Source organism: Crinia signifera, chromosome 9, assembly GCF_055691185.1.
Source record: "Crinia signifera chromosome 9, ASM5569118v1, whole genome shotgun sequence".
Lineage (NCBI taxonomy): Eukaryota > Metazoa > Chordata > Amphibia > Anura > Myobatrachidae > Crinia > Crinia signifera.
Genome location: NC_139225.1, coordinates 16,843,832 through 16,988,010, shown reverse-complemented (window position 1 = coordinate 16,988,010; position 144,179 = coordinate 16,843,832). Strand labels below are relative to the sequence as shown.

General features: G+C 48.3%; 6 protein-coding genes across 14 annotated transcripts; 4 read left to right on the top strand and 2 right to left on the bottom strand.

The window, feature by feature from the left end:
* Positions 1-11,852: 11,852 nt before the first annotated feature.
* C9H9orf43 (chromosome 9 C9orf43 homolog) lies at positions 11,853-25,018 on the bottom strand. 5 transcript variants are annotated; one of them, XM_083161195.1, is made up of 13 exons: positions 24,814-25,018; positions 23,288-23,491; positions 22,027-22,180; positions 21,602-21,704; positions 20,333-20,430; positions 19,327-19,414; positions 18,827-18,936; positions 18,177-18,444; positions 16,769-16,880; positions 14,711-14,845; positions 13,618-13,727; positions 13,384-13,498; positions 11,853-12,943 (listed from the first exon to the last, which is right to left on the bottom strand). In XM_083161195.1, the coding sequence occupies exons 1-13, from the start codon at positions 24,836-24,838 to the stop codon at positions 12,786-12,788; spliced, it is 1,680 nt and encodes a 559-aa protein (XP_083017321.1). In that variant the 5' UTR covers positions 24,839-25,018; the 3' UTR covers positions 11,853-12,785. The 5 variants fall into 5 exon arrangements, with proteins under 5 accessions (XP_083017321.1, XP_083017320.1, XP_083017323.1 ...); XM_083161194.1 differs by having other exon boundaries at positions 16,769-16,883; positions 24,814-25,017; XM_083161197.1 differs by having other exon boundaries at positions 16,769-16,883; positions 24,807-25,014.
* Positions 24,987-29,217, top strand: POLE3 (DNA polymerase epsilon 3, accessory subunit). Of its 2 annotated transcripts, none has more exons than XM_083161199.1 (5): positions 24,987-25,162; positions 26,182-26,262; positions 27,327-27,412; positions 28,445-28,563; positions 28,797-29,217. In XM_083161199.1, the coding sequence occupies exons 2-5, from the start codon at positions 26,197-26,199 to the stop codon at positions 28,961-28,963; spliced, it is 438 nt and encodes a 145-aa protein (XP_083017325.1). In that variant the 5' UTR covers positions 24,987-25,162; positions 26,182-26,196; the 3' UTR covers positions 28,964-29,217. The 2 variants fall into 2 exon arrangements, with proteins under 2 accessions (XP_083017325.1, XP_083017326.1); XM_083161200.1 differs by lacking the exon at positions 24,987-25,162 and adding an exon at positions 25,193-25,211.
* Positions 29,218-38,370: 9,153 nt separating this feature from the next.
* On the top strand, positions 38,371-49,689 carry ALAD (aminolevulinate dehydratase). The gene is made up of 12 exons (XM_083161193.1): positions 38,371-38,505; positions 41,330-41,458; positions 41,542-41,592; positions 42,921-43,017; positions 43,231-43,366; positions 43,683-43,766; positions 43,855-43,943; positions 44,145-44,200; positions 44,468-44,555; positions 46,987-47,073; positions 47,171-47,300; positions 47,682-49,689. The coding sequence occupies exons 2-12, from the start codon at positions 41,346-41,348 to the stop codon at positions 47,741-47,743; spliced, it is 993 nt and encodes a 330-aa protein (XP_083017319.1). The 5' UTR covers positions 38,371-38,505; positions 41,330-41,345; the 3' UTR covers positions 47,744-49,689.
* A 2,651-nt stretch (positions 49,690-52,340) lies between these two features.
* Positions 52,341-60,405, top strand: HDHD3 (haloacid dehalogenase like hydrolase domain containing 3). 3 transcript variants are annotated; one of them, XM_083161191.1, is made up of 2 exons: positions 52,341-52,454; positions 53,145-54,198. In XM_083161191.1, exon 2 carries the CDS (start codon positions 53,162-53,164, stop codon positions 53,759-53,761), a length of 600 nt encoding a protein of 199 aa, XP_083017317.1. In that variant the 5' UTR covers positions 52,341-52,454; positions 53,145-53,161; the 3' UTR covers positions 53,762-54,198. The 3 variants fall into 3 exon arrangements, with proteins under 3 accessions (XP_083017317.1, XP_083017316.1, XP_083017318.1); XM_083161190.1 differs by lacking the exon at positions 52,341-52,454 and adding an exon at positions 52,491-52,661 and having other exon boundaries at positions 53,045-54,196; XM_083161192.1 differs by lacking the exon at positions 52,341-52,454 and adding an exon at positions 60,125-60,405 and having other exon boundaries at positions 52,950-53,755.
* Positions 60,406-66,319: 5,914 nt separating this feature from the next.
* Positions 66,320-83,908, bottom strand: BSPRY (B-box and SPRY domain containing). Its single transcript, XM_083161187.1, has 6 exons — positions 83,324-83,908; positions 76,122-76,220; positions 75,457-75,687; positions 72,782-72,807; positions 72,506-72,630; positions 66,320-68,401 (listed from the first exon to the last, which is right to left on the bottom strand). Exons 1-6 carry the CDS (start codon positions 83,711-83,713, stop codon positions 67,878-67,880), a joined length of 1,395 nt encoding a protein of 464 aa, XP_083017313.1. The 5' UTR covers positions 83,714-83,908; the 3' UTR covers positions 66,320-67,877.
* A 22,445-nt stretch (positions 83,909-106,353) lies between these two features.
* On the top strand, positions 106,354-127,242 carry WDR31 (WD repeat domain 31). 2 transcript variants are annotated; one of them, XM_083161188.1, is made up of 10 exons: positions 106,354-106,454; positions 113,199-113,320; positions 113,442-113,571; positions 115,017-115,091; positions 115,235-115,379; positions 116,330-116,430; positions 117,124-117,191; positions 117,992-118,133; positions 118,486-118,648; positions 119,763-127,242. In XM_083161188.1, exons 2-10 carry the CDS (start codon positions 113,274-113,276, stop codon positions 119,918-119,920), a joined length of 1,029 nt encoding a protein of 342 aa, XP_083017314.1. In that variant the 5' UTR covers positions 106,354-106,454; positions 113,199-113,273; the 3' UTR covers positions 119,921-127,242. The 2 variants fall into 2 exon arrangements, with proteins under 2 accessions (XP_083017314.1, XP_083017315.1); XM_083161189.1 differs by lacking the exon at positions 115,017-115,091.
* The last annotated feature ends 16,937 nt before the right edge of the window (positions 127,243-144,179 follow it).

Genomic DNA, 144,179 nt, shown 5'->3' with positions numbered 1-144,179 from the left:
ACTAAGGCCCTTATTCTGGTCGGTGCGGATATATCCGCGTGCGTTCGGCCCGCCGATGTTTTGTGTCTGCGCATGTGCAGAGGCGTCTCTGCGCATGTGCGAGCGGGGCGTACGGCCAAATCCCGCGTGATATGTGAACACTCCGAACAGGGGGTGGAGAGGGGCGTGAAGGGCTATTTGGGCTCATTACCATATGCATACGCCCCGCGTTTCATGGGCGTTCCCATGCAAACGCTGGGCGTACGTATGGTAATGCTGCCGTGACGCACGTGTAGGGGGCGGACATATGACATCGCCGGATGTCAGCTGCCCGCCCAGATCCCTGCTATTGCACGGAGAAATGTCCGTGTGGTCTGAGGTTGCGGGAGCTGGTGGAGCACTCGGTCCTGCATTCGATGGTCTGCGACCATCGAATGATGGGGGAGGTTCCCTTAGATGCAGGAGGCGTATTCCGTGAAAAATACACGTGCGGTCCGTTCGGCCAGCTTCTTACCGCGTACGGACGGAGTTGGCGATCCGTATGGAAGGCGGGGTTTCGCACGCACGGTCCTGGCCGCATAATCGGATCCGGCCGCACCGATCAGAATAAGGGCCTAAATCTCTTATCCATGCACTCATTATATCCCACATTGATTATTGCAATAGTCTCCTAACTGGTCTTCCCATAAACAGACTCTCGCCACTGCAATCCATTTTAAATGCTGCTGCTAGGCTGATCTTCCTAGCAAGACGCTCATCGTCTGCTGATCCGCTCTGCCAGTCCCTCCATTGGTTGCCTGTATCTTACCGTATTCAATATAAAACACTTCTACTCGCATATAAAGCTATTAACCATACTGCACCAGCATATATCTCTCTACTTATCACAAAATATCTCCCATCTCAACCACTCCGCTCTGCACATGATCTGCGTCTCTCTTCTGCACGGATCACAACAGTGGCGTAAGTTCGTCCCAGTTGCCCGGAGGCAAGATGTGTATTGCTCCCCCCCCCCCCCCATACCCCATACACACACAAAACCTTATATAAAGTTTATACTGTATGTCTGCTATTAAATATAACAGGCATATATATAGTATGTATACAGTATATCTATATCTAGAGAGAGAGATAGAGATAGAACACATACTCCAGAAGTGATATCAATGACCTTCAATTAATGGATTTAAAATTGCAGGGGAGGAGAGGTGCCCCCTTGAGAGCAGGAGCCCGGCGGCAGATGACTCCATTGCCTCCCAGAGTTCTGCCTCTGGATCACAAGCTCCCATTCACTATACAGTACTTTCCTCGGGCAGCTCCCATCCTATGGAATGCCCTTCCACTCACAATAAGACTCTCGACTAGCCTCCAGACTAGTAAGCGTTCCCTGAAAACTCACCTCTTCAGGCAAGCCTATCATATTTAAGTTCTACACGTATAACCCTCTGAGGCACTTATGTATTATCAAGCTTCCCTTCTGGACCTACAATCTATGCTATTACTGGTGCCTGTCCTTGTGTTTCCCTCCTATATCCCTATAGATTGTAAGCTTGCAGCAGGGCCCTCCTACCTCCAAGTCTGTCTGTTGTTACCCAGTTTGTTTTATCACTGTCTACAATTGCAAAGCGCAACGGAATCTGCTGCGCTATATAAGACACTGTAACGGAATCTGCTGCGCTATATAAGACACTGTAACGGAATCTGCTGCGCTATATAAGACACTGTAACGGAATCTGCTGCGCTATATAAGACACTGTAAAGGAATCTGCTGCGCTATATAAGATACTGTAACGGAATCTGCTGCACTATAAAAGACCCTGTAACGGAATCTGCTGCGCTATATAAGATGCTGTAATGGAATCTGATGCCCTATATAAGATGCTGTAATGGAATCTGCTGCCCTATATAAGACACTGTAACGGAATCTGCTGCGCTATATAAGACACTGTAACGGAATCTGCTGCGCTATATAAGACACTGTAACGGAATCTGCTGCGCTATATAAGACACTGTAACGGAATCTGCTGCGCTATATAAGACACTGTAACGGAATCTGCTGTGCTATATAAGACGCTATATAAGACACTGTAACAGAATCTGCTGCGCTATATAAGACACTGTAACGGAATCTGCTGCGCTATATAAGACACTGTAACGGAATCTGCTGCGCTATATAAGACACTGTAACGGAATCTGCTGCGCTATATAAGACACTGTAACGGAATCTGCTGTGCTATATAAGACGCTATATAAGACACTGTAACAGAATCTGCTGCGCTATATAAGACACTGTAACGGAATCTGCTGCGCTATATAAGACACTGTAACGGAATCTGCTGCGCTATATAAGACACTGTAACGGAATCTGCTGCGCTATATAAGACACTGTAACGGAATCTGCTGTGCTATATAAGACACTGTAACAGAATCTGCTGCGCTATATAAGACACTGTAATGGAATCTGCTGCGCTATATAAGACGCTGTAACGGAATCTGCTGCGCTATATAAGATGCTGTAACGGAATCTGCTGCGCTATATAAGACACTGTAACGGAATCTGCTGCGCTATATAAGACACTGTAAATAAATAAATAATCAGGACAGTTGGTAGGGCTGCATACTGTACATTACACTTTGGGGCAGGCTATACCTTGTTACATTATTATTCTGCCTACTTCATGGGCTGCTGATAATCGCTCCAAAATAAAATATTTAGAAACACCCCCTCCAGAAATCCTGAATTTGCCCCTGCAGCTCCCTGTGCTTAGGACCGTCCCCTGTGAGAAGCTGTGACAATGACGACGGGCGGCAGAGCAGTGTGCACGCACAGGAGGCGGCAGGCTGGTTTCTCACGGTGATCGCTGCTTGCTAATAGAGACATTACTGCTGACCCAGATTAGCTGTCCAAGGTTTCTGCAGCCAGAGCAGAGATGCAGCGGGACACACCCAGCCTGACAAGTGTGACCTCAGTCTGCCGGATGCTGGCTGCCAGCCCAGGCCTCTCTGCAAGGAGAACCACGGCCAGCACCATCCTACACGTACATTACCAACACACAGCCCAGACCTCTCTGCAAGGAGAACCACAGCCAGCACCATCCTACACGTACATTACCAGCACACAGCCCAGTCCTCTCTGCAAGGAGAACCACGGTCAGCACCATCCTACACGTACATTACCAGCACACAGCCCAGGCCTCTCTGCAAGGAGAACCACGGCCAGCACCATCCTACACGTACATTACCATCACACAGCCCAGGCCTCTCTGCAAGGAGAACCACGGCCAGCACCATCCTACACGTACATTACCAGCACACAGCCCAGGCCTCTCTGCAAGGAGAACCACGGCCAGCACCATCCTACACGTACATTACCAGCACACAGCCCAGGCCTCTCTGCAAGGAGAACCACGGCCAGCACCATCCTACACGTACATTACCAGCACAGCCCAGGCCTCTCTGCAAGGAGAACCACGGCCAGCACCATCCTACACGTACATTACCAGCACACAGCCCAGGCCTCTCTGCAAGGAGAACCACAGCCAGCACCATCCTACACGTACATTACCAGCACAGCCCAGGCCTCTCTGCAAGGAGAACCACAGCCAGCACCATCCTACACGTACATTATTACCAGCACACAGCCCAGGCCTCTCTGCAAGGAGAACCACGGCCAGCACCATCCTACACGTTCATTACCAGCACACAGCCCAGTCCTCTCTGCAAGGAGAACCACGGCCAGCACCATCCTACACGTACATTACCACCACACAGCCCAGACCTCTCTGCAAGGAGAACCGCGGCCAGCACCATCCTACACGTACATTACCAGCACACAGCCCAGGCCTCTCTGCAAGGAGAACCGCGGCCAGCACCATCCTACACGTACATTACCAGCACACAGCCCAGTCCTCTCTGCAAGGAGAACCACGGCCAGCACCATCCTACACGTACATTACCACCACACAGCCCAGACCTCTCTGCAAGGAGAACCACAGCCAGCACCATCCTACACGTACATTACCAGCACAGCCCAGGCCTCTCTGTAAGGAGAACCGCGGGCAGCACCATCCTACACGTACATTACCAGCACACAGCCCAGGCCTCTCTGCAAGGAGAACCATGGCCAGCACCATCCTACACGTACATTACCAGCACACAGCCCAGGCCTCTCTGCAAGGAGAACCGCGGCCAGCACCATCCTACACGTACATTACCAGCACACAGCCCAGTCCTCTCTGCAAGGAGAACCACGGCCAGCACCATCCTACACGTACATTACCAGCACACAGCCCAGACCTCTCTGCAAGGAGAACCACGGCCAGCACCATCCTACACGTACATTACCAGCACACAGCCCAGGCCTCTCTGCAAGGAGAACCACGGCCAGCACCATCCTACAGGTACATTACCAGCACACAGCCCAGGCCTCTCTGCAAGGAGAACCGCGGCCAGCACCATCCTACACGTACATTACCAGCACAGCCCAGGCCTCTCTGCAAGGAGAACCACCGCCAGCACCATCCTACATGTACATTACCAGCACACAGCCCAGGCCTCTCTGCAAGGAGAACCACGGCCAGCACCATCCTACACGTACATTACCAGCACAGCCCAGGCCTCTCTGTAAGGAGAACCGCAGCCAGCACCATCCTACACGTACATTACCAGCACACAGCCCAGACCTCTCTGCAAGGAGAACCACGGCCAGCACCATCCTACACGTACATTACCAGCACACAGCCCAGGCCTCTCTGCAAGGAGAACTGCGGCCAGCACCATCCTACACGTATAATTACAAGCACACAGCCCAGGCCTCTCTGCAAGGAGAACCCACGGCCAGCACCATCCTACACGTACATTACCAGCACACAGCCCAGGCCTCTCTGCAAGTAGAACCACGGCCAGCACCATCCTACACGTATAATTACAAGCACACAGCCCAGGCCTCTCTGCAAGGAGAACCACGGCCAGCACCATACTACACGTACATTACCAGCACACAGCCCAGGCCTCTCTGCATGGAGAACCGCGGCCAGCACCATCCTACACGTACATTACCAGCACACAGCCCAGGCCTCTCTGCAAGGAGAACCACGGCCAGCAGCATCCTACACGTACATTACCAGCACACAGCCCAGGCCTCTCTGCAAGGAGAACCATTGCCAGCACCATCCTACACGTACATTACCAGCACACAGCCCGGGCCTCTCTGCAAGGAGAACCACGGCCAGCACCATCCTACACGTACATTACCAGCACACAGCCCAGGCCTCTCTGCAAGGAGAACCACAGCCAGCACCATCCTACAGGTAAATTACCAGCACACAGCCCAGACCTCTCTGCAAGGAGAACCACGGCCAGCACCATCCTACACGTACATTACCAGCACACAGCCCAGGCCGCTCTGCAAGGAGAACCACGGCCAGCACCATCCTACACGTACACTACCAGCACACAGCACAGGCCTCTCTGCAAGGAGAACCACAGCCAGCACCATCCTACAGGTAAATTACCAGCACACAGCCCAGACCTCTCTGCAAGGAGAACCACGGCCAGCACCATCCTACACGTACATTACCAGCACACAGCCCAGGCCTCTCTGCAAGGAGAACCGCGGCCAGCACCATCCTACACGTACATTACCAGCACAGCCCAGGCCTCTCTGTAAGGAGAACCGCGGGCAGCACCATCCTACACGTACATTACCAGCACACAGCCCAGGCCTCTCTGCAAGTAGAACAACGGCCAGCACCATCCTACACGTACATTACCAGCACACAGCCCAGGCCTCTCTGCAAGGAGAACCACGGCCAGCACCATCCTACACGTACATTACCAGCACACAGCCCAGACCTCTCTGCAAGGAGAACCGCGGCCAGCACCATCCTACACGTATAATTACAAGCACACAGCCCAGGCCTCTCTGCAAGGAGAACCACGGCCAGCACCATCCTACACGTACATTACCAGCACACAGCCCAGGCCTCTCTGCAAGTAGAACCACGGCCAGCACCATCCTACACGTACATTACCAGCACACAGCCCAGGCCTCTCTGCAAGGAGAACCACGGCCAGCACCATCCTACACGTACATTACCAGCACACAGCCCAGGCCTCTCTGCAAGGAGAACCGCGGCCAGCACCATCCTACACGTACATTACCAGCACACAGCCCAGGCCTCTCTGCAAGGAGAACCGCGGCCAGCACCATCCTACACGTACATTACCAGCACACAGCCCAGGCCTCTCTGCAAGGAGAACCGCGGGCAGCACCATCCTACACGTACATTACCAGCACACAGCCCAGGCCTCTCTGCAAGGAGAACCACGGCCAGCACCATCCTACAAGTACATTACCAGCACACAGCCCAGGCCTCTCTGCAAGTAGAACCACGGCCAGCACCATCCTACACTTACATTACCAGCACACAGCCCAGGCCTCTCTGCAAGGAGAACCACGGCCAGCACCATCCTACACGTACATTACCAGCACACAGCCCAGGCCTCTCTGCAAGGAGAACCGCGGCCAGCACCATCCTACACGTACATTACCAGCACACAGCCCAGGCCTCTCTGTAAGGAGAACCGCGGGCAGCACCATCCTACACGTACATTACCAGCACACAGCCCAGACCTCTCTGCAAGGAGAACCACGGCCAGCACCATCCTACACGTACATTACCAGCACACAGCCCAGGCCTCTCTGTAAGGAGAACCGCGGCCAGCCCCATACTACACGTACATTACCAGCACACAGCCCAGGCCTCTCTGCAAGGAGAACCACGGCCAGCACCTTCCTACACATACATTACCAGCACACAGCCCAGGCCTCTCTGCAAGGAGAACCGCAGCCAGCACCATCCTACACGTACATTACCAGCACACAGCCCAGGCCTCTCTGCAAGTAGAACCACGGCCAGCACCATCCTACACGTACATTACCAGCACACAGCCCAGGCCTCTCTGCAAGGAGAACCACGGCCAGCACCATCCTACCCGTACATTACCAGCACACAGCCCAGTCCTCTCTGCAAGGAGAACCGCGGCCAGCACCATCCTACACGTACATTACCAGCACACAGCCCAGACCTCTCTGCAAGCAGAACCGCGGCCAGCACCATCCTACACGTACATTACCAGCACACAGCCCAGGCCTCTCTGCAAGGAGAACCACGGCCAGCACCATCCTACAGGTACATTACCAGCACACAGCCCAGGCCTCTCTGCAAGGAGAACCGCGGCCAGCACCATTCTACACGTACATTACCAGCACACAGCCCAGGCCTCTCTGCAAGGAGAACCATGGCCAGCACCATCCTACACGTACATTACCAGCACACAGCCCAGGCCTCTCTGCAAGGAGAACCGCGGCCAGCACCATCCTACACGTACATTACCAGCACACAGCCCAGTCCTCTCTGCAAGGAGAACCACGGCCAGCACCATCCTACACGTACATTACCAGCACACAGCCCAGACCTCTCTGCAAGGAGAACCACGGCCAGCACCATCCTACACGTACATTACCAGCACACAGCCCAGGCCTCTCTGCAAGGAGAACCACGGCCAGCACCATCCTACAGGTACATTACCAGCACACAGCCCAGGCCTCTCTGCAAGGAGAACCGTGGCCAGCACCATCCTACACGTACATTACCAGCACAGCCCAGGCCTCTCTGCAAGGAGAACCACCGCCAGCACCATCCTACATGTACATTACTAGCACACAGCCCAGACCTCTCTGCAAGGAGAACCACGGCCAGCACCATCCTACACGTACATTACCAGCACACAGCCCAGACCTCTCTGCAAGGAGAACCGCGGGCAGCGCCATCCCACAAGTACATGCAGATGGGGTATCCAGCAGCAGGGAGAGAGACCTGCATGGGCAGACGTGGAGAGACCTGCAGGGGCAGACTTGAGGGAGGTAGAACTGCAGGGCCAGATGTAAGGGAGAGAGACCTGCAGGCCGGGGCAGACATGAGGGAGAGAGGGAACTGCAGTGGCAGACGTGAGGGAGAGAGACCTGCAGTGGCAGACGTGGGGGAGAGAGACCTACAGGGGCAGAAGTGAGGGAGGGAGAACTGCAGGGGCAGATGCAAGGGAGAGACCTGCAGGCCGGGGCAGACATGAGGGAGAGAGAGACCTGCAGTGGCAGACATGGGGTAGAGAGACCTACAGGGGCAGGTGAGAGGGAGAGAGACCGGCAGGGACAGACGAGAAGGAGAGAGACCTACAGGGGCAGATGAGAGGGAGAGAGACCTGCAGGAGAAACTCACTCAGGAAAATACAGAAAACATGGATTGTCTGAGGGTGAGGAGTAAATACTAATAGCCTCGGCTGTATATTTTACAGGAAGGAGAAGCATAATCGATGAAGCTGCAATAAATAAGGCCATTTGTGTTTAAAACAAAGCTATGTAGGAACATGAAGCTGTCTGTAACTGTATGATACCATTGCAGCTGAGCAGATCTAGGTACTGTGGGCTGCAGGGATTGGACGGCGGGCTGCCCACTACGTGAAGCTGCTCAGCTGCAGTGGTGTTGTACAGACAATTACAACCAGCTTCCTATAGTCAGAATTATTATGCACATGGGCCCCCTCGGTCATAACTACGCTGGTACCGGTACAATATATACTGTTTATATTTAGCCAAGACACAAGAAGACTGAACATGTCTTGTTACACGCCTGATAAAGTATACAGCATTTGGCAGTGTGTCATGCGTTTGCAGTACCCCCCCCCCCCCTTGCGAGGGACTACATAATGGGGGGAACCAGACATGCCTCCACAGACAGGGGAGGACCTGCCAGTCCCTTTGGCTGTGTGTAGGTGACAGGTGCACTGTGAGCCAGTCTCTCAGCGATGGCAGAGTGCGCAGAGTGGGCCGCGCTGTTAAGGGCTGGCAGCAGGTGGGAATACTAGCTGGCAGTATACATTACACTACAGACACTGCCGGCCTGTTACATCCTCGTATAATTACAGCTGCTTTCTGCAGCCTTTGTACGATGCTCTGTGACACATGAACCTTACACCAGCAACGTCCATTATTAACCTCTCACATGGGATTCTGCATACTAGTTCCCTCCAAACACAGTGCTACCAGCCTATAATGTCTGGCTAGCAGGGGAGCTGCAAGCCCAAGGCTAACCCCTCTTCCCTCCTGTTGTCAAAGCCCACTTCTCTTCACATTTCACTCACAGCTCTCCTTTACTCCAACACTCAGTGACCATCTTCGTCTGCATACTCCTCTCCATCATTGGCCTCAAGCCTCTAGTTGTATGTTGATTGAGTCCTCACTACTTATATCCAAGCTGTAATGTGTATTGATCTGTGGCGCTCTTTATTTGTACTGTATTTTTGTTATTTATTCAATGTCATGCCAAGTTTTGTTTCCCTGTATTGTTCCTTTGTACGGCGCTGCGAAACACTTGTGGCGCCTTATAAATAAAATTATAATAATAATAATAATAATAATAATAAAGGGGTTGTCATCCAGTCAGGTGACTGTTGGCAATTAATTCCTTGTGCTGACATTATTATTATTAGTCTACCCCCTGTGCACTAATGATGATTCGCCTGCTGTTCCTAGTGACTGGATAGGCTGCCCGCTTAGTGATGTCACTGGCTCCTAGTGACTGGATAGGCTGCACTCTCAGTGATGTCACTGGCTCCTAGTGACTGAATAGGGTGCACTCTCAGTGATGTCACTAGTTTATAGTGACTGGATTGGGTGCAATCTCAGTGATGTCATTGGCTCCTAGTGACTGGACAGGCTGGACTATCAGTGATGTCACTGGCTCCTAGTGACTGGATAGGCTGCACTCTCAGTGATGTCACTAGTTTCTAGTGACTGGATTGGGTGCAATCTCAGTGATGTCATTGGCTCCTAGTGACTGGACAGGCTGGACTATCAGTCATGTCACTGGCTCCTAGTGACTGGGATGGTGGCACTCTCAGTGATGTCACTGGTTCCTAGTGACTGGTATGGTGGCACTCTCAGTGATGTCACTGGTTCCTAGTGACTGGATACTATCTGCTAGACATGGAAATAACATTTATATAATCATGAAGGAAACCCACTTTCATCTGATATGAATACATGTTTAGCCAGACACTTCTGTAATAAAGATGAATAACTATTGTGATAATAAGAGTGTACACAGGACACACAATCACACTAGAACCCATTACACAAACAACAACACAGCAACACAATATACAGCGCACAATAAGATCAATATCTGCTTTGCAAATGACGCGCGTGGAGTAATTACGGGAGGTGCAGCTATTAATTATCTATTCCATCCATCAAGCATCCCCTATCCCATTACATGCTCATCCTCTCGTTACCTAATTACAATTTAATTGTTTGTGGCCGGTAAGATGAGCCCTCGGCATACGCCCGTCCGGCCCTCTCCTCACAGCTGCCGCTCTGTGCCCAGTACTGTGAGTGCAGCGTGTCATACTAGGAGTAACCCATGTCCCTACAAACACAGTCATTTCTTAAAGGACCCCTGTACCCCAAATTCTTACAAGAGTGACTCCCCAAACAGACACACACCTCGCAGAAACTAGCCCTGATCATGTGTGTCAGCCTCGGGTTATGAACACTGGGACAATACGGCCAGCTGCAAATGGGTGACATGATAACAGAGGACAAGAACGGTCAGTCAGGAAAATGCAAGAGGAGACGCCACACCCAGAACAAATTCTCATATGCGGAGCCGTGCATCTACCTCTGTTCTCTTACAGGGTAGTACGCGGATCATGGTGGGGACAAGTATGAGTGGTGCAGATGTACATGGTACAGCTAGGAGCTGGACAGTCGCAGGTGCCCAAAACAGAATAGATTTCTGCATTTCTGTTCGGACCAGGCCACAGCAGCACAGAGGAATTCCCTGGTAGGTACCACTACTGAAGGGGCCCATGCACGGACGGCATTGCGAATATATACCATACACATTGCAAATGCAGGAGGGGAGGGGACTGAAAATACCTATGGATGGTATATGTGATTTGAGTGACAGGAAGCCGGCAATTGGGGGGGGGGGGGGGGGGTGGTAACTGGCAGGGTTTTTTTTGGGTGTGGCAGAGAAAATGCAGGCGTGCCCAGGTGTATAGGCGTGCTATTGGCTAATTAGGAGACCATAAAATGCGCTTTGGTAGGAGAAAAAAAACCTCATAAGCATTTACATTATTATTTTGAAATGCACTTAGGGGATTAGAGGGGATTATTAGCTGCGTACTCAGGAACCAAAGCACTATACATCTATGTTACAAAATAGAGGATAACAATGTCTTCATCCATAATTATTAGCAGCATATCCTCAGCAGCAGATGTTGTCTTGGGAACACTGTAACATTGCGCTCTGTGTGCTGCTCTGCCCCCTAGTGTCCATGTGGCCAAAGTACCAGCTCAGAGTCACATAGAGGTTTCTGAAACCAGGGATCGATCCAAATCCGATCTTGCAGGGGTGAGTCATGTGGCAGCAGGGGCACTATACGGCAGCCCCAAATCTGCCCGCAGCCCCCAATTCTGTGCAAATTCAGCCCAAGCAGGGTGCAAGATTCACAGCTAACTGGATGGAGCCTTAATGGTAAATTTATTAAGACTGGCTGTTGCCCTTAGCAACCAATCAGATTCGATCTTCTAGAAGGTGCCATATAAATAAGAAGCAGGATGGAATTGGTTGCTCTGGGCAACATCCCACCTTAGTAAATGTACCCCTTAGACCTCGGTGATGTGTTATGTGACGGAGGTTGGAGTCTGTGATAGGAGTCTGGGCACAGGGGCTGGCTGTCCGCTTGTGTTATACCCCCCCTGCTTTACATTAACCAGCACGCACAACACTTGAATCCCCCTATACAGGTGAGGAGCAGAGTTAGCCTTTTATTATATAGGATATACATTTACACACAGACACGTATATAAAACCAGTAGAGCAGTTTGCTGTTCACTCGTTCTCATTACTCTACAGCCGGTCAGTGCAATATATCCGTTACTCTCTCCTAGCTGCCATACTACAGCGAGTCTTTGGCACTGCAATCTGATCCGGACACATCTTCGGGGGTAATGCGAAATTGCACTGCACGTGACACCCAGACACCACAAACAGCGCATGTTTTCCAGACCTCCCAGCTGGAGCATTCATTGTAGACTGTCACATTATAAAGGATCCGGAGGTGCTGTTAATTATTCCAATTGTGACTCCGTGAGGAGACCTGGAAAACATGTACGGTTAGCGGTCTGAGGCCCTGATCTGAGAAATACAAACATGGGGGACTGGGTTTATGATCCTGCTGCTGAATTAAATAAAAGGTTAAAAATAAACCTGATATCCCTACAGTAACATGTAGCGTGAAAAGGGCGTGGGTGGTGGTTTGTGCGCTGTGGATGGTGGTGGAGGGTCACCACGCTGGGGAAGGTAGAGGGTTAGGGTGCTGGGGAGGGCAGTTGAGGGTTACCATGCTGGGGTGGGAGAGGGCTAGTGCAGTGGGAAGGTTGGGGGGAGAGTCACCAAGCTGGGGAGGTTTACAATCCTGTGGAAGGTTGGGAGAGGGCCACTGAGCAGGGGAGGGTTACCTCGCTGGGGAATGGTGGGGGAGGGTTACTGCGCTGAGAGGGGGGTGTGTGTGTGTGCTGGGGAGGGTTAGAGCGCTAGGGACTGGGAGGGAGGAGGAGAGCAGCATTGTCTTAGCGTGTTGGGAAAGGGTGGGGGAGGGTTGCCACACTTGAGAAGGGGGAGGGTTATCACGCTGGGAGGGTGGTTTTGGCTTAGCACGTTGAGGAGGATGGGGGAGGGTCAGCTTGCTGGGGAGGGCGGGGGTGGGTTGGGCTGTGGCGATGAAACTCCTTCTTTAGAGGATTCCTGGATGTCTGTAACGGAGGATTCTGCTGGATCAGGAGATACATTTGGTCTTGTAGATTCCTCTTCATCAGGGAGATGTTCCTGTGCTACATCTGTATATGGGAAAGAAGCAGCAATCATTCCATGTTCCCCAGTAACCTCCTACTACATTGCTGCCAGCAATAACAGAACCTCTGTGGTAGGGGGACGGGGGGGGGGGGGGGGGGGGGGGGGCAGGATGCCCCCACTATAAGCCTCAGAAATCTGGTCATGATGCTGGGGGAGGGGGGTCACTATCATTAGGTAAAGTACAGCTCTGAGGCTAGATGCCCCTACGCGCCTACTGCCCCCCTCCGCCAGCCAAAGCCGCCATCTTGTTCTGTAACTACAGATGCGCCGAACACACTCGTGTAGACTGCCATATTGTGTAATGGAACAGGGCCCAATGTACTTAGTATACAGAACACAAAGCAATGTATCCAGGTGAGAACGTCTGAGATGTGTATAAGATTTCCACTGGCTGGCGGGATGAAGGAAGTAGCTAAGAACTGACCTTGGAGTACTTGTGTGCTCTCCCGGGCACCGGGCCGCTCTGCAGACTCTCCGCCTCTGTCCCCCGCTCCTGGGGCATCCGTCTGGCTTCTCTTCCCCTCGTCCATCTCTCTAGGCTACAAGATATAACAACAACTACAAGTCCCAGCAGGTATAGCCAACCAGCATCTGAGACTTGTAGTTCTACCGCAGCTAGCGTGTCAGTCAGATACAGAACGGTTAGAATATTACTCACTGTATTATAGAGCTCTGTGCTTGGCCCAGAGCTCGGTGACAATCCAGTGGAGGATGGAGAATCTCTGCTCCCGGAGTCACATGTTCGCGCCTCGTCACAAGCCATGGAGCCTACGGATCACACAGAGACTGCTTCAGACCATATTGTCACATACATTGTTAATGTGTCTGTGCTGAAAGCTTTATTTACTGAACATAGTTCAAGCACGGAGGATGGTGGCAAGACTCTGCCACCACAGATGCAGCCATATTGGAAACTGAACAGGTAACCAAGGAGAAGCAGCCTACTGCGGCCAGTGACATCACTGAGGTACCACAATTAAAAATGGCTGCTTCTACTCTGTGAGGTAAAAACGGACAGGCTCTTTCTTTATTAAATATCTGTTTACAATTATCATTGACACCCGGGCATACAGAGAAGCAGCTACCACTGCTTTATTAATTAGTGCTGTGCGGAGGCAGGAAACCCCCCAGAACTACCTGCGATACGCAAAGCCATGTGACCTTACAAAGTGGTTTCATTCAGCCTACCAGATTCTTGCAGACAAGCTCACATGACCGGCCTGACCAATCGCTGCTGGGAGTGTCCTATATAATCCTGCACTGCTGGCATGTTCCATACCCTGAGCATTCTGAATAAACCTGTTGTCGTGGAATTTACCGCACATTGTGGTCCCCGCTGCTCTTCTTTTTGTCTCCCATTAGTAACGATGATACACAATCAGAGTGAGAAAGAGAAACCCCTCAGATCTCTTCCTGTACACCACTTACAGCATATAATTAGTGGTTTGAACACACAATATTTTTGGGGTGTCAGGATGTTCCTCAGATCTCATAGTAAAAGCACCAGTGTTTCTTTACTCAGCTGATGTAATAAGTAGGTAGTATTAATATAAGTTAGTTACAGATCTGAGCAACGTTTATTTTTGGTGACAAAATGGCTGCCTCCACTGTGGGTGTGCGTTTATATGTACCGCTACAGAAAGTTAGACTCAGGCTTAGAGATACTACACATTATTCCAACACAGCAAGCATCATGGACACCAAATACACAATAATACCGTCACTGCCACCCATCCTGGGGGTATAGTCACCTTCCGGTGTCTCCGGGGATTGATGTGTGTGGTAACGGAGCGCAGAATCGAGGTCATACGGGAAAAGCCCTTTGCAGCTGAGTTGTCCAGGAGCCCTCAGCTTTTGGTAGCGTTGTCCTTTGTCTGCTCTGTGATCTAAAAGTTAGAGCGTACACAGACATTAGCCCTCTACAGACACTGCTACAGGCTTATGGGTAATTCCATGTACAAATGGTTTTGATTAACTGAAATCTTTCTTAGTTCTAAAACGTACCGTAATAAATCCCGGAACTCAAAGTAGTTTACCCTAAAATAGTCTATGCAAAACTAAGAAACACACTGTTGCTGCAAATTGTTCAAGGGATATATCACCAGGGAAACACACTGTGCACTGAAATGGTAGCTTCCATGGCAACAGATGCTACTACGAAATACTAGTTACAGCCACCAGAATGCAACAGGGCAGCAACAGTGTGTTTCTTAGTTTGTAATGGGCAATTTTATGCAGTTCTATTGACTATCATTCATTCCAGCATAAGGATTTTAATTCTGCTAAATTATATAAATCCACATCAATGGAGCTTCCATATAATATTTCTATGAGACTTAAGGGGTAGATGGACGAAGCTGTAACAAGTGTGGAGAAGTGGGCAAGGGGAGGAGTTTCTCATGGCAACCAATCAGCTTTCAGGTGCATTCTATCTGACTATACGTAGCATCTGATTGGTTGCCATGGGCAACTTGTCCACTTACACATTTCTCCACTATTTATGCACATAAGTGCAGCATGATGTTCGTGTACGGAGATCAGGACAGATTGTGCCGCACTGTCTGGGAGGTTACTGGGAGGTGGCACAGACATGTTCCATCATATCCCCATTGGGATGTGTTCCCTCCCTACGTGATGCCTATCTCTGCGCAAATGCGCGGCAGCCACCAAAACAGGATCTGCGCATGCGCAGTACCGCGGACCATACTGCGCATGCGCCGGGACCCGATTAAGCCTCCGGGGGCTGCTGCAAAGGCAGCCCACTGAGGCTTGGCCAGCGCATGCGCAGTATGTATGAAGTTACTGGCCCCGTGCAGGGGACTCTGGAGTGTGTGCGGCCGGGGAACACGGCGGTGGATGGGAGGAGCCGGGGAGCATGGCTGGATGTGGACGGCAGCGGAAGGGGGGACCCGCATTGTGGCAGCCCCCCTCCTCTATGCTGGTAAGAGCCTCCACTGGACATATGCATGTGCTTTGAGTGGCGTACTACAGCACACTTTGCTGAGCATGTGCATTACAGTATAATATGAGATTGTAAATATCACCATGTTGGACTCATATGAATCAGTATTTTACCAGCAGTATCCCGGTCATTACGGATGAATAATTGCACACTGCATTCGCAAGTGATGACTATAAGTAGATGCCTGTATATAGATAGTTATGCCTGGGTTGCAAGGCGGGACCCTGAAACTATATACTAAACAAAGACAGTCCATGGCCCATTGATGACTTGGGGGTGTGTGTCTCTCAGACCAATGAAAGGAGATTTATTGTATACTAGTCATTTTCTATTGTATACAATACATAAATATCAGACATCAGAAAAGTATCCACACACACACACACACACACACACACACACACACACACACACACACACACACACTCTGTACAATGTCTTCTGCTTGACGACAGATAACCTGGGTAGTGTATGTATGAACATGTTAATTGTAAATCCCCATCTAGGTTATATCCATCTGCTGAAATGCTAGACTGTCAGTATAGTATCTATTTGCTGTAACTCCATCGAGATTGGTATAAGTTTTTGTTTGTTATAAATACTCGTATTGTAATTATCTATATTTGCTGTTATATCTTCTCTTTGTTGATTAAATCTGTTTTTGTGCCTAAGGCCACAATACAATAGAATATACAGTTGTATACTCTGGTATTACCCCTCAGAATCCGACCATTAATTGGGCTCTACCCAACCCGTGGAAGGATGGGGCCGATTCCCGTGTCCTCTGATCTGTACGCAGGGCCCCTGCCACCTCTTCAGACAATCTCATATACATGTATAATATTACCTGGCGGGTTTATTCTGCGGCCAGGTCTGGACAGGTCAATATACTTCTTCCACAGGTAATACTGGTTCCTGATGCTGTCCAAATCCACCTCCATGGTATTCAGGGCTGCAAACTGCTAAGAGACATAGGGGCCCATTTATCATTCTATATTTGCAGCTAAATCGGGGGTTCATCGCAAAAATTAAGTACCCCCCTCCCTGCTGTGATCCCTCTTGTACCGCTGCCGGACGCCTCCCCCATAGGTTTCTATGGGGTATGCGAAGCTGCCCCATGTATCAACATCAGGCAGCAGCGCATTGCATCCCTGGGCTACCGCCATTCTGAGATGGCATTAACCCATTGTAGCCTATGGGCTACACACTGCACTGATTGGCCGGTGATAAAAACCAGACACTTTATCACTTCACTGAGCTTAATAAATCTGCCCCTGAATACTAACAGCAGAGAAGTGATGTAACAATGGGGTAGATGTATGAAGCAGTGATAAGGGAGGAGAAGTGATAAAGTGCCTGGTACGTCATCACTAGCCAATCAGCTCCTGAATGTTAAGTTACAGGCTGGGTTTAAAAAAGGGACAGTCAGGAGCTGATTGGCTGCTGATAAAGTACCAGGCACCTTATCACTTCTCCTCCCTTATCACTGCTTCATACATCTACCCCAATGTAATACCCCTTTTACACCACCGAAAAATCCGGGTCAGCGGCGGGTCAGACCCGGATCTTCGGCGGTGTAAATCCCTAACGCCGTGTCCCTTTACGTGGGACTTCTACCCAGGTCCTGACCTGGGTAGAACACGGCTAGGACCTGGGTAGAGGGCGGTGTAAATGGGAACGCCGAGTCGGATGACCCGGCTCCCATTTACATGAAAGGGGAACGTCCAACCTGCGGACCGCAGCGTCCGCAGGTTGGACGGGTTGTCAGCCTGACACTGACAGCCGGCGCTGCTGTCTGCTATACTCTGCAGACAGCGGCGGCGGGGGAGGGAGGTGAACGGATGCCTGTGTGCGGCATCCATTCACCTCCTGTGCGACGGCGGGGGGAGTGTGCGCGGGGACTGGGGGCAGCCTAGCAGCTTACCTTAGTGCTGGGCTGCCCCCAGCAGCGTTCCGGGTACGGCGGCGGCGCGCTGTCATCTCCAAGCTCCGGGGGGGCGGGTGCGGGTCGGGCTGTCCGCCTGGTGTAAATGGCACTAAACGCCGGGTCGCACCCGGCTTGAACCTGGGTCTAAAAAAGCCGGGTGCGACCCTGCGTTTTGGTGTAAAAGGGGTATTACAAGGCTAAATAACAAAACTTCTCCTCTATTAGCCCCGCCCCCTACATTCACCACCAGGACAGGGACATTCCACTGTCTACGAGGGCATCACAAGGTAATGTAAGAGGTATTTGCGGATACATGGCTGGATCTAACCTGGTCATCCAGCCTGTACACCGGGCCTCCTGTGTGTGGTACAGCTGGGCTGTGCTGGCGCCTCGTCCTCGTATCATGTAGAACCACACGCCGGTTCTCCAGTAATGTGTTATCTAGAGCTGCAGAAGCCTGGGAATCCACGTCTGGCCAATGCTCATAGGGTCTTCTTCTGGTCTTTGTCATCACCTCAGGGTGGTCCCGTTTCTTTGTCATCACCTCAGGGTGGTCCCGTTTCTTTGACAACGCCTCGTTGTGGTCCTTCACAGAGCTGAAAAACAGGAGCGGTAAATTGAGGCCAGTATTAGCCTCTGAAGGTAGGCAATAAGCCAGTGATGGCTAACCTTGACACTCCAGCTGTTGTTGGACTACACATCCCAGCATGCCCTGCTACAGTTTTACCATTTGGCCATGCTAAAACTGATGCAGGGAATGCTGGGATGTGTAGTTCAACAACAGCTGGAGTGTCAAGGTTATCCATCACTGCTGTAAGCAAAGGTGTAACAAGCAATAACCTGGCCCCATAGCACAATGTAAGACGAGCGGTTTCTGCAATCATCGCCCATCAGACGCCCTCTGTATGTATCAAGGAGCAACAGCAAAATGGCGAACAGTGAGTCACACACAAGCACCCTACACGCAGCGCATCTGACCTTGCCGACATCCAGGTCGGAGTGTAAGCCGGCACAGGCGATAAGGAGGAGCCAAGCATCAGATTATGGGGGCACCCACCCGTCGGGGGTTTCTTCTTCCTCTGCGCTGGCTAAACAGAAAGCAAAACATACATTATAGCTTGTTGTCCATTACAAAGTAGGTATGGCCATCGTTACCTTTGCCATCGATGGCAAAAGTGCAACTGACCATCGATGGTGTATAAGTATGCAATGGATGACCATCAATGTTTTTACATATCGATGGTCATCCATTTGCTTTGAAAGATTGGCCTCTGGGCCAATCAAAATATGGGGGTGGGGCTTCACAGATGTTGGGGGCGGAGCTATGCTCTGTGTCCCGGCCTCTTGATGAAAAACAAAACTATTTCATTTTGGTGGCACATCTGGTTCTCCCCCATCGATGGCAAAACTATTCAACATCGGCCATAAACCATCGATGATTTCTAATAATGTGTGATCACTAACAGCAACGGTCTTACCAGAGCTGGGTTCCGGCTTTCCCCCTTCTCTCCGCCGGGCGTCTCTGCCAGAGTCAGGTGTTTAATCTGGAGCTTATGAGGTTTCTCGCTGTGAACCAAGAAGAGATATATAATTGGCGGTACACCGGATACTATGGCGCGATACCGGGTCTAGCGGAGGAACAGGAATATAAATAACCGACCATCGTTGATGTGCTGACATCGATCACTGTAAGATAAGGAATGATAGGCCTGATTCTGGTTAACTCGCTAAGGAGTGGAATTTTGCTGCTTAGCGAGCCAACCACGCGACCAAATGTCCGCCCCCGTGCGTACATTCCTGGCGCATTGTGAATGGATTCTTTCCATAAACATCCATTTGCTAGGGAGCGTACAGGGGTCAAGTCATGGCTGACCTAAACTTGCGGCGTCCGGGTCCGAGAAGGGGGCAGGCACTGAAGCCATGCAGCATCAGCTGCCCACCCCCAGAAGCCATCGGCCTACCCGCGTTCACATGGGAACGCCCTGCGTTTTCCTGGGCACACCCACCGTTTGTGTGGGTACGCCCAGGAAATGCTGGGTGTCCCCATGGGAACGCCCCCCCGCACGCCCCCATCCCATGCAAACGCCACGGCAACTTTGCAAGTCACCAACGGCGCCCGCGCAGCAGCCGTGCATATGCGCAGAGCTTAAACAATGGCCCCCGGTGCGAATACGTCTGGGAACGATCCGATCAGAATGACCCCCTAGTTCCAATGCCACTCACAAATACAAAGCTGTTCTGGGAAAATGCCTATTTACATAAACCAATGAGGCATTTGCTTTCTTCTAACACACTGTGAAACATGACAGGTAGAATCTGATAGGTTGGAATAGTACAACATGAGTGGGATGTCCAATCATGTTTAATATCAGGGGACACAGCACAAATGTTCTGCATTCCTATGTTCCTGGTTGTGTTTATGTGTCATAGCGCCCCCTGTTGTACAATGTGGCGATTCGTCTGTAGGGTTTCCACTTACAGTACCTGTCTTTTGTTGGAGGTTTCTGCTGGGAGTTAGGCACCCACACCATGGTCATGTGTCTGCTGATTCCATCTTTGAAGTACGGATCGACTACATCCACCTGAAAAGCAGGGGAAGTGTACACAGTGTGTTTCTGCCTTAAATTGGTCACTGAAGATCACTTCAATAAAAACCACCCAGGCCCTAGCATTCCACCCTCATGGTTTGGGTTCCCCAGGCCCTGGACATTCTTCCATCATGGTTTGGGTTCCCCAGGCCCTGGACATTCTACCATCATGGTTTCTGTACTCCAGACCATGGACATTCCACCCTCATGGTTTGGGTTCCCCAGGCCCTGGACATTCTACCATCATGGTTTCAGTACTCAAACCCTGGACATTCTATCATAATGGTTTCAGTACTCAGACCCTGGACATTCTACCATCATGGTTTCAGTACTCAGACCCTGGACATTCTACCATCATGGTTTCAGTACTCCAGACCCTGGACATTCTACCATCATGGTTTCAGTACTCAGACCCTGGACATTCTATCACAATGGTTTCAGTACTCCAGACCCTGGACAATCTATCACAATGGTTTCAGTACTCCAGACCCTGGACATTCTATCACAATGGTTTCAGTACTCCAGACCCTGGACAATCTATCACAATGGTTTCAGTACTCCAGACCCTGGACAATCTATCATAATGGTTTTAGTACTCCAGACCCTGGACATTCTATCACAATGGTTTCAGTACTCCAGACCCTGGACATTACACCATCATGGTTTGGGTTCCCCATATCTTGGACATTACACCCTCAAGGTTTCAGTAATCCAAACCACGGACATTCCACCATCATGGCTTGGGTTCCCCAGGCAGGGCATTCTACCATCATGGTTTGGGTTCCCCAGACATTCCACAATCATGATTTGGGTTGACCAGACCCCCGACATTCCACCATCATGGTTTGGGTTCCCTAGGCCCTGGGCATTCCACCATCAAGGGTTGGGTTCCCCAGATCTTGGACATTCCACCCTCATTGTTTCAGTACTCCAGACCCGAACATTCCACCATCATGGTGTGGGTTCTCCAGACCCTGGGCATTCCACCATCATGGTTTGGGGTCCCCAGATCTTGGACATCCCACCCTCATGGTTTGGTAGAGAGTAGCGGCCTTCTAGGAGCCAAGGTGAGTGGGATGACCACTCATGTTTAATATCAGGGGACACAGCACAATATTGTATAGACAAAGCTTTAGATGTATAGCCCCCCATCCCCGCCTCTCACCTGCTTAGTCTTCCATTGAGAGGAGGCGTAAGATTCCGGGCTTCTAGATGGCCCTCTGATCGCCCTGAGCGAATTCATACCTGGGAATAGCACTTTGTCCATACTGAGAACACAAACAGAGGATTGCGCTGATGGTGGAGTTACACTTATGTCTGCCATTGCTATCATACCAACATGACAAATCTTTCTACCTTAGTGCCCTGTCAAGCTACAAAAACACAGAATGTACAGCCACGGGCAGATCCAGAAATAAAAAAAATACACTGGGGACATATTTCCAAATAGATGGCCTATCAAATTGCTGTATAGATACATTGGGGGATGTTGGAGCTGTAACAGGATTGCATGTGCTGGGGAGGAGCTGCGAGATATAAAGGGGCTTATCTACAACTTAAAAACGAGTTATATACAATTCCCACACCTACCTGCAGGTGGCAGCACTGTTGTTCAGGGTGTACTGTCTAGGACCAGAGACTGCGCTGAATTTCAGTATGGAGGACACTTGGAAGTGATGAAGCTCATTTTCATTTGGTGGCATTTGGCAACTTGGCAAAGTGGTTACACTCAGGAACGGGAGTCCTGTTGGAGATATGAACAGTTAATTAAATTGGCTGTAGAAACATGACCACGGTACAGATCAGATGACCACAGATCGGTTAGGAAAGACTGGAAACATGGATTACAGTACAGCACACATTGGTTTTGATTGATACTTCAGAGGGCAATCAATACTACGCAATAAGATTGTATAGAATTCAATCTGGATGAAAGGTTAAAGGGCATATTCTGCGCCATTATAGAGCAAAGCGTGAGTGAGTGAGGGTGTATTGCCGCACTTACCGGGGATTTCAGTTCACATGCACCTGAGGTAAGTAACACTTTCTCCCCTTACTGCAGTAATCGTGATAAGGCATCGCTTCTGCCATAAAACCTATACTCTATCGCTTAATGCATGTTATCCCCGGGCTTACCGTGCCAGGAAATGGGATTACTGTGTGAGGAAATGGGCATACTGCTCCAGGTAACTGGCTTACTGTGCCAAGAAATGGAAATCCCACTCCAGGAAATGGGATTACTGTGTGAGGAAATGGGCATCCCGCTCCAGGTAACTGGCTTACTGTGCAAGCAAGTGGCCTAACCATGCCAGGAAATGGGCATACTGCTCCAGGAAATGGGAATACCGCTCTGGAAATGGGAATACTGTTCCAGGAAATGGGAATACCGCTCCAGGAAATGGGAATACCGCTCCAGGAAATGGGCATACTGCTCCAGGAAATGGGAATACCGCTCCTGGAAATGGGAATACTGCTCCAGGAAATGGGAATACCGCTCCTGGAAATGGGAATACTGCTCCAGGAAATGGGAATACCGCTCCTGGAAATGGGAATACTGCTCCAGGAAATGGGCTAACCGTGGCAGGAAATGGGCATCCCGTTCCTGGAAATGGGCTAACCATGGCAGAAAATGGGTATCCCAGTCCAGGCAATGGGCATACTGCTCCAGGAAATGGGTTAACCATTTTTTTTTATTCACAAGCCAGACACTGTTTGATTGACAGGAAGCCGGCGTTTGGGCATGGTAACCGGGCATTTACTTGGAGTGTCTGAGGCTGCCACCATGATCGTTTTATTTGGTAATCGGCATTCAGTTAAGGACAACTATGTCAGGTTAATTTGTACAACGCACCTCCATCTTGTGAGGGTAATCTGGCGACAGACCCGAGCGGCCTGTAACGCGGGTTACCCTGCTCTATCCTCCGGAAGGACACCCAGCACTGCGGATGCGGACATAGTGGCCTCTTACACATGGTCTCATCCAGTTCGCTGACCGCCGCCATCCCATCCTGTGAGCGTGAGACCACGTTATAGTCCTCCGCTCCACATGAATTATCTGAAAGGAGGACAAATCAAGCATATGTGCAGCCAGTATTTTGTCTATGATTCTCCGCCACATAAGCAACATACACTATCACCATCTTCAGTGTTTAATTCTCCATTCGCATGCTTTTCTTCTTTACTTATTTTTATTTATTTATTAACGGTGTCTTATATAGCGCAGCATATTCCATTGCGCTTTACAATAGGAGACAGTGATTCAACAAATTGGGAATTTACAGACAGTCAACGGTATGAGGGCCCTGCTCGCAAGCTTACAATTTTCACACAGGAATCAGGCCCAATACGCAAAGTTACACATTTCTGTCCGTTAATGTAAAAGTATATATAGGATTTGGAAGTGGACATGACTATACTGAGACCAGCTACAGGTTTGGAAAGAGGAGGTAGGTATTTACCCCTGCAGAGAGCAACATGTGGTGTGGTTCTGGACACTCAGTCACCAATCACAGGATGCCATCTAGGCAGTAAATGACTCATCCTCCACATGCCACATCCACCACCTGCACCTGCCTCATCCACCGCCTGCACCCACACCTGCCTCATCCACCGCCTGCACCTGCCTCATCCACCGCGACCATGGTAACCAGCATAAAAGCCATTACTGTGTGGAAAACAACCATCATCTGTGTTGTGAGAGGCCTTTACACAGCCAGCACTGAGAGCCGGGTGCTATGCACACCCAGCGCTGACCATTAATGATGGCCTGAAGGCTGCTATACGGCAAGTAATGATCATGTTCTATACCACCTGCACATACACCATATCCCTGCACCTTATGTACTAACAGACTTACCAGACCCATGGTGTTACCACCATACACCCCCACCCGGCACATGGTGTTACCCCCATACACCCCCACCCGGCCCATGGTGTTACCCCCATGCACCCCCACCCGGCCCATGGTGTTACCCCCATGCACCCCCACCCGGCCCATGGTGTTACCCCATACACCCCCACCCGGCACATGGTGTTACCCCCATACACCCCCACCCGGCCCATGGTGTTACCCCCATGCACCCCCACCCGGCCCATGGTGTTACCCCCACCCGGCCCATGGTGTTACCCCATACACCACCAGATAATCCCACCCCCCTCCCCCCCTCACATCCCATAGGCCATAACACAGGGACACTCCTGCTCCCACTGACTGCATGCACCACATGGCCTCCTCCAACAGTCACACAAGAACCACAAGTCCCAGCATGTCAGGGACTAACCTCAGAGTGTCTCTCCCGGGCACAGACAGCACAGCATCCCCCCACCCCCCAACATGGGAACTTGAGAGATAAAAGTTTATAACTACGAACCCCTCACCCAGCCTTGGTTTCCATGACAGCATAAGGACGCTGCCCGGCCCCCTCCCTACCTCCGCCTAATCACTGCAGCCGCCCCGCCTCAGGGGGAGGAGATTCCCCGTCCTGCTGTGGCTGTCAGGTCTTCCCTGACTTAAGATGGTGGGATGCGAGCCTGGGGCATGCGCATTGGGATCAGGAGGGAGAGCGAAAACAAGATGGCCGCGGTCGGTGGAACGCAAGTTGTCTGTGCACGCTAGGGGGCGGCATTGGGTCAGAAGTAGGAGTGTTCTGTGCTCGAGGAAGTTGGGACTGCATGGGTCCTGGCGGGAACTGATTGAGACGAGCAACAGCGGCTGAAGCGGAGGCGGGTATGATGATCAGCGTCCCTCCACTCCCACATGCAGAGTGGGACTACAGGTCCCAGCATGCCCTGACTCAGAGCCCTGTTGTTTCTTCCCATACTGTAGCTCAGGTATTGGGAACCTTTGGCCCTCCAGCTGTTATTGAACTACACATTCCAGCATGCCCTGCTGCAACAGTTTTAGCATGGTCAATGAGGAAAACTGTAGCAGGGCATGCTGGGATGTGTAGTTTAACAACAGCTGGAGGGCCAAAGGTTTCCCATCCCTGCCATAGCTGATGTTAGCTCACTATAGACTCTCTTCCCCAGGTGTTAGGATCCCCTATGTCATTACCTTGAGTCATTTCCCCCTAATGGGTGTATTTATGTAGCACCGGCGCTATCCCTGGTAATGGTGCGGCCCTGTTGTGGCTGCGCAGGTCTTAGCTGGGCTGTTTAGTCGTTTGGGTCTCCGCGGGCTGCGTCATCCATTTCTAAAGCATTGCCGTGCCACCGACTTCATATACCCCCCTATTGCTGGGTACAGCTGTTGCCATTTTTCCGGCACTTGTTAAATTGCGTAGGACCTGGCGATACGTTAATCTGCGAACATACGGGGTACATAAGCTAAATCAGAGATTACAATGTCATGTACCTGTTACCAAGCAGGGGTGTACCCCATACCATAATCTCCGATTTATCTTCTGGTCGCAGATTACCGTATCCCCATAGCGGCCTTTGTCAGATTACCGTATCCCCCAAATACCCCCTATATAAGCTATGGTCGCCATGCAGCTGGTGTGATTCATATTCACAGGGCTGGCACGGTGACCCCACCATGTGCGTTACCGCAATTTATCTACGTGTTTATACCTGGGAATATTACTAGACCATATACAGCTTTTCTTATGTAAATCCCCCATGGTGCAGATGGATCAGTGTGGTCCCGGGTTGGGTGACGGTGGCGAATGACTGATCTGTTTATACTCTGGTGATGCCTGGAACGTTCAACTCTAAATGATCACATTCTCACTTTATTTTATTTAGCTGTTGCTGACTGAGATGGCCGAGCGACCAGAGGACCTGAATCTGCCCAATGCCGTCATCACGCGCATCATTAAGGAAGCGGTAAGAACTCTTCTTGCTATATTATCACTATATATTACTATATAGTGTGGGCTATATGTTGTTACTCATCAGTGCAGTCACAGACATCTAAACGATTCCTTACTAGCTGTAGGCTGTTCCCGGTGCGGACTGTATGGGTTGGGATCAGTGGGTGTACAGCAAGTTGGTCGACATGGGGTTAGGTCGACAGGCCAATAGGTTGACACAAGCATTAGGTCGACATGGGGTTTTTCACTATTTTTTTATTTTTTTTAGTCGACATGGACACCGTATCAGTTCACCACTTCGCTCTAGGGATGGCCATCGTTGCCATTGCCATCACTGGTTGCCATCGATAGCAATTCTGCAACTGGCCATCGATAGTGCTTAACTATGCAATAAATGACCATCAATATTTTGACATATCTATGGTCATCCATTGTGTTTGATTGATTGGCCTGTGGGCCAATCAAAACACGGGGGCGGGTCTTCATGGGGGAGGAGCTATGCTCTGTGTCTCTGCACTTTGGGAGAAAAAAAAGCAAAACATTGTTTTGCTATTCCATCGATGGAGGGAAACCATCTGGTTTCCCCTATCGATGGCAAAAGTATTTGACATCGGCCTCGAACCATCGATGATTTTGCATCCCCGATGGTCGATGGCCATCCCTACTTCGCTCGCAATGCTTCGGGCTCGCTGCGCTCGGCACACTATTTTATTCTCCCGCCACTCCCTAGTGGATGGTAGGGCATGAAATACCGCCTGTCGGCACATGTCGGCTCAAAAAAACTGAAAACCCCCATGCCGACCTGTTGACCTAATGCTTATTTGACCTAACGATTGTCGATCAACTTGCTGTAGACCCAATGACCGTATCCCAACTGTACTGGCCAGCGGCAATGTCAGTAAGTCAGAAGCCTGAAGGAGAGCAGAGCAGGAATGCTATGAAGCTGATATTCGCCGCCACAGTTCCCATCCTGTAGTGTGGGGTTGGGTCAGCTACACGATGGGTGGCACATTTACTGTAGCCTATAAATGCACAATGTGACGTATCTGAGGATCTTCCCTGTGTCTCTCTCATCAGCTTCCAGAGGGCGTTAACATTTCCAAGGAAGCGCGCAGTGCAATCTCGCGGGCAGCCAGTGTCTTCGTGTTGTACGCCACATCCTGGTACGTGTTCGCTGTATGGAGTATCGGATGGTTATTTTGTGTTTTGTTTTTATCTATGTAAATCCATCACCATTTCTTCATCGGTAAGGAAAAAGGGTCCTGACTACTTTATTTGTCCATCACCTCCCTAACTCCCTATGAGATCACAGCCCTGCGCACACAGACTACGTCTTCCCCTTACTCGCCATTTACGGCTTCCCTCCCTTTCAGTACAGGTGTGATGATATAGTATATGGACTATATTATTTTATGACAGGCATGTCCAAACTATGGCCCTCCCGCTGTTGTAAAAATACAAGTCCCATCATGCCTTGCCACATTTTTGCTGTTAGGGAATACTAAAACTATGGAAAGGCATGCTGGGATGTGTAGTTTCACAACAGCTGAAGGAGCATAGTTTGGACATGCCTGTTTTATGGGGTGTGGTATGATGCTCCGACAAGTGGAATCCCGACTGCCGGTGCTCCGACGGTGGTGAGCGCAAACAAAACCACTTGCAGGCTTGGTGGCTCGCTACAGGTCCTATTCTTCCTCTATGGGGGTCGTGGACCCCCACAAGGGAGAATAGCCCCTGTGAGTCGGGATCCCCCCTGTTGGAGCACAGGCAGTTGGGATTCCAATGTCTGAATACTGACTGTCAGAGCGTCATCCAGCACCCGTTTTATGATATGTGCCATGTAGACTAGTGTAGGCTGCACTATAAACGTCATAAAGATACAATGTCATGTGCATGTATTGATGATAAAACATCCTACTCTCATTAGCGTACATGAGATGCTGTCAGTATACTGGCCAATAAGATACCTACAGTCAGTCGATGGGCAGTGTATCTTCTCCGCCAGAATACCGACGATCTCGGGGTTAGACTGTGGGAAGGGTGAAAATAACTTATCGGTATTCTGACCCCTCGGATTCCGCTGCTGGTCTTCTGGCTCTTATGGTCCCCACAGCCGGTATTTGGTACCCAGCCCAGGAACATATCGCCATGCTGTGCGCTAATTGCCCGTTAAGTTACTTTTTTTTTTTTTTTAGTGCTAATAATTTTGCAATGAAGGGGAAGAGGAAGACTCTGAACGTGACGGATGTGATGTCAGCAGTGGAGGAGATGGAGTTTCAGCGGTTCCTGACGCCACTGAAAGAGTCCCTGGAGGGTGAGTACTCCCAAACCCAAGATCCAGTACATGGCCATTGTCCCCGAACTTTAACCGTTCCTCGCTGTCATGCGTTGTGCTCTCACACCCTGATACGGGAGATGATAGCAGGGATATTTGCGCTAGCCAAAGGTGCTTGCCCCAAAAAGGGCGTGGTCTGGCTGTAGTTGTGGGTAACATCTGGTTGCTTCAGCCACATGGGAAAATGGTTTTCATGTTTTTCTGTCCCGCAGTTTACAGACGGGACCTGAAGGGGAAGAAAGAAGCCACAGAGTTAAAGAAGAAGGACAAGAAAACGGACGGCACAGACCCGGACAGGAGTCGGGAAGAAGAGGTAGAGGAAGAAGAGGAAAAAATGGATGAGGATGAAGCTGTGGAAGAGGAGGAGGTGGAGAACTGAACGGTATAATCGCCTGGTGTGCCGGACATTTGGGGCACGTTGGCATGACTGTTAGCTTAGTGCCACCAGGAAGGGGTCTGGGCAGCCACCTCACGCCTAGTCCACCTTCTCCATAGCTGGTCAGGGGCCACTGCTGAGGACTGATTCATGGCTGGAGAAATGTTCTCCTGCAGACGAGGTGTCGGAAGCTAGCCACTGGCACCTGTACAAGTTTTGCTTTTTGTTAATAAACTGGGAGTATATGTTCTTTTCTATTTAAAGCCTCCTGGATCTTTTATGCTCTTTAATGATTTAATTTCTGCTGACACCCCCTCTGAATGGTGGTGGAGATGCTTCGCGGAAACGCTTCGTACTGCAATAAGCGCCAGGCTCTGCCGTCAGACACCTTAGTGGCAGAGTGCAGATAATTCATTGTAAGGGGTAATGAGATCTGATTTGTCAGAGGTGCAGGACTTCGGGCGAGAATGCCCATATATTTGAAGTGCCAATCATTAACGAGGCTAAACCAGGTTGCACCCTATTACATTTACCCCTAAGGGGTATGTTCTGTTAACCCCTTCACGACAATTGACGTATATATACGTCATGGTCGGGAAGTACTTCCCGACCGTTGACGTATATATACGTCATGGCTTCAAACTGTCACTGCGTCTAGAGACGCAGTGACAGTTAGGTGATGTCTGCTGTCCCTGACAGCAGACATCCCCCCTCGCCGCCCGGGGGGGGCAGGGATGCCCCCACCGGACGGCGATCGCTGTGATTGGCTGTTCAAATCTGAACAGTCAATCACAGCGTTTCCTGTGTTACCGGCGGCTAAGCCGCTCGGTAACACAGAAAACGGTGGTGATCGGTGCAGCACCGATCACCACCGAGCGGCAGCACCCCCCTCCCACCCGCCGGGCACTCACCCGGCAGCAGCAGCAGCTCCCCCGGCTCCAACGCTACGTCCGGAGCGCACGCTGCGCTCCCCTCCTCCCCCCTCCCCCCCGCAGCAGCAGCATCATGCTGCTGCTGAAAAAGTTAAAAATAAAATAAAATAAAAATATATGGGCAAATGTGTGTATATATATATATATATATATATATATACACACACACATATATATATATATATATGTGTGTGTGTATATATATGTATATATATGTGTATATATATATATATATATATACACATATATATATATATATGTGTGTGTGTGTGTGTGTGTGTGTGTGTGTGTGTGTGCGTATACCCCAACGATCGCCAGCCCCCCCCCCTCCCACCCGGCAGCCCCCCTCCCTCCCACCCACCCGGCTGCCGCAGCGCCAGCACCCCTCCCACCCCCCCGCCAGCCGCAGCGCCAGCCCCCCTCCCAAAGCTGGTGACCAAAATGGGGTCACTTGTGGGGGGGTTCCACTGTATTGGTGCTTCGGGGGTCTTGCTAATGCGACATAGCACCCACCATTCATTCCGCCACCAAAAATCACTCCTTCCCTTCTGAGTCCTGCCATGCACCCAACTGGTATTTTTTGGTCACATGTGAGGCATTGCCGTACCCGGGAGAAATTGGGGCACAGATTTTGGGGTGCTTTGTCTCCTTCATTCCTTGTGAAAATTAAAAATTTTGAGCCAGAACTGCATTTTTGTGTAAAAAATTAAATTTTTTTACACAAAAATGCAGATCTGGCTCAAAATTTTTCATTTTCACAAGGAATGAAGGAGACAAAGCACCCCAAAATCTGTGCCCCAATTTCTCCCGGGTACGGCAATGCCTCACATGTGACCAAAAAATACCAGTTGGGTGCATGGCAGGACTCAGAAGGGAAGGAGTGATTTTTGGATTTTGCAGCACAGATTCTGGTTGAATGACCCCCGAAACACCCATACAGTGGAACCCCCCCACAAGTGACCCCATTTTGCAAACTACACCCCTCAGGGAATTCATCTAGGGGTATAGAGTACATTTCAAACCCCCCGGGGTTTCACCAATTTTGATACAACTGAGCTGTGAAAATGAAAAATTATTTTTTTTCATTTTCACTGCCCAGTTGTACCACAATTGGTGAAACCCCTGGGGGTTTGAAATGTACACTATACCCCTAGATGAATTCCCTGAGGGGTGTAGTTTGCAAAATGGGGTCACTTGTGGGGGGGTTCCTAACTTTTAGCATCTTATGGTGCCTAGAAACCTACATGGTGCCTAAAAAATAATCTCATAAAAAGGAGGCTCCAAAATCAAGTAGGTGCTCCTTCTATTATGAAGCCTGTGGTTTGGTCACCGTGCACACTAGGGCCACATATAGGATATTTATGAAAACCAAAGAATTGGGGGAATCAATTTTTAGTCACATTTCTCTAGTAAAATCTACTGTGTTCCTTAGAAAAATGTATTAAAATTGCAAATCTGCAAAAAAAAAGAAATTTTGAAATTTCACCTACACTTTGTTTTAATTCCTGTGAAACACCTAAAGGGTTAACAAACTTCCAAAATGCTGTTTTGAATACTGTGAGGGGTGCAGTTTTTGAAATGGCATCATTTATGGGGGTGTCTCACATACAAGTCCCTCAAAGTCACATCAGAACTGAACTGGTCCCTAAAAAAATCAGTGTTTGAAATTTTCTTGAAAATTTGAGAATTTGCTAGTCATATTTGAAGCCTCCTAGTGTCCAAAAAAATGAAAAGGGGGTGGAAATAATGATTGCAACATAAAGTAGACATATGGTCTTTGTTAGTTATTAACTATTTTGAGTGGTATGATTATTTGTCTCACAAGCAGAAAATGTGACATTTTGCATATTGCTAAATTTTCCATTTTTTCACGATATTTTGGTATTTTTCACAAAAAAACACAGACTGTATCGACCCAAATTTACCACTAACTTGAAGTACAATGTGTCACGAGAAAACAATCTCAAAATCACTGGGATAAGTAAAAGCAAAAAAAAGTTATCCCCACTTAAGTGAGACATGTCAGATTTGAAAAAAAGGGCTCTGTCATGAAGGCACAAACTGGCTCTGTCATGAAGGGGTTAAAGTCGGATCTGGATGCGACAATACCTATTCAATTGTGCAGCCGAATCCGAACGTTGCATTTGGCTGCTGCTCACCCGGCCTGGGACCGGGTGACCAGCAGCAGCCCCACCGCTGCTGCCTCATCTCCTCAATCCAAAGTTGTATTGACATTGTTGGAAATTCTCCAAAACCTGTCGACTTTGGCCCTGTTTCTGACAAAAGCACCTGGATTGGCAGCTATTCTGCCAATCCACGTGTTTTCTGACTGTCCGGATCGTTCTGACTTGTCGTAAAAAGGTCGAATAGGCTTTGACTAAAAAAAAAAAAAAGTCGGAATCTGACGTTTTCCGACAAACGTCAGTTCGACTCTAATTGAATAGGCCCCCAGTGTTCTATGTAGCTTTACTAGACAGGTTGGCACATTCACCCGTTAGTGCTGCTTTTTAGATTTCATGCGCTTTTGTGTTACTATTGTATTGCACTAATGTAATGAACGTCTACATATTTTATCTTCGATTGTAAATGAAGGAGCAGAAAATGGCTTTCAGGCTGCAGACCGTCAGCTGATTGTGCAATTTAAATCTAACGTGACATTTGGGGTTATTCAGTTAGCTTCATGGTTTACCCTGCGGCTAAGATCTCAAGGAAAGGTTATTCAATTAAATAGCTTTTCTGTGACTAAACCCACTGATTCCATGTACACCGTACAATCAATGTATTTTCTGCGCACATGAACCCCTGAGTTTTCTGCGTTGTTCAGTCCACCATCAGGGATTCACGTGTGGGGTAATCTCCACTGATTGAATATGTCTGAAATTGCATAGACGTTTAGATATACAAGTTTTACTACAGTATGTACACCAGGCATGATTCTGTGCTGTCTTTCTGCATATAGGCTATGAGAAATTCAGTTATGCGTGATGCAATGATCATCTATACATACTATACATTACCCCTAATTGAATCACTTTTATATTTTTCTTCTGGATGTGGTCACAGTCCTGCTCTCACGCCCTATCCTGTTGCACACATATATTACACAGCGCTGCACAGAGAATATTTGTCCATTCACATCCCCAGTGGAGCCTACACTCTATATTCCCTACCACATGTAAACGCACACATTCACGCAAGGGTTCATTTCCTTTGTTGGGAGCCAATTAACCTACCAGTATATTGTGGGAGGAAACTGGAGTACCTGGAGGAAACCCACGCAAGGATGGGGAGAAGGTACAAACTCCACACAGGTAGGGATCAAACTCTAACTCAGTCCTGTGAGGTAGTAACTAAAGGGGTATAAGGGGGGGGGGGAGTTACTAATGAGCAAGGTAATAAAAGCACAAGGGCAAATGTTCTGTGGAGATTAATAAGCATCTAGTGAAATGCTGGACAATAACTGTTTCTGGGGGGTCATGCATCATGTGACCTCTGCAGCCATCACAGTCCGTAAGTGGCCCACCCTACCTTATAGCGGTACCTTCTGTGTTCTCGTCAACGGCTTCCACCCCAGTGTAACCAGCTACTGCTGCTGAATGATTACTGCGGCTTGTTCTTGTGGTCATGTATTTATAATATTGTTACCTGTGTACCAAACTGACTCGTCCAATTACTCGTTTCGCTTAATTAAACACATTCCACTTCTGCTTTTCCCTTCTTTCTAGTGAACAGAAAATTATTACAGATTTCTCCAGCGGTAACTTTAAATTCTCTCTGCGTTCAGGCATGTGAGATAAAACAGGATGAAATACATGTTGTGGTCATATGACCAAAATCTCCTAATCTGATTTGACAGCTCAGTCAGGTGTGGGGAATGGGAACCCTCTGGCTGAGATGTTTACACCCGATTGGCTGGACACAATCCGTGTGATGCGGGTACGTTGCACCAGGACTTGTCAGCACATTCCTGGGGTGTTATCCCCTCATGCGTTCTGCCCGGTTATGTTTTGGCAGTAGAGCGGAATCTATAAGCAGGTGTTCTCGCTCGGAGATGTACACCTGCAGGTATGTTACCTGGAAATACAAAAACACAGATGGAGATTTACAGCGCTCATGAGCGAGATAGCGCAGCCTGTAATGGAGAATAGGACAGATGTATTATGCCTGGAGAATAGTTATAAAGCGCCAGCCAATAAACTGTTTGAAAATGACAGTTAAGCTGGGGACACATCTATACAATTCTTTCGAGCATTCAATCAACCATACACATGATCGACCGTACACACCTATACAATTTTACTTGCGACGTTCAATCTACTCCCGTCCAAACAATTGCAAGAAAAAGATTGTACCACTGTACACACTCTCGATTGTCATTGAATGATGGTTAACACCCCTGCTGCACAGGTACTTGTAGTGCCACCTGTACGGCAAACCGCTATAAAGATAAGGTGCGTGTCTACATGTAGTCAGCTGGTCGGATGACTAGGGACAGGTGTACGGCAACCCGCTATAAAGATGGGGTGCGCGTCTACATGAAGTCAGGCAGTAGGGTGACTGGGAACAGTTGTACGGCAACCCGCTATAAAGATGGGGTGCGCGTCTACATGTTGTCAGGCAGTAGGGTGACTAGGGACAGGTGTACGGCAAACCGCTATAAAGATGGGGTGCGCGTCTACATGTAGTCAGGCAGTAGGGTGACTAGGGACAGGTGTACGGCAACCCGCTATAAAGATGGGGTGCGCGTCTACATGTAGTCAGGCAGTAGGGTGACTAGGGACAGGTGTACGGCAAACCGCTATAAAGATGGGGTGCGCGTCTACATGTAGACAGGCAGTAGGGTGACTAGGGACAGGTGTAGAGCAAACCGCTATAAAGATGGGGTGTGCGTCTACATGTAGACAGGCAGTAGGGTGACTAGGGACAGGTGTAGGGCAAACCGCTATAAAGATGGGGTGCGCGTCTACATGTAGACAGGTGGCCGGGTGACTAGGGATAGACATACGGCAAACCGCTATAAGGATGGGGTGCGTGTCTACATGTAGACAGCCGGTGGGGTGACTAGGGACAGACGTACGGCAAACCACTATAAGGATGGGGTGCGCATCTACATGTAGACAGGCATTAGGGTGACTAGGGACAGATGTACAGCAAACCACTATAAGGATGGGGTGCGCATCTACATGTAGACAGGTGGCAGGGTGACTAGGGACAGGTGTATGGCAAACCGCTATAAAGATGGGAGGAAAATATAATGAGGGAGAGGTGAACACTTCTTGTTTACATGCTGTGCTGTAGGAGAGATCATGCAGCTAGTAAGCACCCACATGGGCATTTCTGGCTTTGGCAATATAATCGCAAGTACGGCCAGCATATCGATCGTGTGTACACGCTGCACTTTTGTTCCGATATGGGCCCGTCCGGTCGGATGAATATTAAACAGCACTGAACCTTCGACCAACCAAGTATGGACGGACAAGACCGTTTTTGGCCGTTTACAGCAGAAATCGGGACAGCGTACACACATATACAATCGAATGGCCGCTCGTCCCAGATCGAAAAAATGGCGTGACGATTGTATAGATGTGTACCCAGCTTTAGGCAAACCAATGTGAAAGCTGCACTAATCACATCGATCCCCTGTGCATGGGAGGGGGGGGGGGGGGGGTTGTGTGAGGGGCATGCAGGGATTGGCACCCTAATCCATGTTGTATCCCCCGCAAAGACATTTCCTGGGGTCCCGCGATGCATGCTGGGTGCAGGAATCCCCCTGCTTCCCAATGCTGCATATACTGCTGCAATACCCGTGCTCAGGTGTACACGCAGTGACTCTAGCACTAGGTTAGTGGCGCACAGGCACTGACTATAGTACCTCTATTAGGGTCCGCCGGGGGCAGCTGCTGCATTAGAGGTTTGCTCAGGGAGACCGCATTGGACACTGAACCTCTTCGGATTCAGGCAGTATTTGGCCGACCTGGTGAGAAGACACAAATCACACGAGTGCCATCCAGGGTCTAATGCCTAGGACAGGGGGGACCAGCACCAATGTGTCATTGGTGGGAACCTGACTATTATACACCCCCCTAAAGGTGACAGGGGGAGACACCCTGTCTCAGGTTATCCTGACAATTCTAAATGCTACATTTATCTAAGCATATACAAAGTGTTGCCATGGGCACCGGGGTCCTCAGACCCAGGGCCGGATTATAATAGGGGCACAAGGGGTCAGTGCACCTGGGCCCCCCTCTAGCTAGGGGCCCCCTGTGGTTGGCATGTATTTTTTCCAAAATAATTTTTTTTTTTTTAGCTAAAGGTTTTATGCATGGGAGTGGGGGAGTGCTGCAGCTTCACCTATCTGCCAATGTGACAATGATTAATGGTGCTGAGCATTGGGAGCCAAGTGTGCAGTGCATTACTGGGAGTTGACTAAGTCCCATGACACTTTGCACCAGAGGGCAGAGGCTGAGACGTTTGTGCTGAGCTCTGATTGGTGGAGCTCATTACATGCTTCTCAGGCCCATGGATAACAGCAGCAACAGCAGCCTAGTCATGGGAGGGTTTTTAATCAAAGGCAGCACTGGGACTGTGAGGTCTCCTACAAAGTAAGGTGCAGAGGGACAAACACAGGCTTTTCATGTGGTATGTATGTGTATATATCTATATATTTATAGATATATAGATAGATATATCCCCTGACGTTACCCATTGAACAAGTTTATACTGCCTTTACTCTGTGTTTTGACAGTGTAATATTCCCCCATGCAGTTTGTGGCCAGTAATGACAAGTGCAAGGGGGCCCCCCTGTCTAAAGTGCCCCGGGCCCCCCGAAGTCTTAATCTGGCACTGCTCAGACCCATTAATAACACAAGTGTGACATGCTGGCAGCTGGGAAACCCCGCTGCAGAATTGCATTGTGTCTCCTCATGTCTCATCCCCACAGTCACAGTGACATCTGCGCTCTGTAAGGCCACCACATACAGTGATTACTGCAGACCCCTTCTTGGCAAACTGGCAAAAAGTCCCCGGACAGCAGCAGATGACATGTTCTGCCTTACGTACAGGGACCATCTGCGACACTGAAGAAGGTCACCGTTAACCCAATTCATCTCAGTGGGGGTAAGATATGGGCTCTGAGCTGGTGGAGGAAGCAGCGACAAGGTTTTAGAAGTTTTTATTAATTGTTAAAGAAATCCAGATCAAAAGCATGATGATGATTTAGAACCGAAACCCATTGTTTGGGCACATCACAGTATACCCCCAACAAAATGGCCGCCCCCACTGTGTAAGGTCACGTGACTGTGTATCACAGTTAGTTCTGTGGGTCCTTCTGCCTCAGCAAAGTCACTAATTAATAACTGGGATTCTAAATTGGAGGCAGATGTGCAACGGGACAGTGCCAAGAAAACAGGACTGTTGGGAGGAATGTGCCAAGCTGCCAATATATACAGTAGGTGCATTCATATGATGACGCTAATCACCGTAACCCCCTATGGTCAAACCTTTGGGTTCAGCCAGCGTTGATTTTTTTGGGAATTATGGCTTCCACTGCACTAGTTATAACCCTGTCAAATAACATCTTCAGCAATATACTTTTAAACTGTGACAGGTTTTACTTTCACTTTGAGCTGTGACCGTTTTTATCCCACAAACTCTCCGCCCTACACCCAGTCCCTATCTGCTCCTACCTCCAATCTCTGTCTTCAGAGCTCCCGCTCTCCATATTCAGCAAGTTTAAAACAGTTAATTGTCCCTGCAAAAATAGCTTTCACTTTCTGTTATGACATCTTTTTTGTCATAAAAAGTGGTCACTGGCGGTTCTTCCTCATTGAGGTGAGGAGAAGTTAGCCTTTTTTATATAGATGTGGTTATAAAGCTTCTCTCTCATGTAATGCAATATTTTGTATTATAAGACGTTTGCATTGTTTTCCTTGTTTTGTTTGCACTACTGCTTCTGTGTATTCACTATGTAAGGTGCTGCAGATTCCCTGCGGATAGTAATAAGTATTATTATTATTTTGTATTATTTATTATAATTTATAATTAATATATATATTGGTTACGGAGGGTGTGAGGTTAGCATTACTACCTCACAGCACTGAGGTCATGGGTTCGATTCCCACCATGGCTCTAACTGTGCGGAGTTTGTATATTCTCCCCGTACTTGCGTGGGTTTCCTTCGGGTACTCTGGTTTCCTCCCACAATCCAAAAATATACTGGTAGGTTAATTGGCTCCCAACAAATTAACCCTAGAATGTCTGTTTGTGCATGTACATGTGGTAGGGAATATAGATTGTAAGCTCCACTGGGGCAGGGACTGATGTGAATGTTCAAATATTCTCTGTAAAGCGCTGCGGAATATGTGTGCGCTATATAAGAAACTGGTAATAAATAAATATTATTTTATATGAGTAATTCTGTGTGAAGCTGCTGTACTCAAAACTGACCACTAGGTGTCCCCCTGTCGGGAACAGTGAGCAGCAGGGTGTTGCATGGTAATGAGGGGGCGGTGCTGGGAGCATTTCCTGGTTGCACCATGAGCAACGTGAGTGAGAGCAAGACTGCAGACTCAGAGGACGTTGATCAGCACTCACATACATAACAGCAGGGACAGGGTGAGTTATGCATGTAGCTTGTTTTTTTACATTGTATGTATGACACGTATGTGCAGCTTTGCTGGAGTTAATATATTATAATTATATAATATTATATTCTGTAACTATATACCGTAGACAATGTTGCACTTGCAGTATGTAGTTACAAGTCGGTGAGGTGGATATGCACAGCCCATCCCACAAATATCTGCTGTCTCTGAGCAGGGACATGTTTTCAGATTTCCTTTTTGTAATTCTTAACCCTTAACATTACACTGACAGTTGTAGTATTGTAAGGGGTCCAGGGGCTGACAGTAGGGGCACCCCTAAATAGTAATCTCTGTATATATTTTTGTGTGTGTGTGTCAGCTCAGTGTACTGCTGGCTAATGTGGAGAATAGCCAGCAATCAGCTTGCACAGGTGTATATGAGTATTAATCGATGTTGGCCTTCCAGGGCTAAACCGCACATTATTACTATGTATAATCATCTGATAGTAAATGTGTGGTTTAGTCCTTGAAGCCCAACATCGATCTGAAATCAACTTTGAGTGAATATGCCCCCAGTCCTAGTACCGCGGTGCTCTGTGTAGTGCATCTGCCGTCTTCCGCTAACACACATAAAAATGGTCATTACAATCGTCCGATTAGCAATAGTATGTTAGATTGTAAGCTCCCCTGACTACTCCTATATACATTGTGTATGTATTGGTGCATTATGAATCTCCAGGGCTGCAGTCAGTCCGACTTGGTTTGTGTTTACTGTCCCGTCCTGCCCTGGTGACGGGAGCAAAGTACCCGGGCATCGCGTCTGTGCTGGGGGAATGTTCAAGGTCCAATCATTTTCGTGAGAGTAATGTTGGCAGTTACGGCTTCTGCGTGCCAGCAGAGTCCTCTGCCCAGCTCCCTAATGCGCATGCCTGCCATCACATCAAGCCACATAACCAGTCATGATCAATCTGTGCAGAGTTTGTATGTTCTCCCCATGTTCACGTGGGTAAGGCCGGGAGCTTCCGTTTCCTCTGACACTCCAGAAACATACTGTTCGGTTAATCACCCTACTGTATATCTTCATGTGGTTGGGAATAGAGGGGAGAAGTCAGGGGGATATGCCCAGCTGCCCACATACCTGCCATATATGGTAGTGCCAGCTCCCCAAATTCTCCCCCGCTTCTCAATGGGGTGTGAGGGAGACCTGCTATGCCAATGGTGGCGATGCCATTACAGAAGGGCACATTGCATTGAATCCTCCTCATATTTTAATTATTAACACTTTCTTCTATAGGGCAGAAAATTCTGTCCCTCATAGCTTCTAAGCTCCACTGGGGCAGGGACTGAAGTGACTGGCTGATATATTCTCTGTACAACACTACTGAATATGTGTAAGCTATATAAATAATAGCCATCTACTCTCTTATCCTCCAATGTGGTTCCCTCACACTCAGCGCTTCTCTTATCTGAGCCCACCAGACCGTGAGTAACCTCTTTTGGCCGTCACCGTGCACCCACCCGATCCCACCCCTATTGCGACAGATATTTCGGACCACTGGTGGCCGTGCTGCCAACTGTCCGAGCCCAGCTCACAGTCATGGGACCTATCTCTGTCCGACTGATCAGTCCTGTTGTGCCGGGACTGGCAGATAACAACATTGTGTTCCCACAGATCTTTTACATAAGTTGTGTTATTTGGCCTTGCACGCCTGATGAACCCCAAATATTCTCTTTTGTCTTGTGATCAGAGGATTCAGGGTCATTGATGTGTCCTGGAATCTGCTGTTATAGCTGCTAAATATACTGTTTATACTCCTTTTTTTTATGCTGTTATTCACATGGATAAACTAAAAAAAAAAAAAGGCTTAAAGTAATTATGTACTTCCAGACCAATTTAATATATATTGCTTTGGATGTTCTTTCCTGCAACTCTTATAAACGATTTAGAGTTTCCTTCTTGCTGTTATATCCTGTCCGCTGCATTGTTTCATTTTTTGATATAGCCCTTAGATATGGCAGAAGCTGCTTCTTGGTTGCAGCTTTCCCCAATGCCAGAGCTGATCTGTGTCGCTCCAAGGGCAATTTTTTTTTATTACCAGTTATTTATAGAGGGGGAAAAAGGCAAAACGATAGACAAAGACACGTAAAAGCACCAGGATAGCTTGGACAATCTGAAGGTTCCATTTGCATGAGGGTACAACTGAATCCCCCATATAGAGCCCTAGGGGGGGTCCCTGCAAAAAAGTAACATGCTGGGGCTTTTTGTACGTTTATTACACACCCGAATACACAATACTGTCTATTGCATTTCTACAAATCAACTGGATTCACAACCACAGATGTGGCTGGTGGTGCTATTACTACTTACATGAAAGCTGCAGCGATAGCGCCAATATGGCGATGCAGCAGGGGCGTCACTCCTTACCCGTGTGCACCTTGTCTAACTATCGGATCTTTTCTGGCACCATCGGGTGGCTTGTGGCCCCCACGAGGATGCAAAAACTGCCCACTGCAGAGACCGGGAAATCTACGTGCAACAACGGTGATCCCGGCCTCTTCCCTCCCCTAAATGGCGGGAACCCACTGCTGTTCTCACAAATGGAGCCGTCAATTTCCCCCTGCCTGCCCAAGTTATTGGACCTGAAAGGGATGTGGTGTATCTATAAGTGGGCAGATTTAAAATGGTCGTGTGTGGGCCTTTTGGGGGGGTATTAAGCTTTTCAAAATGGTGGAAAGTGAGAATCTACAAGCGGTAGATAGTCTGTGGTGGTTCCCGTGGCAGAGCCGCCATTTTATAAGGGTCACCGAATGCAAAATGGCTTCCGCTTTCTCACATCTCTCTCTGTCCTACACAGCTGCCATACGGACAAGATGCAGGCAGATGGCATATTACACAGTGGCTACTTCCACCCTGTCCTGCGGGCCTGGCAAGCCTCTGCCACCAGCCTCCACGCCACCAATCTCATGTACCCCATCTTCATCACGTGAGTGCCCCCCCCCCCAATGGCACTATCGGACAAGCTGTTGCTGATTTCACTCCATCTTACGTCTCATTTTCGCCTTGCAGGGACGACGCTGATGCCGTTGAACCGATCCACAGTCTGCCCGGACAGGCCAGGTGAGCGGCGTAATCCTGGGACCGACGGTGGGAATGGCCTGCTGAGCCGTGCTACCTGATCCTATCCCTGCTTAGGCACAGGTGTAATGCACTCGTCTCCCCGACACTGGTGTCATATCTGTGGGGCTTGTGTAGAATTGGATGCATATTACGTCCCAAACGCATGTGCAAAATGACACAATCCCACGTATATGCTGAGCCCAGCTGTGTGATATTAGTATCAGGCCCAGGTTTACCCCGGTAGGAAACCGCGACACAGGTGCCAGGTGTATACCAGGAGTGGCAGCGTAGAGACTGGGTGGCATTGCCCCATTTGCTCACGGTAAAACACTGTTATGGGGGTCGGCTGGCATCAGAGGCGTAAGTGCCAAACCTTTCTCTGCCGCTGTGTCATACAGACTGATTTATTATTTATTTATTTATTAGCAGTTTCTTATATAGCGCACACAGATTCCGCAGCGCTTTACAGAGAATATTTGACCATTCACATCAGTCCCTGCCCCAGTGGAGCTTACAATCTATATTCCCTACCACATGTACACGCACACACAGACATTCTATGGTTAATTTTTTTGTTGGGAGCCAAATTAGCCTAGCAGTATATTTTTGGATTGTGGGAGGAAACCGGAGTACCCGGAGGAAACCCACGCAAGTACGGGGAGAATATACAAACTCCGCACAGTTAGGGTTATGGTGGGTATTGAACCCATGACCTCAGTGCTGTGAGGCAGTAATGCTAACCATTACACCATCCGTACTGCCACTGATGATGTCACACCTTCTGCTACACTGGGTACCATGTAGACTGTAAGCTCAGCTATCAATAAACACTGTCTGATGGCACATACAATCGCTGTTTGATCGATCATACGAACAATATGCAATTTGCATTGCTTGCAGGTCATTGTAATGTATGGCCACACACTAGAATGATTTTTTTTGGCTGATTTCCGACCTATCGGCCGATTTTTGCCGACTATCGGCAAAAAAAATTCGGCCGATATATAGGATGATCAGTTGGAAATCTGACAATTAGACAAAAAATTGTTCTAGTGTTTGGGGGCCTTAACAGAAATCTCCTTACATTGTCACTTACACACGGTTCTCCTCTGTTCTGCTATCTGCTGACCGGGCGCAGCGAGCGGGACCTCCTCCCTCTGTCACACGGCAGATAAGACTCATGAAGCCAGGACCTCTGCTGTCTGGGCCTGATACGTGGCCACAGCCCAGATACTGCAGTAATTCAGTGTGCTAATTCTTCTGTGTGTGTGTGTGTATTATATACCACCATATACAACACCACTGACCCAGTCATTTGCTATCTGCAGGCATGGAGTGAACAAGCTGGAACAGCTGCTGCGCCCCCTGGTGGAGGATGGCCTGAAGTGCGTGCTGATCTTTGGAGTCCCCAGCAAGGTCACAAAGGTAACTGGAGTGAGGACAGAGACCGGCTGTATGTGTGGTTTAATTATTACTTAAAATCTGGGCAAAGAAACACATTGTGCACCCTCCTCCCATCGCTTGCACATCCAATGACCAGGCTTCTAGTTAAAGCCTGAATTAAAGGTGGTGTACCGCAGACCGCCTGTCATGTGACTTCTGGGTTTATGGCGCTAACTCCGGCTATTCTTCACCCAGGATGACAGAGGCTCGGCGGCGGACTCCGATGATACTCCGGCGGTCCTGGCTATTCGGAAGATCCGCTCCCTCTTTCCCCAGCTGCTGATTGCCTGTGACGTGTGTCTGTGTCCCTATACGTCCCACGGGCACTGCGGTAAGTGTCCTCGGTCTGCACGCGGCAGTGTTTCACGGGATATTTGGCGCCACTGAAGCTACGGTAGGAAAGGACACATCTGTGCTGCCAGTGGGTAGTACGCTCGTCCCGACCAGGGAGATAGACCTAAAGGGCGCGTAGAGGGGGATGTAGAGCTCCCCGCTCACATTAATATCCTCAGCTACGCATATTGGGGATCCCCAAATCCTATTATGTAAAGTGACAGGAAACTGGGTACCGTTAGATTACCATCTGAGGGGTTATGGGAACGCTTGGTACGTGTACTATAGACTGTCTGGTATTTGTACTTCCCCAGGGATTCTGCGAGAAGATGGCAGCATACAGAACGAGACCAGCTGCCAGCGGCTGGCAGAGGTGGCATTGGCATACGCCCGTGCAGGTAATTTGGCCACTTTTTTGGGGGATCTCCTCTTACTCTTATGTTGTATGTATCCCTCAGACCCTTAATCCGCTGTTCCCCGTCACAGGATGCCATGTGGTGGCGCCGTCTGACATGATGGACGGCAGGATTGGCGCCATTAAGAAGGCTTTGATATCCAATGACCTGGGAAACAAGGTGAGGCTCATTCCTGTGCAACCTGCCACAGTCCCGCTGATGGGGAGCGGGGCGTCCGGCGGCTATGACACACTCACGCGTGTATGTTCCGCTAAACGGATGCCAACCCAAAATGTATTAATGGGACATTTTTAATCCAAAAAAACAATAAAGACATAAATGAAGCCGCTTGTATCATCCACTGTCCTTGTTCATGCCCAGGTGTCGGTGATGAGCTACAGTGCCAAGTTTGCCTCCTGTTTCTACGGCCCGTTCAGGTGAGTGCGATGCAAGGAGCTGTGTGTCCTGTCAGGGAAGACGTGCGAGCAGCCATCTTGATTTCAAGTTGTCAAGGTCACAGAGGGGTCAGCAGTCAGAGCTGCGCTCTTCTGCTGAGTGCATACTTCTGCTGTGTTTATAACGGAGATAATACTACTTCTAGATACACTGCGTATGTCTCAGTCAGCGTTGAGGCGTCGACTGTCTTTACTTGAGGGGAGGCTGGAACAAAGGCTTAATATCAATTTTCATGTTTCATTTTAAAGAGACGCGGCGCAGTCCAAACCTGCGTTTGGAGATCGGAAATGTTACCAGCTGCCTCCAGGTGCAAGAGGACTGGCCAGCAGGGCGGTGGTAAGGAGCCATTAACCTCTTCAGGTCTCTGGGGCTTATTTAATAACCTTATGCAAGCAGCTTGCCAGGGGTTTTATGCCCATTGCACGGGGTTCTGAAATAAAGCCTTGGATTTATATATGTTTGAGTGAAAGTGAAGGAGTGCATGCCAGTAAGTTTAATTTATGTTATATATATAAGCGAGGCTGAAGCAGTGGGTATAATATGTGTTTATGTACAAGCGAGGCTGAAGGAGGGTGTAATACGGTTGTGTACAAGCGAGGCTGAAGGAGGGTGTAATACGGTTGTGTACAAGCGAGGCTGAAGGAGGGTGTAATACGGTTGTGTACAAGCGAGGCTGAAGGAGGGTGTAATACGGTTGTGTACAAGCGAGGCTGAAGGAGGGTGTAATACGTTTGTGTACAAGCGAGGCTGAAGGAGGGTGTAATACGTTTGTGTATAAGCGAGGCTGAAGGAGGGTGTAATAAATTTGTGTACAAGCGAGGCCGAAGGAGGGTGTAATACGGTTGTGTACGAGCGAGGCTGAAGGAGGGTGTAATATGTTTGTGTACGAGCGAGGCTGAAGGAGGGTGTAATATGTTTGTGTACAAGCGAGGCTGAAGGAGGGTGTAATATGTTTGTATATGAGCGAGGCTGAAGGAGGGTGTAATACGGTTGTGTATAAACGAGGCTGAAGGAGGGTGTAATACGTTTGTGTACAAGCGAGGCTGAAGGAGGGTGTAATATGTTTGTATATGAGCGAGGCTGAAGGAGGGTGTAATATGTTTGTATATGAGCGAGGCCGAAGGAGGGTGTAATACGGTTGTGTACGAGCGAGGCTGAAGGAGGGTGTAATACGGTTGTGTACGAGCGAGGCTGAAGGAGGGTGTAATATGTTTGTGTACGAGCGAGGCTGAAGGAGGGTGGAATACGGTTGTGTACAAGCGAGGCTGAAGGAGGGTGGAATACGGTTGTGTACAAGCGAGGCTGAAGGAGGGTGGAATACGGTTGTGTACAAGCGAGGCTGAAGGAGGGTGGAATACGGTTGTGTACAAGCGAGGCTGAAGGAGGGTGGAATATGGTTGTGTACAAGCGAGGCTGAAGGAGGGTGTAATATGTTTGTATATGAGCGAGGCTGAAGGAGGGTGTAATACGTTTGTGTACAAGCGAGGCCGAAGGAGGGTGTAATACGGTTGTGTACGAGCGAGGCTGAAGGAGGGTGTAATACGGTTGTGTACGAGCGAGGCTGAAGGAGGGTGTAATATGTTTGTGTACGAGCGAGGCTGAAGGAGGGTGTAATACGTTTGTGTATAAGCGAGGCTGAAGGAGGGTGTAATATGTTTGTGTACAAGCGAGGCTGAAGGAGGGTGTAATAGGGTTGTGTACAAGCGAGGCTGAAGGAGGGCGTAATACGTTTGTGTATAAGCGAGGCTGAAGGAGGGTGTAATAAATTTGTGTACAAGCGAGGCTGAAGGAGGGTGGAATATGGTTGTGTACAAGCGAGGCTGAAGGAGGGTGTAATATGTTTGTATATGAGCGAGGCTGAAGGAGGGTGTAATACGTTTGTGTACAAGCGAGGCCGAAGGAGGGTGTAATATGTTTGTGTACAAGCGAGGCTGAAGGAGGGTGTAATATGTTTGTGTACAAGCGAGGCTGAAGGAGGGTGTAATACGGTTGTGTACAAGCGAGGCTGAAGGAGGGTGTAATACGTTTGTGTACAAGCGAGGCTGAAGGAGGGCGTAATACGTTTGTGTATAAGCGAGGCTGAAGGAGGGTGTAATAAATTTGTGTACAAGCGAGGCTGAAGGAGGGTGGAATATGGTTGTGTACAAGCGAGGCTGAAGGAGGGTGTAATATGTTTGTATATGAGCGAGGCTGAAGGAGGGTGTAATATGTTTGTGTACAAGCGAGGCTGAAGGTGGGTGTAATATGTTTGTATATGAGCGAGGCTGAAGGAGGGTGTAATACGTTTGTGTACAAGCGAGGCCGAAGGAGGGTGTAATACGGTTGTGTACGAGCGAGGCTGAAGGAGGGTGTAATACGGTTGTGTACGAGCAAGGCTGAAGGAGGGTGTAATATGTTTGTGTACGAGCGAGGCTGAAGGAGGGTGGAATACGGTTGTGTACAAGCGAGGCTGAAGGAGGGTGGAATACGTTTGTGTATAAGCGAGGCTGAAGGAGGGTGTAATATGTTTGTACAAGCGAGGCTGAAGGAGGGTGTAATATGTTTGTGTACAAGCGAGGCTGAAGGAGGGTGTAATACGTTTGTGTACAAGCGAGGCTGAAGGAGGGTGTAATACGGTTGTGTACAAGCGAGGCTGAAGGAGGGTGTAATACGGTTGTGTACAAGCGAGGCTGAATGACTTGTGTAACATGTTTATGTATAATGTGTGGTCATTATTGACCAGGACATATATCACAATCTGCCTTTGTGTCCTGTCTTGTCTGGGCAGGACCGGGATGTACGTGAAGGAGCAGACATGCTTATGGTAAAGCCAGGAATGCCTTATTTGGACCTTGTGAGAGAAGTGAAGGACAAGGTGAGTGTGGGAACTTGCACTCTATAAGGAGTAACTATGGAAGTGGGTGCCAGACACTGATCATCTGTGTAACTATGTATCCCGGTCTGTGTTCCAGCACCCGGACCTCCCACTGGCTGTGTACCACGTGTCAGGAGAATACGCCATGCTCTGGCACGGCGCACAAGCAGGAGCCTTTGACCTTAAGGTTGCGGTACTGGAGTCCATGACCGGATTCCGGAGAGCCGGTGAGTGCAGCAGTGGTTTCAAGTTCCTTAGGTGTCATTTGATACGGGGTATATGCGTCTGCCCCCACTCTACACAGTTCACACAAAACTGACGTGTTCTCTTTCTACACATCACACAAATGCCAACATGGCTTTATGACTGGATCACACGGCCTACCGAGAACCTTTTACCTTTTGGCTTGACCAATTTAAATTCTCTCCATCTTCCTCACACATCTGTTCTACAACAGGTTTGAGTACCACAATAAAGTTGCAGTAACCCATAGCAACCTGTGACCTACTGTAAATAGGAGTAAACCTTTTTCCTGTGCTTCAGTTTATTTCATGCGTGTCCTCATTTCTTGCCATGAATAAATGCGACACTCCCATCCTTCCCTGCAGGTGCTGACATCATCATAACCTATTACGTTCCCCAGCTCCTCAAGTGGATAAAAGAATTGTAGCCGGACCCTGGAATCGGACACGTTCTCTGCTGCGCTCGGGACCACGGCTGCTCTGTCACTAGGTTCAAGTTGCCAAATTGGGATTTAATGCTGCTGTTTGTAACAAACAGTAGGTGTAGTGACCCTCCCATGCTGGCCACAAGACATTGAGGAGTAATAATGGCCCCTTGTTCTCGTGTAACAGATAGTTAGGCAGTAACTTATTCATGTTTTATTCTAGAGACGTGTTATGTTTCTTAGTGTGCAGACTGTGGTTTGCCAATATTTTTATTCTTTTACCTTTCACTGTGCTCTTGATTTAATAAACCCTTTTAACATATTTGTCTGGGGCCGTTGTAGTTATAAAACAGCTGGTGACAGATCCCCCCCCCCCCCCCCCCCCCAAAACACACACTTTCCCTCCATCTCCCTCCCCCTCTTGCTCCCACAGCACCTGGCTGAAGTATTGGGTTCGATACCCTTGTTCTTAGGGATATCCTTCACTTCCTGTTTCCTATGTCTGGTGATCTGGAGAACCAGCTCTGCCAATTAAATGGCCCAGTTCCTAGTCCGTGCAGCCCTACATGATGTAGTTGACTTAATTGCAAGATGTTACTGGTCCCCACAGTGGAATGACAATTTTATTTTATGCCGCTTCGTCTGAATCCTCCTGGCATCCCAGCATGCATCACTTCCATGGGCAACATGGCCGCCTCAGGCTACAACATCTCAGGCTACAGTGATGAAATTCCTGAGCCAATAAACGCTATGGAGGAGAATATCCTGTGCAGCAAGTTTGTCTTTGAAAAACCATATGATTGAAATTGGTGGTCCAGCTGGTCAGCGATTATAAAGTCCTCTATGAAGAGACTCCTTCATAAAAGATCAAAAGTTAGTTGTTGTTTTAGGGTGTGGATCATGATGTTGACATGGCCTAGGTTGACACATCATAGTGGCCCCTGCAACCTTCTGTACAATGCAAACAGTTGTGGACTACCACACCTCCACCCCCACCTCACTGACCTGGTTACCAAATCCCAGAAGTCCGCAATGGATATCTGCAACTTGTATTTTAGGTTTTGTGGTCCGCTGAGGTCCGGGTGGATTTCACAACGCTTTACAACTGTGCTATATTTGTAACTAATATTTTATACTGACCTATGGAAGCCTCTGTTCTCTGTATTCAGAGTTGACATGAAAATTGTTGCCCGTTGACTGATCAGGGTTTACCAGACACACGGCACTCGCATGAAGATAAAGTAGCACTGGGGAAGATGTATTAAGCCTTAACAAGAGATAAATCCAAGTGTGATAAAGAGAGATAAACATCCAGCCAATCACCTCCTTACTGACTTTTTTCAAACACAGCCTGTAACATGGCAGTTAGCAGGTGATTGGCTGGACGTTTATCTCTTGTTAAGTCTTGATACATCTGCCCCACTGTCTCTAGTGATGTCACCCTAACTTGTGGATTTAAGTTTTATTTTAAAAACTGTTTTGTGTGTTTTTATCTATTTTCTATAAATATGTCTCATTCCAAAGTGTTCTTAGCCAGCCGACCGCAATGGCTCCCAAAGGTTTGTCATGGTGGTTCCCTGGGGTTTTTTTTTTTTTTTTCGTTTTAAACATTACTGAGCGCTAAGCGCCATTTTTAGTTTTTAACGTTTAGATCTAGTTCATAAAATAAAAACCAATTTGGTAAATGGATAAAGTGGGCGCGGGAAGGCTTGTCCGGAATATAGAAGCCGCTGTGAGTCTTGTACCAAGTAGTAACTTTTATATGAAAGCTGACTGCCACCACCTTCATAGATGGATAAAGCACTGGTCACGCTGGGACCGCACATGTATGATCTAATGCTATACGGACACGGTGTGTCACTGCATTGAGACCCTATATCCTGTATGTATGAGCCGCACAGTTGTTGTATAAATTAGTCCAAAATAAATTAAGCTGTTTATATTCTGTATTTTCTGCATTTTTATTTCCATGTTTTATACTTTGTAATGGCATTGCATGAGTGCAGAGTTTGTATGTTCACCTTGTCTGTTGGTCATTTCTGTTCTATAATGTACATTTTTCTGATATAATACAAGGTAAATGCTGCGCCTCACCTCTATGGGGGGGTCAAGGTTTTTTCCACTAGATGGCGCCCAAAGGACCAACTTAAGCGTTGCCCCATTCGGCCACGCACAGCAGCCATGGCTGACATTAGTGCTATGTTGCGCCGTCATTTGGACGGGTTGGGAACTAGTTCTGTAACAGCTATGACAGCTGGTGCATAGCATCTGGCATTGGTGCAGGGAATACACCTGAAGGGAGGGCTGTATGTATTGTAAGTCATTGGCCTGACCTGGAAACATTTCATGGCTGATTAGTCTAGACTAGAGCACAGGTTCTCAAACTCGGTCCTCATCATGACCCCACACGGTGCAGGTTTTGCAGGTCTCCTCACAGAATCACAAGTGAAATAGTTACCTCCACCTGTGGATCTTCTAAAATGTGTTGGTCAGTAATGAGTGCACCTGTCAGGTGAGCTGGAAAACATGAACTGTGTGGGGTCCTGAGGACCGAGTTTGAGAACCACTGGACTAGAGGGTGGCTGGGTTGGGAACAATTTGCTGACGTAGTCATTATGTTGACTTGGACAGTGATGAAATGTTGGAATATCGTCCCTGGTGCCCGACTCAGAGCAGGTAGGCCCATGCTTCCTCTTATGGCCTTCAGACTGTGCCTTGTATCGCCTCAGCTTCAGGTGTAAGATGGCGCGGCTGGGAACACGTGGTCACACTGAGGTGCGTAGTGTGGTCAGGTATCTGCCTCATATCGGCCATACTTTCCCGGCATCTGGTGTAAGATGGTGCGGCTGGGAACACGTGGTCACACTGAGGTGCGTAGTGTGGTCAGGTATCTGCCTCATATCAGCCACACTTTCCCGGCATCTGGTGTAAGATGGCGGGGCTAGGGACACGTGGTCACACACAGAGGTGCGTAGTGTGGTCAGGTATCTGCCTTATATCAGCCATACTGTCCCAGCATCAGGAGTAAAGGCCCCCATACATTAGTCCGACTTGTCCTAAGGACAAGTCGGACCTGATTGTCCCAGCAGCTCCCCGGGAGGGATCACATGCGATGGCACTTCATGTGCCAAGTTTTGCATGTGATAACTCGCATGCGATTTATCACATGCAACTCCCATCGAGCTGAGGGACAGTGGGAGCGGGGGACAGCAGCGGAGGTATGCCCGCAACCAGAGAGCCGGGCAGGGTGGGGGGCAGCGCAGGAGAAGACGCTGCCGGGCAGTGGCGGGAGCAGATGAGCACTTCAAACAAAAAAAAACCCATACAAACGAATAGGAAGCCATTGATTGGCTGAGACCTCTCAGCCAATTATCGATGGGTTTTTTTTTTGTTTAAAGTGCTCTATGCTCGCGCTGCGCCGCTGCAGCGTCTTCTCCTGCCTGGTTCTCTTTGCCATCCCGCTGACGGCAGTGGCTTCCTCCTCTGCCCGGCTCCCTGTGCCCCCCTCCGCCTGGCTGTGATAGCTCCCCCGCCAGCTGCAGTCCCCCACACAGCTCTGGGCAGCACATAAGTTTTAGCAAATCTTATGTGCAGCCCGTCCGACCTCCCGACTCCGATCCAATGCGCATCGGGTCGGAGGGGATGTCTCCATCTGCGATTTGGGCCGATTACACGGCCCGATTCATCTAAATCGGGCCCAAATCGCATAGTGTATGGGGGCCTTAAGATGGTGAGGCTGGGGGTCACACACTGAGGTGTGTAGTGTGGTCAGGTATCTGCGTGGTCAGGGCACATCAGCAGCTAACTTCAATCGTCGACTTGCCGGGGTGTACGGCGATCACTTATAAAAAAAAACAGCTTTGGGGTTGGTGCAGCACCTGTGATAACGGGAGCACAGACATTCAAGGGTTATGGTATAAAACATAGACTGACACAGTCGTATGGTCGACAGTCACAAGGTGACAGGGTCTAAAGGTCGATAGGTAAATGGTCGACTTGAAAAAAAGGTTGACATGGTCAAAAGGTCGACATGGTTAAAAGCTCAACATTGAAAAAGGTCAACATGAGTTTTTAAAGTTTTTAGGGTGTCTATGTCGCCATGGCCACTGTCTAAGTGTACCGGGTTCCCTCGCATGGCTCGCTGCACTCGGCTCACTATTTTATTCTCCCTCCACGCCCTAGTGGATGGTAGGGCATGAAATACTGTCGGCACATGTCGGCTGAAAATTTAGTTTAAAAAAAAATGCATGTTGACCTTTTGACCATGTCAACCTTTTGCCCGTCGACCTTTAAATCCTGCCGACCTTTGTCGACCTTTTGACTGTCGACCATATGACTGGCTATCATGAGCCAGTCCGGATACCCATTCAAGATGAGCAGTGTTCCAGCTGGCCAAACACGTCCACACATTGCTTGTCGATATTCCCTGTTCCCTACCAGCCTGGGGACACTGGCCCTCCTGGTGGGACAATGTTGCTAAAATCGGGACTGTTAGGAGGTACAACATGGCAACCAATCAGCTTTAATGTGGAATATTTCAAATACATTTATGAAATAAGTAGAAGCTGATTGGTTGCTATGGGCAACTCCAATCTTGTCACAGCTCTGTACAGCTCCCCCATGTGTCTGCTGCAATCACACGTAGGAACCTTCCTCCCGTGCTGCTGTTTCCTATAGTGGGGACAATTATACTGCAGCAGTGTTCCAGCTTCCGGTGAGTGATCGCAGGGGAGGTCATGTGACTGGGCATCCGATCTCGTATCCAGCGCTGTACATACAGGGAGTGAGGGGGACTGTCACATCTCATACCCAGCGCTGTACACACGGGAAGGGGGGACTGTCAGATCTCATACCCAGCGTTGTACACACATGGGGGAGGGGGGACCGTGTGACATATCATACCCAGCGCTGTACACACAGGGTGGAGGGGGGAACCGTCACATCTCATACCCAGCACTGAACACAGGAGGGGGGACCATGTCACATATCATACCCAGCGCTGTACACACAGGGGGAGGGAGGGACCGTCACATCTCATACCCAGCATTGTACACACAGGAGGAGGGACTGGGAGGACTGTGTCACATCTCATACCCAGCGCTGTACACACAGGGGGAGGGGGGGGACTGTCACATCTAATACCCAGCGCTGTACACACAGGGGAAGGGGGGGGACTGTCACATCTAATACCCAGCACTGTACACACAGGGGGAGGGGGGACTGTGTCACATCTCATACAAAGCACTGTACACACACAGGGGGAGGGGGGACTGTCGCATCTTATACCCAGCGTTGTACACACAGGGGGAGATCATGTGACCAGGGCACCGCATACTCAGCGCTGTACACACGGGCTGACTTCTGCTCCTCTATATAAAGAATCTTACACTCCGTCTCTCCACAGACTGAGCAGAAAACACCATGAAGCTGAAGCTCCTGACCTGGGATGTGAAGGACACATTGCTACGTTTGCGTCTCCCCGTCGGCCAGCAGTATCAGGCTGAAGCCAAGGCCAGGGGTCTTCAGGTTGACTCATCCACCCTGGAGACTTCTTTCCGCCAAGTATATCGCAATTATTGGCGCCTTTTCCCCAACTACGGCCTTTCCCGAGGCATGACCTCCCACCAGTGGTGGCTGGACGTGGTCTCACAGACATTCCGCCTGTCCGGGGTCCAGGATGAGGCGAAGGTACAGTCCCTGGCAGAGACGCTCTACCAGGATTTCTGCACCGCCAAGTACTGGGAGGTGTTACCGGGTGCCAGGGCGGCACTGCAGGGGTGTGGCGAGCTGGGTCTCAGGATGGCAGTGGTCTCGAACTTTGACCGGCGGCTGGAGAACATCCTGAGGCAATGCGACTTACACGGGTATTTCGATTTTGTTATGACCTCTGAGTCCGCCGGTACCGCAAAGCCGGATTTGGAGATCTTTCGGAAGGCTCTTAGCCTGGCCAGCGTGGCACCACACCAGGCCGCTCACGTTGGAGATGATTATATGAATGACTATAAACCTCTGAGCGTCTGATGCTCCCGCCATACTTTTACCCTTAAAGAGACTAAGAAACCCCACCCCTTTAAACATCCTCCCTCCCACCCCTTCCCTTTCCCTCTGCTCCCCTTTCTCCTGAAATAACCAAAACAGAGTCATTTGTTTATGGCGAATTAAAGGTCACATTTATTAATCAGATTACAATATAATCGTAATCGCTTATGTGGCAAAGAAAGCACTGCGGTCCACCAGCCCTCGAACGTAACTGAATCAAGCCGACCGTGGGGGGTTGCCCATGGACCCTTTCTCGCAACTGAAACCGGTAACCGACCTGGGTCCCCAACTTGCCCCCCCCCCGACGCCAGGCCTTTGGAGATCTGCACCCCCTTTTTGGGTGCCTCCGCTTCCTGGCGCCACACTTTGGCTGGCCCGCAGGTACTTCCGCGCCCTGTTAAAACGAAGTTTGCTGTAAACAGATCCTTCTTGGATGTTCCTCCTTCTTCGTCCAAGGGTGGGTGGGTGGGACAATCCTTTCTGCCTCACCTGCTGCACTTTCTGACCCTCCCCCTTTACCTGTCCTGTGCTTAAGTATGGGTATACGCCCCCTGGGGAGGGGCCTGCACCCTATAGCCCTCTCCTACCTTCCCCCTTCTTTCCTCCTCCTATCTCTTCCTTACTATCTACTTGCCTCCTACCTAACCCCAGCAATATGATAGGGCACACCTCCTGGCTTTGGGAGCACAGCCTAATAGTTTATGGTCTCTCCCGGCTAGTCGCCTCTCGCTCCTATTAAACCTCTGAGCGTCTGATGCTCCCGCCATACTTTTACCCTTAAAGAGACTAAGAAACCCCACCCCTTTAAACATCCTCCCTCCCACCCCTTCCCTTTCCCTCTGCTCCCCTTTCTCCTGAAATAACCAAAACAGAGTCATTTGTTTATGGCGAATTAAAGGTCACATTTATTAATCAGATTACAATATAATCGTAATCGCTTATGTGGCAAAGAAAGCACTGCGGTCCACCAGCCCTCGAACGTAACTGAATCAAGCCGACCGTGGGGGGTTGCCCATGGACCCTTTCTCGCAACTGAAACCGGTAACCGACCTGGGTCCCCAACTTGCCCCCCCCCCGACGCCAGGCCTTTGGAGATCTGCACCCCCTTTTTGGGTGCCTCCGCTTCCTGGCGCCACACTTTGGCTGGCCCGCAGGTACTTCCGCCAACGCTAGGTTCCAAGAACCGCAGCCCGCCACCTTACCGTGACCTTCCCTCACCCTATGACTCAAATATTCAATAACAACCCACTGCACACAATTCACATAAAATTTTGAAACCACAGGAGACCCTCTGCTCGGGTAGGGCGTTAGCTATGCATCAATTCCTACACATCGCTTAAACAGGGTTTTAAATTGGTATACCGTGAGTGGGGACTCATCCGCGTGCGCCAAGAAGGCCTCAGACCCTCCCTTACCCTCGTTGGCTCTGAGCGCCAAGTGATTACCAATATAATCTTAATCACTTAGGTGGCAAAGAAAGCACTGCGGTCCACCAGCCCTCGAATGTAACTGAATCAAGCCGACCGTGGGGGGGGGCCCATGGACCCTTTCTCGCAACTAAAACCGGTAACCGACCTGGGTCCCCAACTTGCCCCCACCCCGACGCCAGGCCTTTGGAGATCTGCACCCCCTTTATTGGGTGCCTCCGCTTCCTGGCGCCACACTTTGGCTGGCCCGCAGGTACTTTCGCCAACGCTAGGTTCTCAGAACCGTAGCCTGCCACCTTACCATGACCTTCCCTCACCCTATGACTTAAACCTTCATAACGACCCTCTGCACCCAAATTACATAAAATTACCAACCACCGGAGACCCTCCGCTCAGGCAGGGTGTTAGCTATGCATCAATTCCTTTCTCCCAAACCTGATGTGCTTCTTGTAGCTAGCTGAGCACCACCTCCCGATGCATTTATCTCTTTATCCGAACACCCTGCTTTGAACGCTGTGGTGGCTGCACCAATTCTAAACGAGTGCGTACCATACTCCTTTTCCTGCCAACCGTTAGCCTTCACACATCACTTAAGCAGGATTTTAAATTGGTATACCGTGAGTGGGGACTCATCCGCGTGCGCCAAGAAGGCCTCAGACCCTCCGTTACCCTTGTTGGCTCTGAGCGCCAAGTATTATTTTACCAACTTAACGGGGCAGGTCTCTGGGTTGCTTCCTTCCCGCAATGCCACCCATTTTCCTTTGCCTTGTTGGTCTGTCTTAGACCTGTGTATCTTGCAGGCCACCACCGTTCCACTCACTGATACATTGTCCGCCAACATGCCTGACCCCTTGCAAGCTTTTGATGCAGCCACCAGCTTGCTAACCCTAAATGCCCCATGGAATGCCATTGCGAATGCTGCCATGAGCAATGCTGTTTCAAACACCACCTTTGCACATGTCTTTTGCTGCCGCCATGAGCTGCCTTAGCATTGTCTCTGTAATGGGCCGGCTAGTATCAGGTTCCGTTGGGCTCCGCCTGCCCCAACCTTTCATCATTCAGCTGATGGTAAAGCTCTTTGTAATGTCCTCCTCCCCTGCTACTTTTGTAAAGAAAGCAATGGCTGCCAGCGCTACGCTCGCTTGCGCCCTAGACTTCTCGTCTTTGTACCTTCCCCACAGGAATTCTTTTTGCACTTCGCTTTCCCACTTACCCTCCTTCGCTGCTATTTTCTTATGTTTCCCCCATTCCTCCCAAGCTACCCTGTAGCTTCTCCATGTCACAGGCGCTATCAAGTCTTTCACCAGCTTGTTCACGCCATCTTGACAACCTGCCATAAATGAGGTGGACATGTTAAACCTTGCAGCTGCGCATGAGGTGCCGCTTCCCATTTTCCCCTTGAGAGGGCATCCGCTATAATGTTATCTACCCCTGGGACGTGCTTGGCGCGAAAGTTAATGTTGTGCCGCAGGCAAACCAATACCAAATACCTGATCAGATTGATCGCTGGTGGGGAGGAGGCACTCTGCCTGTTGACCGCCTGGACCACCCCCAGGTTGTCACACCAGAAGGATATTTCCTTGTTGGCTAACCAGCTACTCCACAACTCCACCGCTACTGTGATCGGGAACAGCTCTAGCAGCAGCATGTTCCTTGTCAGCCCTGCTCCGACCCAGCTCTGCGGCCACTGCGATGCGCACCATTCTCCCTCGAGATATGCCCCGAATCCCCAAAAACCTTGCTGCGTCGGTGTACAGCTGCAGCCTCTTGCTCGACACAGGCGGTGCCGGCAAGATGCGAATACCATTGAATTCCCTTAGAATTGTCTCCCACATCAACATGTCTTCTCTGATTTCTGTTGTCAGCTTAATCAGATGATGTGGCTTACTTACCCCTGCTGTGGCCCTTTCCAGCCCATAGGGATAACCCTGCATGTGAAATTCAGTGTCCCCCACAACGATTGGAGCTGTTTTAGTGTAATCTTGTCTGCTCTGGCATGCTCCCCAATCTGCCTCATAATGCCAGCAACCTTGTCTTCTGGTAATCTACACAGCCTGCTGGTGGTATCTATTTCAATTCCCAGATACGGCAGTTTGTTCATAGGCCCCTCTGTTTTTTCCGTTGCTATGGGAACACCAAAATTGTGGAACAGCGCCTGCGTGGATTTTAACAGCCGCTCGCATGTATCAGTGTTCACCTGGCTGACCATTAGAAAGCCATCCACATAGTGCGCAATTGTCCTGCAGCCCGTCCCTGCCTCAACGCACCAGTGCAGGAACGTGCTGAAATATATATATATATTTTTTTTTTTTTTTTTTTTTTTTTTTAAGAATGCACATGAAATGGCGCAACCCATGGGTAAGCATAGAGCCACATAGTAACTGCCCTTGAACTTTAGTCCCATGAATACGTGACTATGTAGGTGAAGGGGGAGGAGCCTAAATGCTGATTCGATATCTATCTTCCCCAATTGGGCCCCTACCCCGCAGCTGCGCACTATTCTGAGCGCATCTTTAAAAGACTGGTAAGCGACGCTGCACTGTTGCTTTTCTAAGGCGTCATTCACTGATTTTCCTGCTGGGTAAGACATGTGATAGCTGAGCCTGAGCCTGAATTTCCCGTGACCTGGCCGTTTGGCATGCGCTTTGCACTCTCTGCACTAACACATCTCCGGCTGACCTGCAGCTTCTCCGTGCCGCTGTCACTAATGCTTTCTTCACTATGGCGAATGTAAGGCTCTTGCTACTTTATGCGCATACTAACACAACGTAGAACTCATTCTTGTCAAGAAAGAGTACATTTGCATACTACGCTTTCGGCATTGCCGTAGCTCAGCGTCCGTCCAGGTCATGAGCCTGGCCATACCCCCCGATCCTTAGGCATCTGCAGGTGGAAGAGGAAGGGTTGCACTGCGAGGTGACATAAAGCATGTTAGTTTGTACTGTGTGTAAATACGTTGCACCATGCAGCCTCCCAAAACATGAGCAATAATCCTATAATGCCACCTCCCTGCATTCTCCCTTTTTTTTTTTTTTTTTTTTTTTTTCCTACCCTGCATCTATCCATATACAAGTGCCTGAATAGCTACCCCCATGGAAATTTGTAGTGTTCCATTACGCCCCGTTGGCATTAGAATTTTCACTAAGCTTGTTCAGTAAATAGTGCATTACCTTTGTTCTAAATGACCATGACAGAGAACTTGTACTAAGCTTCCAAAGAAGGGGCTGTTATCCCTTGTATTAGCATAAAGGTTATAAGATGTTGCCACCACATTGCTGGCAGGTGCACTGCACATAGGTCTCCTTGCACCCTTCTGATTCCTATACATAATTTGATCTACACCCTGCTCATGCTATTGCGCCTATGACTGTTTTCCACCCATGTTACACAAAATGCCTTAGATTTTGCTGTGATTATTCTGCTTTGTTTATTCCATTTCCAAATTTCCAGCACATTCTAGCCCCTGTGCCCTAATTATATTCATTACTTCTTATACAATTGCATGAATTGACTTAACAGAATTCTAACATCACAGGATTTTGTATAAAGCAGCAGATTAACCCAGCGCTTTTCAGGAAGTAACGTAAGGTTGCTCTGGCCTAGCCAAAGTATAACAGTCTAATATGCAGTAAAATGCTTATCATGCACAAACGTAATAAATTCAATTATTGATATCCTGTATACTATTATTATTGTACATACTAATTTGTATGTGACACCATATTATATTACTGACTGCAGCTTAATCTAACCTGATACAATATATCATTCCCCCATTCAGCAACATACTTATAATACTGTCTATTAATACCCCTATGATGCCTTACACGCTGAAAATTGCACTATATAATGAATTTTCCTGCATTATATTAACTTTAAATAAAAATAAATAAAGAATAATAAAAAAAAAAACATGTGTTCCCATATTTGCATTTTGCCTATCTAAACATATGCTTTGTCATATCCTAATAACACTGCTATGCAATATTGTATTATGTTACCGCAAACTGTATGTAATTCCCCTAGTACATATGATAAGAAACAACTCAGCTCTACCAATGCTCATCTATAATCACACATTTCATATTATTGCCCGAATTCTGCATTTGTTTATCATTGCTAGGCATCCTGCTGACTCCATTGTATGCCCTGCCTGGTGGGAGGGGTAGGTAAAGGTATTGTATATGCCATGTAAACAAGTAATATAATTAGGGGGAGGGGGGATGGGACTTGTTTCTAACTTGCCTGAATTGGGCCTAATTCTATGCTGTTTTCCTGAAGGCTGCAGCGACTAGAGTATAATAATAAATCCCTAAGTAATCATTTTTTGGCCTTAAACTAGAAGTGTGCATTTAAATAACTTCTGCACTGAATCTCAACTGTACTGTTAGGTTATAGGTGTAAGACTCTATTAGGTGCTTTTATTCCTTAGGGGAAAGTTGCCCAGCATAATATAAAACATGTGATAAAATTCTATCTGCATTAAAGATTGAATTCATAAAATTACAGAGACATTGGGAGTTTGTAACAGCAGATTGCAGCAGGGTAGCAGGGTGCCGAATATGGAATTAAGTAAAAGAATAAAAAGGAATACTTATCAGAATATTTCTGTATCATTCCTCTGCTGCCTCCTGGATGTTCTTGCTGGACAATCCTTTCTGCCTCACCTGCTGCACTTTCTGACCCTCCCCCTTTACCTGTCCTGTGCTTAAGTATGGGTATACGCCCCCTGGGGAGGGGCCTGCACCCTATAGCCCTCTCCTACCTTCCCCCTTCTTTCCTCCTCCTATCTCTTCCTTACTATCTACTTGCCTCCTACCTAACCCCAGCAATATGATAGGGCACACCTCCTGGCTTTGGGAGCACAGCCTAATAGTTTATGGTCTCTCCCGGCTAGTCGCCTCTCGCTCCTATTAAGGCACCGAGACAGGTGGGAATGTGTAGCTTTCTTCTCCAGCCGGATTCCAGGCAGCTGGAGCAGAGAATCCCTCCGGATCACGTGATACAGTCCCCGAAGGAAATCACCCACAGACTGCGCAGGTTGTGACCTAACTCCTCTGTGCTCCGCAGAAGGGTCTCCCCTCCTCCCGCGCTCTGAGCGGTGGAGTCTTACCTTCTTACTGGAAGTTCTCTGTTCACAATAACTCTGTGTCAATAATTCTGCATCTTATTAAAATATTTACTAATAAGACTGGAAGCTGCCATCATGATTAGCTAATGATTACCCAAATTGCAGTCCAGATTTTATGGATATTCCTGTAGGTGACTTAAGTAGCACCTCATTCAATTATCTTTAGCCAGCTGGACTCAAGTTGGATATCCTTATAATCTGGAATGTACTAGAGGGGTATGAGAAACTCTGTTCTAGCAAATACGTAAAAATTCTACACCCATCAGTTCCCCCTAGCTTATACATAAACATATATTACACCCACTGCTTCAGCCTCACTTATACATCATCCTCTTACTTCCATCAGTTCCCCCTAGCTTATACATAAACATATATTACACCCACTGCTTCAGCCTCACTTATACATCATCCTCTTACTTCCATCAGTTCCCCCTAGCTCAGTGGTTCCCAACCTGTGGTACGCGTACCCCTGGGGGTACGCGGCGGCCCGGCCTGTAATGGCGGCCGTGGCAGTCAGACAGGTTGCTGGAGGGGAGGAGAGTGCATTGCACATCTCTCCTACCCCTCAGTGTGCTTCCCTGTGACTGGCCACCCGTCCGCCAATCAATTAGAGCTTGCGGGCCGGCAGCCAATCAGGAGCTGGCCCGCAAACTTTGATTGGCGGGCAGCCCAGTCACAGTGAAGGGAAGGAGAGATACGCAGTGTGCTGTACTCTCCTTCCCGAGAGAAGCAGCGGCGGCAGCTACATGGCAGGGGGACACTGGACTGTCCTCTCCCCAGCAGCAGCGTCAATGGTGAGTGTGCTGCTGCTGGGAAATACTATGGGGGCATTGCTGGCACTGTGGGGCATACTTGTTACTGGCACTGTGGGGCATTGCTGGCACTGTGGGGCATACTTGTTGCTGGCACTGTGGGGCATTGCTGGCACTGTAGGGCATACTTGTTACTGGCACTGTGGGGCATACTTGTTGCTGGCACTGTGGGGCATACTTGTTGCTGGCACTGTGGGGAATACTTGTTGCTGGAACTGTGGGGCATACTTGTTGCTGGCACTGTGGGGCATTGCTGGCACTGTGAGGCATACTTGTTGCTGGCACTATGGGGGCATACTTGTTGCTTGTACTGTATGGGCATTGTTGGCACTGTGGGCGCATACCATACCTGGCACAGTGGTGGCATTTCCGTTTCTGGCACTTGTGGGGGCATACCTGGCACCATTGGAGCATATGTGTATCTGGCACTTTTGGGGGCATATGTGTATCTGGCACTATTGGAAGGCTAACGTGATCCGTTGGAATGTCTGTTGCTTCATTAATAGAGATTTGACAAGGTTCTGTTATTTTATATGCTGTCCGCAGAATGGGCTGAGCTTATATTGTGGTCAAGTGGTTGCACTTTTTTTTTTCTCGTCATTGCCAGTATGACTTGCCCCTGTTAAGCCACACCCCTTTTAGGCCACGCCCCTAAAAATATCATGAGGGGGTACTCATAAATGAAAAGCCTAATCAAGGGGTACGGGAGACAAAAAAGGTTGGGAACCACTGCCCTAGCTTATACATACACATATATTACACCCACTGCTTTAGCCTCGCTTATACATCATCCTCTTACACCCATCAGTTCCTCCTAGCTTATACATACACATATATTACACCCACTGCTTCAGCCTCGCTTATACATCATCCTCTTACACCCATCACTTCCTTCTAGCTTATACATAAATATATATTGTACCCACTGCTTCAGCCTAGCTTATACATCATCCTCTTACACCCATTAGTTCCCCCTAGCTTATACATAAACATATATTACACCCACTGCTTCAGCCTCGCTTATACATCATCCTCTTACACCCATCACTTCCCCCTAGCTTATACATACACATATATTACACCCACTGCTTTAGCCTCGCTTATACACCATCCTCTTACACCCATCAGTTCCCCCTAGCTTATACATAAACATATATTACACCCACTGCTTCAGCCTCGCTTATACATCATCCTCTTACACCCATCAGTTCCCCCTAGCTTATACATACACATATATTACACCCACTGCTTCAGCCTCGCGTATACATCATCCTCTTACACCCATCACTCCCCCCTAGCTTATACATACATATATATTACACCTACTGCTTCAGCCTCGCTTATACATCATCCTCTTACACCCATCAGTTCCCCCTAGCTTATACATAAATATATATTGTACCCACTGCTTCAGCCTCGCTTATACATCATCCTCTTACACCCATCAGTTCCCCCTAGCTTATACATACACATATATTACACCTACTGCTTCAGCCTCACTTATACATCATCCTCTTACACCCATCAGTTCCCCCTAGCTTATACATACACATATATTACACCCACTGCTTCAGCCTCGCTTATACATCATCCTCTTACACCCATCAGTTCCTCCTAGTTTATACATAAACATATAATACACCTACTGCTTCAGCCTCGCTTATACATCATCCTCTTACACCCATCAGTTCCCCCTAGCTTATACATACACATATATTACACCTGCTTCAGCCTCACTTATACATCATCCTCTTACACCCATCAGTTCCCCCTAGCTTATACATACACATATATTACACCCACTGCTTCAGCTTCGCTTATACATCATCATCTTACACCCATCAGTTCCTCCTAGCTTATACATAAACATATATTACACCCACTGCTTCAGCCTCGCTTATACACCATCCTCTTACACCCATCACTTCCCCCTAGCTTATACATAAACATATCTTACACCCACTGCTTCAGCCTTACTTATACATCATCCTCTTACACCCATCAGTTCCTCCTAGTTTATCCATAAACATATATTACACCCACTGCTTCAGCCTCACTTATACATCAACCTCTTACACCCATCAGTTCCTCCTAGCTTTTACATAAACATATATTACACCCACTGCTTCAGCCTCACTTATACATCATCCTCTTACACCCATCAGTTCCTCCTAGTTTATCCATAAACATATATTACACCCACTGCTTCAGCCTCACTTATACATCATCCTCTTACACCCATCAGTTCCCCCTAGCTTATACATACACATATATTACACCTACTGCTTCAGCCTCACTTATACATCATCCTCTTACACCCATCAGTTCCCCCTAGCTTATACATAAACATATATTACACCCACTGCTTCAGCCTCGCTTATACATAATCCTCTCACACCCATCAGTTCCCCCTAGCTTTTACATAAACATATATTACACCCACTGCTTCAGCCTCACTTATACATCATCTTCTTACCCTCATCAGTTCCCCCTAGCTTATACATACACATATATTACACCTACTGCTTCAGCCTCGCTTATACATAATCCTCTTACACCCATCAGTTCCCCCTAGCTTTTACATAAACATATATTATACCCACTGCTTCAGCCTCACTTATACATCATCCTCTTACACCCATCAGTTCCCCCTAGCTTATACATAAACATATATTACACCTACAGCTTCAGCCTCGCTTATACATCATCCTCTTACACCCATCAGTTCCCCCTAGCTTATACATAAACATATTACACCTACTGCTTCAGCCTCGCTTATACACCAACCTCTTACACCCATCACTTTCCCCTAGCTTATACATAAACATATATTACACCTACTGCTTCAGCCTCGCTTATACACCATCCTCTTACACCCATCAGTTCCCCCTAGCTTATACATAAACATATATTACACCCACTGCTTCAGCCTCGCTTATACACCATCCTCTTACACCCATCAGTTCCCCCTAGCTTATACATAAACATATATTACACCTACTGCTTCAGCCTCGCTTATACACCATCCTCTTACACCCATCAGTTCCCCCTGATGGAACCTGCGAGTCATACCAGATTGCTTAACAACTGCATGTGGTATATTGCATGCAATCCTGCGGGCGGCTCAAGGGGGGAAGTTGCCCTAATGTGTGGGGGCCTTTAGAATCAGGCCCAGAGTGTAATGGATCAATGCCACCCAGTGGAAACACACTTTCTGAGATTGGTGGTGGCATTACACAAGCGCACTCCTTCTGCTTTGCATATTGCAAGCAGTAAAACTATATATACAATATACTGATGTATTTCCTTGTGGACACTGTTCGTGCTGTAAGCGAACAAAGTCCAGATTCATTCTAGATATTTACACCCGGGTGCAAACGTGATACAGAGGCAAGTCATCGTGGTTATGTGTTATCAGCTATTATTTGCAGATGTGCCCTGTAGTATGGGGGAGTTTAATGGAGCAGAATTGGACGAGTTAGAGCACATCGGGGCTATTCATGCGGGAGGATTGACACTCTGCAAACACTAACAGCAAACAGTGAGCTGGCTTATTACACTGACGGGTGGCACCCAAACTCCAGACACGCCTGGCTGCCAACCACACTTATGTTCTAAGTACCCTTAAAAACTAGTTCAAGCATGGGCTCTCGGTCAGCGCTTCTCGGAATATGCTGGGCCGGAATTGCATGCAGGAGCGATGATGGTGTGCTCAAAAATCCCTAAAAACTCCTTACGGTACATGCGTTGCACTGTGTATGTCGACGTGGAAATGTCGGGAAAATGCTGCGCGGTAAACACGCACAACAGTGGTGCCAAGAGGGGGGATGGGTACTCTTTGCCCGTGCCTGTTAGAGGCCATGCCGCCAGGGTATTACAAGAAATGTGACGGTTGGGATTTACGCTGCTCTCAAAACCTCATCTTATTGGCTGTCTGTCACGTGGTTTTGGATAGTCAATAAGAACAATCCGGATAAATCTAAACTTGCGCTAATTTGGCGTTAAGGACCTGGTAAATACACACCTGTACAGCAGTAGTTTTTGCTTCTATTAAGAGATGACTGTCACCAGAAACCCACGGGTGAGATTAGATTTATAGTCATTTTCCAAACTCGCACTTTTTCAACTCCCTTTTTTTTTGCTTGAATTCGCATCTTTAATGAGATACGAATTTGCGGCAAAAAAATGTGATACGGTGCGATTTTGAGTCATGAAAATGTGCGAATTTGCGGACATGTGCGGTTTGGGAGACATGATAATATGGAGGAAATTTACTAAAGGAAATTTGTAAAAAATAGGTGTATTTGTATCCAGAAATACACTTATTTTTAACATTTACTATCCCGAAAATACGGCAATTCGTATTCGCATTGATAGCACATCAATACGAATACGAATTGCCGTATTTTTGGTATAGTAAATGTAAAAAATAAGTGTATTTCTGGATACAAATACACCTATTTTTTTACAAATTTCCTTTAGTAAATTTCCCCCTATGTGTTTTTGTTTTTAAAAACTGTGGGGTCATTCCTCCTGAGCATAAGCAGCCCTGGGCTCATTGAGCCAGACCTGGTTCCAAAAATAGGAGGGACAAAAAGTGTAGGGGCCCCCCGTATTTCTGAAACCAGCCACAGACTCTTGGCCCGGTCTTGGTTCCAAAAATACGGGGGAAAAACAAAAAAACGGGGTTCCTCCGTATTTTGGGAGCAGCACAGGCTTCAATAGCCTGCGGTGTCATGACATAGCCGGGGGACACTTTTTACAGAAGTTCCCCCGCCTGTATCATGCTCACCGTGGTGGTCAGCTGAACCCCAAGTCTGTCCCCAACGTCCGTGGGCGGTGGACGCCGGGCTGATACGCGTAAAAGGTTGTTTTTTTTAAAACATTGTTTTTTACAGGTGAACTACAATTCCCCGCAGGCCTCCCCCGCATGTTGGGACTTGGTAGACCACAAGTCCCAGCATGCGGGGCATTAATGGGCTCCCTTGGGTAAATTGACGCGTTTCATTGCAAATCATTGCCCACGGACCACCTACTCACTCCAGGAGGGTGGGCAATTGTGCTCTAGACACTGGTACTAACGTCTCCCAGTGTAATAGCATTCACAATAGTTGTGATGTGTGGCAATCATCACTGACTATAACCTACAGTGAACAACTACACAATCAGAATTGTTCAACTATTTTTATTTTGTGCAAATATATACGCAGACTTTAGAGAATTCCTGATTCTAGAATATAACCTTCATATATAGATATATACGTTCGAGAAAATTCACAGTCTCGGTTTTCCAAGGCAAAATCTGGATGTATAAAACACAGCCAGACTCGGTATGCAGCAGTAACCAGAACCTGTCACCGGGGGCAGTAGTCACAGATATTTATAATACCCCAAGCCCTGTTCATCAAGAGGGTTGGGATCATTGGGTCTACAGCAACTAGGTCGACATGGGTCAAGGTCGACATGGGTCAAGGTAGACAGGGTCATTAGGTTGACACAAGCAAGGTCGTCAGTCAAAAGGTCGACATGGGGTTTTTCACTGGTTTTTTTACTCGAATGTCGACACTGTTGACATGGACACAGTTTAAGGTGAACCGCATCCCCTTGCATCGCTTGCGTGCTTCTGGGATGGCACTTCTGGCACTATTTTATTCTCGCACCATTCCTTAGTGGGGAACCTCAGGCCCGGTGGCCATATGCGGCCCCCGTAGCCTGTCTAAGTGGCCCGCCCACCTGCCCGGCAGCTTTGCCGGGAGTCAAGTACAGGGGAATTCTCGCGAGAGGTCTGTAGTTCTTGCGAGATTCCTCTTAACAGCAGCCGGAGACTGTCAGTCCTATTCAGCGGCAGCCGCCGGAGCGTGGGACGGCTGCAGCAGGACAAATTGTAAGAGAAAGTTTTACATATGGCCCCCGAAGGATTTTTTTCCCCATACAAACGGCCCTTGGCACAAAAAAGGTTCCCCACCCCTGCCTTAGCGGATGGTAGGGCATGAAATACCTCATGTCGGCTCAAAAAACTGTAAAAAACCCCTAATGCTTGTGTCAACCTAATGACCTGTCGACCTAGACCCATGTCAACCTTGACCCATGTCGACATAGTTGCTTTAGACCCAATGACCGTATCCCCATCAGGAGGGAGTCTACACAACTAACATGCTAATTAGTCTGACCAGTATGCTAATTAGCAGATGACTGCTCTTTTATGTCACGTATCTCAACACATAGTGACATATACAGCGAGGCTTCTCCCACGAAAGTCCTGTGCAGCTGCACGCCACTTGGTGACAGATTCTTTGGGGCTGATTCGGGGTGGGGGGGCCATGTCTGATGTTAAATATTTTTGCCATCAATGGGGGAAAAAACCCAAATAATTTCCTAGTTTCCCGACATCGATACAGAACCATCCAATGAGGTTTGACCTTTTTTTTCCTACAAGGTGTCGGAACATGGAGCTCAGCTCCACCCCTGACACCTGCAAAGCCCCACCCCCAGACACTGATTGGCACACAACGTTTGGTCTGCTCTCTCCTGGAGCATTTTAAAGAAGGTGGGATGTGCGCGGTATAAATATGCAGAAAGATTTGGGAGGGGGCATATCGGAATTCAGATGTAAAATGTCACAGACTGTAGGTCCTCAATGATGCGCACTGTACTAAAAAAAATGTCTATTACCTCTTATATGCAAATGAGTCTTAATAAATATAACATCTATCATGTGTCCTCCTGGGTCACTTGTCCAGACTGATGCTCTTGTCCGCCACCGCGAACACAGGGCTGATAGGAGCGGAGAACTTGACCTGGTGGCTGCAGAGAATGACACAAGAATCTGGGTCGAAGAAGATGAGTTCACCACCGTCTATGTCCACCAGCACACTGATATGTTTCGGACATTTGAGAAGTTCCACGGGGTGATGCTGGGAGTCGTGGGAAAAGCGGAAGTCCTTGTCGTAACGGGAAAAGATCCAGGAAACTGGGTTGTATCCCAACCTGGCCTCGTTGCCCGAGCCCTTCCGTGCAATGGTCCTGTATGTTACCCCCAGCTTGTAGGCGCAGGTCTTCTCCACGTTGACTTTCCACATATGGATGCCGCTGTGGAAGGACTCGGCTGCCATGCAGTTGGGCCAGTGGTCAAAACGTTCAGGTCCATCTGGATAGGTCTTTGCTTTCTTCTGCAGGAACTTCAGGCTCTTGTTTTCCCCTAAGGCCAGCAATGGGCTCAGTGTCTTCTCGTCAAACGTGAGCTCTTCACAAGCTGGGAATGATAGGAAATATCACCAACTGGGAGCATGGTAAGCGTAATGTACAGTAGTGTCAGAGTCAGGGCCAGCACACAATACATACAGGAGGTCACTCGGGGACCCTGCTCCTCTCACTATATAACTCTCAGTCTGTGGCTTCCTGCTGCCCCCATTCCCCTCCTCACATCATGTCACTGCCCCTGTCACATGCAGCCCTGTCCTCACTGACACACCACCCATCTCCTGATATACTCTGTGCTGCTGGGGACCCTGCTTCTCTCACTATATAACTCTCAGTCTGTGGCTTCCTGCTGCCTTCATTCCCCTCCTAACATCATATCACTGCCCCTGACACATGCAGCCCTGTCCTCACTGACACACCACCCATCTCCTGATATACTCTGTGCTGCTGGGGACCCTGCTTCTCTCACTATATAACTCTCAGTCTGTGGCTTCCTGCTGCCTCCATACCCCTCCTCACATCATGTCACTGCCCCTGTCACATGCAGCCCTGTCCTCACTGACACACCACCCATCTCCTGATATACTCTGTGCTGCTGGGGCCCCTGCTCCCCCCACTTTATAACTCTCAATCTGTGGCTTCATGCTGCCTCCATTCCCCTCCTCACATCATATCACTGCCCCTGACACATGATGCCCTGTCCTCACTGACACACCACCCATCTCCTGATATACTCTGTGCTGCTGGGGCCCCTGCTCCCCCCACTTTATAACTCTCAATCTGTGGCTTCCTGCTGCCTCCATTCCCCTCCTCACATCATATCACTGTCCTCACTGATACAACACTCAGAGATTATGGGCCAGATGTACTAAGCTTGAAAAATGATAGAATGGAGAGTGATAAATGACCAGCCGATCAGCTCCTTCCTGCCGTGTCACAGACTGTGTTTGAAAAATTACAGACAGGAGCTGATTGGTTGGTGGTTTATTACTCTCCATTTTATCACTTTTCAAGCTTAGTACATTTACATCTGGACCTATATGAGGCTGTAGTGACTGGTACTGACCGGTGGTGCAGCAGAGGACAGAGGTAGAGGATATATGAGGCTGTAGTGACTGGTACTGACCGGTGGTGCAGCAGAGGACAGAGGTAGAGGATATATAAGGATGTAGTGACTGGTACTGACCGGTGGTGCAGCAGAGGACAGAGGTAGAGGATATATGAAGATGTAGTGACTGGTACTGACCGGTGGTGCAGCAGAGGTAGAGGATATATGAGGATGTAGTGACTGGTACTGACCGGTGGTGCAGCAGAGGACAGAGGTAGATTATATATGAGGATGTAGTGACTGGTACTGACCGGTGGTGCAGCAGAGGACAGAGGTAGAGGATATATGAAGATGTAGTGACTGGTACTGACCGGTGGTGCAGCAGAGGTAGAGGATATATGAGGATGTAGTGACTGGTACTGACTGGTGGTGCAGCAGAGGATATATGAGGATGTAGTGACTGGTACTGACCGGTGGTGCAGCAGAGGATACATGAGGATGTAGTGACTGGTACTGACCGGTGGTGCAGCAGAGGACAGAGGTAGAGGATATATGAGGATGTAGTGACTGGTACTGACCGGTGGTGCAGCAGAGGATACATGAGGATGTAGTGACTGGTACTGACCGGTGGTGCAGCAGAGGACAGAGGTAGAGGATATATGAGGATGTAGTGACTGGTACTGACCGGTGGTGCAGCAGAGGTAGAGGATATATGAGGATGTAGTGACTGGTACTGACCGGTGGTGCAGCAGAGGATATATGAGGATGTAGTGACTGGTACTGACCGGTGGTGCAGCAGAGGATACATGAGGATGTAGTGACTGGTACTGACCGGTGGTGCAGCAGAGGACAGAGGTAGAGGATATATGAGGATGTAGTGACTGGTACTGACCGGTGGTGCAGCAGAGGATACATGAGGATGTAGTGACTGGTACTGACCGATGGTGCAGCAGACGACAGAGGTAGAGGATATATGAGGATGTAGTGACTGGTACTGACCGGTGGTGCAGCAGAGGTAGAGGATATATGAGGATGTAGTGACTGGTACTGACCGGTGGTGCAGCAGAGGATATATGAGGATGTAGTGACTGGTACTGACCGGTGGTGCAGCAGAGGATACATGAGGATGTAGTGACTGGTACTGACCGGTGGTGCAGCAGAGGACAGAGGTAGAGGATATATGAAGATGTAGTGACTGGTACTGACCGGTGGTGCAGCAGAGGTAGAGGATATATGAGGATGTAGTGACTGGTACTGACCGGTGGTGCAGCAGAGGACAGAGGTAGATTATATATGAGGATGTAGTGACTGGTACTGACCGGTGGTGCAGCAGAGGACAGAGGATATATGAAGATGTAGTGACTGGTACTGACCGGTGGTGCAGCAGAGGACAGAGGTAGAGGATATATGAAGATGTAGTGACTGGTACTGACCGGTGCTGCAGCAGAGGTAGAGGATACATGAGGATGTAGTGACTGGTACTGACCGGTGGTGCAGCAGAGGACAGAGGTAGAGGATATAGTGACTGGTTCTGACCGGTGGTGCAGCAGAGGTAGAGGATACATGAGGATGTAGTGACTGGTACTGACCGGTGGTGCAGCAGAGGATACATGAGGATGTAGTGACTGGTACTGACCGGTGGTGCAGCAGAGGACAGAGGTAGTGGATACATGAGGATGTAGTGACTGGTACTGACTGGTGGTGCAGCAGAGGTAGAGGATACATGAGGATGTAGTGACTGGTACTGACCGGTGGTGCAGCAGAGGATACATGAGGATGTAGTGACTGGTACTGACCGGTGGTGCAGCAGAGGACAGAGGTAGTGGATACATGAGGATGTAGTGACTGGTACTGACTGGTGGTGCAGCAGAGGTAGAGGATACATGAGGATGTAGTGACTGGTACTGACCGGTGGTGCAGCAGAGGATACATGAGGATGTAGTGACTGGTACTGACCGGTGGTGCAGTAGAGGATATATGAGGACGTAGTGACTGGTACTGACCGGTGGTGCAGCAGAGGTAGAGGATATATGAGGATGTAGTGACTGGTACTGACCGGTGGTGCAGCAGAGGTAGAGGATATATGAGGATGTAGTGACTGGTACTGACCGGTGGTGCAGCAGAGGAGAGGTAGAGGATATATGAGGATGTAGGGACTGGTACTGCTGACCGGTGGTGCAGCAGAGGACAAAGGTGGAGGATACATGAGGATGTAGTGACTGGTACTGACCGGTGGTGCAGCAGAGGACAAAAGTAGAGGCTATATGAGGATGTAGTGACTGGTACTGACCGGTGGTGCAGCAGAGGATACATGAGGATGTAGTGACTGGTACTGACCGGTGGTGCAGCAGAGGTAGAGGATACATGAGGATGTAGTGACTGGTACTGACCGGTGGTACAGCAGAGGTAGAGGATACATGAGGATGTAGTGACTGGTACTGACCGGTGGTGCAGCAGAGGTAGAGGATACATGAGGATGTAGTGACTGGTACTGACCGGTGGTGCAGCAGAGGATACATGAGGATGTAGTGACTGGTACTGACCGGTGGTGCAGCAGAGGTAGAGGATACATGAGGATGTAGTGACTGGTACTGACCGGTGGTGCAGCAGAGGTAGAGGATACATGAGGATGTAGTGACTGGTACTGACCGGTGTGCAGCAGAGGACAGAGGTAGAGGATATATGAGGATGTAGTGACGGGCACTGACCGGTGGTGCAGCAGAGGATACATGAGGATGTAGTGACTGGTACTGACCGGTGGTGCAGCAGAGGACAGAGGTAGAGGATATATGAGGATGTAGTGACTGGTACTGACCGGTGGTGCAGCAGAGGAATGAGGTAGAGGATATATGAGGATGTAGTGACTGGTACTGACCGGTGGTGCAGCAGAGGACAGAGATAGAGGATATATGAGGATGTAGTGACTGGTACTGACCGGTGGTGCAGCAGAGGACAGAGGTAGAGGATATATGAGGATGTAGTGACTGGTACTGACCGGTGGTGCAGCAGAGGACAGAGGTAGAGGATATATGAGGATGTAGTGACTGGTACTGACCGGTGGTGCAGCAGAGGTAGAGGATACATGAGGATGTAGTGACTGGTACTGACCGGTGGTGCAGCAGAGGACAGAGGTGGCCCATAATCTGTTCAGCAATGGACTCTGCACACAATTCATGTTAAAGTTTAACTTTTCAGACTCTTGAGGCTCCAGTATCCCTTCCGCTTCTTCTGCTCTGGGAATAGAAGGAAGTGATTTGAGACATGGGAGCTCACCAGCTAATAACGGACACAATATAATCCTTACGTAACACGGAATATCCACCTCGTGATGCAGGGAACAAGCCCTTGTACAGATATAAATCCGCTGTTATTACATGTACTCACCTCTCTTCCATCTCATTCTCAGAGTTCTGGGGAGAGAGACAATGAGAACTGGTGAGACTGGGATGCACAGAAGCCGCACACAGAGGGAATATTACAGATATATTACATACTTCTATAGACTGTGGGGTTAGTCAGTAACTCTATATACTGTGAGGTTAGTCTATACTTCTAAACACTGGGGTTAGTCCATATCTCTATAAACTGTGGGGTTAGTCCGTAGTGCTATATATTGTGAGGTTAGTCCGTAGCTCTATAACTGTGAGGCTAGTCCGTAGCTCTATAACTGTGAGGCTAGTCCGTAGCTCTATAACTGCAAGGTTAGTCCGTAGTGCTTTATAGGGTGAGGATAGTCTGTAGCTCTATAACTGTGGGGTTAGTCCATAGCTCTATATACTGTGGGGTTAGTCCATAGCTCTATAACTGTGGGGTTAGTCCGTAGTGCTATATACTGTGAGGTTAGTCCGTAGCTCTATAACTGTGAGGTTAGTCCGTAGCTCTATAACTGTGAGGTTAGTCTATACTTCTAAACACTGGGTTTAGTCCGTATCTCTATAAACTGTGGGGTTAGTCCGTAGTGCTATATACTGTGAGGTTAGTCTATGGGTGAGATTTAATAGGATGAGAGATTCAGAAAGTGAGAGATTTGGGAAGAAATCTCCAGGGTTTTTTTTAAAGCGGCAATCATTTACACTGCAAAATCAAACTGGTTTTGCAGTGTAAATGATTGCCGCTTTAAAAAAACTGGAAATTTCTCACCAAATCTCTCACTTTCTGAATCTCTCATCCTATTAAATCTCACCCCATATCTCAATAAACTGTTGGGTTAGTCCATACTGCTATATACTGTGGGGTTAGTCCATAGCTCTATAACTGTGAGGTTAGTCCGTATCTCTAAAACTGAAGTTAGTCCATAGCTCTATAACTGTAAGGTTAGTCCATAGCTCTATATACTGTAAGGTTAGTCCGTAGTGCTATATAGGGTGAGGTTAGTCCATAGCTCTATAACTGTGGGGCTAGTCCGTAGCTTTATGTACTGTGAGGTTAGTCCGTAGCTCTATATACTGTAAGGTTAGTCCGTAGCACTATATAGTGTGAGGTTAGTCTGTAGCTCTATAACTGTGAGGTTAGTCCATAGCTCTATATACTGTGGGGTTAGTCCGTAGCTCTATGAACTGTGGGGTTAGTCTGTAGCTCTATATACTGTGGGGTTAGTCCGTAGCTCTATATACTGTGAGGTTACTCCGTAGCTCTATAACTGTGAGGTTAGTCTGTCGCTCTATATACTGTGGGGTTAGGCCGTAGCTCTATATACTGTGGGGTTAGTCCGTAGCTCTATATACTGTGGGGTTAGTCCGTATCACTATAACTGTGAGGTTGGTCTGTAGCTCTAAAACTGTGAGGTTAGTCCGTAGCTCTATATACTGTGGGGTTAGTCCGTAGCTCTATATACTGTGGGGTTAGTCCGTAGCTCTATATACTGTGGGGTTAGTCCATAGCTCTATAACTGTGGGGTTAGTCCGTAGCTCTAAATACTGTGAGGTTAGCCCGTATCACTATAACTGTAAGGTTAGTCCATAGCTCTATATACTGTGGGGTTAGTCCATAGCTCTATATACTGCACAGTAAGTCCGTAGCTCTATATACTGTGAGGTTAGTCCGTAGCTCTATATACTGTGGGGTTAGTCCATAGCTCTATATACTGCACAGTTAGTCCGTAGCTCTATATACTGTGAGGTTAGTCCGTAGCTCTATATACTGTGGGGTTAGTCCATAGCTCTATATACTGTGGGGTTAGTCCATAGCTCTATATACTGCACAGTTAGTCCGTAGCTCTATATACTGTGAGGTTAGTCCGTAGCTCTGGGGACATGACGGCGTTAGCACCTTACACTATAAAGTTGGGTCCTTAGTCTATATGTATATACATGATGAGGTTATAACATTTCTCTGTGGATGTAGAATCATACCTCCCAACATGACCCTCTCCAGGAGGGACACAGGGGCAGATTTATTAAGCTCGGTGAAGTGATAAACTGTCTGGTTTTTATCACCGGCCAATCAGCTCCTACTTGTGAAGTTACAGGCCTGGTTTGAAAAATGACAGGTAGAAGCTGATTGGGCGGTGATAAAAACCAGACAGTTTATCACTTCACCGAGCTTAATAAATCTCCGGTAGTGTCTAATTCACATGCAGTTTTGGTAATTTTCCCACCATGCACTGGGTCCACGTATACCTGGAGGGGGAATATAAATCTGTGGCGAGCGAATCGAGCCACCGTGCCCGAAGCGTGCGAGCCCACGAGGGTACAATGCTGCAAAAATAAAACAAAATAACCGACACCTACGTGAATTACAGATAAATTAAAAACCGTTGTGAGGGCATCTAACAACTTCCGCCCTCACTGAACGTCACATCCTGTAACCAATACTGCATGTGAACTAGTCTCTACCATAATCCTACCCCACATTGCTCTGTTCTGGCACTTCCCTCTTAATCTATGATTGCCATCACCTGTGCGGAAGCACCTTTCTTATCCATTAACCTGTTCAACACAGATGAAGGTAATCGTGCATGAAGAAGAATGTCCAGGAGCAGAGCAGTGTGTCCCTTCCTGGAGAAGATCATGTTGGAAGGTATGTAGAATGACCAGCGACACGAGCAGCCGCTCTCTTACTATAAGGCTGACGTCATCTGTGTTGGTCAGCACGCTCACTAGGTAGTTCCTGATCCCGGACAGCTTCCCGGCAGACTCCGTCCAGTGGGCCCTCTGTGTGAGGACCCCCTGCTGCACCCTCTCCTCCTCTGCATGGACCTCTTCCAGCAGTCGCTGCTCCTCATTCTCGCACAGGTTGCGGATGAAGTTCAGTCGCTGGATGATCAGCTCGCGGGCGCCCCTGGCTGTGCTCTGTCCAATGGAGAAGCAGATTATCACCTCCTGACTGTGCCACCAGCAAATAGAGAAACGGCAAAGGGTTTAGATGCTGTAACCCAGCGCCTAAGGGGAAATAGGTCAACACAAGCAAGAGGTTGACCTGGAAATGGTTGACGCATAAAAAGGTTGACATGAGTTTTTTCTTATTTCATTGGTGTCATTGTTGACACCTGAGCACCCAATTAGTGTATTGCCATGGTAACCAATCACAATCAAAGTACAAATTTAAAAAGTTATGTTGAGCCGGTCATGCGTCGACCATTGCCAATGTCGACCTTTCGATTGTCTGAGCCTAAAACAGCAGGTCAGCAATAGAAACACTAAGGGTACGCCATGGGGTCCGGCTATATGGCCCCATATGAGCACCTGTAGGGGTGGGGTACAGTGTATGGGAAGAAGGTTATTACCGCCACTCGTGGGGTCTTTGCTGGAAGGACGTCGGCCAGATACTTCTCAATCCCGGCCGTCTGTAGCTGCAGCCTCTCGCACTGATCCACAATCTTGTTCTATGAGGAAAGGAGTCAGTTAGTGATACACACAGGGGGTGATTCAAGATCAGATGTTCCCCAGCGTATTCCGATGGTGCGGCTCTGCGCACGCTTATGGGCGATTATACGCATGTGCGGGGCCGCTGTGTGACCGCTTTTTGTGCCAACGCAGTCACCAAGGCATTTACATGGGTATGGGAGGGTGGGGGAGCAGGGGTACACCCAGTGTTTATATTGTACTGTTATCATTTGTACTGTCTCCAAGGAAGCGGTACATCTGTCAGAATGAACTTAGGTCTACAGTCATTAGGTCGACCCCACTAGGTCGACTGGCAGGAAGGTCGACCTGACTTAAGGTCGACATGGGCCAAGGTCGACATGAGTTAAGGTCGAATTTGCATAAAGGTCGACATGAGGAAGGTCGACTGGTCATAAGGTCGACATGGGTTTTTCACTGTTTTTTTATCTGAATGTCGACACAGTCGACATGGACACAGTTGGCAATGAGAATCGGACCCTCGCATCGCTCGCGATGCTTCGGGCACGGTGCCTTGCTGCGCTCGGCACACTATTTTATTCTCCCACCACGCCCTAGTGGATGGTAGGGCATGAAATACCGCCTGTCGGCACATGTCGGCTCAAAAAACAGTGAAAAACCCATGTCGACCTTATGACCAGTCGACCTTCCTCATGTCGACCTTTATGCAAATTCGACCTTAAGTCATGTCGACCTTGGCCCATGTCGACCTTAAGTCAGGTCGACCTTCCTGCCAGTCGATCTAGTGGGGTCGACCTAATGACTGTAGACCTAAGTTCATTCTAATAGATGACCGCTTCCCGTCTCCAACAGGTAAAACACTGAACAGCTCCCCTGTTCTGCAGAGCATTACATCTATTGTGTGGGATTGATTTGTATATCTAGGTAAAACACTGAACATCTCCTCTGTGTAATTCACAACAGTACCTAGCCTGTGTCTAGGGAGGAATTTATTTTTATTCTAAGTGATATATAGTATCCTGAAATGCTAGTTTTGTTTTTCTAAGCCACTTTTATTGCTATGTGTTGTAGGGGGTGGGGACTGAGTGAGTGGATTCCAATTATTGGGAATTGGGAACCCATGCATTGTAAAGCTGTGTACACACAGGGGCGATAGGGGCGGAAATCGCTGGAAATATGGTCGCAGGCGACCATATTGCCAGTGATGGGAGTGTGCGCGCTCCTGTTTTCAGCCTCGTTCTAATCGATGTTCGCAGGAGCTTGCTCCTGCGACCAGCTAATTACCTCTGCGGCACCGCCGGCAGAGGTTCCCTTTCATCAGCGACCATCTCTGGTCGCTGATGAAAAGGAGAAACTGAGCAATATATTGCTCAGCCATATATGGCTGAGCAATATATCTCCCCCGTGTGTACGGGGCTTTAGAGTACTTTAGTTGTCATTGCATACGGCTGTGGCCAGAGTTTATCTGTGGGCCTAGATTGAAGTGGGCCGTTATTAAAGTGGGAAAACTGATTCATAACTACAGTGTTATACCAGCGTTACACCGGAGTGAAACTGAAGGACAAAACAACAACTGAGAAAACCAAAGTCTGCTTTGAGTGAGTTAAATTCATTCACACAACATACTACTCCTGGCTGCTTAATCTGGCAATTCAACCATAATATCACCATTCTTACATCTGCAAACAACTTTTACTATCACTGTTAAAGCTTGTAATTGCACTGTCAGTTTTGAAAATGACCAGCTGTACCTCTAATGACTTCACCACTCCTGCTCTTCCATTGATAGTAGGTGTCCCCCAACATTTTATTCTTGGCCCTCTTCTTCTCTATCTCTATACGTCCTTTCTGGGTGAGCTTATGTGCTCACTCGACTTCATACCTCCCAACTGTCACGCTTTCCGCGGGAACGTCCCGATATTCGGGGACGTTCCCGGGGCCGCCATTGTCCCGCGGTGGGGGGGACAGTTGGGAGCCCCCCAGCTTGCAGAGAATAGACGCTGTGCGCATGCGCACAGCGTCTATTCAGCGCCGACGAGCGACGAAAACGGGGCGTGGCCGGAGTTCGCGTCACCCCGTGAGACCACGCCCCCTTTTCTCGAGGCCGCGCCCCCTTTTCGAACGTCCCGACCTCCCAACTTCAAAAGTTGGGAGGTATGCGACTTCCACTATCACATCTATGCTGATAACACTGAAATCTACCTCTCCTCTCCTGATCTCTCTCCCTCTATCCTCACTCATATCTCCAACTGTCTCTCTGCTGTCTACTCTTGGATGACCCAGCGCTTTTTTAGACTTAAAATATCAAAGACTAAGCTGACCTCTTCCCACCCTCCTGCATAAAACCCGACCATCTCTCATCCTAACCTACTGTTTATGTCCACTTCTACCCCTTCTGTGTCACCCCTGTCTGTCTAACCCTCCCCTTTAGAATGTAAGCTCTCACGAGCAGGGCCCTCTCTCCTCATGTGCCTTTCTTAGAATATATAAACCTCTGCCACCCTGATGCTTGCTTCAGTGTCCTGTCCCCTGATGCAACTATCCATATTAACCATGTACTTGTCCTAAACTGTCTTGTGATGTAATTCGTTATGTGTTTTTGCTCATAACTATGCTCTGTAAAGCGCTGCGGAATCTGTGTGCGCTATATAAGAAACTGTTAATAAATAAATAATAAGGGGAGATAAATCAATCTATGGTCGGTGACCATCTCATTATTTCTCTCCCCTTCGGCCGCATGCGAGGGGGGTTGTGTTCTCGCATGTTAAAGAGGGGATGCGGGCTGCACTGATGGGGGGAGGGGTTTGTTCGGCAGGGCACAGTTTACCTGCTCGTTAAGCAGCAACCAGGTAATGAAGAGTGGGGGGATTAACAATTAATGATTCATTTAATTTCAATAGACATTTGGTTGCTGTCAGTTGAATATTGACAGGTCAGAGGTCAGCCGGTGTTTATAAAAGCATCAGAGGGTATAATCCGTTCCTGCACTTATAACCGTCACATTCACCTTCCAATGGGGCAGATGTATTAAGCCTGGAGAAGAGATAAACTGGAGATAAAGTGGTAGGAGATAAAGTACCAGCCAATCAACTCCCAACTGTCATTTTCAAATGCAGTTCATTGGCTGGTGCGTTATCTCCTTTCACTTTATCTTCAGTTTATCTCTTCTCCAAGCTTAATACATCTGCCCCAATGAGCGCTACGTGAAACTTCTGGTGGTTGCACGAAACAGATATCCATGGACTGCCACCAAACGCCATTGTTAGGGCTCCAAGGTAACCCAACTCCCAAGGTGTTCCTTGGTATGTACGACAGGAGCCAAGAATTCATGGTGGCCACAAAAGAGACTATTGTTCTGTGCCCCAGATGCAGAGAATGAAGCATTGTGAGCAATATAAGCCGGCTCGGGTTCCTACGGGCGACCGCTGAGTGTTTATCTGGATGGACGGGGATCCAACTCAGCAGTGAGATAGGACATACCCTGCTCATCTCCTCACAGGTCCCCGCACCCTTCTTACTGTGACTTCTACACAGGCTGTAGGCAGCCTATCAATGAGCTGTGAGCCACAACAGAGGCGTGGCCTGGTGCCACCGGTCGTATGTTCTCATTCCAAACGTCCAGCAGTATATTGTAGGGCTGTGGGAGGAAACCCACACAAGTCCAGGGAGAATGGGCCTGATTCGGGCTGCGAGACGTTCGGAGCCCAGTGAGCAGGTAACCGCAGCCCCACTGCGTACCATGTGCAGACGTGGTTGTTCGATAATCGGTCGGCCTGCAAATTTGCAGCCCAGCGAATGGTTCTGAATCAGGCCCAATATGCAAACTCCACACAGTTAGGGCTGTGGTGGGAATTGAACCCAAGACCTCAGTCATGTGAGGCGGGACTGCTAACCATTAATCACCACCAAAAAAACCCCTTCTCTGGCAAAAATGGCTATTGGCACTGACCACCACCAACGGGGTATGTATGCATTGCTGGTAGTGGCGCTATTGCCCATTTATTAAGGTTATCGCTGTCCTCCAATCACCGAGAGGGGGTGGGTGGTGGTGAGTACGAATTAACCAGCCACCAGTGCCCCCTGCACCCACGTTTGTGCAACTTCCATTATTTAAAAGAAACGGGTCTGTTCCTTTGATTTCGTCACATCCCTTCAGTACCCCGCCCCGTGACCATTCTCGGAAACCCTGGCTATAGCAAGGGGCAGCAAATGTACTATATTGACACATACTGCGGCTCAGCTGAAGGTCGCGGGCCCCAGTACAACATCTGAGCTGCCCCCTTCTGCCGCCTGTCTACTAGAGTGGTGTTTGTATGGAGGTGTAGGGACGATCATTGTCCATCGATGTCTTTAAAACATCGATGGTCTATGGCCGATGCGGAATATTTAGTTGGAGAACTTGTCCCCTGGGAATACGTAGGACCAGGGGTCACTGTATTCATAAGACACACGTCCCTTGCTCCTATTAGAGGATCGCTGGGACACAAAGGCAACCTGTATAACTCGGGTGGAGAAACGAGTCACCATGTCACTAACAACAAGGACCGGGGCTGGGAGCGCACTGTGTACTTATACAACGTATAATATAGACAATGATGCAAAGGCACCAGGTAACAAGCTTCGAGGGAGGCGCACTCTGCTTTGGAGAGAGATAAAGTTTACAGATATAATGTACCAGTAAACCAGCTCCTAACTGCCATGTTACAGGCTGTGTTTGAAAAATGAAATTGAGGAGTTAATTGGCGGCTACTCTACTCTCTCTCTCCTCCTTACCATTTCCCCCCCAAAAAAGGTGTTATTTTATCTATCTTTCTCCACTTTGTCACGCTCCTGAAAATGGCAGCACAGCTCCCGCGCAGGCAGGGGTCCCTTATCCCTGTGACCGACGCGATTCTCTGAGATCTGCGCAATCTATCTATCTACAGGTGCACACACTCACTCACACACACGTGCGCGCACACACACACACTCCCATGTGCAGCATGCTGTTTGTGTACACTGAGTAACTAACAGCTGCGGTGTTGTCACTGTCAGGTATCCGACAATATGTGCAGAACAATAAGGAGAATGAGGATCCTCAGCCCCCTCTATGTAATTATAATTAGGAGTTTATCTAAATGATCTACATCCTGGCGGCACGCAGACCATAATTAGATTCCTAGTCTCCCAACATGTGGGATTAGTACAAACAGATCTGTCCTGTTTCCTTTCTGTTTGTAATGATTAAGTGACGTAATCCCCCCCCCCAGTGATGACACTCACACAGTGCTTATTACGTAGTAATCCATGGATGGTGTAATGGTTATAGCATTACTGCCTCACAGCGCTGAGGTCATGGGTTCTATCCCCACCATGTGTTATATATACGGGGCAGTACGGATGGTGTAATGGTTAGCATTACCGCCTCACAGCGCTGAGGTCATGGGTTCTATCCCCACCATGTGTTATATATACGGGGCAGTACGGATGGTGTAATGGTTAGCATTACCGCCTCACAGCGCTGAGGTCATGGGTTCCATTCCCACCATGGCCCTAACTGTGTGGAGTTTGTATATTCTCTCAATGCCTGGCCTATGTGTACCCTGGTTTCCTGCTAGGTTTCTGGCTCTATAAAGCATAACAATGATAATTCTTCTTCCTTAGTGACGGCTGCATAGATTATTTGTATGGATGCCATATGCGCCTGACTCTCCCAAGCTAGTGATGTGATATCCTATTCACTATGACAGACTGATTCCTCGTCACCCAGTAATAATTACAGTAGTGACAGCACACTGCACACTCATTGTCACAGCCTTCCACCACACATTCACACTGCACTAATCACACACACAACACAAACTGAAAAACACACCCGCAATCTGATAGACCCAGTGTCATATACAAACACTCCACCACCGCCTCCTCCTCCTCCTCCACACACACCGACAGCACCAGCATTCCCTCCCTGTGCCAGCACCTGGCACACACACACACACTGACAGCACCAGAACTCCATGCCCCAAACCAGCACCTGGCACACACACTGACAGCACCAGCACTCCATCCCCATACCAGCACCTGGCACACACACTGACAGCACCAGAACTGCCTCCCTGGGCCAGCACCTGGCACACACTGACAGCACCAGCACTCCATCCCCATACTAGTGCCTGGCAAACACACACTGACGCACCAGCACTCCCTCGCCATACCAGCACCTGGCAAACACACACTGACAGCACCAGCACTCCCTCCCCGTGCCAGCACCTGGAACACACACACACTGATAGCACCAGCGCTTCCTCCCCGTGCCAGCACCTGGAACACACACACTGACAGCACCAGCACTCCCTTCCCTGTGCCAGCGCCTGGCACACACACACTCCCTCCTCATACCAGCTCCTGGCAAACACAATGATAGCACCTCCCCGTGCCAGCACCTGGAACACACACACACTTACAGAACCAGCACTCACACACACTAATAGCACCAGCATTCCCTCCCTGGGCCAGCGCCTGGCACACACACTGACAGCACCAGCACTCCCTCCCCGTGCCAGCACCTGGAACACACACACACACTGAAGCACCAGCACTCCCTTCCCTGTGCCAGCGCCTCACACACACTAATAGCACCAGCATTCCCTCCCTGGGCCAGCGCCTGGCACACACACACACACACACTGACAGCACCAGCACTCCCTCCCCGTGCCAGCACCTGGAACACACACACACTGACAGCACCAGCACTCCCTTCCCTGTGCCAGTGCCTCACACACACTAATAGCACCAGCATTCCCTCCCTGGGCCAGCGCCTGGCACACACACACACACTGACACCACCAGCACTCCCTCCCTGGGCCAGCACCTGGCACACACACACACACTGACAGCACCAGCACTCCCTCCCTGGGCCAGCGCCTGGCACACACACTGGGCGAGGATGAATGAGATTTCTCCCTCTGCAGCAGTGAGTCACCCAGCCCAGTCCCTGCAGTCAGGTTTGCAGCCTCTAACACCCACCTCCTGCTGCCACCAACAGTTCTACATCTTTAACCCTTGCAGATGCCCTAACCACAGAGGTATGGATCACCAGCAAAGCTCTGCAATGCAGCAGCAACAGACCATCTCCACCACTTACCCTGATCTGGGCAGCCTTCTCCTCTGCTGGCTTGGTCTTGTGGGACAGGCAGTTGCCCTGGGATTTGCACTGGGGGCAGATGAGCTTGTAGTCCTGGTAGCAGTACAGGCTCAGCTTCTGACCATGGTCTCTGCAGGTGTCTGTCCATGAGGAGTCTACTGAGGGGGCTTCTCCCTGCGGAACATCACCAGTCCTGCCAGCAGGTATATCCTCTGCAGAGGAGGGGTCCCCAAGGTCGATAGTCTCCTCCGGAGAGTGGTCCAGGGCTAAGGTGGCCAGTTGCCCATCGGGGATCCACTCCGCAGGTGCCCCCTTCTCATCGCCCCAGGAGTGGGAGCCTGTGATCACCCACAGTGGTAGATGGTGGTCCCCAGAGTCTGGATGGGACATGCTGGAGCAGAGAGCAGGAGATCTGGGTATGGATCCCGAGAGTGTTCCCAGCTGCACCTGTCCCCAGGTAGAGAGTGTCAGCCCCTGGGAGGAGCCAGTGACACAATCAGAGGTTGTTCCAAGCAGAGATCAGAGTGCTGCTGTCAGTGCAGGATAGACAGGCAGGACTGGACTGTGGTCTCATTATCCTCAGTGTATGGACTGCAGGTCACAGCTAGGCAACCTACGCCTCTGCAGCAGCTGTGCATGCTGGGACTTGTAGTGTCACACTCATGTATCCCCTATCTTATTACTAATAACTCCTCAGTGATTATATACCAATACTCCATTCATTGTGTGACTGGTAAGAAGATAAGGGTGGGAGAGCTCCTGTGCTGCAGACTTTCTATAGAGCAGCCATTGTCTCTGTATTACACCCAGATCCCAGGTCTCCCTGTACCAATAGTGTCTATTACATGCACAGTGTCCAATACAAGGGACAAGTGGCAGAATCATCTGGGGCACAAGTATAGGAGAAATCCCTGATTTACCGCATGCTACTCGTAGGACCAGATATCTTACTCATCAGTACATTGCAGTACAGTACTCATCATTATATTGCAGTACAGTACTCATCATTATATTACAGTACTCATCAGTACAGTACTCATCATTACAGTACATTACAGTACTCATCAGTGCATTACATTACAGTACTCATCAGTACATTACAGTACAGTACTCATCAGTACATTACATTACAGTACATTACAGTACAGTGCTCATCAGTGCATTACAGTACAGTACTCATCAGTACATTACATTACTCATCAGTGCATTACAGTACAGTACTCATCAGTACATTACAGTACTCATCAGTACATTACAGTACAGTACTCATCAGTGCATTACAGTACAGTACTCATCAGTACATTACATTACAGTACTCATCAGTACATTACAGTACTCATCAGTACATTACAGTACTCATCAGTACATTACATTACAGTACTCATCAGTACATTACAGTACTCATCAGTACATTACAGTACAGTACTCATCAGTACATTACTCATTAGTACATTACAGTACAGTACTCAGCAGTACATTACATTACTCAGCAGTACATTACAGTACAGTACTCATCAGTACATTACAGTACAGTACTCATCAGTGCATTACTCATTAGTACATTACAGTACAGTACTCAGCAGTACATTACATTACTCAGCAGTACATTACAGTAAAGTACTCATCAGTACATTACAGTGCAGTACTCATTACATTGCACATTATCTACAAAATCATCATTTGTTAGTACATAGAACAAAATAAAAAATAATGATATCTTTTTATATTTATTTCAGCTTACATCCACCTTACTGCTGTATATTATCTGATTGATACAGTATAAAACAATACAATATTATTATTCAAATGATTGTTATTATTGCATTATTATTCTTGTATTATTAAAATGATTGTTATTTTTGTTAGTAGTATTATTATTAGCAGTATTATTTTATTATTTAAATAATTGCTATTGTTAGTAGTACTAGTATTTTTTTATTATTATTATTATATTTTTAGTATTATTTATTATTATAACTATTATTATTGTTGTTTTTGTTATTTTTTATTACTATTATTTCCATTGGCTTATGTGACCATGAGGGAGTTTTCCAAGTTCCCTCCCAACACCCCGCTACCATACTGAGTGCTATTCATATACAATAAAACTCAGCATATTCTTGGACTCTCCTTCAGTTGTCAACAACCTTCTTACGTCGCGCTGAGGAATGCACACTTCCACATGTGACCAGCTGAAGATAAGGGTGTTAACGGGAGATTGTCTCCATGCTAGATTACTTATCGGTCCAGATGCACTAAGCTTCAAAAGTGATGAAATGGAGAGTGATAAACAGCCAGCCAATCAGCTCCTACCTGCCGTGCCACAGGCTGTGTTTGAAAAATGTCAAGTAGGAGCTGACTGGTCGGTTGTTTATCACTCTCCATTTGATCACTTTTGAAGGGTGCCTGGTCAATAGGATTGTACCATTGCTACCCAGATAGCATCCTGGTGAGGCGCCACACCCAACAGGGCCCCATGAATCTTCGTGATGGCATGAGATGACAAGTTCTTGATGGGTGGCTAAGTGAAAATCATACCTACCTTTATTACCGCGTCTTCTTCATTTGCCACTTTCTGCTAAACCCGACACCGCTGCGATATGCGCAATAAACAAGATAAACTGAATATCGCCCCACAATCTCCCGTCACTGTAGACGAGAGAGAATTGAACAGGTCAATAAGCTGCTTTTATAAGGCCACATAAGGCGATGTATAAAACCTTGTGAACAGGGCAAGTCGAGCTGTTACCAATAACAACCAATCAGATTCAAGATTTGAAAGAACGTTCTAGGTAAACGATAGCTAGAATCTCATAGGCTGCAACATGCCACACCTCATAGGCTGCAACATGCCACACCTCCACTTGCCTTCTATAGAAATGTGGGTACTTGTTTCCTAGCAGGGCGCCCAGATTTCCTACATACGCTAGCGTAGTGAAATCGCATCGAAACGCATGGGCCATTTCAGCGCCGTGCAATGTGATGCGATGCAATTTTTTAATGTAATTTATTCACTGCTGTGTTGGCCCTGGGGGATCGCATCGTACCTCCCGCAAAATCGCATGCGATTTTATAGGGTGCGATGCCATGCCATTATCTATACAGTTGTAGGACATACAATGAGGTTTAAGTGACCCCCTCACTATCCACGCCACCCCCGAAGCGTGGCGAGCGGCGGCGGAACGCGTCCTCCCGACCTTTTCATACCCCCACTATCCACGTCGGCGTGGAGTTGATTTTATATAGTGTGGCAAACGCAGCGAGGGGACGCGAAATACATGTAATTACTTTACCGCTCACCACGTTTCAGGGTGGCGTGGATAGTGAGGGGGTTCCCAAAAAAACCTCATTGTATCTTATACAAGTGTATAGCTAAAGGCATACATCATCCGCTGTAGTCGCAGCTGTAACTAGGGAGCACAGAACGCAGGGGGCGGCACCGTCACTATTTCCCAGCAAGGAGAGGACATAAGATGGGGGGTAGGGGGGTCAAACTCCTCTGTAGTCTTTAGTGACCCCGTGCAGGTAGTTGGTAGAGATTGAGGATCAGTAATGGTCACAGATTGGCTGTATTGATAATATGGATCAATTTCACGCCTGTAATTTGTTTGTTTATTCCTATGTACCTCATCAGAATGTGCGTCAGGGATAGGTCAGGGAATTCTCACATTTTCCTCACAAGCGAGTCAAGAACAACGTGCTAAACCAGTTTTTCCCAAGACGAAAGGGCCCGTTTCTCAATTTCACAACCAGGACAGACAGGTTATAGTGTGAGGTGTCCGCCTTCATCCGTCACTAGGCAGTGCCACATGCCTCGCTAGATCCTCACTGCTCCCAATTACCTCACATCTGTCCTGGCCGAAACTGAGGCCTTTCTTCACGATTGCAGGTAGATTGCAACACCTAGGCCCACCTGTACGAGTCAGCTCTCCGTTTCAGTGGGATCATCTCAGGGCGCAACGGAATGATGGCTAGCAACGGAATGAGGAAACACGATGCCAAAAGACTCTGCAGGGCTGCTGCTTTCACAGAAAGTGTTTATTCAGCAAGTACAGATGTAGCCACGCTTACCCCTGCCGCGCCAATCGCCACACGAGTTCCGTGCGTCTAATTCACTCCCGCTGCTCAAAGAATACATTGGGCCAGATGTATCAAGCTTCAAAAAGTGATAAAATGGAGAGAGATAAACAACCAGCTCCTGTCTGACATTTTTCAAACCCAGCCTGTAACACAACAGTTAGGAGCTGATTGGCTGGATGTTTATCACTCCATTTGGTACTTGTGGAGTATCACGGCTCCCACGACCTGCATCGTATGCTAAAAAATCGCATCGCATACGATCAAATCGCATGCGATGTGATGGCACCCGATTTTACACTGAAATGCATCAAAATGCATTAAAATGTGTATGAAAGTTGTGAAATGCCCCCAAATGCCATTTTTCATAGTGCACCACCCCCACTATCAACGTCAACCCGAAGCGTGGTGAGCGCAGCGAGCCCGCGAGGGGCGGCGTTACGCGTCCTACGACCTTTTCATACCCCCACTATCCACGTCGGCGTGGAGTTGAGATTAGAAAGTGTGGCGAGCGCAGCAAGCCACCGAGCCCGAAGCGTGGCGAGCGCAGCGAGCCCCACGAGGGGACACGGATACCTTCACAGCTATACGCGTCCCCTCACGGGCTTCACAGGTATCCGCGTCCCCTCGCCACGCTTCGGGCTCGCCACACTTTCTATTCTCAACTCCACGCCGACGTGGATAGTGGGGGTATGAAAAGGTCGTAGGACGCGTACCGCTGCGCTCGCCACGCTTCGGGTTGATGTTGATAGTGGGGGTGGTGCACTATGAAAAATGGCATTTGGGGGCATTTCACAACTTCCATACACATTTTAATGCATTTCAGTGTAAAATCGGGTGCCATCGTATGGCATCCGATGCGATCGCATACGATTTTTGAGCAAAAATGCTCAAAAATCGGTAAAAATCGTATCGCATCGTATGCCACTACATATGGCATACGATGCCATACGATGGGAGCCGTGATTCTCCACAAGTACCCTCCATTTTATCACTTTTTGACGCTTGATACAACTGGCCCATTGAGCGATGATTGCGTGATACCAGCGGACGAATCACACCAACAATGAGCTCTCATCTGTAGAGCTATACAAAGCCCAGATAACCGTAATTGTAAATTGAGGGAGGGCTACGATGAAGCTGGGCACCTGGTGGTTTTGGGAGGCCCCAGACTTTCTAGAAGAGTAGGCGAATATGAGGGTGTACCAGAGTCTGAAATATAGGCAGGCCCAGCGACAGGGGGGGCCCAAGGTTACCTACTATGCAATGAATAACCATTGATGGTTTCACCAACCGATGTTCCTCTGACTGACTGGGCCTTGAGGCGTCATAGGTGCCAGGGGCGGAGCTATGCTCCATTTCCTGACACTTGTAAAAATAAAAAAAAGTATTCACTTATAATGTGCCATCGATGGAGGGAAAACATCTGGTTCACCCACCTATTACCACCCTGCTGCTCTGTCCCACACGCCCCCTCTCTTCCGACTACCATACCTACCCCATTACTGTCTCCATCACAACATTGCCGCTGTCCCTCAATAGTACTTTTAGGTAAATTTCATCCATTTTCTGGTTCCAAAAATAGAACAGATATTACATAAAAATAAAAAAAACACGCACAATATAAATGACAAAGGTACTGCTTTCCTAGCACGGCGCCCGTCTCATTGATTGTATGCCTTAAGTTTAAGGTACTTAAGGCATACAATCAACGCGATGGACCCGATTTTTTAATCTCATGGATCTTATGCATCCATAAGATGCATGAAATCCATGAGATAAAAAATCGTGAGCCCCCAATAACCATTGTTAACCCCACCAGCACTATCAACGCCAACCCGAAGCGCGGCGAGTGCAGTGAGCCCGTGAGGGGCGGCGGTATGCGTCCTCCGACCTTTTCATTCCTCCACTATCTACGTCGGCGTGGAGTTGATTCTATATAGTGTGGCGAGCGCAGTGAGCCCCGCGAGGGGTCGCGGACTACTTTACATGTATTCCGCGTCGGCTCGCCACGCTTCGGGCTCGGTGGCTCTCTGCGCTCGCCACACTATATAAAATCAACTCCACGCCAACGTGGATAGTGGGGGTATGAAAAGGTCGGAGGACGCGTACTGCCGCTCGCCACGCTTCGGGTTGGCATCAATAGTGGGGTGGTGTTAACAATGGGGGGGGGGGCATTTCACCCATGAGGGGGGGTTAGCAATTAAAATTGGGGTTTTGGGGCCTTTTACATTGATTCCAATGTAAAAATCTCGTCCATTGCGTCGATTGCATCATCTCATGCATCTTATGCCGCACAAACACATAAGATGCATGAGATGCTTGCAATGTAAAAATCTTGTCAATCTCGTCGATTGCATCATCTCATGCATTTTATGCCGCACAAACACATAAGATGCATGAGATGCTTGAGATATCAGCCCCACACATACAATCTAGATCGTGGGCGCTGGGGACATACTAAAAGGAATGACAGTGGAATGACACTGCTGATAAGGAATGCCAATTGACTATAATGGTAGAAAATTACTTTTATATTAATATTTCTGAAATTATTGCACATATCAACTATATTTTTGGTATACTTCTTGCTAAGACCATTACACATATTTTACATGCAGAATGACGCGGAATGACGGCTGCCTCCTATGGAATGACGGCCTTTTAATTCGCCATCCTGTAGCCAAAATAGCATTAAAGCAGCTCCATTATGCGATATTAAGACCCCGATGTTACGTGATCCCCATAGCGCACGCGCTCATCCTTTTCCAAATATGCCCGCCTACACCCCTACTCTCGTAAACATGTCACATGACGCGGAATGACGACTGCCTCCTATGGAATGACAGCCTTTTAATTCGCCATCCTGAAGCCAAAATAGCATTAAAATAGCTCCATTATGCGATATTAAGACCACGATCTTACGGTGATCCCCATAGCGCACGCGCTCATCCTTTTCCAAATATGTCCGCCTACACCCCTACTCTCGTAATCATGTCACCTGACGCGGAATGACGGCTGCCTCCTATGGAATGATGGCCTTTTAATTCGCCATCCTGAAGCCAAAATAGCATTAAAATAGCACAGTGGAATGACAGTGGAATGACAGTGTTGTCTGCAGATAAGGAATGCCAATTGACTATAATGGTAGAAAATTACTTTTATATTAATATTTCTGAAATTATTGCACATATCAACTATATTTTTGGTATACTTCTTGCTAAGACCATTACACATATTTTACATGCAGAATGACGCGGAATGACGGCTGCCTCCTATGGAATGACGGCCTTTTAATTCGCCATCCTGAAGCCAAAATAGCATTAAAATAGCTCCATTATGCGATATTAAGACCCCGATGTTACGGTGATCCCCATAGCGCACGCGCTCATCCTTTTCCAAATATGCCCGCCTACACCCCTACTCTCGTAAACATGTCACATGACGCGGAATGACGACTGCCTCCTATGGAATGACAGCCTTTTAATTCGCCATCCTGAAGCCAAAATAGCATTAAAATAGCTCCATTATGCGATATTAAGACCCCGATGTTACGGTGATCCCCATAGCGCACGCACTCATCCTTTTCCAAATATGTCCGCCTACACCCCTACTCTCGTAAACATGTCACCTGACGCAGAATGACGGCTGCATCCTATGGAATGACGGCCTTTTAATTCGCCATCCTGAAGCGAAAATAGCATTAAAGCAGCTCCATTATGCGATATTAAGACCCCGATGTTACAGTGATCCCCATAGCGCACGCGCTCATCCTTTTCCAAATATGTCCGCCTACACCCCTACTCTCGTAAACATGTCACCTGACGCAGAATGACGGCTGCATCCTATGGAATGACGGCCTTTTAATTCGCCATCCTGAAGCCAAAATAGCATTAAAGCAGCTCCATTATGCGATATTAAGACCCCGATGTTACGGTGATCCCCATAGCGCACGCGCTCATCCTTTTCCAAATATGCCCGCCTACACCCCTACTCTCGTAAACATGTCACGTGACGCGGAATGACGGCTGCCTCCTATGGAATGACGGCCTTTTAATTCGCCATCCTGAAGCCAAAATAGCATTAAAATAGCTCCATTATGCGATATTAAGACCCCGATGTTACGGTGATCCCCATAGCGCACGCACTCATCCTTTTCCAAATATGTCCGCCTACACCCCTACTCTCGTAAACATGTCACCTGACGCAGAATGACGGCTGCATCCTATGGAATGACGGCCTTTTAATTCGCCATCCTGAAGCGAAAATAGCATTAAAGCAGCTCCATTATGCGATATTAAGACCCCGATGTTACGGTGATCCCCATAGCGCACGCGCTCATCCTTTTCCAAATATGCCCGCCTACACCCCTACTCTCGTAAACATGTCACGTGACGCGGAATGACGGCTGCCTCCTATGGAATGACGGCCTTTTAATTCGCCATCCTGAAGCCAAAATAGCATTAAAATAGCTCCATTATGCGATATTAAGACCCCGATGTTACGTGATCCCCATAGCGCACGCGCTCATCCTTTTCCAAATATGCCCGCCTACACCCCTACTCTCGTAAACATGTCACATGACGCGGAATGACGGCTGCCTCCTATGGAATGACAGCCTTTTAATTCGCCATCCTGAAGCCAAAATAGCATTAAAATAGCTCCATTATGCGATATTAAGACCACGATCTTACGGTGATCCCCATAGCGCACGCGCTCATCCTTTTCCAAATATGCCCGCCTACACCCCTACTCTCGTAATCATGTCACCTGACGCGGAATGACGGCTGCCTCCTATGGAATGACGGCCTTTTAATTCGCCATCCTGAAGCCAAAATAGCATTAAAGCAGCTCCATTATGCGATATTAAGACCCCGATGTTACGGTGATCCCCATAGCGCACGCGCTCATCCTTTTCCAAATATGCCCGCCTACACCCCTACTCTCGTAAACATGTCACGTGACGCGGAATGACGGCTGCCTCCTATGGAATGACGGCCTTTTAATTCGCCATCCTGAAGCCAAAATAGCATTAAAATAGCTCCATTATGCGATATTAAGACCCCGATGTTACGGTGATCCCCATAGCGCACGCACTCATCCTTTTCCAAATATGTCCGCCTACACCCCTACTCTCGTAAACATGTCACCTGACGCAGAATGACGGCTGCATCCTATGGAATGACGGCCTTTTAATTCGCCATCCTGAAGCGAAAATAGCATTAAAGCAGCTCCATTATGCGATATTAAGACCCCGATGTTACGGTGATCCCCATAGCGCACGCGCTCATCCTTTTCCAAATATGCCCGCCTACACCCCTACTCTCGTAAACATGTCACCTGATGCGGAATGACGGCTGCCTCCTATGGAATGACGGCCTTTTAATTCGCCATCCTGAAGCCAAAATAGCATTAAAGCAGCTCCATTATGCGATATTAAGACCCCGATGTTACGTGATCCCCATAGCGCACGCGCTCATCCTTTTCCAAATATGCCCGCCTACACCCCTACTCTCGTAAACATGTCACATGACGCGGAATGACGACTGCCTCCTATGGAATGACAGCCTTTTAATTCGCCATCCTGAAGCGAAAATAGCATTAAAGCAGCTCCATTATGCGATATTAAGACCCCGATGTTACGTGATCCCCATAGCGCACGCGCTCATCCTTTTCCAAATATGCCCGCCTACACCCCTACTCTCGTAAACATGTCACATGACGCGGAATGACGGCTGCCTCCTATGGAATGACAGCCTTTTAATTCGCCATCCTGAAGCCAAAATAGCATTAAAATAGCTCCATTATGCGATATTAAGACCACGATCTTACGGTGATCCCCATAGCGCACGCGCTCATCCTTTTCCAAATATGCCCGCCTACACCCCTACTCTCGTAATCATGTCACCTGACGCGGAATGACGGCTGCCTCCTATGGAATGACGGCCTTTTAATTCGCCATCCTGAAGCCAAAATAGCATTAAAGCAGCTCCATTATGCGATATTAAGACCCCGATGTTACGGTGATCCCCATAGCGCACGCGCTCATCCTTTTCCAAATATGCCCGCCTACACCCCTACTCTCGTAAACATGTCACGTGACGCGGAATGACGGCTGCCTCCTATGGAATGACGGCCTTTTAATTCGCCATCCTGAAGCCAAAATAGCATTAAAATAGCTCCATTATGCGATATTAAGACCCCGATGTTACGGTGATCCCCATAGCGCACGCACTCATCCTTTTCCAAATATGTCCGCCTACACCCCTACTCTCGTAAACATGTCACCTGACGCAGAATGACGGCTGCATCCTATGGAATGACGGCCTTTTAATTCGCCATCCTGAAGCGAAAATAGCATTAAAGCAGCTCCATTATGCGATATTAAGACCCCGATGTTACGGTGATCCCCATAGCGCACGCGCTCATCCTTTTCCAAATATGCCCGCCTACACCCCTACTCTCGTAAACATGTCACCTGATGCGGAATGACGGCTGCCTCCTATGGAATGACGGCCTTTTAATTCGCCATCCTGAAGCCAAAATAGCATTAAAGCAGCTCCATTATGCGATATTAAGACCCCGATGTTACGTGATCCCCATAGCGCACGCGCTCATCCTTTTCCAAATATGCCCGCCTACACCCCTACTCTCGTAAACATGTCACATGACGCGGAATGACGACTGCCTCCTATGGAATGACAGCCTTTTAATTCGCCATCCTGAAGCCAAAATAGCATTAAAATAGCTCCATTATGCGATATTAAGACCACGATCTTACGGTGATCCCCATAGCGCACGCGCTCATCCTTTTCCAAATATGCCCGCCTACACCCCTACTCTCGTAATCATGTCACCTGACGCGGAATGACGGCTGCCTCCTATGGAATGATGGCCTTTTAATTCGCCATCCTGAAGCCAAAATAGCATTAAAATAGCACAGTGGAATGACAGTGGAATGACAGTGTTGTCTGCAGATAAGGAATGCCAATTGACTATAATGGTAGAAAATTACTTTTATATTAATATTTCTGAAATTATTGCACATATCAACTATATTTTTGGTATACTTCTTGCTAAGACCATTACACATATTTTACATGCAGAATGACGCGGAATGACGGCTGCCTCCTATGGAATGACGGCCTTTTAATTCGCCATCCTGAAGCCAAAATAGCATTAAAATAGCTCCATTATGCGATATTAAGACCCCGATGTTACGGTGATCCCCATAGCGCACGCACTCATCCTTTTCCAAATATGTCCGCCTACACCCCTACTCTCATAAACATGTCACATGACACGGAATGACGGCTGCATCCTATGGAATGACAGCCTTTTAATTCGCCATCCTGAAGCCAAAATAGCATTAAAATAGCTCCATTATGCGATATTAAGACCCCGATGTTACGGTGATCCCCATAGCGCACGCACTCATCCTTTTCCAAATATGTCCGCCTACACCCCTACTCTCGTAAACATGTCACCTGACGCAGAATGACGGCTGCATCCTATGGAATGACGGCCTTTTAATTCGCCATCCTGAAGCCAAAATAGCATTAAAGCAGCTCCATTATGCGATATTAAGACCCCGATGTTACGGTGATCCCCATAGCGCACGCGCTCATCCTTTTCCAAATATGCCCGCCTACACCCCTACTCTCGTAAACATGTCACCTGATGCGGAATGACGGCTGCCTCCTATGGAATGACGGCCTTTTAATTCGCCATCCTGAAGCCAAAATAGCATTAAATCAGCTCCATTATGCGATATTAAGACCCCGATGTTACGGTGATCCCCATAGCGCACGCACTCATCCTTTTCCAAATATGTCCGCCTACACCCCTACTCTCGTAAACATGTCACGTGACGCGGAATGACGGCTGCCTCCTATGGAATGACGGCCTTTTAATTCGCCATCCTGAAGCCAAAATAGCATTAAAATAGCTCCAATATGCGATATTAAGACCCCGATGTTACGGTGATCCCCATAGCGCACGCACTCATCCTTTTCCAAATATGTCCGCCTACACCCCTACTCTCGTAAACATGTCACCTGACGCAGAATGACGGCTGCATCCTATGGAATGACGGCCTTTTAATTCGCCATCCTGAAGCGAAAATAGCATTAAAGCAGCTCCATTATGCGATATTAAGACCCCGATGTTACGGTGATCCCCATAGCGCACGCGCTCATCCTTTTCCAAATATGTCCGCCTACACCCCTACTCTCGTAAACATGTCACCTGACGCAGAATGACGGCTGCATCCTATGGAATGACGGCCTTTTAATTCGCCATCCTGAAGCGAAAATAGCATTAAAGCAGCTCCATTATGCGATATTAAGACCCCGATGTTACGGTGATCCCCATAGCGCACGCACTCATCCTTTTCCAAATATGTCCGCCTACACCCCTACTCTCGTAAACATGTCACCTGACGCAGAATGACGGCTGCATCCTATGGAATGACGGCCTTTTAATTCGCCATCCTGAAGCCAAAATAGCATTAAAGCAGCTCCATTATGCGATATTAAGACCCCGATGTTACGGTGATCCCCATAGCGCACGCGCTCATCCTTTTCCAAATATGCCCGCCTACACCCCTACTCTCGTAAACATGTCACCTGATGCGGAATGACGGCTGCCTCCTATGGAATGACGGCCTTTTAATTCGCCATCCTGAAGCCAAAATAGCATTAAATCGGCTCCATTATGCGATATTAAGACCCCGATGTTACGGTGATCCCCATAGCGCACGCACTCATCCTTTTCCAAATATGTCCGCCTACACCCCTACTCTCGTAAACATGTCACCTGACGCAGAATGACGGCTGCATCCTATGGAATGACGGCCTTTTAATTCGCCATCCTGAAGCGAAAATAGCATTAAAGCAGCTCCATTATGCGATATTAAGACCCCGATGTTACGGTGATCCCCATAGCGCACGCACTCATCCTTTTCCAAATATGTCCGCCTACACCCCTACTCTCGTAAACATGTCACCTGACGCAGAATGACGGCTGCATCCTATGGAATGACGGCCTTTTAATTCGCCATCCTGAAGCGAAAATAGCATTAAAGCAGCTCCATTATGCGATATTAAGACCCCGATGTTACGGTGATCCCCATAGCGCACGCGCTCATCCTTTTCCAAATATGTCCGCCTACACCCCTACTCTCGTAAACATGTCACCTGACGCAGAATGACGGCTGCATCCTATGGAATGACGGCCTTTTAATTCGCCATCCTGAAGCGAAAATAGCATTAAAGCAGCTCCATTATGCGATATTAAGACCCCGATGTTACGGTGATCCCCATAGCGCACGCGCTCATCCTTTTCCAAATATGCCCGCCTACACCCCTACTCTCGTAAACATGTCACGTGACGCGGAATGACGGCTGCATCCTATGGAATGACGGCCTTTTAATCCGCCATCCTGAAGCCAAAATAGCATTAAAATAGCACAGTGGAATGACAGTGTTGTCTGCAGATAAGGAATGCCAATTGACTATAATGGGAGAAAATGACTTTTATATTAATATTTCTGAAATTATTGCACATATCAACTATATTTTAGGTATACTTCTTGCTAAGACCATTACACATATTTTACATGCAGAATGATGCGGAATGACGGCTGCCTCCTATGGAATGACGTCCTTTTAATTCGCCATCCTGAAGCCAAAATAGCATTAAAGCAGCTCCATTATGCGATATTAAGACCCCGATTTTACTATGATCCAATAAGCGCACACACTAACCTCTTTCCGTATACGCCTGCCTACACCCCTACTCTTATTAATATGTCAAATTACTTTGTTTTTTTTTGGTACTTGTGTGTTATTGCAGCGCCCGTTACGTAGCGTCCCTGTCACAATAGGCGTAGTGTTCCCGTGGCCAGCGTAGTTTAGTGTTCCCGCCCGTCGAGCCGGAGCTTACGTAGTTAGCGTAGTCAGTGATTGCATATTGTATTGTGTGGGAACCATTGACCATTTTAACCTACCTGACATGACAGGTGTGAATGTGTTCCTGAAACACCCCCACTATCCACGCCAGCCCAAAGTGCGGTGAGTGCAGCGTCAAGCATCCTCCTGACCTTTTCATACCCCCACTAGCCATGTTGGAGTTGATTTTATAAAGTGTGGCAAGCGCAAAGCTTGGCGAGCGCAGTGAGCCCCGCGAGGGGACACGGAATACATGTAAAGTAATATGCGTCACCTTGCACGCTTGCCGCGCTTCGGACTCGGTGGCTCGCTGCGCTTGCCACACTTTTCTAAAATCAACTCCCCGCTGATGTGGATAGTGGGGGTATGAAAAGGTCGGCAGGACACGTAACGCATCAACGCGTCCCCTTTGCGGGGCTTGCTACGCTCGCCACGCTTCAGGCTGACGTGGATAGTGGGGGTTTTAAATGGAGGCATTTGCCAGTATGTAACATGGAGCACTGGCAAATGACTCCTTTATTGTGCATGAGACGCACTTGCTGCCAAACCCCCCCCCCCCCTTTGCGCAGGAGACGCACGTGCTACCGAACCCCTAACCCTGCCGTACCCTGCCGCAATAATTACCGAGACGTCTCAGACAGATGGAGCGCCTCTCCGCCGGCGCCCGCATGATCCCCTCTCCGCTGGTGTCTGCCAGCGCAGGGGATCTGGCGGTTACCGGCGCTGTGTGAGAGGCACTCACTAGGCTGGCCAGGAATGCTGGGGACAGAGCCGCAGCTCTCCTGGGGACAGTACGCTGGCTAGCTGCCTGATGGGGACACTGCGCTGACTACGCAGGGCTGCCGCGGAGTCACTACGTTGACTACGCTAGGCAGCTGTTGGGCTACGCTAACGTAGCTTAGCCTGCGCTGAAAAGGTAGCATAGCCAGGCGCTGTGATAATACACAATTACCGGGGTTTTTTTCACAAAAGTGCTTGAAGTGTGGCAGTAAACAACTTTATGACATACCGCCAGATCTGGCCACCATTTTGATCTTGCCGGAGAAAGAAAAATAGCAGCCTTGGGATTGAGTATGGCATCCCAGCTCTGGAAAAGTAGCATCATTATGTGTAAAGGTGTCCCTCTGTGGACAGGTGTCCATCAGCATTGGCCAAGCTGGTATGTACAGTAGGTTGAGCATGGTCCTGGCTGTAACTTTTTAGGCACTGGGGCGGTGGGTATGCTGGCATTCACAATACTCACCCCTGCATACCGACTACCACCAGGAGTCCTGCCCCAGAATACCAAGATCATTGGAAATGCCTACGCCGGAATGTTGACTGCAAGTATGTGCGTTAGGAATGGCTGGGGGGTTAAGGTTTAGGCACTAGGGATGACATAGGTCAATTCTGGGTAGGTGGGAGTTAGGGTTATGCACTTAGAAATGTGTTTAAGGCTAGGCTTTGGGGTGGGAGGGTTCGGTTTAGTGAGCAGAGTACTAGGGTTAGTTTGTGTGGTTGGGGGAAGGTTAGGGATAGGAAGGGGCTGTAAAGTATACTTACAAGACCCCTTTCAGGATTCCGTCTTACAGGATGCCGGTATTGGTTTTCTGACTGTCAGCATCCTCACTGCCACTCATTCATGTGTATTTCATCTCTTAAGGCCCCCATACACTACACGATTTGGGCCCGATTTCACCCGATTCTGGAGGATCGGGCCAAGAAATCGGGTGAAATTGCCCAAATCGCATAGGGTATGACATCCAATCTCATCCGATGCGTGGTCCCGTGCGCATCGGATCAGATCTGGATGTCGGACGGTCTGCACATAAGATAAATCTTATGTGCAGCCGGCATTGAGCTGGTCTGGGGGAGTGGGGACCAGAGACCGGAGAGCAGGGTCCGGTCCGTGGGTGATGCAGAGGGGGTAGTCAGCTAGTGGCAGGAGAGGTGGCGGGGAGCGGGGTCCGGTCCAGCTGCAGGAGGGGTAGTGGGCTAGCGGGTGGACTGGAGGTGTAGCGACAAGTGGGGAGCGCACGGCACAAAGCAGAGTCCAGGTATCGGCGAGCGGGAGAATAGGAAGCATCCTATTCAAAAGACTGGGTGGGCAGGGCGGTCACTGATTGGCTGAGCTCTCGGGCAATCAGCGTCCGCCCAGTCTCTCCGGTCTCTGGTCCCCGCTCCCCCGGACGGACCCTGACGCCCCCCCCCCCCCCCTTCCCGCCTGCAAGCTCCCCCTAGACCCTGCTCTCCTGCAGCTCCCCCGGATTTGAATCGATCCGATTTATCATATGTAAAAAATGGCACATCAAGTGCCAAATCATATCAGGAGCTGCCGGGGGGAGCTCAGTGGAAGTCTGCGCCGATATTAGGCCAACTTGTCCTAATGTCCCGGCATAGTGTAAAAAATCACACACATCATCTATAGCCTTTAGATTCAGCCTTAAATTTGTGATAATAAGACTCAGTGGCACCTGATGTAATTGTATACTGCACTGCAACATTTTTGTGATAAATGGACTTTGTGTGTGTGTGTGTGTGTGTGTGTGTGTGTGTGTGTGTCTCTCGATCTGGCTAATTTAATTTAAAAAAAATCATACATATCATCTATAGATCCAAAAACATTTATCAATATTTTTCAAAACAATTCTAAGAAAGTAAATAAAAGCTTAACACTCATTAGAAAACATATATTTTGGTAATTCACGTTTGATTTGGCTTTGTATGCAATGTTGAAATACTGTATTCCATCTTATTAATGCACTGCATGCTTTCTTAATGTCTCGGAGTATTCTTGTATTTTCGAAGACCAAATAAAATTTCTTAAATGGCTTCACCTAAGGCAATACAAAGAAAAAATGTATCAGGTTATATAACTGCATGACAACATCAGCATCAAGCACCATTTACCTTAATACATGGCTAGCTACTGCATACCCATCATCAATATGTTTCTCATGTTCCGCTACACCAACAGAGGGTAACACAACAGGTTAATTATGGCCTTATTCTGTGCTGGTCAAGCTGATGGCACACAGCCATGCCAGCATCTTTTGGCGTTCTTTTTGCCAGCCTGTTCCTATGCTTAAGCAGAGAAGTGCAGAATGCCAGAGATAATGGGGTGTTATCCTTTACAACACACTGCCTGCATTTACATCTGAGCTGTATACCCCATACTACTGTATGCAGCGGACATAACATAACAGCGGACTGACTGTAGGTTGGACAATATTAGTATGTACAATGGAATAATCTAAACAGGTTATTTCACTAGGTTGACTAGGTGTGCCCACTGGGAGAATTAATCCCTCATGCATATAAATGGTTGTTCTCTGTATGGTAATATTTTCCTAAACCTCATACACTTTACCTTCAGGTGGTAGAGTATATCGCGAACTGTGTCACATGATCATATGAAGTTAACAAGGTACAGTATGTTACTGTACTCATCCTTGCTGGCGGGTTGCCAGAACGTACGCGCTGGCGACCCGCCAGCAGCCTCGCCAGCGAGGAGACTGAGACGCACGTGCGTCTCACGCGCACGCGCGTCTCAGTCTCCGTCGCTAGCGCGACGGAAACCCTGTCCGTCTCCGCCTCAGGGAGACGGACAGGGTTAGGGGGGGTGCGGGCAGGCGGCGGGGACCCCGGGTTACCGCCGGCAAGCCGGCGGGGACCCGGGGGAACGGATCGAAGCGCCGTCGGAAGGGGACGCGCGCGCCTCTCGTGCGCGCGCGTCCCCTTCTCACCATCGCCATGGCGCTGGCGGGGGATGGCGGCTGGCGACGCCAGCGCCATCCCCTGCAAAGATGGGACCTGACCCATCTGTAGTTGTCGTGGAACAGGGAAATATGAGATGAAGTCTTAGGAGGGAGATGCGCCATTTCCAGGGTTTACAGCGCAGTCTCCAAGTCACGTGTCAAGACTGTGTGCATGCCGTGTACTGTGAGTAAAGTGTACATGGTATAATGAATAATAACCTGCCTTTGTTAATCAGAGCAGTCCTCCCAAAGGTATATTTCCAGAATGTCTTTAAATGTGTGTCCCTCTATTACAGGGATCAAAGGACAAGTATGTTACCAACAGCAAGGAGGTGGAGGTCCAGGGAGCTGGGCAGGGGTAGCCGCTGCCGGGGCAGCGCCAGTGGTGGGAGCACTAAAAAAAAAAAAAACCCCACACAAATAAATTGCAAGCCACTGATTGGCTGAGACATTAGTGGCTGCCTATTTATTTGTAGTTTTTTTTTATTTTCAAGTTCTCCCGTCACTGGCGCTGGCACGCTGACTATAGCGGCTTCCCCTGCCCAGCTCCCTGGTTCTCTGCGCTGCTCCCCCTGCTCCCTCCACCTGGCTCTCTGGTAGCCGGCATCCCTCGCCCGCTGCTGTCCCCCACACCCTGGTCCCCTCGCTGGCGTCCGCCACCCCCCTGCTTCTTCCGCCTGCAGCTCCTGGGAGTTGCATGTGATAAATCGGATGTGATGAAGTGCCTAATCGCGTGAGACCCCTCCCAGGGTCCGATTTGTCCTTAAGACAAGATGGACTAATGTATGGGGGCCTTAAATTGCCAAACTTCAAACAAGATGACCTGGGATATTTAATCAGCCCCTGGACCGGTTATAGGAAGTTTATGGGGGGGGGGGGGGGAGGGATCTTAGAATGCACACCCAAGATACATGAGGTGCTATCATGCTGGGACTTGTAGTTCTGCAAATAAAAATACATGGTGCAGATGCACACTCCATATTATTAATCAGTAATAGAGGCTCTTGGTATATTAATTGGCCAAGAAATATTTGCCCACCAACCAGCTTCACGGTGGCCTAATTTCTGGTGGATCCCTAATACTAAGTTTGAATCTGGGGCGCGGAACCCTGAAAAGGCTGGCATAGGCCAGTCACCCCAGGGCAGCACACAAGTGAAAGACGCACTGAAGCGCAGACGGGCAGGGTTTAGGTCCACTGCCGCAGAGTGTCTGGGATGAGATGCTTGCGTGTTCAACTAACATGGAGCGCCTCTCTGCCGGCGTCCGCCAGGGTTGGGCGTCCTCCAATGCAGTTCCGGCGCCTGCCAGCGCACCCGACCCTGTAGACGCCGGTAGCTTTACTTGTTACTTTACTCTATGCTGACTACACTGCCTTACTACAACTACGCTGGCTGACGCTGACTACATAGGTCTGAATACATAGCGCGCAGCGGCGCCACAAGTACCTAAAGCAGTGGTTCCCAAACTGTGCACCCAGGTCTTTAGGTCAACATGGCTTTAGGTCGACATGGGTTTAGGTTGACAGGTCGTTAGGTCGACACAAGCATTAGTTCGACATGGGTAAGGTTTACATCTTTTTTTTTTTACTATCTTTGAAAACAACATATGCTGACAGGTGGTGTTTCATGCCCTACTATCCACTAGGGCGCGGAGGGAGAATAAAATAGTGTGCCTAGTGTAGCGATGCACTGTGCTCGATGCATGGCGAGCCATGCGAGGGGACGCGGTGCTACATTTCACTGCCCATGTCGACTATCGGCTAAAAAAAAATGATAAAAACCCCATGTCAACCTTTTCACTGTCGACCTTGCCCATGTCAACCTAATGCTTGTGTCGACCTAAACCCATGTCCACCTAGACCCATGTCAACCTAGTCCCATTAAAAATGTTGAAGACAGGTAGTCTGTTACTCCTGACACAATACTAGAAACAAATCTAAATAATGCCCTGGCACATAAATATTTTGTAAAATAAAGTGATACTCATACAGAGGAAAAAATATGAAAATGCTCATACTCACACAAGCTGGAAATTGGTCCATTGACTAATCTGAGGTATCAGCATGGAAGGCAGCAATCCTGATATTTTTCGGTTCAGATGTAAAGTCTTTGGCATTGTGCTATCCCAAATTCCCAAAAAAATTGTATTGGTCCAAGTAAGAGGTCAAGACAAGCCATTGTCCACAGAATAGTCATAGATCCAGGAAGTAATTCACATAACTGAAGCAGGACCACTTTAAATATTATGTGTTTGAAATATAACTAAAGATTGAAAAGCTGAACTTTAACCTATTGGAAATATTACAGTGATGAAATAAACACCGAGTAATAGATATTTTTGCTTTGATTTTTCACGAAGATGTTGATGAACACTCTCTACACTTGTAGTATGTTGGTATCCTATTTTTCAGTGAAAGACAGGCTACATGGTACCAATTTCTACACAGGCAGCAAAGAATCATGCAGTCATCTGTGGAGTAGTTTCCTGGGCACATGGTTTCTTGGCATGTGGACCATCGACTGTTATCCTGGTTAACAATTGCTGTTAAATATTTCACCGGTGACTTTTGATCCACGTTGACATCCATCTTCATTTTTAGCAGAGCGCTGTGCATTTTACTGTATGTACCGCTGCATGCTTTCAATGTTATTTTTTTACAGTTGCACTGTTTGTGCTGAATGACATTACTCCCTATCCACATTCTAACACAATCACTTTTTATGTCTTGGTATTCTTTTCCAACAATGTAAAATATGTGTAATGGTCTTAGCAAGAAGTATACCAAAAATATAGTTGATATGTGCAATAATTTCAGAAATATTAATATAAATGTCATTTTCTCCCATTATAGTCAATTGGCATTCCTTATCTGCAGACAACACTGTCATTCCACTGTCATTCCACTGTGCTATTTTAATGCTATTTTGGCTTCAGGATGGCGAATTAAAAGGCCGTCATTCCATAGGAGGCAGCCGTCATTCCGCGTCACGTGACATGTTTACGAGAGTAGGGGTGTAGGCGGGCATATTTGGAAAAGGATGAGCGCGTGCGCTATGGGGATCACCGTAACATCGGGGTCTTAATATCGCATAATGGAGCTATTTTAATGCTATTTTGGCTTCAGGATGGCGAATTAAAAGGCCGTCATTCCATAGGAGGCAGCCGTCATTCCGCGTCACGTGACATGTTTACGAGAGTAGGGGTGTAGGCGGGCATATTTGGAAAAGGATGAGCGCGTGCGCTATGGGGATCACCGTAACATCGGGGTCTTAATATCGCATAATGGAGCTGCTTTAATGCTATTTTCGCTTCAGGATGGCGAATTAAAAGGCCGTCATTCCATAGGATGCAGCCGTCATTCTGCGTCAGGTGACATGTTTACGAGAGTAGGGGTGTAGGCGGGCATATTTGGAAAAGGATGAGCGCGTGCGCTATGGGGATCACGTAACATCGGGGTCTTAATATCGCATAATGGAGCTGCTTTAATGCTATTTTGGCTTCAGGATGGCGAATTAAAAGGCCGTCATTCCATAGGAGGCAGCCGTCATTCCGCGTCAGGTGACATGTTTACGAGACTAGGGGTGTAGGCGGGCATATTTGGAAAAGGATGAGCGCGTGCGCTATGGGGATCACCGTAACATCGGGGTCTTAATATCGCATAATGGAGCTGCTTTAATGCTATTTTCGCTTCAGGATGGCGAATTAAAAGGCCGTCATTCCATAGGATGCAGCCGTCATTCTGCGTCAGGTGACATGTTTACGAGAGTAGGGGTGTAGGCGGACATATTTGGAAAAGGATGAGTGCGTGCGCTATGGGGATCACCGTAACATCGGGGTCTTAATATCGCATAATGGAGCTATTTTAATGCTATTTTGGCTTCAGGATGGCGAATTAAAAGGCTGTCATTCCATAGGAGGCAGCCGTCATTCCGCGTCATGTGACATGTTTACGAGAGTAGGGGTGTAGGCGGGCATATTTGGAAAAGGATGAGCGCGTGCGCTATGGGGATCACCGTAACATCGGGGTCTTAATATCGCATAATGGAGCTGCTTTAATGCTATTTTGGCTTCAGGATGGCGAATTAAAAGGCTGTCATTCCATAGGATGCAGCCGTCATTCTGCGTCAGGTGACATGTTTACGAGAGTAGGGGTGTAGGCGGACATATTTGGAAAAGGATGAGTGCGTGCGCTATGGGGATCACCGTAACATCGGGGTCTTAATATCGCATAATGGAGCTGCTTTAATGCTATTTTGGCTACAGGATGGCGAATTAAAAGGCCGTCATTCCATAGGAGACAGCCGTCATTCCGCACCATTCTGCATGTAAAATATGTGTAATGGTCTTAGCAAGAAGTATACCAAAAATATAGTTGATATGTGCAATAATTTCAGAAATATTAATATAAATGTCATTTTCTCCCATTATAGTCAATTGGCATTCCTTATCTGCAGACAACACTGTCATTCCACTGTCATTCCACTGTCATTCCTTTTAGTACATCCCTGGGCGCTGTGCTAGGAAAGCAGTACCATTACAAATAAGTCACAGAAATAACATAATTCATGAACCAGATGTCACATAAGAGATATCCCTCCTCCACCCCTTGCTCTAGACATACTGCTCACCTGGGCTGCTCAGGTAAGCAGTCTGTACTGGAGGGGAAGAGAATGAAGCTCTGGCTTATTATATATCCCCTGACATATAAGGGTGGGAGGCTCTCAGGCCTAAGAGGGCTGCCGTGTGATATGTGACACAAATAACAAAGAACAGAGCAGAAAATCCTTAATGCCTGGAGTGCAGCAGCCTGCTATACAATGTATACATACAACAAGCATGGGACGCTGCAGGGCTGCCAGGACCTCGTGTGCGGGGCGGAACCCGTGTGTAGGGGCGGAGCACGGACACCTTTCCTGGTGACACCGGTCCCTGGTAACGGTAGCAGCTAGTTCCCCTTCGCCGTAAGGACCTGGGGAGGAGAGGGGGCGGGAGAGGGGGCGGGAGAGGAGGAGCAAGGTCAGAACAAGACAACTTTTTTTTGAGCCGACATGTGCCGACAGGCGGTATTTCATGCCCTACCATCCACTAGGGCGTGGAGGAGGTTATTAAAGCTGTGGCGAGCGAAGCGAGCCACCGTGCCCGAAGCATTGCGAGCGAAGCGAGCTATGCGAGGGTCCATTTGGGTCCCTTCTTCTGAACTTGCTCCTCCTCTCCCTGCCCCATCTCCTCCCCAGGTCCTTACGGTGAAGGGGAACTAGTCTCAACCCCTGGTAACCGGCGGCGTCACTAGGGAGCCCAGGAGACGGCGATACAGAGCGGAGGGGAGGATGGAGGGAGAGCCCCGGGGGCAGCCTGTGCCGTGCTGGGTAATATACATGCTGTACCGTTCGCTCAGCAACCAGGCTGTGTGCATGTCTGAGTGTCCCCTGTGTATGTGCTGCACCATATCTCTGTATTCTGCGTACAGTACTGCACTGTATTCTGCATGCAGTACTGCCTCTTATAACTGTATATTAAATATAGTACTACACCGTTATCACTTTATACTGCATACACTACTGCACCATATTACTGTATTCTGCATACAGTACTGCACCTTATAACTGTAAACTACACATAGTACTGCACTGTATACTGCAGTGCATACAGTACTGCACCATATAACTGTATACTACTGCACCGTATCACTGAATACACTACTGCACCATATCACTGTATTCTGCATACAGTATTGCACCTTATAACTGTATACTACATACAGTATTGCACCATATAACTATACTGCATTTAGTACTGAACTGCATACACTACTGCACCATATCACTGTATACTGCATACAGTACTGCACCTTATAACTGTATATTACATATACTACACCGTCTCACTGTATACTGCATACAGTACTGCACCTTGTAACTGTATACTACATATAGTACTGCACCATATCACTGTATACTGCATACACTACTGCACCATATCACTGTATTCTGCATACAGTACAGCACCATATCACTGTATTCTGCATACAGTACTGCACCATATAACTGTACACTGCATTTAGTACTGCAACGTATCACTGTATACTGCATACACTACTGCACCATATCACTGTATACTGCATACAGTACTGCACCTTATAACTGTATATTACATATAGTACTACACCGTGTCACTGTATACTGCATACACTACTGCACCATACCACTGTATACAGTACTGCACCTTATAACTGTATACTACATATAGTACTGCACCATATCACTGTATACTGCATACACTACTGCACCATATCACTGTATTCTGCATACAGTACTGCACCTTATAACTGTATACTACATATATTACTGCACCGTATCACTGTATACTGCAGTGCATACAGTACTGCACCATATAACTGTATACTACATATAGTACGGTACTGTATACTGCATACAGTACTGCGCCATATCATTATATACTGCATACAGTACTGCATCTTATAACTGTATATTACATATAGTACTGCACCATATCACTGCATACTGCATACACTATGGCACCATATCACTGTATACAGATCTGCACGGTATCATTGTATTCTGAATACAGCACTGCACCTTATCTCTGTAATGCACTACTGCACCTTATTATACATTACACACACTGGGGGTTATTGTGGTTGCGAGTCCACCAAACCAGCTGCCACCCATTCACAAGGGCGACTCACTCGCAGGGGCTTGCGAATTGATGTAACAAAGTAGGGGGAACCATCCACATCTTTCGATGGTCACCGATGTTCAGGTGCACGCATATGTAAGGTAGCTCTGAGCAACCGTATATATGCGTGCATGCTGGGGAGGAAATGGGCGGGCAGCTGACATCCGGTGATGTCAGCTGCCTGCCGCCCACCTGCGTCATTGCCTCATTTGCATGAGAATGCCCAGCGTTTCCATATGCTAATGGAGCTGCCCCGCGCCCTTCTCTACCCCCCCCCCCTGCTGTGTTGGGTGCTTGTACCCGATGAACAGAATGTTTGCCGTGGGTGCACGCACTCTACGCATGAAGATGTGCAGAAATGCGCTTGCGCACTAACAAAACATCGGTCCCCGCACGAACGCAGACTAGCTGTGAACAGACCTGAATAAGCTCCATGGTGTGTATCACCTTATCACTGTGCACTGCATACAGTACTGCCCCTTATATCTGTATGCTGGATGCGCTACTGCACCGCTTGTGTACGACCCATACTTGGATGTAAATAATATACTGTAGCTGCAATGTAACCATGGGTACTCTTTACTTAGAAGGGCGCCCACGATTTTGATCGTGGGCATCGTTAGTAAAAAATCTCGGGCATCTCGGGCATTGAATGCACTAAAAAATCGGGTGCGATCAACCGACGAGATGCCCGAGATTTCCCATAGGGAACAATGTTAAATGTCTCAATTGACCCAATTTTCCTGTTCAATGCCTCAATTGACCCGATTTTTCCATAGGAAACAATGTTAAATGGGCCACAGAGGCCAAATAGGCACCCTGAAGTGTATAATGGCCTCCCGAATTGTTAACGCCACCCCACGATCAACGTCAACCCGATGCGTGGCGAGCGCAGCGAGCCCGCGAGGGGCGGCGGTACGCGTCCTACGACCTTTTCATACCCCCACTATCCACGTCGGCGTGGAGTTGAGAATAGAAAGTGTGGCGAGCGCAGCGAGCCACCGAGCCCGAAGCGTGGCGAGCGCAGCGAGCCCCGCGAGGGTACGCGGACAGCTGTGAAGCCCGCGAGGGGACGCGGATACCTGTGAAGGTATCCGCGTCCCCTCGCGGGGCTCGCTGCGCTCGCCACGCTTCGGGCTCGGTGGCTCGCTGCGCTCGCCACACTTTCTATTCTCAACTCCACGCCGACGTGGATAGTGGGGGTATGAAAAGGTCGTAGGACGCGTACCGCCGCCCCTCGCGGGCTCGCTGCGCTCGCCACGCTTCGGGTTGACGTTGATCGTGGGGTGGCGTTAACAATTCGGGTGGCCATTATTCACTTCAGGGTGCCTATTTGGCCTCTGTGGCCCATTTAACATTGTTTCCTATGGAAAAATTGGGTCAATTGAGGCATTGAACAGGAAAATCGGGTCAATTGAGACATTTAACATTGTTCCCTATGGGAAATCTCGGGCATCTCGTCTGTCGCATCGCACCTGATTTTTTAGTGCATTCAATGCCCGAGATGGCCGAGATGGGCGCCCTTCTAAGTAAAGAGTACCTAACCATGTTTATTTGTATTATTATCCTGTGATGTACTCGCACATCCCGTGACCCCCGGGGTTGTTAGGCAGGTGACTCAGCAAGCGTTTGGGAGTTATCGCTGCCCTATAGATAAACAACATAAGAACAAGGCAGATGCTGAGGCCCATTGGTCCTCCTATCCTGAGTGACCTGGATGTGACAGTGACTGATATCCCCATATGTCAGTGCACAGCCCACAGATATACAGGCCGGTGCCCAGCAGCATTACATCACCCTGAAGCCACCATGACCCTAGATTAGGTACATGGAGGGAAATGGCTTTCTGGCACTGATGTAGGTACAGAGCCTATGACTGGGATTAGTATATACGGAATATATGCTGTTCATTTTCTGGTTCACTAGTGAATAAAACCTTCCGCAAGTACCAGAATATCCATCCAATAGTTACATTGAAAGAATTTTTTTAAATTCCCTTTTCTATCAATTCCAGTTATTTTTCTCCCCATCACCTCCTTACCTGTCAGAATCCCCCCACGACCCCCGAGACAAGGGTCGCAGCGCTACCCACCAACTGTATCCTGTATCGTGGACAAGGTGGGCAGTGCAGAAGTGGTGGGGATGTGTTTTGGGGGGGAAAGTTCAGACAATATTTATATCTCCTGGCACTGCCCCTCCCCATGTCAGCCAAAATGGGCTAATGAGCTTCCTGGCGCTGTCATGCCAATCAGACTGACACTGTTGATCCTAATGGGATTATAATGGGATGACTGCCATGGCAACGTAAGGCCAGACATCGGAGCTGGTAAGCAGACACAACATTCTCCTTTTACATCTGTCGGGTTTATTTGGTTCCCCTTGGTGAGACCTCCCGGTTAGTCCGACTCTGAATCTCCCAGTGTGCGGATATGAGGAGAGATTCTGCTGAGAACCAATACCTTCTATCAGAAACGCCTGTGCGCGCTGTAATCTTCTAAGACTCTAAAGTAGATTGGAAAGTGTCCACTCCTAATGAGTCATTGTTCTGCTGCCGTCCGCGTCCTCCTTCGCACGTCGGTGCAATGATTGTCTATCAGCGTGCAAATGCTGCAGGGTGGCCCATGCAGTCGTGCGTGTGCGTGCATTGACCCAAGTAAGTATACATGTGAGATTGTAATGTTACTGTCCCTCGGTAGGCTGATCGATCTGTCTTCTAGCTGTAGCTGTAGTATTGCACTAAGGACTGTTGGGTTTGAGCTGACAGAAGCTCACGCAGACCGTGTCTTGCTCGTTCACTCTCTGTCATCCGCAAAGAGATCGCACATCTAGATGCAAATGAGGGGGGTGTAACCAGTGGTGCAAGTAGAATTTTTTTCTTGGTGGTACTAATAGCCTCCACCAAAAATGGGCGTGGCCATGTGTCATGAGGGGGCGTGGTCACACAAAGCTAGAGGAGTGACTAAATGACAATAGTGGCTTGGCATCAGGAGACAAGGAATGAGAAACAGGGAATGTCAGGGGGTGGGTTGGCTCTTGCTTGGGGGAGTGACGGGCAGCTTGTGCTTACAATTGTGGAGCCTGCTCTTCATGCTGTTGTAGCTGCTGATGCCTGTTGGTGTGACAGGCTAAATCAACAGTAGCCGATAGCTGCATACAGCACCAATCATAATGCTTGGTGGGCGGGCTACGGATGCATTATATTTAAACTTAAAATAAAAATAGAATTGACAGTGGGTCAGGGGGTAAGTGGTACTGCGTACCTGCAACATATTTCTTACAGGTACTCCGTACCACCCCGTACCCCCTTACTTGCAACACTGGGTGTAACTGAGTTGTATTGGGGCGTCCTAAAGTAGGTGTGTGGATGAAATTGGGGGCTGTGCAGAACTGTACGCCCGTGTAATGATGCTTTTTTCACACAAGTATTTTGCACAATGGGTGGGATTGGAGCAAGTAACCACTGACAATGAGCGTGGCTATGAAGCCACACATATGGGTAGGGGGCAGTCTGGCAGGTAAAACACTACACACGGGCAATATACACATTTAGGCCCTTATTCTGATTCATTCGCAAAGGCAAATTCCTTATCAAATGGACAGAGCCATGTGCACTGCAGGTGTGGCAGATGTAACTTGTGCAGAGAGAGTTAGATTTGGGTGTGGTTTTACTTCAAAGTGACATCTGCCACCCTGCAGTGCACATGGTTCTGTTCATTTGAGAATGAATTTGCCTTTGCAAGTGAACCAGAATAAGGGCCTTAGTTCCATGCACGTGATGCCTTAAAAAACGATGGCTGACTTGCATTCAATGCTTCATAAGTCCCAGAGTGTTATTTTTCCCATGAGAAGGTAGTTAGAGGGTGTTCTAATGATGTTGCGTCAAATTAGTGGGGGCACCATGAATGCAGCTTATACATTCACTAGGAATTAGTGACATTACTGGGGCACCATGAATGCAGACTATCCATTCACTATGGATTAGTGACATCACTGGGGCACCATGAATGCAGACTATCCATTCACTAGGAATTAGTGACATCACTGGAGCATCATGAACGCAGACTATCCATTCACTAGGAATTGGCGACATCACTGGAGCACCATGAATGCAGACTATCCATTCACTAGGAATTAGTGACATCACTGGGGCACCATGAATGCAGCTTATACATTCACTAGGAATTAGTGACATCACTGGGGCACCATGAATGCAGACTATCCATTCACTATGGATTAGTGACATCACTGGGGCACCATGAATGCAGACTATCCATTCACTAGGAATTAGTGACATCACTGGAGCATCATGAACGCAGACTATCCATTCACTAGGAATTGGCGACATCACTGGAGCACCATGAATGCAGACTATCCATTCACTAGGAATTAGTGACATCACTGGGGCACCATGAATGCAGACTATCCATTCACTAGGAATTAGTGACATCACTGGGGCACCATGAATGCAGACTATCCATTCACTAGGAATTAGTGACATCACTGGGGCACCATGAATGCAGACTATCCATTCACTAGGAATTAGTGACATCACTGGGGCACCATGAATGCAGACTATCCATTCCCATTTAGGGATCTGATGTAGCGGTCACAGGGATCCCCTGTACTCGCCTTGTGTATGTCACTGAGATTTTGTGATCTGATGTAGAGGTCACAGGGATCCCCTTTACTCTCCTCGTGTATGTCACTGAGATTTTGTGATCTGATGTAGAGGTCACAGGAATCCCCTGTACTTTCCTTGTGTATGTCGCTGGGATTTGGGGATCTGATGTAGTGGTCACAGGGATTCCCTGTACTCTCCTTGTGTATGTCACTGAGGTTTGGGGATCTGATGTAGTGGTCACAGGGAACCCCTGTCCTCTCCTTGTGTATCTCACTGAGGTTTGGGGATCTGATGTAGCAGTCACAGGATTCCCCTGTACTCTCCTTGTGTATGTCACTGAGGTTTGGGGATCTGATGTAGTGGTCACAGGGATTCCCTGTACTCTCCTCGTGTATGTCACTGAGGTTTGTGGATCTGATGTAGTGGTCACAGGGAACCCCTGTACTCTCCTTGTGTATGTCACTGAGGTTTGGGGATCTGATGTAGAGGTCACAGGAATCCCCTGTACTCTCCTTGTGTATGTCACTGAGGTTTGGGGATCTGATGTAGCGGTCACAGGGATCCAATGTACTCTCCTTTTGTATGTCACTGGGATTTGGGGATCTGATGTAGTGGTCACAGGGATGTGTATACTAAGGAGTAATCAGTGCCTTATGAATATTAATATGATGTGTGCGGTCCTCGGGGACTCGGGCTGCCCATCCCCACTCTGTGTGGGTGACCGATGTACTTTAACACTAAAAACAAAGTTATCTTCTTGGTGACAGCTGTACTTTTCTCCTCCATCTGACAGGCCGCGGCATGAGGCTCCTGATGTCTCATTTCTGTACGCTGCATCCTCTCCCTTCGTCCGCCCCGTCCTGGAAATATGGGAATATTTCAGAGTAAAGCCAAGCGCAACCGCTCCAAATACAGGTACAACGTAACGCCGACCAATCACATAGGATACAACCCGATAATGTTACCGTAGTTTGGGAGCTACAGTATAGATGGTTTATAAGCTATAAATTGTCCGCTTGTGTTCCCTAACCTGCAGAGCTGACAATCCTGTTGAGGAATGCCGTCCGGGCCAGACTTGCGAGCAGCAGAGCCGGGCTCACAACGAAGCGGTGACCTACATCGCTGCACTGAAATCAGACCTGTGCGTCTCTGGAGGGAAAGACAAGGTAAGTGCACAGGATACACCGCCTGTGCTCTGATACCGTCCGCCTTGTAGTTACAGGGCAGCGGACAGATTGTTGTCTGATTACTAGACCATGAAAGCGAACAAGCGTCTGCGTCTGGGTATCCCGGGGACTGATACAGAACTGCAGACGCTCATTGGTACTTACAGGACCGTGTTCTGTTCTCATGGATGGATCATGTTTAACTTCGCCACATTAATGAGGATACAGTGATTGTAATCTGTATCACTGTACTGCTTCCTGGGTATTGGGTGTCAGTACTGAGATATCTCCCTTCTCTTCTGATATAATGATTGTTTTGTTACATTATTCTACTATGACTGAAGTGATAAATTTGCTGGTGATAATGCAGCAGCCAATCAGCTCTTAGCTGTCTAGTTACAGGCTGGGTTTGAAAAATAACAGCAGCTGATTGGCTGGTGGTTTATTACTCTCTACTTTATCACTTTTTGAAGCTTGATACATCTAGCCCTATGAGAGATGGGGCCCTGGCGTAGTCTTCATGTGTACCCCCACCTCACTGGCCGGCTTGTTTTTGGCATGCTATGATCTCCGGGAACATGGGACCTGTGTCTTTGCCCCGGTGTTTGCTCTACTGCCCATGCACAAGTCTCCGGGAAAATAGTGACCGCTTAAGGTGATCGGTAGATTGGATCACACGCTGGAGAGCGGAGTTATGTGGGTTGGATGGATTTAGTACATTAATCCAAGCACACCTGGAAAAGCCAGATGTCCGAGATCTGGCACCAAGCTGGGAAAGGCTGTACTCCCTCCCCTCTATGTTACCGAAATAATCTTACCGCACCCCCAATCTGCAAACCCACCCCCCATTGGATAATGCATCATGCAGACATCCGCATTTTAAACCCCAAAATCCATGCATTTTCCCATAAAATACAGCTGACATGACTACTGAGGCAGCACAGACAGCATTACTGCCTCACAGCACTGAGGTCATGGGTTCGAACCCCACCATGGCCCCTGTGCGGAGTTTGTATATTCTCCCCGTACTTGCGTGGGTTTCCTCCGTGTACTCAAGTTTCCTCCCACAATCCAAATATATACTGGTAGGTTCATTGGCGCCTAACAAATTAACCCTAGAATGTCTGTGTGTGTGTACATGTGGTAGGAATATAGATTGTAAGCTCCACTGGGGCAGGGACTGATGTGACTGTTCAAATATTCTCTGTACAGCACTGCGGAATATGTGTGCGCTATATAAGAAACTGCTAATAAATAAATAACTGGTAATAAATCAAATAAATTTACACGGCAGATTGGCGCCTATTGAGTCAGCTGCGAACGTGTGACATGTTCTAGGAGGTGAGACCATGCAGGTGTGATATATTATCTGTATATAAACCCTCTATAGACCTAGGTAGAACCATACAGTACATACATATAATGGTGGTGACTGTGTCTCACAGGCTGTAGTTGTATCCAACTGGAGAACTGGCACCGCCCTGAAGAGGTTTGTGGGCCACGATCGGGAGGTTTCCAAGGTAATCTATATCTATTTATATACAGTATTACCAAGGATGTGACCTAGAGATATTGTATTGGGGGGAGTACAGATGTGTGCCATGACCTGCTACATTGATTGTGATCAGTAAGAGGCGTCTTTGTGTGGTTTCTGTACCTACAGATCAGCTGCGTGTTCGGATCGAACCGCTTCTTCAGTGCCTCAAGGGACAAGGCGGTCCTCATGTGGGACCTGCACTGCAAGGCTGGTAGTGCCCAGAAGTTCCTGGGACATCACTTAATAGTAACTGGATTGGCAGTAAGTCCAGGTGAGTCCTGCTCTTAGATATGATTAACTAATAATGGGACCTGGCATATGCCACATGCGGCCCACTGGCCTGCCTCCACCCTGTCCTGGCCAACACCCCTCTCTGTATACTGCTACGCCAAATCCCGCTCCGTCCCACCCAGCTCTGTCCACTGCTCTGTCCCACTCCGCCCCCCTGCTATGCCCCTCCCCATTCATCCAACGGCTGCATATATGTACCAATTCCTGGCCGGTCCTTCTCCGCACCTGTGGGCTAGGGTCTGTTTGGGGATATGAGGGGGAGAAAGAGGGTGGAAAAGAGGCAATGAACACTAATGAGACAGCAAACGACAGTTTCGTAGTAGCAGCATAAGTATGTTTCTGGAGGATTAATGTTGCATTCAGATTGAGCTGGCAAGAAGCAGCAGTTACACATTAGTCTTGTGTCAGGGAGCAGTTGCTGCTAACGAAAGTGGTGTGGATCAATAGATCAACAAATGTTGGGCATTGTAAATGATTGACCTAAAAAGATCTGAGTTTGGTCGGCAAACCGCATGGCCGTTAGACTTGCACCACATTACATCCCGCCCAATATCGGAGGACATTTTTGACCATAAGCACTGATGACCTTTCATCTGTCAACATTTGACCCTGTTGAACGAATGCATTTTGATCCCATGGTGTTGGCCTATTGACCAGTACAGTGTAGGTCTATCATGTGACTAATGATGGGAGGGGGAGTAGAGGGAGAAGGCTGCAGTAATTGGGGAGAGATGATAAGAGAGTGGATTAACATTTTGGTGGTGTGAAGGGGGCGAGGAAGAGTCTAATCCGGGTGATGGTCCAGAGGTGGAATGAGCAGGAGCGGGTGACCCGGGAACAAGGTGTTGGAATGTCCCTACCCAGAATCCATAGCGCTCCTGTCTGTCACCTCCGCAGCTGTTCTCACAGACTCTTCTTTATTATCCGCAGACTGCTCTCAGCTGCTGTCAGGCTCCCGGGACAACACTCTGTGTAAATGGGACGTGGAGTCCGGCCAGTGTCTGCACAAAGTCGCAGTGTCTAGGAACCTGGTACGACGAGATCTCTGTTCATTGTATAGCGCTGATTGTTCCCCTCATTGCAGGAATGCCAGCAGGTGGCATCAATGCCAAGGCTGCCCATGAAGACCGTCATCACATTATCGGGTATCGGTCAGGATGGGAATAACTGAGATTAGACGATGACCTGAATGTCCTGATGTTTTGGGATGGGGGCGGCATTGGTATGTGTGTAATAATAAGGGGGTGTGTCATGCCTTGTTTAGGTAAACAGAATTCAGGCTTATTTCCAGGCTGTGTGATTACACCATCTACGCTGAGTAAAGGTGCACACACACGGAAAGATTTAGCAAATGATCCAATCCAAGCAAACGATTGGTCATTTCAATCAGTCGGGAACGCCCAGATCTTTGGCCAAATCTATACGTGTGTGCGACCCTTTTTGTAAGGGTCAACCAGATGGACGACATATTTGCAGATGATCTTCTGCTGCATCGTCTGACACAGCAGCTGATCACAGAGGCCGCCAGGAGGAGTCTATTTACATATGGTTCCATCTGCAGCGTTCGCCTATTATCGCACAGCCGCTGCGTCCAAAGACGAAGTGATGCTCTGTCCAATCGGTGATCATGTGTAGAAGATAACAGACTGGTTGCTCAGGTTCCCGGCCTGTCTGAGCAAGTGTCCTGTCTCCGCTGTGTGTAACCCTGCTCCTCCGTCCTACAGGTAACTCACATGTGCTGGGTTCCCGGAGAGTCCTGTGTTGTCCAGACCTCAGAGGATAAAACCACCCGGTCAGTAATCTAGGACATTATACTGTTTGTTCTACGATAACAGGTTGTACATAATTACAGCAATAAATGCGTGTTTGTCATGTGATATAAAATCCCAGGTTTACTGCCATGAATGAGCAAATAGAGGACAATCTGACCCATAAATGAGCACAGATGACGAATATCTGGGGACTATTCAGTGATATAAGTCTGGCTATAGGTACTTACCATACGGGGCACCTTCCGGCTGGTTGTAGATGCCGGTTTGGAGCTCAGTCATTGGGGTTATTAGGGAATATGGATTCCGTGGGGCTTTTCAGTTCAAACGGATGGCAGCGTAATCCTGGAGAAATGCTCGGAACGCTGGCACCTCGCAGCCGCCGAGACTGCACATTATACCTCGTACCTCATAGTGGTGTCCACAGCTGGGGTTCCGTCAGTCTTTCCATTGCATAATAATGGTACACACGATATACCGCCTGTGGGAAGAGTCTTGTGCAAAAGAGAGTACGGGGCAGAAATCTATTGTAGGGGAGTTATGCGTCTCCTCCGTACCGGATAGATAGGGCACCCTGCTAGGCTTGCCCACTGCAGACCATCTCCTAAGGATAGCCAGACATATGGGTTAATCCTGCCACCCGGCCTGGGTGACCGTCATCGGGATTATTGCCCAAGGCCTGGGGCGTAAGCACCCCGTGCGGCTGCAGAGAGACCCCAGCCAGGTACAGAACCCTAAGGGGAACGCTATTACCCCCCGTTCCCAGAATGTGTGCTGGACATGATCACTAATGTCATTCTCTTATCACTCCTGCACCGTCCAGTGTATGGGACACACGGAACCTGCAGGTGGCGCACTTGCTCCCTATGAAACAGTACATACAGATGCATTGTGACGTCAGTGAGGATGCCAATTACTGTCTGACCAGCAGCAACGGCTTCGGGGGACAGGGCTGCGAAGCTACGGTGAGACGTTTACTCTACATTATGCCACACTATTAATAGACGTCTGTATCCGCAGATAACAACCCAGAGCCAAAATACATTGGGGAACTTGTCTTTATAGCCTTTTATTGCCATAATAATCGGCACTGGGGGAAGGTTATTACTCTCAGCGCTTTTAGGGGGTTTTGATGTAGTTGGCACAGATTCTAATGATATTGCTGTATAGTTATAAGCATGTAAGTGTTTATTGTAGCACCCTGCACCTCCACACTGAGATACAGACCAGACTGTGCTAGATGTGACACCTCTGTCAGGAAAGTTGCAGTTATAGCAGCAGATAGACTTACAGCTCTATCGCTCATCTCCCTCCCAGCTATGGGACCTCCGACAGACCAAGGACAAAGTGTGTGAATATAAGGGACACCTACAGAGCACCACATCCTGCATCTTCCTTCCAAAGGACACGTATGACTCCCCGCTGGTGGCCACCGCATCACATGACTGCACCGTGAAAGTGTGGGAACGGGACACAGGAGGTACGCGACCCCCTCCCCCCCACATGCATTTTCCTATTTACTTTTCATAATAAAAAAAGCAAAGTGCTCCCAACACCAGGACCCAATAACTGTGGGGGATACGCAGCGTTGGGCCACTGCAAAAGCCCCTACATGCATTAGGCTGGGTCAGGCCAATTAAATTGTGGTGTGCCAGTATCCTTAGAGTGGTCCTGGCCAACCGGTGGCTCTGAAGCTATTGTGGAACTACACATCCCAGCATGCCTTGCCACAGTTTTTCTATTAGGGAATGCTAAAACTGTGGCAAGGCATCCTGGGACGTCTAGTTCAACAACAGCTGAAGAGCCACAGGTTATCCAGGCCTGCACTACAGGGTAAACATACGCTGGGAGACACTTCTGTAGGCGGACCCCACGGGAGCCCTCGCTGATCGTGCCCATATGATTGCGGCTGCCAGCCTAAGTGCTTGTGATGGGTGTAGGGGGAGGGGTGATGATGCATGTTTTTTTTTTTCAATTCTAATTATTTTAACTTTTTTTTTCAACCGCGAAGGTCATTATCCTCATCCACATGGGCCTCTGCGTCATGTTGCTGTGTGAGAGATCATTGGGAACCATAGTTTATGTAGTTCACATATTTGTCTTCTATGTATTTATCTCATATGGCCACCGCTTACTCCCAATGGCGGCTGCCATTTTTTTTAAATGTCTGAACCAGGGGCGTAACTAGATATTCGCAGGCCCCATAGCAAAAGTTTGTAAGGGCCCCTATATACCAAACATTGGCGATAAATGTATATAGAAAATATAACTTATACAGTAAAGATGGGCCCCCTTCTGCTCTGGGCCCCATAGCAGCTGCACCCCTTGCACCTATGGTAGTTACACCTTTGGTCTGAACCGATCTTTGGCAGCCTATCAATTCTCTGGAAATTGGCGCTGGTACCCAGCAGCCATTTCATGGACTGAACCGTTATATAACTGGTCCCTATTCAGCCTATAGTGTCTTTATATCGTCAGGCATTTTTCTTGAGCCCATCAATTGGCGCCAGGTGCACGGGAAGCAGTAGTGTATTAGGAGATGACATTCACCCAAAGCTCCACTCTTCCCTCTCTTCCCCCTCTTCCCCCTGCAGCATGCGTGAGCAGCCTGTTCCTGGACGGCTCCGGGCCTCTGTCCTCCCTGGCCGTCTGCAATAACGCCTCCATCCTCTGCGCCAGCTTCAACTCCGGAATCTACTCGCTGCACATGGAGAGAGGCCGCGGAGCTCTGCAGCAGATTGCGCAGTTCTGACGGAGCGCATCTTCGTCATGAAAAGACCGCGCTGGCCGGAGCAATGTCCAGATTCCATCCTGTAGACAAAGGGCGGTTATGTCACAACCTGTATGTCCAGCGAGGATCAGGGGGAGGGTGGTAGAAGAGTATTCACAATGTCTTTGGTGCTCATGACCTTGTATCGTTCTCTGTAGGAGACTCGTGTGGGACCCGGCTGAGGGTCAGGGGAAGCCCTGACGGGTGTGATATCTACAGGAGACGTAAGATTTAGGGCCACTGCTGTCCTATGCTGGGGTGGTATACGGTCATTGGGTCGAAACACAAAAGGTCGACACCTGGAATATGTTGTGGTTGGAAGGTCAACACAAGCATTAGGTTGACAGTGTCTAGGTTGACATGAGTTGCTAACTTTTTCTTATTAGCCGACATGTGCCGACAGGCGGTAATTCATGCCCTACCATCCACTGGGGCGTGGAGGGAGAATAAAATAGTGTGCCGAGCCCCAAGCATGGCGAGCGCAGCGGTGCACTGTTTTTTAGTGTCCATGTCGACTGTGTCGTCATTCGGGACCAAAACGTGAAAAAACCCTGTGTCGACCTTTTGACTGATGATCTTCCCCATGTCGATCAAATGACCCTGTCGACCAAATGACCCTGTCGATATAACCCCGTGTTGACCTTCAGTCAAGTCGACCTTGATCCATGTCGACCTTGTGGTGTCGACCTAATGCTTGTCTTTCCCAATGATCCCATTCCGTTGACATTCTGGACAAAAAAAAAGTGAAAAACCCATGTTGTCCTTTTGATTGTCGACCTAATGTTTGAGTCAACCTTCCATCCATGTCGTCCAATTTAAGGTTTCAACCTAAGCCATGTTGACCTAATGCATGTCGACATTTGGTGGGTGGAACCAGTGACCTAATGCATGTCGACATTTGGTGGGTGGAACCAGTGACCCATACCTGCTGGGGTGGAGGATTATGCACCTATTGTTCACTTTGTCCCGTTCACAAACTTTTCTCACCATTAACATCTTGTAGCCGGAACGTGAAGAAGAGTAATGTGAGGTAGATCCTGCTGTCCGCATAGTCTGATCCCAACCTGCCCGCCAGCTGTTGTGAAACTACACATCCCAGCATGCCTTGCTATAGTTTTAGCATTCCCTAATAGAAGAACTGTAGCAAGGCATGCTGGGACTTTTCACTACAGCTGGAGGGCCACAGGTTGGACATGCCTGACTGAGACCAACATGTTACCTCACCCACACATATGTTACGTTCAGGACTGGAGCCAGGGGCGTAGCCTGCCGGTCCACCCTCTGGATGCCGCCCGCCCGTCCATAGCAGAGGCGCAGAGTCCGAGAGTATTACAGAGACCCTGCGCCCCGGACGCTGCCACAGGAAACACAAGACACACGCGCTAGATCCTCCTGAGTCGTTCACACTGACAGACGCTAGAGGTGCAGGGGGACCTCTAGCGGCTGTCTCCTTTTACGGGGTGGCCATCTTTGAAGGGGTGTAGGGTCTCTAATGCTGTCAGAGACTCTACGCCTCTGCTATGGACGGGCGGGTAGGTGGACATTTAGGCTGGTGGGCGGGAAATTTAACCCCCCCTGGGCGACAAGCATGTAATCATTCCTGGCCACAAGCATGTAACCTTCTATGGCAACGTCCATGTAATCCCCCCCTGGCAACGAGCATGGAACCCCTGGCAACCAGAATATAGGTAAGCGACCCTTCAGGGGTATTATGTGTTTAGCAAGACAAAAGGGAAATGGGGGGGGGGGGGGGGGGAAGGGATATGTGCTAGGGCACTGGACAGTCTGACCTAAGTGAGAAAAGGCTAACTCCCAACAACAAATGTATATATAATATGGTTGAGGGGGTGCTCCCTGGGAGTAGGGTAAGTACAATGGAAAGAAATATGTCCAAGAGAGGACATATAGACGTCTCCCTGGGTGGGGCACAAGCCTTTGATTTAAAATTTAACTTTTAATGGGTATGTGTTAAGAAGTCCCTCAAATGAGAGAGGAATATTTTACAATAAACATAGAACTTGCAGCTGGACAAACGTGACGATAACAACAAATATTTACAATTTGGTAAGAAAGCAGTGAAATATAGGGCTTTCTAAATATACTGTATCCCAGGATATCCGAATGTAATTTATAATGAATATACAATGTTGGATGCTATCCTGGTGTCGATACAATTCTAAGGGCAGTATTCAATGAGAAAAATTCTCCGTGTTTTATGGAGAATTTGTGCTTTGTTCGCCTTTGACGGAGCATTTTGCTCTCCAAAAGCAAGCAACCCTATTCAATGTGAAATATTCTCCGTCTTTCTAAGTGATTTTCTCCGTGTCTCTCCGTGTAGCAATTCTCCATCTTTTGATGGGGAGCTGGAATGTGAACTTTTAAACTAAATGTTTTTTTTTTTTTTTTTTTTGGTGTCAAAAAATCAGGTTTTTTTTTCTGTGAAGGGGCATGTTATTTTTATTCATGTGCTTATAGCACATGAATATATATTTAATTAAAAAAAATATATATATATATTTTTTTTTTTACACAGTGAAGCCAGCAGGGGGTCGGAGCGCTCGAGCCGCTCATTAGATATTCATATATTCACTGCACCCGATCGTTAATATGCACGATCGGGTGCAGTGAATACTGGGTCCCCCGCTGGCTATAGGGGGGGGGGGGGGGCAGCCTGTGCTGCCTGGGTCCCGGGGAGCCCCCCACCCTCCACATTCCTCTGGAGCAGCCAGGGAGACTTTAATCTCTCTGGCCGCTTCCGTCCCCCGGCTCCCTGAAAGCTCCCTGCCGCGGACGCTCGTCCGCTGCAGGGGTTAAGACTCGCTGCGAGTCTTAAATACATTGAATAGTGGGAGCAGGAGGCTCCGGAACAGGGAGAATCTCCGCTAAAACACGGAGAGTGCATGGAGAGCGACATAAAACGCTCTCCATGCACGGAGAACTTTCTCATTGAATACTGCCCTAACAGTCTGGAATCAAAGAGGGGGATGTTGGTGTCAGAGTAGGCTCATGCAATGGGAGACAGTGTGGGGGGGATATGTCCTGACATATGTAGAACTTTATAGGTTCTGTACAGGGTCGGGGTCCACCAGCCTGTCCTGTGGGTGATGGGGGGGGGTAGATGCCTCTGTAACTGCCAATCCAATCAGGGCTCATGATGGGCGTCCCTGTGATTAGACGTCAAGCTTTGCCCACTTAGAACTGTGCACTTGGTAGTTATACAGCTGTTCAGTTGCGTTAATGTCTTTGCAATAATGTGACTGTTTTTTATTTTATTTTTGTAGAAATGTTTGTATTCGTCAGACTTCTATTATTGCCATGCAGAGTATCGGGGTGTATTCACGGGTGCCGGACAGGGTCCCGACAGTCGGGATCCCGACTGTTAAAACACAGACGGCCGGGTTCCCGATGGCCGTCGGCTATTTTCCCTCGTGGGGGTCCACGACCCCCCATAGAGGGAGAATAGAATGCCCGCAGCGTGGTGAGCGCACCCAGCCCGCAAGGGGCTTTGTTGCGCTGGCCACGCTGTCTGAGACGAGGCAGTCGGGATATTGACTGTCGGTGAATCATACCACACCCGTATTCACTATTATATTACAGTATTGTACTCACCGGGGCCCATATGATATATACTGTATGTGTGTACAACCTGTGTGTGTATCCTGCAGTCAGAATCTGCGCCCCAGGAATTTGGAGATCACTCTGTACCTTTGGTCCAACATTTCAGAATTTGGTAATGCTTAATGCAGACATACATTATACAGACACAGACAGATAAAGGGGGTTACTCTGGTTCACTCGCAAAGGCAAATTCCTTCTCAAATGGACAAAACCATGTGCACTGCATGGGGGGCAGATGTAACATGTGTAGAGAGTTAGGTTTGGGTGAGTTATTTTGTTTCTATGCAGGGTAAATACTGACTGCTTTATTTTTACACTGCAATAGATCTCACTTTGAAGAAAACCCCCACCTAAATCTAATTCTCTCTGCACCTGTTACATCTGCCCCACGTGCAGTGGTTTTGTCCATTTGAGAAGGAATTTGCCTTTGCGAGTGAACCAGAATAAGGGCCCATGTATGTATATCTCTCTAGAGCGAAGCCAGTCTGTACATTGTAGTATTAGTGAGTTTGAGGTAGTACAAATCCCACAAAGGCCATGTATCCGTCTGGCGCCTGCATGTTTACGGGTTTTCGTTGGGTTTTATTTTGCTTAGTACCAGGGGGACAGGCCGGTTGTAGGCACAGCATTATTGGCTGCCCCGATAGAGAGAGAGAGAGACATGGGGGGGCCACCGCCTCCCTGGGACTTAAGACATCTTCTCAGCTCTTCACCCGGTGTCTCTTTTGCATGGCCACCGCCCATCCGGGACTTCCAGAAAATCGGTGTGCGCGCCGCTCGTTGTTGACCTGATGACCCCATTTCAATCCTGTATGTATGTATGTCTGTATGGTGACGTGATTTCCTCAGTGTAGCCATATCTCTTGTGTATGGAGCGGTTGCATGACCTGAGCACGTCTCCGATCTTCTACATACACTGGGAACTATCCGGATGAGCTGTACGGAGGTGATTGTGACATATAAACAGCAGCGCCGACTATGGAGTACAGGGGGGGATCACAGGGGATACCAACGTATTGTCGACAGCACTTAGGTCGACACCGTTGGGTCAACAGGGTTCTAGGTCGACATGGGTTTTTCCACTGTTTTTTGAGCTGACGTGCTGACAGGCGGTATTTCATGCCCTACCATCCACTAGGGCAGGGCTGGGCAATTGCGGCCCTCCAGATGTTGAGGAACTACACATCCCAGGATGCTTTGCATTAGTTTTGCTATGTGGCCATGCTGAAACTGATGCAAGGCATGCTGGGATGTGTAGTTCCTCAACATCTGGAGGGCCGCAATTGCCCAGCCCTGCACTAGGGCGTGGTGAGAGAATAAAATAGTGTCCGAAGCATTGCGAGCGATGCGGTTCATTTTCAACTGTGTCCATGTCAACTGTGTCGACATTCGGGGCAATTTTTTTTACAAACGGTAAAAACCCATGTCGACCTAACGCATGTGTCAAGCTAAACCCATGTCGACCTAAACCCATGTTGACTTAGAACGCTGTCGACCTTGCCCCCTGTCGACCCAACTGTGTCGACCTAAGTATGGTCGATAAAACGATCCACACCCGATCACAGAGCACATATACATACATATGTTATCATGTATGGAATATATCTGCTGAATTGAGCCCATCCCCCAGCCAATAGGATTCCATGGATTGGGCTTACATACATGACAACATGTATGTATGGGATGCGGTTGTTAGGTCGGCACAAGAAAGGTCAAAGGTTGACTGTATGTATATATGTGCTCAGGGATTCCCCCCCCCTGCACTACTTGGTTGGTGCAGATCAGGGAACATCACAGCTCCCGTAGGTGCTGCTGCTGCTTTCTAGATACTTTGCTTTATATGTGAACAAATGATTTGATATGTGTGTAGCCGCTGCTGGGGCTGAGTACTTCCTCCTCCGCTCATTAGCGGATAACCACGGCTAATGCTTCGTTAGAGTAGGTAATGTTTACATTTTCTATAATATATTTACTTGAAAACTGGTCCTGTAGCCGGTTGTACTTTGACCTTTTCTTAATAATTGGATCATCCTTTTACTGCAAGTAAGCACTTCTGTGTCTTTCTTATAGACAAAACTATTGTACATCTGCTGTGGGACGTGTTGTACATGTACATTTGGTTACACAGTGTTTATATACTTTTTATGGACCCCAGTCTATTAAACTTTACCTGTCTCTTAAAGACAGAGGCGATCATACTGTGATTTGGACTAATATTTACTGTACATCAGTGATGTCACTGGCTCACAGTGATTGGATAGGCTGCTCTCCCAGTGATGTCATCAGTTCCTAATGTTTAGACATGCTTCACTCTAAGTCTAAGTGATGTCACTGGTACCTATTAAGTGGATAAGCGGCATTTTCAGTGATGTCACTGGTTCTTACTTGCTGCATTGTAAGTGATGTCACCTGTTCCTAGTGACAGGTTAGGCTGCATTCTCAGTGATGTCAATAGTTCCTAGTGACTGGATAGGCTGCATTCTCAGTGATGTCACTGGTTCCTAGTGACTGGATAGGCTGCATTTTCAGTGATGTCACTGGTTCCTAGTGACTGGATAGGCTGCATTCTCAGTGATGTCACTGGTTCCTAGTGACTGGATAGGCTGCATTCTCAGGGATGTCACTGGTTCCTAGTTTCTGTACTCTGTGATGTCACCAGTTCCTAGTGAGAGCATAGGCTGTACTTTCAGTGATGTCATGTAACTCTGGAGCTTAGCTTTACTGAGCAAGTGGCCAGTGTTTGTGGAGGAGCAGCAGATTGCAGAGTGAAACTAACAGCACAAATATATGGAACTAGTCACCAGCACATCCAAATGAAGGAACATCATAACAATAATGTCAGCACTCAACACTTGAATTCCCCCCTTAGAGGAGAGGCCAGCATTAGCTTTTTATTATATAGCATAGTTGCACTTCTGTGCTTCACTTTGTGGAGCAGTATAGAAATGATATAATTTTGCAGTTGAATTCTGAAATGAGACGCTGGTCCGGAGAGAACCTATATTTAGGTATGTTCTTAGCTGTGTGTACGGGGTCCGGTTACTGTAATTCCACAAAAGGACTTAAAGCGTAGCAACGTTATGGGCTAATGTTAGTTATTGATCTGTTTAATATGCTTTATTTTCTGTCAAGTTACAAGGTTTAGGCTGAAGGTTTCTTGCACACTGCGTCGTGAGGCCTGCAGGCGGTTGCACGCTTCACTGGATGTTTTAAGTAAGGCATGTCCAAACTATGGCCCTCCAGCTGTTGTGAAACTACAAGTCCCATCATGCCTTGCCACATTTTTGGTATTAGGGAATGCTGAAACTATGGCAAGGCATGCTGGGATGTGTAGTTTCTCAACAGCTGGAGGGCCACAGTTTTGACATGACTGTTTAAGTTGAAAAAAAAAAAACGCCATATTATTCGACGGCAAAATAGCAGGATTTGACTCTGCAATCCTAGAGGATGAGAAGCCTTTACCATTGTAATTCGTGTGAAGAGATTACTGTGTAATGCCACAGTCCTCCACCAGAGGGCGCCAACATGCTATTTACAGGAATAGGTTTCTTATCTGCACTTTGCCATAAAGGTCCCGTATAGGTTGTTACACTGTGTATAGTGGTAACTATTGTTAGTTTTGTTACATAGATTTGTTATTTAATCTTTGTACTTTCTGTAACACAATAAAGCAAATACCATGTGTCTGTGTTGTCTCCTCATTATGGTTGTTCAAAAGAAACTTTGATGTATGTGAATGTTGTATATAAAATATATAACTAGCTGTATCTTCTTATTATGCTCCATCGCATCACAGCGCAGATCCTCTGTGGTGCAGATGGGGGAGCGGTTACTTTTTACCCTGGTCCAGGCCCTACTGCCCCCCCTCAGCGGGGCAAGAGAGGAGTGACTGCTGCTTCATGACCCAGCATTTCCTGACCAACCCCATCCCCTTCCCCCACCTTCTCCGTCGCTAATACTTATACAACATTCATGAACTTTACTTGAGAGCTCTGTGTTTTTCAGTCTCATTGTCCTTTATTACATTTCTAGATGCTGACATAACTGGGATTCGCACCCATTGCCTTTGGCATTGCAGTCATACACTCCTCATTAAGCTGCCCTTGTATAAAAGACTGGAGAATTCTAGCTATTTGAATCTCACCTTGTACTTTGTGAAAAAATGATCATCACTGGTGCATTGAAATGTGGTTGATTTAGCTAAGGGTAGTGCATGAATGGGTACAGGGGCATCTCCCCGCGGGTCCTCCTTCTCTAGGAATCTGGTTCCAGACTGTGCTTGCGGTGCCCAGGAATCTGCATAAACCATTACACTATGTTATTCCCAGCCTTCTGGTCTCTTGTGAAACTAACCAGTTGGAGTTCAGGGGCGGGCTTTACGGTGTGTAATGGCATATGCTGATTCCTGGGCACCGCGCCCAAAGTGTTCACCACTGGCGATTCCCTTGGGATCCATCCAGCACATATTTTTCTTAAAATAAATGAACAAATATAAATGTAATCCCTGATGTGTGACCAGCAGTACAGATACCATGGCACTTGTACAGTGTATACGGGGTTACACAAGCAGTTGGCGCTTTGCATAGACTTTGAATGAAGGTGCAGGCGGCTGTTAGTGTCAGAGGTTGTATTGTCCTGCTACGGGGACAGCCCCTTACCTGCCGCAGCAAGCCCCAGCCTGCCCTAATGACACCCTATTCACCCCCCTCACTCACCTGGCATTTACATAACCTGATGTTATCTGATAGCGCTGCACATTATTACCTGGTATTGCTGTAGCTACAGGTTACTCTGTACTATGTCCCATTATAATAAGCTCCCTGTCTCTTACTTATGGGCTTATCTGAATAATTATTTGCAAAACCTTATTTGTAAATGCAAATGATATTAACGGCTCAGTGACACAAACAGAATGCAGAATATGTGTGTCGCTTTCCGATCAGTCTGCAAGTTACTGATCCCCGGGTATGGGTAAAACTCAGACCCGGACATCTCCCCGGAACGCCGGAACAGATCCATTCATCAATTTCTGTCATTCTGGAGCTTGGTCTGGGGGGTGCCTGTATGGGGGTGTCCTGTCCGGGGGGGCTGCCTATGACAGCTGTCACCAGGGAGAGGAGGAGTGGGAGAATAAAGCCTCACGGGCATGTAGCAAAAACCGGAACAGTCCGGACCACACGGGGAGGCTGTAATCTCCTCTTACTAGGAAGAAAATTTTAGGATATGACCTGAAGTGGCGCACTGCTGCCTGAGAGCTGTACTAAACCCTGGTTATCACCCAAATAACCCTATTAATACCAAACATACAGAACAATTGGGTTTTCCAAATCTCTGGCGCAATACTTGAATGAAGTGAGTATGAAGGTCTTATGTCTTCAGATATTTTCACACTTTTTCAAGAGTATTCTCGATAGTACATATGAAGAAAGAGAATGATCGAAGGTTACATACAACTCGATTTTGATTAAAAAGCAGGAGATGATGTGCAATTGATAGGTGTAAATGTATGGGCGTACCCCCACTCACGGTAAGGCGGGAGATGTACAGACACGTAGCGGTTTCTTTTTCTTCTTCTTTTTTCCTTTTTTCTCTTCTCTCTTCTTTCTTCTGTTTCCCAAATCTTTTTCTTATTGGTGATAGGTTTCTCTCCGTACAAGGTGAAAGTGAAAGAATGGGGATTAGTGAATGAGTCTGCGAATAATATTAACAAGACACCCCGTGCAGATTGGATATGAAGAGCAGTGAAGATCGTACCTTACTCACCCACAAATAGAGCAAGATACACGTGTAAAGGTTTCTTTATTCGATATGTGACCTTTGAAATACACCAAAGTGGAAGCAAGGAATATGTGCGTACCGCACTTACGTGGATGAATAATAAATATATGCCCGTAGCGTGTTCTTTTCTTGCATGGGACACTGTTTCACCTTGGAACCAGGTTTATTCCTCAGGTGTGGGTGTTTTAAGCAAAAAGAATAATAAAGTATATATATTAGTACGTGAAATAAAAAGCTGTTATGAATTTCTATATAAGGTGCCTTTAGGAAATTTCAGTGCAGAAAGAGGTACTGATGGCGTACCGTGACTCACACTTTGGTGTGTGGGGAAACACCCAAAAAGGTTTCTTTTTAGAGGAGACAAATGGCTTCACCGCGTGTTACACCCATAAGACTTAATGGTAGTAATACCCAAGATTTTTGTAGGGATCAATGATATGCGTACCAGAACTTACAGAAATGTAAGTTAATCACCACATATAATGGTTTCTTTGGATTCTGGATGCTGACCCGTAGATAGGGATAGTATTCCTCCCACAATGTGTATGTAAACCAGAAGAAGGGGGACTTTTTTCTTCATAAAAACATTCTTTATTTTATTGTTCCATAGAAAAAGTAAGTAAAAGATCTTCCATCCCAACAATGGAAAGATCACGACAAAAGTTCCCAAATATCCACAATAAGACCGAAGAAAATATAAAAATATAAAAAGTCCAAAAAAATAAAAATAAAAAATTATTTTAAAAACGATACATACAGTATATCCAAAAGGATCCGGAAACAAAGGTGATGGCTGCTCACACTCCACAGAACTGTCGACGCGTTTCGGTGTATAGGGACACCTTTTTCAAGACATGTCTGTGGAGGGTGAGCGTTCATCTTTTATACTTAGAGCAGCCAATCATGTTCCACAGGAAGTTGGATTTCATAGTATACTTCCTGTTTCACAATTCTTATACAGAGCATGTTTTTTAAAAAAATTCGTACATAACATAAGCAGAAATATTAGCAAGAGTCTGTGATTGCAATACAATATTTTAGCTACAGAAATGACAGAGATAATGTCCGTTTTCACATTTGATCCATACGGTCACCATGGCAACCGGTTGTTTTATTTCCGGGATTTACATCGGGTATGGCCGTGTACGTCAAGGGTGAAAAGCTTGGAAGGGGAAGGACTGTTGGCCATGATAACCGATCATCCAACCTGTATTTAGAAGAATGATGACCGCGATCGTAGCTGATACATCGGAGCCTTAAGACCGCCGTGCGTGTCATGTAGCTTCGTTTCCGGGTGTTGAACCGCAGGCGACGGAAGCCTAGCGGGATCAGACTGAAGCTCCATGATCACCGTGCGTGTCATTGTATTCCCTTCCGGCTATTGAACCGCAAGCTACGGAAGCCTAGTGGGGTCAGACGACTGACGTCGCATACTGGCTTCCGGTGTTTAGACCATAGGGACGCAGTGAAAGGGCGAATCTATATGGCATGGAGTATTACGTTGCCATGGCGACACGTATGTCTGAAAGTGAACAAAAACATGTGTAAATAAATTGTATACCATCACAGATGCCACATTTATAAATACATATTGTAAAATACAAAGTTCTGGTCTGATATATACATGAATATCAGACATTTATATTATATCCAGAAAAACCAAGTACAGAAATTCCTTGTAGTTACACATCGCTATGTGACCATATATATATATGGAAAAATTATACAGAGAACAAAAGGACAAGAGGGATATACAATAGCGACATGAGAGTCGAAGTGATGTCCTTTTTAAAGGAACCACTTGAGTTCGAAGTCGCCATTGAGACCCCCTGGCAGCAGTGTTTTACAATTGAAGATTAGATTCATCTCTGCTTTGGCTAGGGCAGAAGTATTATCATTATATCTGATGTTTTTATTCACTACTTTGAGACCACAGAAAGAAATTCTCACATGTCGCTATTGTATATCCCTCTTGTCCTTTTGTTCTCTGTATAATTTTTCCATATATATATATGGTCACATAGCGATGTGTAACTACAAGGAATTTCTGTACTTGGTTTTTCTGGATATAATATAAATGTCTGATATTCATGTATATATCAGACCAGAACTTTGTATTTTACAATATGTATTTATAAATGTGGCATCTGTGATGGTATACAATTTATTTACACATGTTTTTGTTCACTTTCAGACATACGTGTCGCCATGGCAACGTAATACTCCATGCCATATAGATTCGCCCTTTCACTGCGTCCCTATGGTCTAAACACCGGAAGCCAGTATGCGACGTCAGTCGTCTGACCCCACTAGGCTTCCGTAGCTTGCGGTTCAATAGCCGGAAGGGAATACAATGACACGCACGGTGATCATGGAGCTTCAGTCTGATCCCGCTAGGCTTCCGTCGCCTGCGGTTCAACACCCGGAAACGAAGCTACATGACACGCACGGCGGTCTTAAGGCTCCGATGTATCAGCTACGATCGCGGTCATCATTCTTCTAAATACAGGTTGGATGATCGGTTATCATGGCCAACAGTCCTTCCCCTTCCAAGCTTTTCACCCTTGACGTACACGGCCATACCCGATGTAAATCCCGGAAATAAAACAACCGGTTGCCATGGTGACCGTATGGATCAAATGTGAAAACGGACATTATCTCTGTCATTTCTGTAGCTAAAATATTGTATTGCAATCACAGACTCTTGCTAATATTTCTGCTTATGTTATGTACGAATTTTTTTAAAAAACATGCTCTGTATAAGAATTGTGAAACAGGAAGTATACTATGAAATCCAACTTCCTGTGGAACATGATTGGCTGCTCTAAGTATAAAAGATGAACGCTCACCCTCCACAGACATGTCTTGAAAAAGGTGTCCCTATACACCGAAACGCGTCGACAGTTCTGTGGAGTGTGAGCAGCCATCACCTTTGTTTCCGGATCCTTTTGGATATACTGTATGTATCGTTTTTAAAATAATTTTTTATTTTTATTTTTTTGGACTTTTTATATTTTTATATTTTCTTCGGTCTTATTGTGGATATTTGGGAACTTTTGTCGTGATCTTTCCATTGTTGGGATGGAAGATCTTTTACTTACTTTTTCTATGGAACAATAAAATAAAGAATGTTTTTATGAAGAAAAAAGTCCCCCTTCTTCTGGTTTACATACACATTGTGGGAGGAATACTATCCCTATCTACGGGTCAGCATCCAGAATCCAAAGAAACCATTATATGTGGTGATTAACTTACATTTCTGTAAGTTCTGGTACGCATATCATTGATCCCTACAAAAATCTTGGGTATTACTACCATTAAGTCTTATGGGTGTAACACGCGGTGAAGCCATTTGTCTCCTCTAAAAAGAAACCTTTTTGGGTGTTTCCCCACACACCAAAGTGTGAGTCACGGTACGCCATCAGTACCTCTTTCTGCACTGAAATTTCCTAAAGGCACCTTATATAGAAATTCATAACAGCTTTTTATTTCACGTACTAATATATATACTTTATTATTCTTTTTGCTTAAAACACCCACACCTGAGGAATAAACCTGGTTCCAAGGTGAAACAGTGTCCCATGCAAGAAAAGAACACGCTACGGGCATATATTTATTATTCATCCACGTAAGTGCGGTACGCACATATTCCTTGCTTCCACTTTGGTGTATTTCAAAGGTCACATATCGAATAAAGAAACCTTTACACGTGTATCTTGCTCTATTTGTGGGTGAGTAAGGTACGATCTTCACTGCTCTTCATATCCAATCTGCACGGGGTGTCTTGTTAATATTATTCGCAGACTCATTCACTAATCCCCATTCTTTCACTTTCACCTTGTACGGAGAGAAACCTATCACCAATAAGAAAAAGATTTGGGAAACAGAAGAAAGAAGAGAGAAGAGAAAAAAGGAAAAAAGAAGAAGAAAAAGAAACCGCTACGTGTCTGTACATCTCCCGCCTTACCGTGAGTGGGGGTACGCCCATACATTTACACCTATCAATTGCACATCATCTCCTGCTTTTTAATCAAAATCGAGTTGTATGTAACCTTCGATCATTCTCTTTCTTCATATGTACTATCGAGAATACTCTTGAAAAAGTGTGAAAATATCTGAAGACATAGGACCTTCATACTCACTTCATTCAAGTATTGCGCCAGAGATTTGGAAAACCCAATTGTTCTGTATGTAATCTCCTCTTCCCCATGACCAGACACTACAACAGGGGTTCCCAATCTTTTTCTAATCACAGCACCCTAAAGTATCAGAATTTTTCCACGGCACCCCTAGGCCCCCAAAAATATATATCAAATTAAGTAGATTGTGTTTATATGTGCTTTGTAGGTTCAGTTATGTGGTAAAGGGCAGGATTTGGTTCTGATTGTACATATTTTATAATTTGCAACCACCAGCACTGGTTTTGTCCAGAAATAAGTGATCATAAATAATTTGAATTGGTCCTGGACGACCAACCCGAGGCACCCCTGCAAGTGTCCCCAGGCACCCCAGGGAGCCTAGGCGCACAGTTTGGGAACCACTGCACTACAAGCTCGGAATGCAGAGTTTGATGTCTGGTCCGACGTTCCGGGGTCTTGTCCGGGTCTGGTTTTTACTTAGTCCCCTGATCCCCACGTTACACCGCCCACACTGACGGCAGAGAATTGCGCAGCGGGGAAACAACATGAGGAAAATGTTGTCCACTGTCAGTATACATGGAACTTCTGCCGCAGGGATGCAACTCGGTGGCCCTATAGCAACATACATATGTGCCCAACTGCTAATAGCATCACCCCCATGTATCCCAGCGAGGGCGCGGCGCGGAATAGGTTTCCACGGGAGATGTGATGCTGTCAAATAATCTATTCGAATAGAAAACCAACTGGTACCGGAACCCGAGAAGTAAAGTGATCCCAATAATCAAAGAACCATTCATCCCGGATCATTAATGTTATACTGTGGATTCTGCACTGTTATATCACAGACTGTCCCATCCCTCTCCTGTAGGACATACAGTCGTTAGGTCAACTCTATGAATGTCGACACACTTAGGTCAACACATGAAATAAGTCGAAAGAATCAAAAGGTCAACACAAGCATTACGTTTACAATGAGAAGGTCAGCAGTGAAAAGGTCGACATGAGTATCTCGCGTTTTTCCCCCAAAATGCGATGTTTTATACCCTACCCTCCACTAGGGCCTGGAAGGAGAATATAATACTGTTCTGTTTCATGGGTTTACCCAAGCCCTGGCGAACTTTAGTGGTCGACATTCATGTGTGTCAACCCTATGGCCATACCCCTTCTGTAGCACCCCAGCTGCCGTGGAACTACAAGTCCCACACGGCCCTGCGATTTGCTTATCGCCTCATTAAGCGCAATATCAGTGTCTGTCCTATGTTCACTCTTGTAAGTAAATATAACCAACCTATTGTTGGTGAACTACAAGTCCCAGCAGGCACAGGGGTGTTGATTTTGTGTGCAGGTGTTAATGAGTTGCCCTTATCCTCTATACACTGCTCCTCACCTGTCAAGTGTTGCTTCGGTCAGATGTGCTCAGGTGCCTGCGCTGACATTACCGTTATGTTGTATAATTGCACAGATAATTCCCATATTGATAGATGAGAGGCGCGGCTGGTGTAAAGTGCGTCACTCATTTATTACACACCTGTTATATACAGCAGTGATGATTATGCAGCAGCTATTACCGGTCAGTGGTTGGGGGGGGGGGGGCTGGAGGAATGTAGGCCGCACCGGGGTGGTCTTCCATATTGATAGATGAGAGGCGCGGCTGGTGTAAAGTGCGTCACTCATTTATTACACACCTGTTATATACAGCAGTGATGATTATGCAGCAGCTATTACCGGTCAGTGGTTGGGGGGGGGGGCTGGAGGAATGTAGGCCGCACCGGGGTGGTCTTCCATATTGATAGATGAGAGGCGCGGCTGGTGTAAAGTGCGTCACTCATTTATTACACACCTGTTATATACAGCAGTGATGATTATACAATGGCTATTACCGGTCAGTGGTTGGGGGGGAGTTGGAGGAATGTAGGCCGCACCGGGGTGGTCTTCCATATTGATAGATGAGAGGTGCGGCTGGTGTAAAGTGCTTCACTCATTTATTACACACCTGTTATATACAGCAGTGATGATTATACAGCAGCTATTACCGGTCAGTGGTTGGGGGGGAGCTGAAGGAATGTAGGCCCCACCGGGGTTGTCTTCCATATTGATAGATGAGAGCCACGGCTGGTGTAAAGTGCGTCACTCATTTATTACACACCTGTTATATACAGCAGTGATGATTATGCAGCAGCTATTACCGGTCAGTGGTTGGGGGGGGGGGGGGGGGCTGGAGGAATGTAGGCCGCACCGGGGTGGTCTTCCATTTTGATAGATGAGAGGCGCGGCTGGTGTAAAGTGCTTCACTCATTTATTACACACCTGTTATATACAGCAGTGATGATTATAAAGCGGCTATTACCGGTCAGTGGTTGGGGGGGGGGAGCTGGAGGAATGTAGGCCGCACCTGGGTGGTCTTCCATATTGATAGATGAGAGCCGCGGCTGGTGTAAAGTGCTTCACTCATTTATTACACACCTGTTATATACAGCAGTGATGATTATAAAGCGGCTATTACCGGTCACGGGTTGGGGGGGGGGTGGAGGAATGTAGGCCGCACCGGGGTGGTCTTCCATATTGATAGATGAGAGGCGCGGCTGGTGTAAAGTGCTTCACTCATTTATTACACACCTGTTATATACAGCAGTGATGATTATACAAGGCAAGGCATACTGGTCAAGTGTGCCCACCCACTCCGCACTACACACTGTAGATTTGTGAGACAGTGCCAATCCACCAGCCAAGCGACCAAGGCACCATCCCCAAACGGTCACCTGCTGCTGTGAGGGATCCACTCCATCTTTTCCAGCATTTACCCTCGCCGGGAGGATTACAAATAATATTCGACCAACACAGACTGTATTTGGGATGACCCCCCATGGAGTGACTGCTACTACTGTCCCATTTGGTCCAATCCAGGACTTGGTAACTATGTGTTACACATTTATGCTAATGCATTTACATGGCCTTCTTTTAATTGAATAGTGCATGCATGCAATTTACCCAATACCTTTTATCCTTTATTTTATTGTATTCTATGTGTGTTATTTAGTGATTGCTAATTGTGTAATAAATGTATACTGATATACAGGAGGCGCCTACTGGTTCTTGTTTCTGGTATCTCTTGTATTGAGGGCGGCAACCCTCTCCCAGAAGGCAGCCACCTGTGTATAAGCAGAACACACCATCCCTAGCGCTCAAGTTTTGCTCTATTAAGGTTGACATGCAGGAAGGTCAACATGACTGTATGTCCACATGGATTAGGTCGACACAAGCATTAGGTCAACATGGGGAAGGTCAACAGTCAAAAGGTCGACATGGGGTTTTACACATTTTTGTTTTGTCCCAAATTTCTACACAGTCGACATGGACACTGAAACGTTGCCCCGCGTCTCCTTGCATGGTGCGCCATGCTTCGGGCACACTATTTTATTCTCCCACCATGCCCTAGTGGGTGGTAGAGCATAAAATACTGCCTGTCGGTACATGTCGGCTCAAAATAAATGTGAAAAACCCCATGTCAACCTTTTGACTGTCAACCTAACGACCCTGTTAATCTACAGTCATGTCGACCTTAATGCATGTCGACCTAATACTTGTCCACCATCATGCTATGACGTAGTGACCATATCCCGTCAACCTACCGACCTTCAGTGGTCGATCCAATGCCTGAATACGGTCGACGTAATGACCACATCCCGTAGAGATGTCGGTAAATGTGTCACTTATTGAGGTAGATTGGAAAGAACAGGATAGTGAATAAAATCAAAGAAATTACAAAAACAGTGGCCCCAAAGCCCCACACGCTCCTGAAGAAGTCCCGGCAGCCCCTTTGCTCCATGGGGATAAGGCCTTCTGGGCCGCGGGGGTTTTCCCGACCATCGGATAGGAGATGTACGGTCACCAAGGATCCTTTGCCCTCTAGAGAGTCTTTATTTCTCATCCAACACAGCTTGTATCCCTGTACCCAGACGTCCTGCAAGGTCTGCATATCGGGAGGAAACTGGGCCACAATGTCAAGGTTGGGCTGGAGTTTTGGCACACCTTGCGGTGGAACGCGTGCCAAGTTTCGGCACAGCGGACATGGGAATTCCTGGGACCTTTTCAGGAACAGGCAGAGTCTGGCCAAACATTCCATACAGAAGGTGTGGGAGCATGGAAGCAGAAGAGGGCTCTTGAAAACGTTGTCGTAGGGGGAAAAACAAATGGGGCATTCGAGGAGGCCGCTGAGATGTCCTTCAGGGTCCACCGGCGGTGGCATCGCCGTGTCCATGTCATATCCAAATCTTCCAACTTAATGCAATGCAAGATTATGACTTTTACTAGGTTAGATCTTCCACCTGTGGAGACAAAAACACCTCTGATATCACCACCAGCTTCATGTATGGTCCCAGAATGTCTCCTGAGATAACCTGGATCCTCACCTTTCCCAGAATAATCGCTGCCTCCATCTCACATGGTCCTTCCTCCCATTACTTTATAAGTCCCAGCTCCCGTCTTGAATCTGCTCCGCAGTGATCCTGTATGTACATAGCTTCCTCCCTCGCCTGGTAACCAACAATTGGCTTCTGGTGTCATCCAGACTTCAGCCAAGAATGATTCTACTGCCATCACATAGCAACACTAACAATGGGGGAATGGAACATTGCCGGACACCAACCAAACACGTTCTGTCACTGGAGAGACGACACGGTGTGTTACTGTAATGGGTGTGAGTCATATTGTCTACAGCAACTAGGTCGACAAGCATTGGGTCGACACCACTAGGTTGACATGGGTCTAGGTCGAACACAAGTATTAGGTCGACATGGGCAAGGGCGACATGTCAAAATGCTGACATGTGGGTTGTCACATTTTTTTACCCGAATGTCGACACTGTCAACATGGACACAGTTTGAAGTGCACCGCATCCCCTCGCATCGATTGCCTTGCATCGGGCACGGTGCCTCGCTACACTCGGCACACTATTTTACTTTCCCACCACGCCCTAGTGGATGGTAGGGCATGAAATACCGCCTGTCGACACATGTCGGCTCAAAAAAACATTGAAAAACCCCATGGTGACCTTTTGACTGTCAACCTTGCCCATGTCGACCCAGTTGCTGTAGACAATATGACCGTATCCGACTGTAACAGCGCTGACTGGGGCAGTGAGGTCGGGTGATCATGAGGTGTTGTTCTGTTATGCACGCACTGGCCGCGCAGGGTTACCCAGGATCACCCAATAAGGAAGAGAGGCTGACATCGGCTGTAGGCAGGGCCGGATTTGTGCCTAGGCCCGTGAGGCACCGGCCTCAGGGCGGCACCAATTAAGGGCGGCAGGCAGGCTGACATTCTGTTAAATAGCAGCATGGCAGAGCGGGTGGGCAGCGGCGAGTGACGAGCGCCGCTGCCGCAGACATGAATTATCATATGTCGGCGGCAGCGCCGCTCGTCACCCGCCACTGCCCACCCACTCTGCCATACACATTACATCACCGCATAGTGGCTGGGTCCGACGGTCCCCCTGCGCGTCCAGAAATGGCTCAGGCTCACTGCTGCCGGCTTCCGCCCATTGGCTACTTTACACACACAGTCTATTGGCTGCCGTGTATCCAGCAGCTGAGCGGCGCGCAGATCCTCCCTGCGCTCAGTCAGTCACAGTGTGTGAGCCGGAGAGAGACTGACGGAGACACTCTGCTAATCACTGTACTAATAAGTGCCTCTCTCCCCCCGGGTCCTCCGTACAGTGAGCAGTCCACAGTGCTTAAAAAAATATTAAGGTGGGCTACAGTTAAATTTTAATGAAATATATAAATAACAATGTATATACATATATGATTACATTAAAATAGGGGGGGGGGCACAAAAATGTTGTGCCTAGGGGCGGCCTGACCCCTAAATTCGCCCCTGGCTGTAGGGTTAGGGTCATAGGGTCGAGGCAATGAAGGTCAACATACATTAAAGGTCGACAGGGTTTAGGTCGACACCTAAATTAGGTTGACATGGCTAAGATGGACAGGGTAGGAAGGTCGACACAAGTATTAGGTCGACAATGGGAAGATCAGCATGAGTTTGTCACAGATTTTTTTTTGTCCCAAATGTTGGGCACCGTGCCTCGCTGCGCTCAGCGCACTATTATATTCTACCACCACGCCGTAGTAGATGATAGGGTATGAAATACAGCCTGTCGGCACATGTCGGCTCAAACAAACATGAAATACTTAAGTCGACCAGGGGCCAGTTTGCACCACACACACTGTACCCATTATAATTACGCTGCTGAATCTGGTGGTAATGAGCCCGTCAAACCGATGAAACAACATAACCGTAACATCAGCACCATCGGCAGTGCGTATCCGAACGGAATAATACTTGAATTGCACCACTGATCGCCATCTAGTGGCTGCCTTCTTTAATCCCCCCCGTAGAGGTGATGTGCATGTGTGTGAAAGTTTCAGAATTTTAGAAACTCAAGATATTTTAGATAAGGGTAAGATATTTTTTTGGGGGGGGAACGTCTTTTGCTCTGTGAAGATTGGACTTTTTGCCTTTAAGCCTGTTGAGGGCCCAAAAAATGACCCCACATTGTTTGTCTTTTGTCTTTATGACAAGGGCTCGTGTTTGATGAATAGCGCAATCTGGGGCAGGGCCCCCGCTCCCCGGTGACTGGAAATGCCCTGGGATATGAATCTTCCACCTAGTTATACAGGTTTGTGGGTGTCGGAAACACACCTGTGAAACGGCCTTTTACAGTGCAGTCTAGTGACCGTTTCAGGGAACCGGCTCAGTGGGTGCTGTCGCTACGGGGCCCGGAAGATAGCACGCAAACAGAGAAGCCGCGTGGGCCGGCGTTTCCTGCCCTGAGGACCCCATTGTTGTTATATTAGCTACCGCTGTCCTGTATGTGTAGAATATATTATTTACTCCTTGTCGGAGATGTCTCTGAAGATGAGCAACTGTACCGTCTATTGCTCATGTCAGCGCTAGTCTCACCCTGCCTGCCCACCTCCTCTCTATGGCGGAGCAGAATGCTCACCCACCCTGAGCACCGCCTGTAGTAACCACATGGTAATGGATCGATGTTCATTGTTTTCAGACCGATCTAAAGCAATGTTTAGTTTCAGAGGCTAAAACACATATTTACTAATGGGATTTTTTAAGTGATTAAAAAAAAAAAAGGGTGTTCATATACCAGGCGTGTGTGGCTGTATTGCTCTATCGAGATAACCACCGATGCTGTATCGTAGCGGCATGACCCATGGCCAAGGGTCCTAAACTCTACCACTGTAATGTCTTCCCTGCTGGTGGCGCACAGGCCGTGTACATACAGTAACCCCTTCCCTGCTGGTGCACAGGCCGTGTTCACACAGCAACCTCTTCCCTGCTGGTGCACAGGCCGTGTTCACACACTAACCTCTTCCCTGCTGGTGCACAGGCCGTGTACATACAGTAACCTCTTCCCTGCTGGTGCACAGGCCGTGTACATACAGTAACCTCTTCCCTGCTGGAGCACAGGCCGTGTTCACACAGTAACCTCTTCCCTGCTGGTGCACAGGCCGTGTACATACAGTAACCTCTTCCCTGCTGGAGCACAGGCCATGTACATACAGTAACCTCTTCCCTGCTGGAGCAAAGGCCGTGTTCACACACTAACCTCTTCCCTGCCGGAGCACAGGCCGTGTACACACACAGTAACCTCTTCCCTGCCGGAGCACAGGCCGTGTACACACAGTAACCTCTTCCCTGCCGGAGCACAGGCCGTGTACACACACACTAACCTCTTCCCTGCCGGAGCACAGGCCGTGTACACACAGTAACCTCTTCCTGCCGGAGCACAGGCCGTGTACACACAGTAACCTCTTCCCTGCCGGACCACAGGCCGTGTTCACACACTAACCTCTTCCCTGCTGGAGCATATGACGTGTACACACAGTAACCTCTTCCTGCTGGAGCACAGGCCGTGTACACACAGTAACCTCTTCCCTGCCGGAGCACAGGCCGTGTACACACAGTAACCTCTTCCCTGCTGGAGCACAGGCCGTGTACATACAGTAACCTCTTCCCTGCTGGAGCACAGGCCGTGTACATAGAGTAACCTCTTCCCTGCTGGAGCGCAGGCCGTGTACATACAGTAACCTCTTCCCTGCCGGAGCACAGGCCGTGTACACACAGTAACCTCTTCCCTGCCGGACCACAGGCCGTGTTCACACACTAACCTCTTCCCTGCTGGAGCATATGACGTGTACACACAGTAACCTCTTCCTGCTGGAGCACAGGCCGTGTACACACAGTAACCTCTTCCCTGCCGGAGCACAGGCCGTGTACACACAGTAACCTCTTCCCTGCTGGAGCACAGGCCGTGTACATACAGTAACCTCTTCCCTGCCGGAGCACAGGCCGTGTACACACAGTAACCTCTTCCCTGCTGGAGCACAGGCCGTGTACATACAGTAACCTCTTCCCTGCTGGAGCACAGGCCGTGTACATACAGTAACCTCTTCCCTGCTGGAGCGCAGGCCGTGTACACACAGTAACCTCTTCCCTGCTGGAACCCAGGCCGTGTACATACAGTAACCTCTTCCCTGCTGGAGCGCAGGCCGTGTACACACAGTAACCTCTTCCCTGCTGGAGCACAGGCCGTGTACATACAGTAACCTCTTCCCTGCTGGTGCACAGGCCGTGTACATACAGTAACCTCTTCCCTGCTGGAGTATAGGCCGTGTACATACAGTAACCTCTTCCCTGCCGGAGCACAGGCCGTGTACATACAGTAACCTCTTCCCTGCCGGAGCACAGGCCGTGTACACACAGTAACCTCTTCCCTGCTGGAGCACAGGCCGTGTACACACAGTAACCTCTTCCCTGCTGGAACCCAGGCCGTGTACATACAGTAACCTCTTCCCTGCTGGAGCACAGGCCGTGTACATACAGTAACCTCTTCCCTGCTGGAGCACAGGCCGTGTACACACAGTAACCTCTTCCCTGCTGGAGCACAGGCCGTGTACACACAGTAACCTCTTCCCTGCTGGTGCACAGGCCGTGTACATACAGTAACCCCTTCCCTGCTGGAGCATAGGCCGTGTACACACAGTAACCTCTTCCCTGCTGGAGCACAGGCCGTGTACACACAGTAACCTCTTCCCTGCTGGTGCACAGGCCATGTACACACAGTAACCTCTTCCCTGCTGGAGCACAGGCCGTGTACACATAGTAACCTCTTCCCTGCTGGAGCACAGGCCGTGTACATACAGTAACCTCTTCCCTGCTGGAGCACAGGCCGTGTACACACAGTAACCTCTTACCTGCTGGAGCACAGGCCGTGTACATACATTAACCTCTTCCCTGGTGGAGCACAGGCCGTGTACATACAGTAACCTCTTCCCTGCTGGAGCACAGGCCGTGTACATACAGTAACCTCTTCCCTGCTGGAGCACAGGCCGTGTACACACAGTAACCTCTTCCCTGCTGGTGCACAGGCCGTGTACATACAGTAACCTCTTCCCTGCTGGTGCACAGGCCGTGTACATACAGTAACCTCTTCCCTGCTGGAGCGCAGGCCGTGTACATACAGTAACCTCTTACCTGCTGGAGCACAGGCCGTGTACATACAGTAACCTCTTCCCTGCTGGAGCGCAGGCCGTGTACATACAGTAACTCCTTCCCTGCTGGTGCACAGGCCGTGTACATACAGTAACCTCTTCCCTGCTGGAGCACAGGCCGTGTACATACAGTAACCTCTTCCCTGCTGGAGCACAGGCCGTGTACATACAGTAACCCCTTCCCTGCTGGAGCACAGGCCGTGTACACACAGTAACCTCTTCCCTGCTGGAGCACAGGCCGTGTACACACAGTAACCTCTTCCCTGCTGGAGCACAGGCCGTGTACACACAGTAACCTCTTCCCTGCTGGTGCACAGGCCGTGTACATACAGTAACCTCTTCCCTGCTGGTGCACAGGCCGTGTACATACAGTAACCTCTTCCCTGCTGGAGCACAGGCCGTGTACACACAGTAACCTCTTCCCTGCTGGAGCATAGGACGTGTACATACAGTAACCTCTTCCCTGCTGGAGCACAGGCCGTGTACACACAGTAACCTCTTCCCTGCTGGTGCACAGGCCGTGTACACACAGTAACCCCTTCCCTGCTGGAGGACAGGCCGTATACATACAGTAACCTCTTCCCTGCTGGAACCCAGGCCGTGTAAATACAGTAACCTCTTTCCTGCTGGTGCACAGGCCGTGTACATACAGTAACCTCTTCCCTGCTGGTGCACAGGCCGTGTACATACAGTAACCTCTTCCCTGCTGGAGCACAGGCTGTGTACATACAGTAACCTCTTCCCTGCTGGTGCACAGGCCGTGTACACACAGTAAGCTCTTACCTGCTGGAGCACAGGCCGTGTACATACAGTAACCTCTTCCCTGCTGGTGCACAGGCCGTGTAAATACAGTAACCTCTTCCCTGCTGGAGCACAGGCCGTGTACATACAGTAACCTCTTCCCTGCTGGAGCACAGGCTGTGTACATACAGTAACCTCTTCCCTGCTGGTGCACAGGCCGTGTACATACAGTAACCTCTTCCCTGCTGGAGCACAGGCCGTGTACATACAGTAACCTCTTCCCTGCTGGAGCACAGGCCGTGTACACATAGTAACCTCTTCCCTGCTGGAGCACAGGCCGTGTACATACAGTAACCTCTTCCCTGCTGGAGCACAGGCCGTGTACACACAGTAACCTCT

Bases quoted from the DNA above. Each gene is read 5' to 3' on its own strand.
- C9H9orf43 (XM_083161194.1), bottom strand. From the start codon at position 24,838: ATGCTGTCATGGAAACCAAGGCTGG. The intron at 18,445-18,826 runs GTCAGATGCGCT...CCTGTTTTTCAG, and splicing joins CCGACCTGGATGTCGGCAAG to CTCTGTGAAGGACCACAACG. The intron at 13,499-13,617 runs GTGAGTAATATT...TATATCTTGTAG, and splicing joins GCACAGAGCTCTATAATACA to CCTAGAGAGATGGACGAGGG.
- POLE3 (XM_083161199.1), top strand. From the start codon at position 26,197: ATGGCCGAGCGACCAGAGGACCTGAATCTGCCCAATGCCGTCATCACG. The intron at 26,263-27,326 runs GTAAGAACTCTT...CTCTCTCATCAG, and splicing joins CGCGCATCATTAAGGAAGCG to CTTCCAGAGGGCGTTAACAT. The intron at 28,564-28,796 runs GTGAGTACTCCC...TCTGTCCCGCAG, and splicing joins ACTGAAAGAGTCCCTGGAGG to TTTACAGACGGGACCTGAAG.
- ALAD (XM_083161193.1), top strand. From the start codon at position 41,346: ATGCAGGCAGATGGCATATTACACAGTGGCTACTTCCACCCTGTCCTG. The intron at 44,201-44,467 runs GTGAGTGCGATG...TTCATTTTAAAG, and splicing joins TGTTTCTACGGCCCGTTCAG to AGACGCGGCGCAGTCCAAAC. The intron at 47,301-47,681 runs GTGAGTGCAGCA...CCTTCCCTGCAG, and splicing joins GACCGGATTCCGGAGAGCCG to GTGCTGACATCATCATAACC.
- HDHD3 (XM_083161192.1), top strand. From the start codon at position 53,162: ATGAAGCTGAAGCTCCTGACCTGGGATGTGAAGGACACATTGCTACGT. The intron at 53,756-60,124 runs GTCTGATGCTCC...GCTCCTATTAAG, and splicing joins ATGACTATAAACCTCTGAGC to GCACCGAGACAGGTGGGAAT.
- BSPRY (XM_083161187.1), bottom strand. From the start codon at position 83,713: ATGTCCCATCCAGACTCTGGGGACCACCATCTACCACTGTGGGTGATC. The intron at 75,688-76,121 runs GTAATAACCTTC...TCCATTGGACAG, and splicing joins CAAAGACCCCACGAGTGGCG to AGCACAGCCAGGGGCGCCCG. The intron at 72,631-72,781 runs GTGAGTACATGT...TTCTATTCCCAG, and splicing joins GAGAATGAGATGGAAGAGAG to AGCAGAAGAAGCGGAAGGGA.
- WDR31 (XM_083161188.1), top strand. From the start codon at position 113,274: ATGGGAATATTTCAGAGTAAAGCCAAGCGCAACCGCTCCAAATACAG. The intron at 113,572-115,016 runs GTAAGTGCACAG...TGTGTCTCACAG, and splicing joins TCTCTGGAGGGAAAGACAAG to GCTGTAGTTGTATCCAACTG. The intron at 115,092-115,234 runs GTAATCTATATC...CTGTACCTACAG, and splicing joins ACGATCGGGAGGTTTCCAAG to ATCAGCTGCGTGTTCGGATC.